Source organism: Phoenix dactylifera, chromosome 16, assembly GCF_009389715.1.
Source record: "Phoenix dactylifera cultivar Barhee BC4 chromosome 16, palm_55x_up_171113_PBpolish2nd_filt_p, whole genome shotgun sequence".
Classification (NCBI taxonomy): Eukaryota; Viridiplantae; Streptophyta; class Magnoliopsida; order Arecales; family Arecaceae; genus Phoenix; species Phoenix dactylifera.
Window position 1 is genome coordinate 11627175 of NC_052407.1, and position 144179 is coordinate 11771353.

A 144179-nucleotide genomic window follows, 5' to 3' on the forward strand; every position below is an offset into this window, starting at 1 on the left:
CGAATTTTGCACGAAAATCCTTCCAAAATTAATATTTGTATGAATACCCTCGTAAAATACTTGTTTTGCTATGCTATTCTTTTTTTTTATTTTTGTTTTTGTATACGTGCTCACGCCATCTAATGCTATTAAAAAATTAATAATTTTAAATTAAAAATAACTAAAATACCCTTAATAGGAAGATGTGCAAAAATAAATGTTTATAAGGCAATCGCGATGGAGGACAAAATAATAATTTCAAAATTTTATTTTATTTTTAATTAAAATAAATATGATTTTTATTAACGGTGTTAGAAAAATCGTTATATTAGGAGCATTTGTGAAAAACAGTGTTTTATGATAGTATAAAAATAAATATAAATTTTAAAAAAATATCTAGATAGATTTGAATTTTTAAAAAGTTATTTATTCAAAAAAAAAATCTTTCATTTCTCCCTCCCTTCCGAGTCCCGTGCATTGCACGAGCTCTTTGAATACCCTTCGGTGAGGCATGTCAAGAACCATGAGCTCCAAATTTTCGAGGCACGTTCCACACACGTGATAGTCGGGTGTAATACAAACTCCGAAAGGAAGCGCATCGGCGAACCTAACTTGATGACACCTGTCCTGGGTACGGTCTAGGAGGAGGCCCTGCAGCCCAACTGATTTCCAGCTCCAAAGACGAAGAGGGCGCGCAAAATGGCGGGCAAAATTCCGTTCATTCAATCCTTCTCTCCATCCCCTTGAAGAACCGAGCGGCACTTCCATCCCCATCCAAAGCCAGGCATGGTTTTCCTCCAGCGCAGCGCTCCTCCCAATCCTCGCAAGAGGCCTGCCCCTCTCCCGGGACCCCAACCCGCCTCTTCCGCCCTCCGCGGCGACCGTAGCCCCCCTCCTCCTCCTCCCGCCATCGGGGCCGCCGACCCCAGGAGCAGCAGCGCCGGCAGCAAAGGCAAAGGCAAGGCGATCGGAGGAGGAGAAGAGGGGGACCAGCGGCACATCGGCACCATGATCTCGCTTCTCGCCGACGCCGGATGCACCCTCTGCGTCCCCCACGACGGTCCTCCCTCCCTCCCAGCCGACCCCCACAAGCTCCGCCGCCACCTCGAGAGCCGCCTCTCCTGCGACTCCTTCCTCCTCTCCCATTTCCTCTCCGGTTTCTCCTCCTACGTCCAAAACTCACAGAACCTCCGAAGGTACAATCTTTATTCCCTAATCGTCTTCCTCTCTTTTGCTTCTTTTAATATTAACCTACTTTCCTTTCGATCCAGGGTTTTGATTCCGGCCTCCCAAGACGGCAGACCATCAAGAGGGGAGAGCCTAGTGAGGCTTCTCCTCTTGGTGGCACCAGTCCAGCCCCAGCTCCAGCAGCTGCTCCTTGAGAAGCTCCCAGAGTACTTTGATGCTGCCGCCGCCGGCCATTTGTCGCTCAATGATGACGTTGCAAGGCTCATCATCAACCAGTTCCGGTGGCTCGATTTCCTTGTTGATGCCGAGGGCTTCTCTGAGAAGCTGATGGAGGTCCTTTCCATCTCCCCTCCCCAGCTGAAGAAGGAGATCATTGGTTCCCTTCCGGAGATCATTGGCGACCAGAACCATGGCACCGTCGTTGCTGCCCTCGAGCGAATTCTGCAGGAGGACTCGGAGGTCATTGCGCCCGTGCTCGACTCCTTCTCCGATCTGAACTTGGATGACCAGTTACAGGAGCAGGTTTCGGAGCTTTCGCTAGTTCTTTATTAATCAAACTGCCATTCTTTTCTTTTCTGGGATCCTTGGTATTGCTGCAGTTATGAGTGCTCAATCCTTTCAGCACTGTTTTTTTTTGACTGAATTTTATGACCTTTGGTTGTTTATATTCTTGAAGGCCGTCACCATTGCCATATCTTGCATTAGAACGGTTGATGGGGAGCACACGCCCCATTTACTTAGGTTCCTTCTACTTTCTGCAACCCCAACAAATGTTAGGAGGATAATCTCACAGATTCGCGAGCAAGTAAAATTTGTAGGAGTGGTTGATTCGCGAGCTGCCCGGAACAAGAAGCTTAAAGGCAAATCGCTGGCTGATAGCACTGAGGCCTCAATCCTTGATGCTTTGAGATCAAGTCTTCGATTTAAAAATGTACGGCATCTAGCTTGTTCAATTTAACCTCGGGTTTTCTATTTGAATATTGATTTATTGGAACCTTCTCATTCACTTTGGGTGCAGATCCTTTGTGAGGCTTTTCTGAAGGAGCTGAAGTCTATTGACCAGCCACGTGACCACAAGGTCATTGATGTCTGGATCCTTATGATCATATACGCGAATGGAGGCTCCCTGCAAAAGGGTGCAGAGAAAATATTCAAAAAGAAGATTGTGGATGCTGTCTTTCGTGAAGCTCTTTTTGGTCAATGTATTCATGGTCACCGAGAATTAGTAAAGGTAAGGGGTTTTCTTCCCCTCTATTTTGATCCTCAAATAGCTCATTCCCACATAGAAACTATCTTTGTTCATGCTGTTCACAAGAGCTTACCTTCTGCATCTTTTGTGCATTCAGGACTACTTTTCATCATTTCTTTCAGTAACTGAGTACTTGTTGGCATGCAAAGAACAACAAGCAAGAGATTTTGGCATCTACCTGTACACATCACTCTTTGAAGAGTTCACTGATACTTACTCAAGACAAGAGGTAAATATTACCAACTTTCATCATTCGTACGTAAGGCTGGGCTTGATCTATCTTGCATATCCAGAAGCCCTATATTTTAAGGTTTGTCTTGGACACCACAACCATAAATTTAGCAAGGGAGGAATATACACACATATATATAATTTTGCAAAATTAGTTAGAGATACGTGCTGTTTGTCCTACACATAACTGTCCAAGATGCTGTGGATGTGACATTATTTATTATTTCAGACTTCAGAAAAATGAATATATACTTACAGATTTCTAAATTCTATTTTATGTCAATCAGGTTCTAGGTGCATTAGTCACACATATAGGTTCTGGGGTTGGTTATGAAGTTAGTTCTGCTTTGGAAACCATGATCTTGCTGACATCAAAGTACTCTGAGGAGCTGATCCCAATTTCTTCTCATATAAGCGGTATTTTGAATAGCCTAATTATAGCTTTATATGCAATTAATAGTACAACATGCATTTCACAAATTAGTGTCATCATGTTTTATGATGCAGGTGTCTTAGACTACTTAGACGGGTTTCATGAGGATAATCTTCACAAGGTTTTAAATCTTCTGATATTTTTCTTTTGAAAGCATGCTATATTTCTCCACCAACTGATATACTACTGCTTTCCACATTGTAGGTCTATGAAGTTTTCTGTCATTTAGCATTATCTGCTCGCTCAAATGCTAATTCACTTGGCTCTAAAATTGGAAATGAGCTTTTGATGATTGTAAGGAAGCAGGTATGGGTAAACAATACATGATTCAGATGGCACTTTGTTCAATTGCATTCTCTCCTCTTTGGAAGTAGGAACGGGTAAAGGAATTTTGCTATACTTGTTTCTCTTGGTGTTGTCATCACCTACATGCACAGGTTAGCAATCCAGACAATAAGTACAGAAAGATGGGAATAATTGGAACTTTAAAGATAGTTTCTACTTTGGGGGATGTGAATGCTGCAACCAATTTCTCATCTTCTCAGGTCTGCTCATGTATTATTATGAACAAGCATCCTTTATAAATGTATGGATCCTAGAACGCGAGAATACTTTTCTTATTTATTATTACATATTTTTAGTATTACATATTTTTGATGCTTTACACAGATGTTTAGTTGATCTACTGTTTGGTATTTTTAAGCACTCTAACAGATTCACCAGCTTGACAGTACTTCTGTTTGCTCTCTGACTTTTGCCAAGTCAGCAATACCATTGAATTTTCATAATATGTTTTCTTTAAAATTTGAACCAAGAAATAGAAAGTTTAGATTGCAAAAATGTGGGATATGAAGGCGTAGATTTTCCACCCTTTTTGGTGGAGACTTAATGTCCTAAGCCTGGATCAGTATAAGGCTCAATTGCCTCAAATGGCTTTTTCATTTTCTTGAATATCTTTATATACATTGGCATGCATGCACCCAACCATGAAGTGATATTTTCGAGCATCCATATAGTACTACATGTAACTTATGATAGGAATTTGAAGTTTCCCATCTTTGATGCTATTCTCTATTTCCCATATACCAACACCATTTATTATTTGGTTGCTTTTATCATGTAAGACAAGAATCCGAAATGGACTGGAGAAGAAATGTTCTATGTGATAAGGTTTATCATCAACACATGAAAGGTCACATTCTAATTTTATTTTCCTTATAAGTGAAATATTCATCTAAGTGTTTCTACCTCTAAAATGAACCACCAGTTTCATGAACTACAGAACTCTCTGCTAAGTCTCAGTTATGACTGATGAACATTATGTATGGTAAAAGTAATGTTTTTTCTCCTTAAATTACAGGTAGGAATAGAGCGACATACCTTCTAGATATTAATTGACTTTGGTTAGCTAAAGGAAACTTGTCTATAGTGCTATAGGAGGCTTGTCTTTTAATTTTGCTAACATTCTGCTTGAGGACATTGGGCATGTAGGGCATTCTTAATCACATATATGGTCTTGAAATGATTATTGGTATTTGAATAATAATTGAGGCAAGAGCTCTTTTGAGGTGCTTAGAGGATGAGCATACTTTGACCTTTTGAATATGTAATGCATATTGTTTTTTCTTTTTTCTTCAAAAGTTTTGTAACAACCTAGGACCTCACTCAAAAAGACTAGCTAAAAGGTATTATTTGGATTTTTTGATCCTATATAAGTACCCAAGATCTACTCAGTGCATAACTGATGTGGGACTAAACACATGTCCGCATGGTCCTCACATACTTTCCCCGTTTAAGACATGGTGTCTCGCTAGGCTAAGGGTATAGATCTATTCAAATCCAATCACAAACACATAATCAGCCTATGGTCAACCCAATGGACCTATGCTGCAGTGTCCCCTAGTTCACATGGGCTATAGGCCGGGTTTGCTATGATACCATTTGTAACAACCTAGGATCTCACTAAAAAAAGATAGCCGGAAGATATTATTTGGTTTCTTTGATTCTATATAAGTACCCAAAATCTACCTAGTGCATAGCCGATGTGGGACTAAACACATAATTGCATGGTCCTCACAAGTTCTAACCAAATTTACAAAATTAATATCTTTGAATCATGTGTTCACAAGAATTTTGCATCTTGCAAGACATTCAAAATATCATAATGTGGTCTTTATGTGACTCTGAGAGTTATCCTTTTGAAAATGTCAGTGGATAGCATCCTTCTTTTTTCTTTTTTCTTTTTATTTTTTTCTTTGCAACTTTGTTAGTTCAATACATGTTTTCGAAATGCATACAAAAATGTTATCCTTTCTTCTCAATAATTCTGCAATGCTTAAGTCACAATCAACCATGACACCCCCAGTTTAGTTAACTCAACTCATCTATCTCAAACAAAAATTTCAGCCATCTAGTATCCCAGATGGTAAGTTGTTTGATAACTTGCGAAAGATTAAGAATCAGAGAACCGGATCAACTAGTCTCTCTCTCTGTCTCTCGTAAGACTCGGAATAGTCTTAACTTAAAAGCATATCATCATTCTTTATGAAAAAAGGCATATCATCCTTGAACTTAGAGTGCTGAACTCTCCCTGGATGTACAATTGATGCCTGTATAGGCCACCATGGTGTCACATGCTTTGTTATGCTTTGTGGGCTCGTTCCAACAGGAAAATCATGATATTGTCAGGTTTACTCATTTCTTAATCGTATATCCTGGAGGATGGAATTTCTGCTTTCCATTAAGAAAACAAAGAAAATTACAATTCTGATATTTACACTGACAATTCTGTTGCATCTCCTGTATACAGAAATCGAATTGTGAAGAGGCTCTTGAACTGCTGCAATTGTCTTTAGACTCATGCAAATTGGAGACATTGCCATTAATCCTTCTATATGATGAACTGATTGCTTTGTTGGAGCATAGTACTCTTCAGCCGGCAATCATTGAGTGGTGTGTGGGTTTTTAACAATCTAAGCAATTTTGCCATGTACTTTTGAAGATTCCAATAGAAAATCTCAGTTTGGTTGTCTGTGAGATTTATCAAAACATATAATAATAAAGCATGATTCTTTGTAAAATAGACTTTGTTAAAACAGAAATGGACCTGTTTTTCCACCGAACTAACTTTGTGAGGCTTATGACCTGTCTGCTTTTCCAAAATATGCTTGTAAAAAGTAACCACATGTATTTTCAAACCTGGTTTAGTGAAACATGCAGTCCTGTTTCTGTAATGATTTGTCTGGTTATTCTTTTTCGAGTTCTGGATGTGATGTAGAAGAATAACTTTTATTGATAATTTTTGTCCTGTAGGATTGGCAAGCATGTTGGGGAGTTTGAGTCACTGTTTCTGGCTGATCTTGAGGGAGGCCAGTTACCCTTGAAGGACTCATCCAATGATATAGGAGGCTGGTTACTGGAACTTACACTATAATTTGCTTCAGCCATGAAATGCAATAAGCATTAGGAACTGCTATATATTCTGATTAATGGGAGCAAGAGGCTCAACTTATAATACACTTTTTTCAGTTTCAGGAGACTTATGGATGAATTTGGATGGGGATCTATCTCCTTTATGCCTGAATATCTTGTCATTACTTTCCTCTTCCTTGCAACAGTAATGATTTACCTTCATGTCTCTATGATTTTCTTCATTAGTAGTTTCACTTTAATTATATCCCGCAATTCAGAACATGTCTCTCTCTAATGTTGATAATTGTTGGTTTCAGATGTTCATCCTCTCTGCAAATTCTTCCTTCTCAGTTTTCATTATTATCCTCTGTCAGTAATGATTTCTTCGACCTTGATATAAATTTTTAGACTTTGAAAGATTAAAAAAAAACAACTTGAACTCATTGTTTCCCTTTCTGTGAAAAGATCGAAAGGTTGACAAATCAAGGATCTCTTGGTGGAATTGATGCCCTTCTTGGCTGCCCTTTGTATCTTCCTTCTCCTCAGGTAAGATGCATGGTGCTCTAGCCAGATAATCATCTTTTCATCGAGTTATTTTGTGTAACACTATCATAATTTTAAGGATTGTAGCATGTTATTGATTTCATAAGAGTATTGGATCTTTTTTAAATAAAAAAATACCTACATTGTAAGATTAGTTTGAAAGATGCACAGGGACACAATCAACAAGACCTATTCCACATATTTTTGTTTTTTTCCCAAGAAGAAAGATGGGAAACCCCATCAATTGATTTCATGAAAATTGGAATGATATTTGTGGTTGGTTTATGGACACTAGTTTGCAAATGATTCCTATCCAACCTTCATATGCGGTGGAAATTGCTCCAAATCCCTTTGCGCTTCTTCTTACTGGATTGAGCTATAGGTTCTACCAAAAGGATAGGGTTTCAAGGTAGAGCATAATTTCTCCAACTACAAATTGTGTTGTGGTGTTGGTTTCAAGTTTCAACTACATGAGTGTAGATATTGTGCTTGTCTCCCCCCCCCCCCAAAAAAAAAAAAAATCCCTCCTCTCCTCTTTTCATTAGATGCTTTCTTTGTATAGGAAACCTATCATTTTATGAGTAAAAAAAGTGAGATAAGATAATGGAACTATGGCTCACATTTTAGCTCATCTGGTTAATTCAGGTCATCTGTTATTCACTTTCTTATTCTTTCTTCTTGCAAGCTCCTATGAGATGGTTTGATTGCACACTAGCATTTTGCATCTCACATGGATTTATGCACATATGATATGTTTGCTTCTTTTTGCTATATCTTCATCTACATGTTTGATTCCTTTTTTTGTTGCTAGCCATTATTTCCTTATTTTTGTTTGAAGAAGTTAATGGAGTAATACCAATGCTTTATAAATTTTGATTAATGCAAGGAAACACTTTTTGAGTCCCTCTACAAGTTGTGTTCATACTAAATTCTGTCTTATCTGCACTATCCAAAACTAAACCTATTAAAAGATCTAGTTAATAATTCACATGCATGTCTTAATCTGGTGGTTAAACATGCAACAAGACCCATCAAAATACTACATTTGATTTGTTGGAAAAGATAGAATAAACCCATAAATATGATATTGAAACTAGAGTGGAATTGGATCTTACAGGTCACTAAAGTAGTTACCTCCTCCTCAAAAGCTAGTTACTTTCAAGAAAGCTAAAAACTACCATTGAGGAAACCATAGGTCAACCAAAGCTATATTTTGTGGTGATCTCATGTCAAATAGCCAATGCCAAATGTATAATAACTTTTGATGAAGTCAAGAACTTGGATCATGTAGCAAATTTTCTACTATTATGATCTTAGTGCTCATCCAAAATGCTAGTAACATTAACAGAACATATTGGAGCATCAATGTTATTTGGCATTCCAAAATTGATCATCTAATTAATGTATCAAGTTTATCTTTGTTTAAAGATGTCAGGTTACATGCCTTCTTTTTTATTTGTTTACTTAGTCCCAAGTGAAACTTTAGTGTATGGAACAACTAAAAGGAGAGTCTTGAGTCACGAGTTGTATGGTATGAGTTTGCGTTGTTGAGGAAGAAAGTTTCTCTCTTTTCTCTTCTCTCTCTCTTCTTCTCTCCAATGCCTTCTTTTCCTCTCTCTCCCTTCTCTGTTTTTCCTTTCTATTCTTCCCTTCCTTCATCTTGTCCTTTCTGTTAGTCAGTTGAAATCTGAAACATATCCTAAAACTAGATGATTGGTCAAGACCAACCTTTCCTCTTTAACCCCCAACAACATAGCGGAGCAGCGCCCAGGAGGCAAGCTACTCCCATCATATGAAATGGGTTCAACGTCCTATTTTGAAACCCGTGGAAGAAGAGGATGAATCGAAATATAGCTGCTATGCCAAAACAGGGTGCAAAGAACCTAAAGCCCTTCTTTCTTTAAAGTTCCTCCCAGATACATGGCTTAACTTACATACCCGGGCCCGGCTCAACATTCTTGGATCAGCCCGACCCTCACTCTGCAAGCGCATTAGCATCCTGGTATTGTTCTAAAATGCCAAACTGTTCCTAGAGTTAGGATGGTAGCGCCTTGGTACTATACTGACCCGAGACAAAATTGTTATGGGGCTCAGTAAAAATATTTTAAACATTGGTTCATCTTAACCCCACTATTCAATGTTGATAGCGGTTTGGTGGTTGGGGTTTTAGCGACCTTTCAACTAAGATGTTCCATTATGCACATGTAACGTCTATGCAAATCCTTAAGTGAGAAGCAAAAGAAAAAATTTATGTGCATGAAGATCATATTGTATAATTTAGTTGTGGAGATAAGATAATGATGCTTGAATCACCAAAAATCATTTGTTGTACTACTTGCAGAAGGCTAAGAAAGCCTCTAACAAACTCTAAGAACCACATATTGTCGGCTCTCAGCTCTTATTTTCCAATACTAGGAGCGGACGTAGATGCAGGGAAGCAGATATTTTAAGAACAATTGAAGTAAGAAAGAACTTTGAAAAAGGATGCAGGTTGAAGATTCAAGCAAATTTTGAAGGGGATGCATTACCCTAGGTAGAAGATTCTAGTTAGTGACTAAGTCTCAAGTGCCATATTTTCATCCACAACTAAATTAGGTGCGAGAAAGTCCTGCCAGAAGACCTAGACTGCTAGATAGTTGATTGGTAGGATGGGAACTTGCCTCGATGGTAATGCTTTTTTTCTTTCCTTTTTTCTTAATAGAAGGGCTCATGAGCAATGAACTACACAACGGGTGGTAGCCCTCTGCCAAGTATCCCTAATGCCCAAATCTGGTGAAGGCGGGATTTCAATCCTAGGTCACTTGGTCCAGTTGTCAAGGACCTATCGGCTTTATAAGCTGGCACCTTTTGATCATGCATTTCAAATTTTTTTAAGGACATGGATGGATGTAGATTGAAGAGTAAAAAGACTGTCTAATATAGAGAGCTGTAATATCCATAGGACACAAGATGAAAAACCAAGAAATTATTCCACAGTAAAGCCAAAAATGTTATATACAACAATGTTGCAAATGTCAGTAATGCCAACATGTCGTTATGTGCCTCTAAGTGATATTTTTCTTTTCTTTTTTTAAGGGAATGCACCCTAAAATTTTGAATTCTAAAAGTTAAGAACTACATCAAGTGGTAACAAATGCTTGAACCATAATTTTACCCCCTAATTTACATGGCTTTTGCGTCATATCTTGCATTTTTATATTCTGAATTCGAAGCATATTCCTCACACCCAAAATACTTCTGGTTAATGATTTTTGACTGCAAATGTGCATATAGAGGTTAACCTACTAAAATTGGCAGATGTCATCCTACACCCAATGCTTCCTATTAGTACCTGATTATTGTTGGTTATGTTTAATATTTGTTGTAATTGCTGTCCCCTGTCCAGAAATATGAATTTTGTGCCATTCATTGCTGGCATACTTTTAAAAATTTTGAGACATATGCGCACATTTTGAGATGATTAAAACTGTTATTTGAGTTAATGCATTTGGTCTGCATATTGGCAATTTTGCCAGTACCTAGTTGGAGCTCATTGGAAGAAGCTGACAGGAAAGAAGAAAAAGATGGTGTGCTTCTCACTTTATTATGCCATCAATTGGATGAGGGAGTTGGTATGCTTTCACTTCATAGCATCATCATTTCCTAGTGGATCATGTTTTTGTGTTACTACTCTTTTTGTATTTGCAGCTTAATGCCTTTAGCACCCAAGTTGCTGGTAGAGTTGACTGTATAATGCAGGCTACAAAGGATGAGACGTTGGCAAAGTTACTGAAGCGTTTAAGAAACCTGGTGTGAGTATTGGTATTCAACTGACGTCGTTTGGTTTTATTTTAAAGCAAGCACCTAATCTTTAGTTTCTTATGGAAATGCCCATCGGATACTGACCCCAGAGCCACTTCTGAAATTAGAGCCTATAAATTCTTTATTGGTCGAGGGTAGTTGTCATAACCATCTAGTTTATCATTTCTAATGTCATGCCTATGATAATCTATGCTATAAATAATTATGAGATTTTCTTTTCAGAGAAGTTATACCTAATCTGGAAGTTGGGGTTCATGAAATTCTGAAACAAACTTGCTCCACCTCGTATATCATAGTGCTGATTAGTTGTCATAACCATCTAGTTTATCATTTCTAATGTCATGCCTATGATAATCTATGCTATAAATAATGTTTAATTATGAGATTTTCTTTTCAGAGAAGTTATACCTAATGTGGAAGTTGGGGTTCATGGAATTCTGAAACAAACTTGCTCCACCTCGTATATCACAGTGCCGATTGCTATTCTTTCAGTCTAGATAAAGTATTACAAGAGTTTTGCTCGGCAAAGAAAGTGGGCCAGTTACACTCAAGTGTCTACAAAGTTAAAAATATCAAGTTAGGGTTTTAGTCTCTATCTACTTAGGGTTTGCATTCCTTCTCATTTGTTTATTAGAATTATTGGTGTCTAAAAATCAGTTTGAGAGCCAATCACAACCTCAATTAAATGTAAGTGAGTTATATTGTAATTGGATAATCTGGAACTGAGACTGGGAAGTCCATTTGTTGCTAACTATAAATTTTTTTCATTTCTCGAGATTATGCAAAATTTATTTCAGGCCCCTGGTGGAAGTACTCAGATCGTTGCAGCAGTGCTGCACTGTGGTTTCAGATTGTCAGGTAATTAAAATTTTGGGAAGCTGTAGGGATTGTCACCTATAATGTGGGTGAACTTTATGAATAAAATTATTGAGTTTGCATATACAATGATGAAAAAGGTCGGTAATATTTGTCCACCAAAGAGGAAACCAATGGAGCTAGCATTAGGAGATGACCAAAAACTACAACTATATTAAAGTTGGGGGAAACGAGATTAGAAATGGAAGAGGGACAATGGTGATAATATTTTGGAAGTATAGAAAGTGAATGAAAAACAAAGAGCACTTCAGTATTAATGTAGGTAATAATTAAGTTTGCATATGTGAGACAACCAGGTTAGGAGTAAGGGTGTGGCTAGGCCTCAATTTAGCGGCCTTGGCTCGAATTGCAATGTTGAGGCTTAAGCTTGGCCCCGGCCAGGGCTTGATTGGAACCTCTAAACAGAGCCTAAGCCTGGTTAATCTGACTCATTGTATTATAAATTTAGTGATATTGACGTGATGAAACTTTGATATAGTTTTATATACTACTTTGTTGTGTGCAGTATCTTAAGTTTCTGACTTCTTGTATCTCTTAACACTTTTTAATGAATAGGGATGCATTATTGAGTATCCACAAAAGAGCCATTTATATGTTATAACTTACACAGATATTGGGCTAATTAGCCAACCAACCCAACTTAATTACCAAACACCTTTGTTACATGGTCTCAGGCTCATGTGTCGGGTATTAGTGTTTGTCTAAGCATCAGATCCTTAAATAGCCTTATCCAAGTACATTGAGAGCAAGGGTTGGGACATATGAATGAGGCGAGATGTCAAAACCTTAAATCAATAGCAAGTTAAAGAGAAATTGTTGTTTAGTGATGTTGAGTAGTTGCAAATTCATCAGAATTCTGATTTCCCAAAAGAAAAGAGTTACTGAAATATGAAGGCAATTATGTTATGTGGGAATTGGGATATAACATTCTACACGTGCTGGTGTTTATGTGTGTGCGTGTTGAATGTGAAGGATTAGTCAAAATGCATCTAAGCAAGGTGATGCAATTTCAAGATAAATATTACTTGGATGAAGTAGGAAAAAAAGGAAAGTGCAAGTGAAACTAGAAATGCAAAGATAAACATCAGAATGCCCAATAAGATGGACAATGAGTTCAGAGAGTCTAAAGGTAAATGAATATGAAAGCAGAAAAGGTTACTGTAGAGAGAATATTTTGCATTGAAACTTGACAAACATAAAAGCTTAGAGAGGTATAACATTCTCAGAAAAAGGGCAAAATAGGCATATCATTTATTTGGGTTTATGTATGTATCCTTTTTTATCTGTGTGAAGCACAAGAGAGATGGAGAGACTGTCTGTAGGATGTGCAAGGATATCCACATGAAGATGCTAGTAAATTGGAGGCTATGACAACTGAATTAGAAAAAGTAAAATAGGTTTGAGCGGGGGTTGAAGAAACATATTTAGTACAACACAAACTCCAATTCAAGTTTGAAAAGTAGTATGATGTAGAAAGTTGATTTGTCTAGTGAGTCTTTTCTTGAGTTATCAATGAGTAGCTGATAAAAGATACAGATAATAATTAAGAAAAGCAAAGGAGAATATATAGAAGATAAATTGGAATGTACAGCAAGGCTAGAATCAGCTATTAAATTAATTATTCAACACCAAAAAAGTTCACCAATGACACAAGACATGCCATGCTGGTTTTTGGCATGCTTGGCTTGCATTGTTACCATAGCATGCCTAAGTACTGGGAAATTGTTGGTGTTGTGCCCCTGCTACTTTCTGATAGGACATCAACATCATACTCATTGTGCTGAGCTGATGACCACTTAAATTCATGTGCTTTCCCTGGCAATTGACTGAAAAATGCTACATCAAAGTGTAGAGCCTGCAAAAGGTTTTTATTGAAATGGATAGATCATATGGTATGTTACAAAATTGAGGTGACTTTGTGTATAACAAATGAACTGAAAAATTAAATGTATATATTATATTATGAAGGATGCGTATAAAGTAAGGAAATATACGGCAACTAGTTATGAGTAGGGTGATAATTTATGGCCCGACCCACAACCAACCCGAGACATGGGTTCAGGTTTGATTTAAATGAGTTTGAGTTGTGCATGGCTCAACACGATTTAATCCATTGGATGGGTTAGATTCAGGTTTAGAGTTCTAACCTGTCTAACCTGTTTCAACCCTTTTAATAATTGGGTCAGACTACATGGTTACAAACCAACCTGCTTAAGCCATTTAAGATCCATTTAACCTGTGTAAGACCCCTTTAACCTATTATCACAGACTTCACCCGATCCAACCTGTTTATTAAACGAGTTATGCATGTCGGGTGGGGCTCCATGTTTGACAAACAGTTTGGGTTTGGTTATGAATTTCTGACTCATTTAAAAAACGAATTAGATTTGGGCTCACAGACTCTCACTAATATATGTCACAACAAGACCTGAACCCACCCAACCTACCCATTTCCACCCCTAGTTATGAGGCACGGGTCTAGTTTTCTATTTCAAGTCAATATGAAAATGTTAGCTTTAAGACTTTACCATCTTAAAGTTAGCTAGATGGATTAGCTAAAGGTAATCTTTTTTGAGTGGCTACTTGGTACATTAGTGGAATTCATGTGGCTTGCTGTCTCTATATTGTCTATCTTATCAATCATGTGATGGTTTCATTTATATTTATTTACATACATATCAAGATGACTGTAATATATTAGCATACCATTTGCCTACAGGTTTATATTTTCTACAGATAAATTGACAAGTTTCTTCAGATAAATTGATTATTTATGTTCATTTCCTAGGATTTCATATGAGTTTTAATGAGCTTTTAAGTATGTTGAAAAATAACATGGTAAAATTAGAGAAGTTGTTTTATCATCTTCATGTATCCATAATTGCCAATTGCATGCTATAAAGGAAAATAGAACTTCAAAATAGTCACATAGGCGCCTAGCATGACATAAGATGTCTCTTGCTAGGTAAGCTTCATACTAACCAGTCTTTAACTGTAAGTGTTGACCTGAATTAAAACATTCTCATCTTCTAGATGTATTCAGTCTCGTGTCATTATATTGGTTATATGTCAATTATGGTACTTGTGAAAATCTGATTGACCTAGTTTGTTTCATGCAGTTTAATGGAGGGCTTACTGAATGCTTCCCTGAAGTCTTACCCTCTATCTTTACCTGAACTCCACTATTTTGTGGAGAACTCTGGATCACCTCTTTTAAGCAAGCATGATTATTCAAAGCAACAGGAAAAAAGAAGTGCAGAAAACACTTCTCCAAACAAGAGAAAACGAAAAAGAGACTTGAATTCAGAAAAGCTGGATCCCGATGGAAAGCTGAAGCAGCCTACAATAATGGATGCACTGAAAAGAGCAGGTGCAATTATAAGTCAAGATGCCTCAAATGGGAGTTCTCCAGAACCATCATCTAAGGTGAAAATATGCTGTGATCATGAGGCCATGGACTCTAACGAATTTGGGCTTGTGGATATATCGGCAGCACCATTGACTCTGGAATCACAACGATTCAAATTCAGACCTCTACTTGTTGACTGCCTCTCTATGTTAACCTTCTCTGAGGTAAGAATAGCTGGTGATAGTTTTTAAAGCCATATTCTACTACAACATGGCCAGTAGTTTAACTGTCCACATGGAAGATTACCTTGTTTTCTCACTATTTTTATCTTAGTGTTAATGAATGATTGCATGTATGCTTGTTTGCTGACAACTGTAAATGAGGATATATTTGTGCTTACACCATTGACGTGGACAATAAAGAATGCTATGAGCAACTATGATGTGGTAGACAAGGAGATGGGTGTCACACAGCAGTACAGATATAGGTCTTTGGCATGATATATTCCTGAAACTTGAATAAGGTAAGGCATGGGATATATATTTCTTTTTATATATTGCACATCAAGGTTAGTGAAATGGCTGCCAAAATGGTTAGGCAGTCTTTCAAGTGGTTATTGAGTACCAAAACGTTTAGACAGGAAACAAACTTTTAAGTAGCTATTTAATCCACTGAACCGGTTAGTAGGATCCGAGAGTTGGGTTAGAAACTAAATATGTAAATATTTAACTCATTTTATACAAGGTTAATCTCTCTTATATGCTCTTAAAGATAGCGATAACACTTGCCTAGTCTTTTTTTTTAATATACATATATTTTAAAAATTTATACTACTTTATAACATGATTGAACCGGCCTTTTATTTGATATTGCTGTTTCTGGGGGGGCTCGTAGCCTGAACTTTGCTAAATGTTAGCTTACCCAACAAGTGGGAAAAGGATTTCTGAATAACCCTCATCCCTGTTGTGACCCCTGTTCTCATGGTAAATGATTTATTTTGCAGCCCCATTGATGAAGTAAGGCCTTCCTTCTCTCTTTGGTAGCTTGACATGTGATGGCTAAGCCACTATTGACATGGTAAGCAGCCTTTTCTGGTAGCCCCACTAGAAGGTCTCCCTTCTCTCCAATTCATTTTGCAAGCTCCATATCTTCAGCCTTCCCTACCTCTTACCAACTAATCTCACTTGCTATCATAAACTTTTGTAGAATACCAAAAACACAACTTTTCTTCCTTCTGTTTTCATTTTCACCGTCCACTCCATTGGCTTGTAAGCCTAATATCTGACCTTATTTTCAAGAAAAGATTTTGTTCATCCTAAATATCCATATCTCACAGTGGGATGTTTTAGACTGTGTTCCTGCAAGACGTGTGCATGAATGGAACTTCATTGGCATGTTTTAGAGTGTGTATGCAATCTGGCATAGATCAAGCTTTTTAGGCCCATTTTTTCACTGTTAGCTTTTAGCAGACTAGTTCGGCAAACCATGATCGGTGTTGCAAAGTGCTTTAGCAGCTTTAGCTGTCATATATTGGATAGAATGCAGCCTTCTGAACTAATATGTTGAATTTCCATGATCTGAGAAGGTGGAAACTCAGAGTATATGGTGTGGGCTATGTATTATAATTCCTGTCTTCATGTGGCTAATTTGAGATCGCTAAGGACCACACCCAGTGGGCCAATCAAGCCATAAAACATCACTTCAGAATGCTGCCTTCCCCGCTAGGAATGCAGCTACATCATTCAGAGTGCAACTATTTTAAGTTCAAATCATATGTTTGATAGATTCTATTAGTCATTGGATGTTGGGTAGCAAATGTACCAGATTATATACATCTGAGACATGCAGTGAAGTGCTGAGCTCTGAGCTTGATAGTCACCTTCAGTTCATTAAAATATAATCAGGGTCCTTTGGTCCAGGTAATTTGTCTGTAAGCTGAGCTGGTAGCTGCGTTTGCATATTAATACAACTGTGATAAGTTACAAAACATGACAGAAGCGATATGTTTTGAACAATCTGTAGTTAATTTAATGGACACATATTGAGTCTATATTTCCTTATATTGCAGACCCGAGATTCCTGTTGTTCTGACCCTGCAGCTGAGGTAGCCTTCTATTCATGTTGTATTTTGGCGTATTTGTCCTTGCAAACACGTGAGATTGACTCAAGTCTAATGCTTATTCTCTGTTCTAGATGCCATTGCATCTGTACCTTCTCCGAGACTTTCACAACAAGCTGGATTGTTTAAATCCTCCAAGCAAACAGTTTGCAACTGCTTGCTTGGCAAAGGCTCCACCTGGTTGCTGCAGAATAAAAACAAATGAGTTTTTGAGCAAGATTAGACCAGTGTTTAGTAGTCTAAGGAGACACTTAGATTGTGCGCTTTCTATGCTTAAAGATGGTAAGATGCTATTAGTATTTCAAAAATTCTGGCTACTTGTGTCTAATGTCATGCAGTATAATCATTATGAGTGACAACCTTGTAGGTTTTGAAACTTGCCAAGATCATTGGAAGTCTCACTCCTCCTCTGCCGGAAACCCAGATATACCATATCTAGTGGTTTCAAAATCTTCTGTTGCTAGTTCTGTGTTTAGAGAAGTTCTTTGCTGCTATAGCAAGGTATTTTTTTCAACTTTTCATTCTCAACTCTTCTTTTATGAGGATTACCTAGTCATTTATTTTTCCTCATTTTAATGCAGTTGATAAGCCTTCCAGACATATTCCTTCAGACAAATTTGCCAATTCTCAGGGACTTGTTAGAAGCTTTCCAACCAGTTGAAACACTAGATCATTTCTTTTCAGGGATCCAACCATTTCCATCACCTGGGCACATAGATTACTTGTATTGTGGTGTATACTCATTTTTTGAGGGTGTCATGAGTACAGGTAACAACAATTAAATCTTTTTCCAGATTTCTGTGCCACAAAATTGTACCGCTTATAAGTTGCAACATTGTAAAAGGTCTTATTTTGTGCAGCACACTCATTCTCCTTCTTGATAGCATCGGAAGTCTTACTAACTCTGCAGTCAGTTGTGAGCTCAATTGCTACGCTACTTGATAAGTGTTCAGAAGGAAATGGGAAGAACATGCATGTGGGATGCTCTCAGAAAATTCTTCCTTTTTTACAGAGCAGGCTTGGGTTTTCTGCTCGTGAATTGTTAGTGCATCATCCGGGTAGTGAGGATACTGAAAATGGATGGAAGAGTAAAGTAAGGAAGCAGTTAAATTATTTTGCAATTCGTAATCATAATAATAGACAAGGATGCCAGCTTAAGTGACAATTGCTCACAATTCTTATCTTTTCCCCTATATTCCCTTCCAGGGAGACATAATACAGAAGACACTGCAAATATACCTGAAAAATAGCAAATCCTCTTCTGATTTACTTGGAGAGTTAGCTTGCACAATACTGCCTCAGGTGCGTGCAAAGTGTTGGCCCTAGCTTTCTCATGTGGATGATAGATATAAATTTCTACCAAATGTTCTCTTCCACTTACAAGTGTTTACAATCCTGGTGCAAGACATCCATCATAAGTTACTTGTTAAGGTCAACAAATTATGCCTGTCTAATGAAAATCAAGGTCAAAACTTCTAACCTAAGAAGAAAATATTTCGTGCTACAGGTCCCTAAATGCAAAACTAAGAACACACAGGAAACCACCCATGGGTTTCCAACATTATGCCCTACAATGTTTCTTACATGGTACCGTGTTCTGGTAAGTGCTTTAAACATCTTGCTAATCTATCATTCAGTTTCTTCTCCACTGGTCAGAACTTTATAGACCTTGGAAATGTGCAGCATGAAGAGAATCTTGATGTTCTAATCAAAATGGTGAGTTATGAAGCTAGTATGCGATTGAGACATCATTATGAGCACATCTCTGTATTTCAAGTTTGTCCTTTTTCTTTCTTTTAGGTCAAGGAGGTCAGATTGAAGACTCGAGCAGATGTTCAACAGGAAGATCTAAACAAGGTGTTCGTAAAGCTCCGCCAATCAGTGAATGTGGTTGTATCTTTGGTAACTATGTGCAAGGATCATGACAAGGTAACTATGTGGTTGTATCTTAGTTATCATCTATCTTCCTAAAATTACTTGTAATCTATTAGACCTTAGCCCTTAAGTGTCTTATAATAGCTCCATTGTTTGATTTATTTGAGACATCTTTATGGAAATTCTGACTGATAATGCATCCCTCAATGTACCATGTGCGCAGTTAGCTGATTGAATGGCCAGTTATAGCAGGAAGATACCTTTCCCTGTCAATAGAGCATATTAATTTTCCTTGCATACCAAATAGGCATGTGGAGATGCTTTGCGTATTTATATCACAAGTTCCTGTCGCTAAATTGTCTAATATGTTAAAATTTTGGAACAGATAGTATTAATATGCTACTGAGAGCTAAAGTATTAACACTTACTAATACATAATGTTTTTATCAATTAGTATTTCATAGAAAAAATCATACAATTAGATCAGCTCATCATAGACAAACTTGGGATTTGTGATCACCATGACAAAAGCCCTTCCATCACTACAAAAGCCCTTCCATCACTATTCAGTAATTTGAATACAAAATCCTTGAAGATGTAGATAAACATCCTTGAAGATGTAGATATTTGGAGATTAACTTGGACAAGGTAGTTGCCTAAATTTGAGAAAGCAAGTGAACACTTCAATTGCCATGACAAAATCTGCTAAGTTTGCGGTTATATGGTTGCATCAATGAAAAAAGAGTTAGATCCTTCATTTTTTTGAGAAACGAGGCATATGAAGTACTTATTGCGAGACAATAGTGAGAGATCCGATGTATTTTGATTGGGCAAGGCACCATGAGAGGTGACCTGTGCAATTGGTCCAGCTTGAGATATTTTGAATAAATTTATCGCTACAGCCTACATATGCTTATACACCTGCAGAAGCCAATCTCAGCTGGCCAGTTATCTGGTTTGGAGTTTTTCACCTTGATGACCATGTTATACTGAATGTGCTTTACTAATCTGTTGAATTTATATGAAAAATGCTTTGAAGGTACAAAATGTAAATTCTTAGGAATCAACATGCCATCTGATTTTTGTGTATGGAGTACCGTAACAGCTTCACCTTGAATAGGTTTCATGTTAGACAGCTGATGCATCTCTGTTATCTTCAAGTGCTTCACGCTATATTTGGTAGTATGAATTTCTTTACAAATAATAAAACAAATGTGTCAAAAAAATACTGTCTATTTACTACGCTGTGGAATGCAGGTAGCTATGCATGCTATGGCAGTCAAGTATGGGGGCAAGTTTGTCGATATATTTCTTAAAGGTAAACAATCCAAATCCCCATAGTTTTTGAATAATTGATGGTAGGACACTGAATGATAAATATTTCTCCAGCATTTGACTTCTTACACGATCATTTCCAAGAACACAATGACATTATAATTCAAACGGTAAGATGCATCTTGCTCCCGCTGGTTGACAATGTCAAATCACCTTCAAATCAGACTTCTTTCTTGCCTTAATAATGTATTGCAGGTCAGAGAGCTTCAAAAGGCAACACGAATTATACAGACCCTGTGTTCTGAGGCTAAGGTATGATTTCATTTATGCAACTAGCTGTCTTTGACAGATAAATCTCTCCCTGTCTTCACTCCAATATCATTACTTTGCTAAGGGGTCAAAACGGACAATGGTCACAAGCAAGGTTCCTGCTACTAAGAGGTCTTTGGAGCGCTTTGTGTTCCATGTTAAGGCTTTGTTTCACAATACGTCAAGTGGGTGCAGTTTTTGGATGGGTAGGTTCATAATCATATGGACAGAGGCACTTTTCTGTTTCATTTCCAGTATCATCCTGTCTCATCATATAACACATTTAAGCAATTGTGTTAGTGTGTGTTCATGCTTATCACAGTGCAGCTATATTACCCACTCAGCATCAGAATAGGTGGTCATATATACTGAACCTTACCTTGTGTCTAACCATCTTCTTTATGTCAGGCAATTTGAAACACAAGGATTTAAGTGGTCATGTGATAAGTTCCCAGGTGTATGACAATGGAAATGATGACATTATTATAGAAGCAGAAAATCCAATGGAGACAGAGCCTAGGGTTCCTGCTGATGATAGCAGCCAAGGAGATGATGGAAACTGAGTCTGATGTTCTAGATCCAGCTAGTGTCACAACTTGAACTAAAGAGTAGATGTAAAAAAAAAAAATCCAAAACTAAAAGGAAGATTTTCTATCTTAGAGATCCTTGGACCTTCTCATGTATCTATTTTTTGTATATAAATCCTAACCATAAGAATACACACAGAATAGTTAATTGTTTTTGTTACCTTCTCTTTTTCCTGATGAAAATTGGCATCTGATAGTGTCCTTCATTTGCTTATGTTGTTCATAATCCATTTGGATAAGAGAAATAAAACGGTGTCAATCAAGCATTTCTATAGGCACATAGTAGACATAGCAACTTCCATAATTTCAAGCTTTTTCTTTTTTGTGCGTGCTCTCTTCCTTATTTCCTCTCCTTGGATTTTCCAAACACAGCATTTATCAGAAAACATCCTCTACAGGCACATAATTCAAACCACATCAAAGAAGAAATTGTTTCCATCATAATACAATGGGCCAACCTTACGGTAACGGATGCAGAAAACCTAACACATAAAAGCAACATGATGCAGGGCAAAAGGATCTTCCAATATTGATTCCATCAAACAATATGTTCGGATACAAATGCAAACCAAAGATCCATCAATCCGATAGTACAAACCTTCAGCCAAAAGCCCATAAAAATAGAAGAATAAGAAAAGGGGGGTCTTTCATCCGAGAGCACTGATATTGTAATGCTTACCAGAAGAACAATAAGCAGTGGATCCGCTAAACAGCCTTGGCGGCGGGAGGAGGTGGGGGAATGGGATCCAGGAGAGGCTGGGTCGGGGTCGGGATTGGGACGATGGAGGAATCGGGGTCGTAATTGGGGTCGAGGGCGCGATCGATGGCGTTGCGGCCTTTCTCCAGGCACGGTTTGCAGGCGATCTCGATGGTGATCCACCCTAGGATCACCGCCGCAATGGCGACCACCGCGGTCGTGATGGCTCCCATCCTTAAACTCTCTCTCTCTCTCTCTCTCTGCCTTGTCTTCTGACTGCGGTCTGGTTGGATGCTTTGCGGCAGTGGTTGGAAACCTGTGTGCATATATACCGGCAAGTAGTGTATCTCTGCTGAATATAATTCATTAACTCTGTGTTGTATATTTTGGTTAATTGATAACTATTACTCTCCGTTTGGGAGTTTTGAGTTTTGGGGAGAAAAGAAAAGAAAGAAAAACTTTAATGTGGAGGAAAAAAAAAAAGAAGAAGAAAGGAATAGAATGGAGTTTTCTTTCCTCTTGTTTGAAAGTTTTAGGAGGAAAGAGAAAGTACTTTCCTTTCTCTCATTTGAGAGTTTGGAGAGAGAAGAAAAAAAACATATCTTTTTAACATGTTTACTAAAATACCTTTATTATAAAAGGGGTATGCTTATAAGTAGAGGTGCAAATGGATCGGATCAGATCGGGTCATGAGTGACCGGGTCAGCTGAAAGTGCAGCTGTGGAGATGGAGCTTAGTAGAGGTGCAGCATATGGGTATACGGAGATGGAGATGACATATAAAAGGTTAAAACAAAAGATGCCCTAGGATATATTTGTCCTTTTAATTTAGTACTTCTTTAATTTAAGGGTAAAATAGGTATTATAAAAAATTTATTAAGTTTCAATTTCTTTCTACTTATGAGGGAAGGAGAGAATTGGAGCCCAAAATTTTTTCTCCTATTCCCTCCTTTTTTTTTCTTTTCCCTCCACTAAAAATCTCCCAAACATCAAAATTTTTAACTTTCCTTTCCATTCAATTTCTTTCTCCTTAATTCCAAGTTTTCAAATGGAGCCTTAGAGTAGGATGGGCCGGGTAATGGTAATTGATGTCTTTAAAAATAGACCGGACCAGCAAGCTGTCCAGTTTATATTTTTATTTTTTAAAAAAAATAAAAAAGGAAAAATTCAAAAAAGGAAAAAAATCTCAAAAAATAGGGAAATATAAACTGGCCCCCCTTCCCCCTTCCACCAGGGAATGTCCGATGCAGGTAGAAAGTTTCTCATACCCTCTCCACCAGCACGGGCGAACCCGCGTATGAGTACGTCATCCCAGCATCACCTCAGTACCAGAGGACCAGTAGCGCTCCCAACGAGCAAACCAGATGGGGGGCATCCGGTTCCCATATTTAATCGACACCCACGTGTTTCGAACCTGGGTCACTCCGTTGGAAACAAAGCCTCGTTACAACTGTGCTACCACCTCGGTGGTGAACACACACTCATTTATGATGAGGATTTTTTACTTCCAACATAGTATGCATATATAATGCCATTCACTAGCAAAGCCATCAGAATCATCCAACAAGATAGGTGGACATTCCTTTGGAGGTTATATGATGAGCTATCCTGTAAAAGATGGGGCAGAAACATTAAATTTTTGCTGGGGCTATTTAGTTATAATTTCCCCTACACACACACACATCAAAAAAACAAAAAAAGAGAGAGAGGAGGAAATGATGGGTTTAGAGAAAACCCAACATGCAGGCACAGCTGACTAAACACTTATGAAGCCAACGGATCCAAAATATAAAACTTTTAATTCTTTTCTTCACCGATCTGGAATCTTTTCCTCAGTTCCCAAAGAATTCTCAAGTGTATGGACAAAAGGCTCCATGTGAGAAGTACCTATATTATGAGATGTAGAGCTTCTCTGATCATAAACTGAACCATCATAATATGGAGGGTACCCAAACAGAAACAAATGCTGATTCAAAACAATGCAAAAAGGGAAAGCTTCCACGCAAGGTAGATTCAGCTAATAGCAGTCAATCAAGAAAGAGAAAATAAACAAATAAAATTGTTGATTCTCCAGTTGAACAAATTAAAGGAAGCCAAAAGAAAATAAACAATGTAAACTGTTATAAGCAAAATTCTTTAGGCATCGGTTGCAAGACAGGATGGTCCTAAGCAAAAGGCCCTAAGTATGCTGGAGACAAACTGAAAAACAGAAATCAGTTTTATTCCCTGTACAGAGTTGGGAAACCCCCAAACAGAGAAGAAAAACAAGTAATACAGGGGCCTTCCCCTAGATCCCAACATGCTGAATGCCAAAGGCATAAGCAGCACTAAGAAGAGATAATGGCCAATGGAATTGGGAGATCCTGCCTGAAGGTCCACTTAACTGAGTTTCACTCCACAGAACAATTATCCTGTCTGTAAATATGTTGGTTGTTGAAGTGCAACACAGAGGAGGCAATATGGTCAATGTTTCTGAGGAAGGGGTGGCCCGAAAGGCCTACTCCTTGAATCCAGGACACCACTGAGGCATCGCCCTATAGCACCAGAAAATAAGCTTCTAACCTTGAAATAGCCACTTGTAAACCCAACAAGCAGCAGTAAGTTCCGCAACTGGAACGGAGTTTGTTCAAAGAGGAATGGTGACAGCAAAAAGAGTTCTTCCCAAGTGATCACTAATTATAAATCCGGCACCAGAAGTAGTACAATGAAATGAACCATCGAAATTACCTTTAAGACACCTGGTTGTGGAGGTTCCCAATGGACAGGAGTTGTTGTAGGACAACTGGGAATTCCCATCATCAAGAGAATCCCAAATACCAGTGCAAAGTCATTGCTGGACTACCAGAACTCATTCATGAGATATATAGCACGAAGAAAAACAGAAAAGGGTAGCTGAAGTTCATGTTGGAAGATATCTAGATTCCAAGAAAGCCAAACCTGCCATAGAGTATATAACAGGAGAGGTTGTGACCTTTTCATAGCTTCAGAAGTTGGACTAGATGCTAGGAACTGCTTGGATTGAAGACAGCTCTGACAGTGCATATGATGATGCTGCGCCAGAAAAGCCCCTATTTCCCTGAGTCTGCTACAATTAGGAACAAATGGTTTAAGGTTTCAAGGTCCTCATTACATTGCCGACAAAATGGACTACCAAGCCCTCTTTAATGAAGTAAATCCACAGTTGGTAGCAGCAAACTGTATATTGTATGCTATTAAATATTAACCGTTCTTAGGTCCGATTACATAATCTGGTCAAATATGCTGGTGGTTAGAAAAGGATTTATATATCCTAGAACATGCTCGATGATACATACAATATTCAAGTATAGGAAACAATACAAACAAGAGTAGCTAACAAGCTCAATTAAACTAAATATATAAATGAAATCTTTTAAATTTTAATGTCAGTGCAGCAAAAAATGAATGATGCTCGAAGAATTCTCTAGCTCATCCACATTATATCATCTGATAAATGTTTAATCTGAACTATTGATAGTAATCTACTATAAAAACTGCAACCCAAACTGCTAGATCGAGTTAGAATCAGCTTAAAAGCCTTGACTAGGGTTGTCACTAATACCTGCAGACCTGTATCTGACTGGACCCAATACAGACCTATAGGCCTGTGGGTCGAGTATGGGTCGAAAGGTAGACCTATGGAAGTTGTTCAAGTCCGGTTATGGGTATATTAAAAGTATACCCAACCCAACCTGATCATATGCATTTTAGGATATGGGTTTGATTTTCATGGTACCCTATGGCTTACCCATTATACAATGCATGCTTCTAAACTTATATCCCTCACATTTCTTATAAAACTTATCAAGGCTAAGTCATTAGTGAATTTTGACTTCTAAGAGCATTAAGGGTATTGAGCATTCCAAATAACAGTACCTACTTGAGATTTGGACGAGGTGACTCGGACTAGGCCCAATCATATTCGTTGTATGGTACCTTACTGGTACAATACAAGATGACCGTTTTCACATGTCGAATAATGGTATTGACTGAAATCAGGCAGTGCAGGATGGTACAATATGACATTGGGTGGAACCTATCAGTTCCATCCAGTAGAGGCTGGTTCAACCACTACACTGCATCGAACCTCAATACTTACTGGTACAGTATGGTATGCCCAGTACCAGGTAATGTTGGTCGTTATAGGGAACCATGAGTCCAATGCATACCCCACCCAACGTAAACCATAAACGATCAAGTCAACCCAAACTTGATCCTTACTTGATCCAATCTCTACCTGATCCTTTAAATTCCAATTGCTGGATTGCCTAAAGGCTCAAACACCACAAGGGGTCTGGCCCTAGGTCCATGTTAGAATGTACCGATACTTGACTTGAGATGATCGCTCCTAGCCTCAAACGTAAGTAGTTATAAAGAATATCGAAATGCATCATGCAATTTAAACAAAAATTTTGACATACATTTCAAAACATTAACTCCTCAGGGGCGCAATTCTTGTAGCATTTGTACCAAAATACACAGTTGGGCATGCACATCTATATATATATATATGCAAATATGTGTATTTCTCCTGCAAAACTTCTCTTGCTAATAGGCCAGTAGAGCTTCTTTCATGGCATGAACCCCATTACAGTTTATGAGGCCTTTTTTAGGGCCTCAGCCAACATGTCCCTTATTTCTTCCCTAGCAGTCTACAAGCGACGTGTCAAATCAGGATCGGCGGAACCATCCCGAACTAGACGTTTCGGCCGTTTCGAGCCGTACAGGTAGCTCACCGATACGGTTTTGGCAATGGAAATGAAACCTGTTGCCAGAGCTAGAGAAGGAGAAGGAAAGAGAGAGAGAGCAGGGGACAGAGGGAGGGAGAGGGAGAGAGGCTGGCGGAGGCAGGTGAAGACCGAGGAGGCGAGGCCGTGATCAGTTCTCTTGTTTCGTTAGTTTCTCTGTTTTGAACAAAACAGGGGTCCAACTGCAGCCTTTTTTAATTTCATAATTTTTAAGTGAAGTTGGCAACCTTGCCTCCCATGGCCTCCGCTGGCGTCCGCCACCCTCCCTCTCTCCCCATTCTCTTTCTCTCTCTCTTTTTCTCTCTCCCACGGTCTGTGTGCCCTCTCCTCCGTCGGTACAGGCCCAGCACAGTCTGTGTGCCCTCTCCACCGAGTCGTGCTGCTGGAGAACCGATACGATGTCCAATACTGGTTCAGTTGACCTTGTGTCAAATAATGCCATATTGGATGGTATCACGTGATACTGGGTATACCATACTATACCAACAGTGAACCAATACTCAGTACAAGTGGCGTACCGATTATCGGGACCATGGCCCAATCTATAACAATATTGTATAACACTGTACCATCATGGTACCGGTATAGATACCCAAATTGATATTGCGAACTATGCGTTGAATCCTACCCATCTAGTGTTAGATGAAAGGGGGTAACTATGTCATAAGTTTGCACTCCTCAGGGGCGCAATTCTTGTAGCATTTGTACCAAAATGCACAACCGGGCATGCACACACACACACACACACACACACATATATATATATATTTGCAAATCTGTGTATTTCTCCTACAAAACTTCTCTTGTTAATAGGCCAGTATATCTTCTTTCATAGCATGAACCCCATGATAGTTTGAGGCCTTTCTTATGGCCTCAGCCAGCATGTCCCTTATTTTTTCTCTAGCAGTCTGCAAGTGATATGTCAAATCAAGGTCGGCGGAATCGTCCTGAACTAGACAATTTCGGCCGTTTCGAGCCGTACCGGCGGCTCACCAATACGATTTTGGCAGTGAAAATGAAATCCGTTGTCGGGGCCAGAGAAGGAGAAGGAAAGAGAGAGCGAGCAGGGGAAGGACGGAAAGGGAGAGAGAGGCTGGCGAAGGCAGGTGAAGGCTGGGGAGGCCCGGCACGGCCTGTACCGACTCGTGCCGTCGGAGAACGATACGGTGCCCGATACTGGTTCCGTTGACCTTATTTTAAATAATGGTTTGCCATATTGGATGATACTGTATGGCACTGAGTGTACCATACTATACCAACAGTGAATCAATAATCAGTACAAGTGGCATACCGATTATCGGGACCATGACCCAACTTATAACAACATTGTATAACACTGTACCATCATGATACCAGTATAGATACCCAAATTGATACTGTGAACTATGCGTTGAATCCAACACCACAGATTTTCCCATATTTGTCCAAACCCTCTTTTTGTGCTAACTCACGATCTTCAGCAGGTGACATGCATATCTCCAACTGAAATAGAAACCAATAATTTTGATTCATTAGCTACTGAATTAGTGTTGCATTTATATGTTGAACAATCAAATAATATACTAGAGACAATTGCCAGTGTTGCTGCATCATTCATAAGGGTGAGATCCATGTGGTAATGGGTAATGATGAAAAGCTCAACTGAGACAGCAGTCAGCCATTAGGTCTCTTCAAAGTCTGTAGCCACGTAAGTAGCAACATATTACTGCATTAGTTTGGGAATATTTCAATCAGATCTCATAGAAGTGGATAGATTGCTACCTCATCATTTGCAACTGTGTAGTTTTATTTTTGGCACTATGATGTAAAGCCAACAAGCAACATTGGAACTATAAAAAACATGAGAAGCTCAATTACTATAAATAATATTGCAATAAATCAATTGTTAAAATTATTGATGTATTACCTTTGCAGCATCAGTTTTCTAAAACTCCAAAAGAGAATGAAGCTGATCTTCAAACACCCTTCCATCAGGAAGAACATAAGTTGTTGCTCAATAGTTTGAGATGGTAGCTTCGAGGAGCAACTTTTGTGAATATGAAAACTAATAAAGCAAGTAGGACACCAGAGTCCATATTGTCCATGTCCTCATCAGCAATCTCAGTTTCAAAAATCTGCCAAAACTCCTCAGCATCTTCATCTTCTGCATTATTTTTATTGTCTACAAGTGACAAAAAACAACAATGCAATTGTACAAACCCGGTGGCATAGTCCTTTTGTCATGCTAGGGCACCAAATTGATCTTTATACCTACGTTTCATCCTACTCCTAACGCATGTATATATCTGACAAATAATGAAAGTCAGATGTTCAACAGTCTTTTTATATTTCAGAAGAAAATTTTCCAAGGAGATGAACAACCTCCGCATTCTTTTTTTTAAAAAAAAAGAAAGCCAAGAGCCCTCCATCTTGATAATGGAAATAGAATTTATGATTCTATTATTTCCATTTTAAAGAAGAAATTAGTTTTCTAATCATTTTAAGCCATCTATTTGCTACCATCATAGTTTATACTGGTTTTCCCCTTTTTCTCCACTCCACTAGTTTATCTCTGAGATCAGAACAACAAAATGTTGCTAGAATGGCTGCTCTTAGTAGGATCATCTTTGTTCTCCATCTTGACCAAGAGGGTTTTATATTGCATCTTCTGCTTCACTTTGATAAGACGGATGACTATCGGCACAGCAGTCATCATAAAACAGCCTCTTTCACTTCTCACAGAAAAAGACTGAACAAAAAATGATCGAATATTTAAGCTTTTCGACTAAAATGCAGCATTACTTGTTACAGGAACCCTACCATAGAAGGACCAAGTCGACAGAAGAGTCAAAAGATCTCCAATCAGAACCTTTCAAATGCAACTGAGCATGGAAGGTCAGATATCATTAGTGTGACAATCACAAGTGTAAAAGGTTATAGAGTTTGATTCACCCTTTAGGCAGAAAGGGGATCAATTACTTCACCATTCACGTAAAATTGTGAAATTTTAGATTAAAGTATAAAGGAGTACATTTTGGCTTGGAACCATTCCTCAAATCTGTTTTTCAGTAAGGCATCCAAATAGATTTTAATCAGGGCCAATAAAGAAATTGGACTTTGTTTCAGCTGCCATTTCATCCAATCCCATTCAAATGGCTCCTTGTGGTGAACATGGATCCTCTATGCCCGCAAGCATATGTCACACACAGGATTGGTTCATGTGATAAGCCCCATGGCTCCCTGCTGATACAGCATGCTGGCCGTGTCTGATGAGCATGCAGGGCCTGTTGCACAGACCAATCACAAGTGCAGCACATGCCCGGGCACACAGCAAGCATTGAGGATCCAGACTCCCTTATGGCTAGCATAATCAGGACACTCATCCGCAAAAGCCAACGCAAAATCATCACCAGAATTTCTTGTTTTAATTAAACAGAGGTCTAAATCTACAAGGATAAAGCCTCACAAGAAAAGAGAGATTTCAATCGTTTTTGTTATCTTGGAAGGTCATAAAGAAGGAAGGAAAGACACCTTGTTGGATGGAAGACAAGCAGTCAGTCAATTTCAGGCTTGGCTTATTTAATCCATAGAGATAAATGTCCCATCCAGCCAATGTTCAAGAAGTAAGAAAATGAAAGTCTCATTCCCGTCCTGTCTATGCCCAATAAGAAAATGAACCAACACCATCTTGAAAAACAATACCTCATATCCTCCATTTGTAGTTTCCTAGTGGTAGGATAAACAGTCTGAAATCTGAATATTTGTAACAGGACGAAAACACTGACTGTTCTAAATTTTTTGTAGTTGTGCTCATAACAGTATAACACTACTTCTTCTCTCAAGGAAGCAAGTGATTTAAGTCTGCAATGAAGCAGCTCCCGATGTCTACATTTTTTTCAAGAAGAAATCACATCTTATCTTTAATAAAAAAAATTCTGGCAAATTAAGATCAATGGAAGTTCTGAGGCATGACAATGATATCCTTTTGCAGCATACCATATATGTTGTCCAAAACATTCATATCAATAATAATAAAGGAGGTCTTCAATCATTACATCTCCAAGACATATTAAGGAACTAAAAACTTCATATCAAGAAACAGCTTTTCCAATGAGAACAGCCAGTGAGACTTTCCAGGATGGCAAGACATGGAGACATAAAGACGAAGACTTTATGTCAGTGAAGCATGTATAAGATGTTGCATACCACTGAGGCAACAAATGAACAGTGATATCAATTTGACAGTGTCTTGCCTGCTTGATGACATGGAATAATACACTATCAAAAAAAAATATGATACCTGTCAAGAGAGTAGCCATTCTTCTCTGTTTCGGAGAGGCCTAGAACTCAAAGTGAGACAATGTATAAATCCTCTCTCTTCGAAGATAACTTCTGAATAATTTACGAGTTGATGCAATCTCACTCTCTGTTCTCCTAGACAAAATTCAAAGACGTGCAAGACTAGCTCAAACAGAAGATCTCATCATCATAGTTTTCTTACTCCTAACAGGCCGAGATGCTCCTCCTCGAGGCAAATTATTCTCTCGGGCAACAGAGCGATTACTATGCTCATCTTCATCATCACTTTCCTCTTCTTCTGTATCAACATCAGAAGCCGCTGATAACTCATCCTCATCCTCCTCCTCCTCATCTTCATCATCATATTCTTCTTCTTCTTCCTCTTCCTCTTCATCTTCGTCTTTAATTTTATAATCATCTATAACCCGTGAAGCATTCCTTTTTCTTTTCCTGTCCTTGCTCTTGCTACCAGTCTCCTTGCCCTTGTGCATAAGGTGAATGTACTGATACCTCAATCCCATCAGGGGGTGCTTCTCGACCAACAAATCCCTCCTATACGCCTCCCGGAGGACAACAGTCTGCGTCCTGAGCTTATTTGATACATAGAAAATGCCCGCATGATGCGTGATCACCTTCCTGAATCCTGGTGGCAGCCCGAGATGTTCTCCGAGCAGAATCAAGTTCTCTTTCTCGGTCTTCTTTGGAACAAGCAAGCGGAGAACCTCATGGAGCACTCCCACGGTCCACTTCTCTGCAAGATCGCTCTTTGGCGCAAGGTGAGACCCGTCCTCGTAGGGCGAGATATAGGGGAGCTTCTGCCACTCGTCCAGCCACTTCCTCACCTTCTTCTCCAGCTCGAAGCCCCGGGAGAACTGGAGCGGGAAGGCGAGCGGCATGCCCTTCTTGTACCCGCCGGTCCTCATCGCGTACTGCTCCATGGCCGACACGGCGAGGTCCTTTCTGTAGCATACGAGCTCGAGATCGAGGACGCCGGAGTCGACGCCGGCGGCGGTGGAGGAAGGGACGATCTGGAAGTAGTCGGGATAGAAAGGGAGGAGCGAGCGGGGGTAGTCGGGGGGGAGTCCGAGGTCCCAGCGGAGGCGGTCGATGAGGCGGAGGGGGAGACGGCGGCCGGGGGCAAGCATAAGGAGGCGGAGGAGGCGGTCGGCGGTTTCGGCGCAGCAGGCGGCGAGGGCGCACTGCTCGTCGTCGTGAAGGCGGAGGAGCTCAGGCGTGGGGCGGATGACCGGCCGGGGAGGCGCGGCGGTGGAGGACTGCGAAGGGAACTCTTCGAGGAAGGCGGAGGGGAAGAGGCGGATGAACCGGATGGCGCGGAAGGGGAGGCGGAGATCGTCGCGGCGGGCGGCGATGGTGGCTAAGGGAAGGGAGGGGGAGGAGGAGGAGGAGAGGAGGAGGTCTTTGAGGGCGTGGAAGGGCTGGAGGTGCTTCTCCTTCTCGATGGCGTGGTCGAGGCCGCGGTCGCGGATCCACTTCACCCGGGCGTCCACGAACGTGCGGCTCTGCTGGGCCCCCGGAGACCACCGGAGGTGGCGGCGGAGGGGCGATGGGAGCGGCGGCGGCGGCGGCATCTGTATGATGGGGGTCGTGCTCTGCGTCCTCGGAAGGAAGCCTGTGGAGGGTTTTACCAGGGTTCTATTATCAACGAGATGCCGTACTGTGAGCCCGAGCTCGATCGAACTCTATTGATCTGATCCGGCACTCAAGCTTGGATTGCTTTGTTTTACGCTTGTTATTTGGTCGGAGCCCAAGTCAAATTAAATTACAAATTGGTTATATTCATAGCCTGTTTTGGTTGGCTAGTAGTCAATGGAGTTTTTATCAAGTGATTGGCTGTATGTGAGTTATGTTAAACATCAGTTATTGGATTAGATCCATTAATTGTTTCTATGCTATGTGAAACAGCTCGGAACAACCTGAGGAGGCGAACCGACCTCAATGAAAGCTTGTCACCTAGTCGTAAGCTGACCATTCAAAGCTTTCCATATGCTCTATTTAGAAGGTGCATGGATAGTCTTTTGTATTTCAAACTCTTCCTCCAACTAACAACAGCTCGGCCAAAGGCTGAAAATTGCGAACTATCTTCTAGCAAATGTGATACTCCAGCGAATCCCCACTGCCGAAAAGTACGAGCTTGACTCATAGGGGAGATACATGGGTCGTTACCATAATTTCCAGCATACAACCCCTAACTATTTGACGATGGGCTTTGACCTTTGCGTATATATTGTGTTCCCGAGAGTTCTCAAGTTTTTTTTTTTTGACTCTTTTATGTTGCTTCTCTGCCCCTTTTTAGGCCTTTTATTATTCAGTCAGAGTCGTGTTTGACTTAGGCATTGGAGGGGCCTCGCCGGACATGCTTTGGTGGGTGGACTTCCTTGTCTTTACTATTTCTCATCAAAGGTAGAGTGTCGGTCAGAGCAGCACCTCCACCGTCTAATACTAACTCAGAGGCGCTCAACATCGGAACCATTGCCGATTGAGCGCAGCGACCACCGGATTATTGCCGAGGAGGCATGTAGCATCTCCCATCCGATCTTTCCAATCTAGGCGGTGAATGAGCCAAGATCTCTATCAACCCTATCAGCTTGGCAACACTATTTGATATATATATATTATGATATACTTTACCAATTTTGAGTCATATCAGGTCAAAATTGATGGAACTGTGATTTTCTAAAACTTGGTTGAAATTAATTTTATGAATTGGGTTCAAGCTTAACTATACTCAAATTGAGCTTAATGTTAGATGATTTCAAGTTGAGCTTGAGTTGAGCTCAAGCTACCTTGGATAAATTGATATTGGTACCAATCTTCTTTATCTCTAAAAAAAGAAGATGATGATGAAATCTTTTGATTTGTATATCAAATGATTATTTACAATAGTATGTATAGGGTGTATATATAAGCCTAATTATAACAGACTTTGAGTAAGATGATAACTATATAAGCCTAACTATATCGGATTTTGAGCATGATAATAACTTTATTGGTATTAAAAGTTAGTTACACTAACAATTTCACTTATTTATCCTAAATATAATAACTAACAACCCTAGTAGTTACTATCCATATTTGGCCTCCACTTCTAGCAATTTTGGTAACTGATGTCGGCTGTCTTCCTACTACGCATATTTGTCGAAAAAATCTAACCTTTGTATAGTTTGCCAAACCAATAATTTTATTTAGTCAGCTGAAATTCTTGTTACATCTTTGTTTGGCTTACTTTATATTGCCACTCTTCCAATCATTCCCATATGTATTCAGTCTCTCGTATGATTTCTCGATCAACTTCTATACGATATCTATTTAGCCTAAGCTCTTGGGACATTATCCTGAAATCCACTATACATGTTCTCACTCCACCATGTGGCGAATTAGATTGGTATCCACTATGTATCGATTTGAGCAAAGATGTAGTCTAAACATTGCCCTCCACATTCCATCGGCCATCAACCATATAGGGTGATGGCATGTACAGTCATCCAAGTACCTAGACCGAAGCTCCAACATTCAACTCTCTAAATAATTGCACTTGTAAGAATTTTCGCTCTTCTTAAATTTATCTTTTTCATAGTATGGGAATCATATAGCGGCACTTCCTCTCCTCTATAGTAGTTGCGTGCTGATATAGCATGTGTAGTATTTTGAAGGGACAATGTTATCTAATTTTTGAAGATCTCATAATTACTACACAATCTCTTCATGCCATACCTTGGTATGGGGCACTGTCCTATTATATATCGGGCACCATCATCATATTCGTCTCCTTCATAGCAATCTTTATCTAGCTCTTATCTTCTGCTCCACAACTTGTCTTCATTGCTTGTTTACTTGCCATGGATTAGGAGGCTCGATTCCATGCTAATGTTGAATAGCGTCAAGAGGATCTTGAATGCGTTGGCGTCCTCAAGAGGCTTAATACCCAAATACTCATAGAAGATAAGCTACCTCATTCTTAAACCTATCTTCCATTCTAAGATCTCTCGAGCCTTGTCCTTTTTCCTTCCTCGCTCTTTCCAAGAAGCCTTCTTATATTAGAGAATGGACTTTAGAAGTTCGATCTGAGATGGTCTAAATTGCTATCACCTATGGCCCACTAAGATCCTTATCTGGAGTCTCTTGTTCGGCCGAGTTTATACTAGAAAAAGGCTGCCATTTGGGAAGCCAATGGTCTCTCCAATCTTTTATTTCTTTCGACCTCTCCTCCTACAGTTAATCATCTTTTAGTCTTGGCGGCTGCCTATTTTTGGTTACCTACTTTCAAAACCTTTCACTTCAACTTTAATATGTTCAGCCCTAGTCTCTTAAATTTAAGCTTTCTTTTCAACATTCATCCTACCGAGGAAGTATTCAATATGAATACTCTAGTTGAAATCCCCTAACAATTTCAGTTACAATTTTGGCAAAATTGCAAATTGGCCTATATCTCCTGGGTTCCTATTTTAGGCTACCTTTGCCCATGCCCGAAGGACTTAAATTCGAGAACTTGGAGCTATTTGGGGGTGATTAAAATATCTGAGAAGAGGGGCTTCGAGAATTTTTGATGAAGTACGAACATCCAGAAAATAAGTTTAGAGCTAAATTTGAAGGACCACAGAGACGATCTCATCAACATTGATCCCTTTCTTCTTTCTGAAGTCTTTCACTACCAAACGAGCTTTGTACTTTGCTCATTTATCACCATCCTTTTTTAGCTTGAATACCTACCTATTTTATAATGTTTTTTCTATCTTTAGGATTTTCAACCAACTCATAAGTGTGATTATTCTGCAAGGAATTCGTCTTATCTTGCATTGTCCTCATCCAATTGTCTTTATCTTTAAGAGATTGTACTTTTTGAAAGCTTTCTATCTCCCCCTTATCAGTAAACAAAACATCTTCTAAAATGGGGTACCTTGTAGATGGCCTATGCTCTCTAATAGACCTCCTAACCTAAGATTCTGTAATCTCTAGTGGAGTGGATTGTTCCTCCTACTCAGCATCCTCAGCACTTAGTGCATCCTTATTATCAACTGCCACTGGCTCATTTTCTTCACAATGCTCTTCTTCTTGTACTTTTTTTTCATATCTATGACCTTATTTGATGGAGAAAGGAATGGGGTAAAATCAGAAACACCATGAATCACAACTTTGGACTGCACAATCTTCTTAATGTCCACTAAATTCTAATTCTCATGGAAGACTACATCTCTACTTCTGATAATATTCTTTCTTTATGAATTCCATAACTTATAACCAAACTCAGCATCTCTGTAACTTAAAAATATGCATAGAATAGCTTTGTCATCTATCTTTGACCTTTATTTCTTAGATACATGTACAAATGTCTTGCAACCAAATACCTTCAAATGAAAGTAGGAAACCTTTTGTCCTGTCTATACTCTCTCAGGGATGTCAAAACTTAAAGAAATTGATGGAGATCTATTAATTAAGTAGAAAGCAATACGTACAACTTCACCCTAAAATGATTTTGGCAGCTTAACCATCCTTAGCATGTGTCTGGCCTTCTCTATAATAGTGTGATTCATCCTTTTAGCTACACCATTGTGCTGTGGAGTGTCAAGAACTATCTTCTCATATCTTATACCTCTCTCTGAGTAATACTCCGCAAACTATTTCAAAGTATATTCACCTCTGTTGTTAGTACAAAGATATTTTAAAAGTCTGCCTGTTTCTCTTTCTACTATGGCATAAAATATCTAAAAGAGCTTGAGCACCTAATCTTTTGAATTTAGAAAATGCACCTATACTTTTCGTGAAGCATCATCAATTAAAGTAATAAAGTATTTGATGCCACTTATTGACTCTACCTTAATGGGTTCACATATATCAGAATAGATCACATCTAATAAATTCTTCTTTCTTTTGGAGGATTTGTGAGAAGAAACTCTATGATGCTTGCCAAATAAGCAATAATCTTAAGGATTTAGTAGTGTACCTTTGGTGAAGGGTATGAGAGACCTTTTTGCCAAAATCTGCAACTCTTTCTCACACATGTGAGTCAGCCTCTTATGCTATAGAACTGGTGAAGTCTTATGCTCAACTGCAAACATTGCATTTGTGCACACCTTAATATAAGTCTTGTATAATATACAATAAGCACTTCCTTTTGCAACTACTAGTGAACTTTTAGGGATTTTCCATCTTCCATTACCAAAATAATTCTCAAAACCTACCCGATCCATTGCATAAGTAGAAATCAGATTAAGGCGTAAATCAGGAACATATCTCACCTCCTTCAAAGTCAATATGCAACCAACATTGGTCTTTATACACACATCACCAATTCTCACAATCTATGCATAACTGCTATTACCCATCCTCATATAGCCAAAGTCTCCTACTTTGTAGGATGCAAAGAACTCCTTTGTGGGCATGGCATGCTGGAAATCTGCAAAATCAAGAACCCACTCAACAACATAGTCACAAACATGATTGCATCCTTCATCTCCAATGTGAGAACTACCACTTCCTCTTCCGACACATTCACTGTAGTGTTCTTATCATCTGCCTTTTTTTGATTCTTCTCTTCTTTCTGCTCCCATTTCAAAATCCTGCAGCTTTATTTTCAATGCATCTCTTTGCCACAATGGTAGCATCTTCTGTCTTCTTTTGACTTTGAGTTACATTGGATGTACCATGACCCTTAGGTCCTTTGCCCTTACTCCCACTCCTGTTTTTTATGACAAGAGCCTACGGTTCTTTTTTTTCATCTTCTCATTGAGCAATAGTGCAGATGTAACATCCTTCGATATAAGAGTTTTCTTCCCATTTAATAGAGTCGTAACCAAATTATCATAAAAACTGGGCAATGAAGCCAAAAGAAGTAGGTCTTTATTTTCTTCTTCAATTTTCACATCGGTGTTTGCCAACTGCATGATCAGATCATTCAACACATTTAGATGTGCCAAAAAACTCATGCTCTCCTCCATCTGAAGTGCATATAATTGTTTCTTCAAATATAGCTTATTTGTCGTATGCTTTGCCATGTACAAGCTCTCCAGCTTTTGCCAAATCTCTAGCTCTCCAGCTTAAGCCAGATAACACTAGCAACCCTTTTATTCTTCTCTTCAAAATCCTCATCAGACAACTTTTCTGGCTTTTTTTCTTTACCCAATAGTGGCTTATGTATACCCTGCTACACTAATAAATCTTTCATTCTCTTTTGCTACAGAGAAAAATCATCCTCACCAATCTCAAATGTTGTCCCTACCATATTCATTGTAACTAGAGAACCATCCTCGCTCTGATACCATTTTGAAGGTCCCAAATTCACAAATATAAACAAAATAAAATTGAGCGAAAGAGCAAATATCAAAATTTACGTAGAAAATCCTCTCTCTATGGAGAAAAAAATCACGAGGCAATAAAATAGTGATTACAATAAGATCCTCTCAAATATAATGCCCAAGAATTTGAGGTATACATTAATTGGAGATAAATACAAAGGTTACCTCACCAGATAACAGCCAACAACAAGCCAAGCTCGAAGAAATTTAGACAAAAGAACTGCTCTTAAGGTATAAATTAAACCCTAGAATCATGAGGGGAAGAAGAAGAAGAATCTCTATAACTCCCACATGAATGGAAGAGTAATCAGAATCCCAAAGGAATAGGGCGGCTCTTTCATGGCAAAAAATGACTTCCTTCCTTTCTTTTTTTCTCTTTTTTTATTTTCTTGATTTCATGAGACCCACATGAGCTAGACCCAATGTGCCGTGCATCCCAACAACAAAAGCACCGGAAAGGACGAAAATGTAGCACTCTCTAATAGAATTTTATTCATTCACTCAAACACAAGATTCTTGTTGGGAATTTAAAATCTACAAGAGAAGGCCCCTCGTGGGAAGTGGGGAATAGAGTGAGCTGGAGGTAGGAGGACCACATCTAAGACAAATATGCTTTGAGGGGGAACAACAATGGGACCCAGTGGACTGCCACCTATCAGGTTATTATATTATATAATGAACCCCTGGTTAGAAAATTTTCAGATTAGAAGAGGGGGAACCCTTCCCCACCATAACATGGCTCCTACCCTGGCCAATATTATCCTAGAAACAAAAAGTTATATCATACGTCAGGTGCACCACATGATCGTGCACCACGCCAATCAGATCCTCTTATTCTTAGAGGTTCAATTTCTCATACATTTATCTCAATGATTAGTCGACAAAAATAAAATGTTCTTATTGGTATGGTGTATGATCATATTGGTGCACACAATGCAGGATATAATTTATCTTTGAAAATAATCATTTCAGTTGCAAATATCGTGGATTATTGTCTTAAGGAACATATTTTAACCTATATGTTCGTAGTCAAATTTTCAGATTTTGATTTCCAGATGACAGCTTTTTTGATGTGAAAATTTAAGGTCTAAAAGTTGGCAGTTTCCATTGTGTACTGTAGCCAGCAAATTTTTAGTAAAATAATTTGAAAATCGACCTGGTGGGGGCGTCACGCACTGAGCTTTCGTTCGATGTGGGCGTAACATGCCATCAACCCACTTACGAGGATGGCATTTTAGTAGCTGGCGAGAAAGGGACTGAGGCGAGAGAGAAAGAGATCGAGGAACGAAGAAAAGCGACACATTGGGCAGTTCAGTCGGTTGCTCTTCTATTTTCCTCTGCTGCTGCCTTCTCTCTCCCTCTCCTTGTCCTGCAAAACAATTCCAAGAACGAAGAGGAGAGCGAATAAAGAAAAGAAAGGAAATGTTAGATCGATCGCCTCACGGTAACAGCTCTCAATCCCAGATTTCCTTCTCTTTTCTATATCTAATTAATCATAGCAAGATTTTCTTCATCAGATTGGAGACGTAGTTACTGGACAGGGAGATGGCAATTTGTGGAGGTTAGGGTTCTGTTTCTCTTCTTGATTAATTTCTTTTTGTCCGCTATTTCTTCCTAATTTCTGTTTGCTTTGGATATCTCTGCAGTTTTCTCACCTCTTTTGTTTCTTTTAGACCTCTTTTTTTTTTAATTTGATGTATGGGTTCATTATGTTCATTAGATTTTGTGAGATTGTGATACTTGCTGCGGAACATCCGAAGATCATAATGGCGCTCCCTCATTACCATTTCTGTTGAAGTTTTCTTTTTGTCCATCTTTCTGATGTTATGGGTCATGGTTTTCTGTTCTCGTGATCAAGACTGGAATAGATGCTAAGTGATGAAGTGCAGTTTTAGATATTTAGGGTCATAGAACTGTTTCTTGACCCTGGTGTTCATTATTGGAGATGTTACTTTTGGTAATTTACTTGCTGAATTATTTGGGGAGAGGTGGTGGACAGGCTACTTAGAATTTGGCATTTAAAGAAGAACAAGCTGGATGTAATGTCGCATTCCCACCATACTACCTATTATATTGCTTTTTTCAGTAGTCATTCAAGATAGACGAGATATAGTGGCAGTTTCATGATAAGTAAATAATCATTATGCACTTCCTTAATCATTCTTTTCTTCTTCCTATTATAGATGGTTGTTTTTTTTGTGGTGTTTGTTTTATGGGCTTACACTTCCTTAAAGATCCATCCATTTGCATGTGCTGAGTGTTGAGTGCTTATATTTAACCGGTGGAATTTAGCAGGACTTTTGTACTCCTAGGAATCTTGCTTCATCGCATATGTAACAGACATTTTTTTTTAATTTGCATGTTGACGGATGATGTGCAATTCTTCTATTGCAACTATCACTGACAGACAGTATCTGACATAATGCAGGTTATCAGCATGGAGAAGAATCTAATGTTACTAATAAGCAGCATGGATTTTTTTTTTTTTTTTTTGTGTGTGTGTGTGTGTGTGTGGAGTTTCTGTCTTACTTTATCTTTTCTTGACTAGTCCAAGCTGTGGACTTGCAAAAGTATGTAATGTTTATATAGCTGGTATTGAGAAGTTTGTGACAAAAAGGAGTTCAAATATTTAATGAAGATTATCCCTTAACGGATGACTGTTGAAGAAGGCAGCGAAAACATCTATGATGACAAGATTTCTTGGCTGATATAAACTAAATCTGCTTTCTATCTGGGAGTAAATCTGCTTCATATTTGTTGAAGGAGAAGTTTTAGTGTTAAATAAGAGGGAGGATCCTGCGAGTGGAGGTCTTGCATAATAACAGATAGACTAAGTAGCATTTTGGTTTTGTGGAGTGATTTAAGTAGGGTTTCTATGTATGACAGAGAGAGAAACCGTACTTATCTTTTGCTATACTGCTTCATATTTGCAGGAGAAGCTTTAGAGTCAAATGAGAGGGATAATCCTGTGAGTGGTAGTCTTTGCATGACAGCAGGTAGACTAAGTGGCATTTTGGTTTTGTGGAGTGATATAAGTAGGGTTTATATGGATTGATCCTTAGTGCATTAAAGGTGATTTAAATTGTGATTACTTTTCCTTTGAAGCGGGAAATATCATGCTCAATAAAGGCACATGCTTTATCTTTCATTATTAAGAGATAATTTGATTGATGTGGCACTTATGAAAATGTAGATCACCAACTTCGTACATGATTTTGGTAATGCTTAAGATTGACAAGTTTTGAATTCCTTATTTTTTTCATAAAAGGACCAAATGATCATGGAATTTTTTTTTGTGGCTATACTTTTGGATCAAGTTAGCAGGACTTGAACCTTGTAAATTTAAATGTTGGGTTGCATTCTAGGTTTGATTAGTGCAATTACGTAATAACATGAGATGCTATAAATATTATCATTTTAAATTTTGAGTTTGAGTAGGAACTCAAAATGCAGAAGAAATATGGGATGTGAAGAGAAATCTTGTTTATATGCTTGTGCAAGTGATGCACAAGTGAGAGAAAACTGGATTTTTGAGGAGCTTAACATGAGATATTTGCTCATGATTTAAAGTAATGATTGGATAGAAAAGGATGAGTTGGTATGGACATAGATTATTCAGGTTGTTTGCTGTGATAAGAAGATAAGAAGGGTGAGCAAGGTTTGCCATACCAATTGTACCATTACCATACTGTACCATACCGGTGTCGAACCAGTATGTAGTTTCGTACTGTACCGACACTTGGTATGCTCGCCGTTTTGTACCATACTGCGTACGGACACTATAATAGGATGGTACCGGTACGGGTCTGGTACTGAGATGACAAATGTTGACGATGAGCTTCTTGGTTAGATGGATGGATGATTTTTGAGGATGGTTACTTGTATAGTTGATTTCTTGTTTCTTGTTGAAGATGAGTTATATTGTTGAATATGTTATTGTTTTAAGGAATCTACCTGCCGGTGCGGACACCAGTCCTAGATCATCGATCAAGCACGTGTATAGTCGCAGATGCAGGAGGGAAGCCCACCCGGCGACACTTTGGCTGGGTGATAGATTATGACAGAGTTTATTTGTTGGGTATTTTGGGTCTTTTCTTCTGCAGGGTATTTTGTTTATTTGCTTTTGTTATGTTGCCTATATAAAGGCTAGTAGGGCTTGTTTACAAGGGAATTGAATGAAAGAGTTTTTTTTTTTTTTTCACGTGTGAATCACGTGTTTTCTCTCTCTCATATTCAAAAGAAGGAAGATGCCTTTGGTCAAGGATATTAAGCACACATCAAAACCATGATATGATTTTCAAGGAGCTAATCAGAAGGTTTAATACTTATTTTGAAACGGCAAGACCTCTTTATTGGTTCCCACTGCCATTTTTTTGTTCAATTATTGCATCCTTGAATTGTTGTATAATGTTGTTTTATCTTATAAAAATTTGAAAGTGTGAATTGGGATAGAATATGGCATGTGATGGATAGGATGAGATATGGGTCAAAGTTGCATAGCTGAAGTGTTCTGTTTTCATAATGAAACTTCAATTCCAGCTAACTGATCTTTTCGCTCTTGTTTATTCTTTTCTGTAAAAAAAATGAGGTTTATTTCTCCCTCCTTTGCACAGAAGTGGAGTTGTTAGCAATGTACGTGAAGGTTGATAGGGTATGGTGATTGGTGGAACAGTAAGTCAAACGGACATGGATCCAAATTTTAACTTGTGCACAAATAATGCCCCAATGTTTAGTATTGACAACCTGGAGAATATGAAATATAAAGTTGTTTTTGATCTTCTTTAAGTGGATGTCAGAACCTGATGTTATTATTTGCTTGGTAGAAATTAAGATGATGAGATTGGTGTTGACTTACAGATTTGGTCAAATTAATGCTGATTATAAATTGCTAGTTGAATATGTGGGGCCCTGTTTGGATGTTTGGGAATTGTATGATTGGGATTCTCTGTTGGAAATAGTACATAAAGCTGTAGAATGATAAAATATTTGGCTCATCTTTCTGAGGAAGAGTTGATCTAGTGAAAAGTATTCACGATAACTATCTGGTATTCTGGTTTATCATTTGTAAGTTATGTAGATCACTGTTTCAGAAACTACTGCAAGATCTATCTATAGTACTAAAGAGGGAATGGAGATTTTAGGGGCTTCTCAAGTAAAAGGCAGCAGATATGAGCTTTTAGGATATTGAGAAGCTAGATGCTTCTTTTGTGGGGAAATAGTTGTGTTGTCAATGTTAGGACAGAGCAGTTGATGGCTTCTGATATTATGTGATTAGTTAAGTTATTTTCAGAAAAAAATGATTAGAGGGTTAGTGCCACCTTTAATGCTTTTTATTATGGAATACATCATGTGATGAAATGAACGGTTTGGGATAATGATAAGTTCAATGCTGGCAAAGAGAAGAACATGATGTTCTGAAAGGAACTTTGTATTGGGATATTGAGCTTTCTCAAGTATTTTTTGCTCTTTCTTAATGTTTCCGCTGATGTCAATGCCATGATTTGATGGATCAATATGTATTTTTCTAAGGTCCTCCATTTTAAAGGGATTAAAACTGTTAGGAAGATGGGGGCTCACCCTTGAAGACAAAATAGTTAATGAAGGAACTTCTAGTATGTGTGAAAGGTCATGATTCTCTTTTAACGAGAGCACCATGCTTTCGGCATCTAGAATTCTATCACCCTTGATATGTTAAAATTTGTGTGCAACTATGCTAAGCAAGATTGTACTTGCGGATGATTTTAGGAAGAATATTAGATAAGTTTTAGTTCATATGGGAATGTCTTCTGATATACATTTAAGTTCGCTTTATCCCTTTGACTAAATAGATTTTCTTGGGACCAACTTCTATTACTAGGGAGGATGGGGACAGGGATATTATTTCACATGCTTTGTAGTATGAAGTATGATCTGCCGTACTGATCGGTACGGGCCGGTATCAGTACGGTACAACTATATTTTTCGGTTCCTACTATTCGCAACCGGTACCAGCCCGTACCGATCGGCTCGTACCGACCTCAAATTTTTTTTGGCTTTTGGCCCAAACCAACCGAACCGGTACAGTATCGGTTCGGTTCGATATGGTACCAATACCGTACCGGTACCGTACTCACCGGTACATCGATATGGTCGGTACAACAGACCTACTATGAAGTTTGAATTATTAGATATTCAAGAAGACCTGTCACCACTATGGAATATGGAGGCTATTGTTGCATGCCCTTTTATGTGGGGCAAGATATTTATTGGAGTTGCTTCCAGTGACATTGGAGGCATTATTGGTGTTTGCCTCATGCAGGATGGTTGTTTGATGTAGGTACTGCATAGAACATGTGGTTTCACTAATATTTGTTTCAACCAGCCATAAAATCATCATGTACTTAAATACATAATACTGATCCTAAAAGCAAAGACTGGGGACTTTGGTCATTGGAGGTTTTGGTTGTACCTATATAATTGACTACAACACACTCCATATAATGTTCCAAAATGCCATGAATTAATCTAAATAAATAAACAAAAACATATCATCCTATGCATATCTTAATGGATAGTAGAGAAACGATAGATCCCTTGCACCACCCCTCACAAGCCAACCCCTCCTTCCTCCTTGCCGTCTCCTATTGTTACCTTTCTCTTGTCTCTTTGTTGTAATGTCCAGTCCCGTAGCATTTGCATCTGTGAAGTTAATCGGAGCAAGAACAACAAGATGGTGTCATCTCTCACATTTTAAATCAGAGAAGAGCGAGCGATCAAATCGATTTGGATCCATGCCCAACTGGTGTATATTTCTCTCCATTTTTTTTTTCTCTTTTTCTTTATTTGTCCTTCTTTCTTCTTCGGCTCCAAGACTAAGTCTCCTTCTGCACCGCTCCTTTATATAAAAATTCTTTTTTCTTGATCTAAATAACAATTCTTTTGTTGATTACCGATTTAGCATAAAAATCAAGGGCCTTCTTCTCTTCTATGGAGATTGAAGCATTGACTCAAAATTTCAAGATGATACTTTCCAAGATTGGTGGCTGCTGACCATAAATTTCAAGATATAAGATGGCAGTATAATTGTTTAAATGGTCAAGAATAGTTACCTAATCTGAAATTTCTATAGCATTGTTGTGTTAATGAACTCATTGGATTTCAGACAGCTTGTAAGATAAGGAATCTGGCTGTATGATTTTGAACACCTTTTTAAGGGAATATACTGATTCACTATGAATGATGTGATAATGCAATAATGAATGAAAAATGTGGACTTAGATTAGCTTGTATGCACTTATGAAGTATCTATTGCTGTTTCTAAATCTTTGTGGATGCAAAACTTTTGCGGGAACTAAGAATCTTACACCAAATCATAGTACATGGAAGACAATAACTGCTAGTTGTAAGATACTGAGACAAAAGTGATCTTTGCATTATAGATATAACAAGTTAATGTGTAGGTATTATTGAGGTGCATGATTAAATAGTAGGTGGCTATGGTCAAACCATATGCTTGACTAAAATGTCCGCCATATATTTTTTCCATAAACTATGAATTAATCTAAATAAATGTACAAAAACATATCTCTCTTACTTGGGCAAAGTAAGTGCCTGATTTCTCGCTTCCATTTCGAAGTCATAAAATCCAGTATAGTTTTAGCTTTATCGAAATGGGACCCAGTAAATAAAAATTACGGTAGTAAAGTTAAAACAAGCAGGATTCTACCATCTTTTTTCCAGAATAGGTGCAGCGATTTTCCACTACACTGAAAAAAATGATTATATGTGCCCTAATTGTTGCAATCAGAATATGTACTCCTTTAATGCTTATATTTTATTATGCTCTGTTGTATAATACTATGTAATGTCCTTTATGGTCATTTTATCATGCCAAAAGTACTTTCTCAGTTTGTTTACCAAACACATTTTAAAGTGGCACAACATTTTAGAAATGTAGTTACCAAATAGCAAACAACTTTTTGTAAAAGCTCTACTTCAGAAAGTTCTACTTCCAAAATCTCTACTTCTAAAAACTCTACTGCCAACAGCTCCCCCAAATGGGGCCTCAGTATAGCTCCATTTGCCATGATAGGACCCTCCAGCTGTTTGTAAAACGTTTTGTTTTTGCTAGAGAGGCAAACTTTGGTCTTTGGTATGTTTATTCTCTGCATATCAGTAATAAAATTGCCATGTTCATTTCCTTTCACGATTATTCTGATTCGTAATTTAGCTTTATATTGACGACCATAAATAGTGACACAAAGGTCCTCCGGGTATGGCCATGTTAGTATTGGCTATGTCATACTATCATGTGGTATAAGTATGTGGAGACTTCATAATGTTGTCACCTCAATGCCCATCTACATCTCTTGGAATCCTTTTTCACAATATTTGTTGACATATATCCAACACATGCAGAAAAATCACAACTTGCTACTCATTGTCTTCTAGTATCATTTTGAAACCTATAGTATTTTCTTTACTGTTTCTGGTTTGCATCGTGCAACCAACCACTATAAACTTTGATTCCTTGGTTAAACCTAAAATAATCAAGAATCAAAAAATTGCAGCATCTATTAGTCTAGAAGTCCTCAGCTATTTCAATCGTTCTATCTCCAAGACCATCCCCTGTCACAATGATAAAAAAAAAATGTAGGAAGCTACCTATCACATCTACTGTTTAATTGTGCTTCTTCACAGGCCCTAATTATTGTCCATCATATTTTACAGCCATTTAAATGCATCTGCAGCTTGAGTTTCAACATCTCCACTACCTTCAGCCATTTCTGGCTGAAACTACCTAATTCGGCTCTTGTTCTGGTGGTTTTAGCCAAAACTAACAATTTTCAGCTCTAATTGATCTTTATCAGGCAGAAAGCCTTATTTTATGTTAATGCCTGATTTTCTTTTTTCTGTTGGGCTTTCCTATAGCTGATAAGCTTAGCCTCTTGGAGATACGTTTGCAGGATAGATCTCATATCTTATGAGTTTTGAGTAGATCTGAAAGCATAAGGCATGGTGTTGCGAAAAAAGAAATGATTGAAGCTCAGTCTTTTTCTAGCTTTTGTTACTAAAGTTTTTCAATCGGTACCATTTAAGCAAGATTGTTCAGACCTTATTTACACACTAGACAACTGAAATTCACAAGTTATGATATGCTGTATAATTGTAGAAAGAACTTGTTTTTTCAAAATGAACTCATTGACATATTGTATACAATTCTTATGAGCTAAGACCTAGTACTTAAATTGGTAACTAGTCCATGTTCTAATTTTTCAAGAGATTTATGCATTTAATGTTTTTACTGCACATATATATATTTTAAAATCTTCAACAGTTTTTATATGCTTTCAGGTTGCGTAATCTAAAGACGATACAAACAAGGGTCACAGACAGTTCATTATACTATAAAATGGTATGTAAATCCTGACATGTTTTAATTTTCATTAAATTTTATAAACTTTTTCCTTTCTCTTTCCTTGCATAACTGTAGAAATTGTACAGAAAATCACGAAACCATCGAAACTGAAGTGATCCATCAGCACTAAACTTGAAATTCAATATTCAATTTTTAGTCTGGTTGGTTGGGCTAGCAATTAACTTGTTGATTATTGGTTAGTTGTTTATAGAGGGGCACGAGACATGGAATTATCCTGATGCCACTCTCATGAAACTGGATCCATGGTTTACTTTGTCTATATAACCTAAAATCAGTTCTCCAATAAGGTTATATGGGTTTATGGAACTTGATTCAGCATGGATGCAACACAATTTTTTAGACCAGATCTGACTTTCAGCAGTTTAACTATTCTGGTCTGGTCCTATGAAATATGGACTTGATTGAGCTTAATTTAAATTTAACTGGATTTGACTTGAATTTGATGAGTGAAAGGGTCCACTATGAGTCCAAGGAGTGCATACCCTAATGCAGCCAATATGTTTTCCAAAGTAGTTTTTCAGTATCAGAAAAATGGGTTGGGAGTTGTAATCATGTTTGCTTGGGTTGAGTTTGGATACCCCTTCGTATAACAAGCCAAAGCTGAGCAGCCCAAAGCTCTTGCAAATTTCAGCTTGTGTGTAGGTCTATAGTGGATGGGATGCAAATTTTCGTATTAATTACCAAAGTTGGGGCATGTCGGGTTCTTGGTGGGCTGGGAATAGTGGGCTTTGGTGGTGCATTAATTGCAAACAAAGCAAAAGGAGATGGGGCACCTAGACTTACATGGATGGACAAAGTCGCTGAAGGGATTTGGAGCTCAGACAGGGGGGTTTTGTGGGGCATAAACAATAGATTGGAGGGAGTGGTCAGTACTGTACAGATGTACCCGAGTACCATAGGTGTCAGTTGCCCTGAGAAGTCATGATCAGCATATGACATGATTTTTGGTGGTGAAATCAGCACGTTGCTTTCCAATATTTGAATTTCAACCATTTGTATTTCTCAAATATGCATGGGCTGCTTTCCTTCAGTGACTTTGTCCAGCCATTTGGCCATGCTTCAGCGACAAGAAGTTCGATTTGGGGCTCTCTTTTTTGTAAATTTCCTCCTGACCTTTGCTCAAACTAAGACTATCCTAAAAGAAAGGAATGTCAAATCGGCCAATCGTCGGAATGTGTACGAGATACCATAAGGGCCCAATATCTCAATAGCACCCTTGTCTAAAGCTTCGAATGAGACTGAATATCCGAAACGCAGGAACGATCTGACTAGAAAGTCAGAAATTGAATAACACGCTGGCGAGAAGGCCTACAGCCGGTACCCCAGCCTCTGCTGACCAATCTCTTCCGTCCTCATCAAGAATAGACAAGTTCAGAAAGGAGGAAACCAGTTGAAAAATGGATGGATCGTTCAGAACGGGTTCAAGTTTAGCCAAGAGACGCGAACGACCATGCAAAATTCTTACCGGCCGGATCCGGCGAGCAGAATGATGCACGACATAGGGTGTAGACCCAGTCGTTACCAAACCATAGACCGAACATACTGGCAAGCAAGTATCCGCTTATCTCCCTCCACGAAAAGCAGTCTTCTCGAAAGAAAGAACATCCATCGGATTCACTTTCAATAAAATCATCACGTAATAAATCAACAAAACCCAAAGTCATCTCATGTTCCCCTTCCAGTTTACCCACTACTGTACCCGCATGAATATGATCTCCACCAGACATACGTAATGCTTTAGCTAGTACACGAAAATGCATACATGATGAATTATCTTCAGCCGTCGATATATACCAGCCGTCGATATCTCCTCCAACATTTCCTGCTTGGAGCGGGCAAAAATCTTTCTAAAAAATGCAAATTATAGATTCCACTCAAACCCCAAAAAGGATGATATCAAAAAAAATCTTAAAATTCAATCTCCGCAATTTGAAAAGATTCCCAGACAACCTATACCTAAAATAGGGCTCTCAAAAATAGAGACTAGAACTGAAAATGTAACCTATGAATAAATCTAGAAATTACAATAATACATATTGACCATTAAAACCCAAACTACTCTTGATCCTCTTGAAACTTAAATAGGTAACAGTAATTCTGCCTCACCACATGCTCACCTTGGTGTAAAAGAGTGGCTTTGTGCATTTATTGTAGATCTTGGAGATCGATATCAGTTTGATGTAGTCTTGGAGATTGAAGGTTATTATAGATAGAATTACATCATATTTGGTACCATGTTTTTAGACAAAATAATTTATTGTATCTAATTGCACAAAGAAATAAGAATGATGAAACTAGAGAATGTAGTTAAAGTTAGATATTAAATAGTAGAATATAACATTTCAAAAGGTGGTCGCGGTATGCAGGTGATCAAGGGACCACATAACAAAAGAAGGAAGTAGGTCTTTACATCAAGAAAGACCAAAAAAGATAGAACCATTCCGAACTGCCCGGCTCGGGAAGTATCAAGCCGCATCAGCAGCGGATCATGTCAGTTCCAGCCATGAAATTGAGAAACCAACGAGGGAGGGAGCGAGAAGGAAAGAGAGGAAAAGAGAGCGAAAGATGGGGAGAGAGAGGGAGGAAGGGAGGGGGAGAGAGAGAGAGAGGATGGCAATGAGCGACAACCATTAGAACATGGCCGAGGGAGGGGTGAGTGAGTACTTTCAAAGCCCTCTCTCCATGCGTTGGAACAGGGACAAAATCTCTCTTTCGAAAGGGAAATAGGGGCTTCGGTCCCTTTGTTATATATGTTTTTTTGATTTTTTAAGTGAACTTAGTAGCTGCTACCAAATTCACTTAAAAATTTCAAAAAAAGAAAATAACAAGTGAAGTCGATAGTAGCTGTCGACTTTACTTAAAAAAATCAAAAAAATATAAAAAGGGGGCTGAAGCCCTTGTTTCCTTTTAAGATAGGGGCTCTGCCCCTGTTTTGACACATGGAGGAGAGATGCAACCGTCGCTCACCACTGCCCTCTTCCTCTCTCCTTCCCATCCCCCCTCTCTCTCTTCTCCTCTCTTTCCTTCTCTTCCTGGCCCTTCCTTCGCCTCTATTTCTTTGCGATGTTCTCTCCCTCCCTCCTCTCTCCCTCCCTCCCTCTCTCTCTATTTTCCTCCTTCCTCTCCCCCTCCTTTGCTGGTTTCCCTGCCGATTCATGCCGCAATGGTATGGCACGAGCCATACTACGCCGTACCCCCAGCCTACTAGCATGGGTGGTGGTTCTGGTACTCCGGATCTTAATAGAGATATTGGATCCCATAAAACTTGACTGGGACTTGAGGAACATCCAAATTAAGGCTTTTAGAAACAATTCCTATGCCTTAAGGGCACTTCTAGATACAAAAATGGTCTATGGTGATTTGTATGCTGTCAATTGATTTGATGGCATCCTAACTACCATTGGATGAGTCCTATGTTGATGACAACTTAAAAATACCACTGATGGCAGGTTTTTGGCGTCCAAAATGTTTACATAGTGGTCTGACAATGCCTTCAGATTACTAACTTGAATTGCATTGATATAAGTTCAGTTTTTTGGCTATACATTCTTATCTAATCTATGATTGATATGGTTTAAATATCATTGGAACGCGTACTTAATTGCAGACACAATGGAAGTGGTTTCTTTTTGAAATTCTTCTTGTGCCATTTTTAATGAATCTTGGAAGTTGCTAGTACCCATGGCACATCCTAACATCCAAAATTTTGAGCTTTTTGATTGCCTGCTAGTCAAGCGCTATCGCATGGTCATGCTTGGCCATAAAATAGGACTCCCTAACAAGATACGTCGTCTCGATATCAGGCCCTGTATCAGTGCCATGCTATTATTGTATTGGTACAATACAATATGGAGTTTATGCAGCGTATCGAGGGTTGATATGCTCTCCGTACCATATACCGATACCGAACCGGAATGATACACTTTGCCCATACCACCCGGTTCGATACGATACGGCGTACCTGCACCCTAGGGTCACCCATGTTGTCTTTGTGTTGATTGTTTGACCTTCGCATGAACCTATGCATATGGGATACTTTTGGCCTGCATCATTTATCCCATTAAGCTTTCCTTATATCTCTATCCAATAGCATTGCGAGGACCCTTCTCCCATCTATTTGGTTTTTTCTCCTTCATGATAGGAAGAAATCAACCCATTCCACTTGCTTAGAAAAAGGAAGAGGGAAAAGGAACAAAGTCCTGCTCGTCGCTTGGTCGCCCCATCCACTGGCACTATAAATTAACTTGCTTGTTTTGCATAGTGGTGTTATGATTCTCCAGGAGGACGTAAACATAAACAACAAACAAAGGATTCACCTTGAGTAATTGGCATTCATATTTGTGGAATTGTATTCTAATTTTAGTAATTTCGGCACTTCTAAAATCTTAGCTCATAACAATTCAAAGAAATAGCTTTGCTCGTACAAATGGGCATAGACACAATGGATGTTCTTCTAGAAAAAGATAGCTTGAAGGCTTTAACAAAGTATCTTTATGGCATCAGACTAGTTTTGCAACCTTTTATAAGTTTTTACCAAAACAATTTTGAAACAATTGCAGTTTCTTAAGTTGAAAGACATTTGAGGTCCAAGGTAGTGTTGGAATTTTTGATGGTTGGTGTTAAGAAAACAATAGATAAATATAATGTTTATGCCATGGTTCACAATACCAGCATCATGGCCTATATCAATTAGGTACTGGGTCAATACAGTATTGTACCATACTGTATTGACACATGGTAGACACAGTGATGATCAAGTGCAGCGAGAGTAAGCGAGAAAGGAAGAGAAAGAAAGTATAGAGAAGATCTACTAAAGAAGGAGAGGTGGATTAGGAGCTGGAGATTGTTGATTCGAAGCCTGAGATCGTTGATTGGGGCCGAAGATCGTCGATTAGAGGCTGGAGGTCACAGAGGGGTTGGTCATGGAGGGACAGAGAAGATTCAGAGGGGCCAAAGGTGATGAAGGGGCTTGATGGTTGATAGAGGCAAGGTCCCCTATGGCTGGCATCATATTGGTGACCTAAGCAGTAAGTGGAAACCCTCTAAGGCAAGGTTCACCGTGCCAATACCGAAGCCCATACCGGTCGGCTGGCGGCACGGTTTGGTACGCCCCCATGCCATTCTGCGTTGAGCCTGTACCGACACAACAGAGAGGATGAGGGAGAGGGAGAATGGAAGAAAAAAAAGAGGGGGGAGGGAGAGGGAAGAGTGGCTCCGAGGCCATCGGAGGGCCCTAGAGGGCCAAAGGAGGGGCTCCAAAGGCCCCCAAAGGGCCGAAGGAGGGACTCTGGCCTCCAAACTTATGTTTTGTTCGAAACAAGGGTCCATAGGGGCTTCTTTTTTATTTTGAAAATTTTAAGTAAAGTCGGCAAGGAAGTTGCAATTTTACTTAAAATTTTGGGCTCCCTTTTTTATTTTAAAAATTTTAAGTAAAGTCGGCAAAGAGGTTGCTAACTTCACTTAAAATTTCCAAAATAAAAGAGACGGCTTAGGGCTGAAATCGGATTGGATATGGATCGGATACTAGCATATCCATATCCATATTTGTTTTGTTTGACGAATACAGATACAGATACAGATGTTACTCGGATGCAAAAATTTATATCCATAAATGGATACGGATACAAAGCGGATATAAATTAGATAATTAAACTTTATGACCACAAAATCAAAGATATTACTAAGTGGATAATAAATTAAGTTAATAGTATGTTAATATGGTCATTTATTTTTTGTAAAAGTTTATGAGTGCTATGCAATATTAAATAAGGTTACAAATGGAATTGAATATTTGGATACAGATCAGATAGTTGTCTATCCATATCCATATCCATTTTTCTTTAACGGATATGGTTACGGGATACTGATATTAGTTGGATGCTTAAATTTCTATCCACATTCGGATAGATTCGGATACGAAAATGGATCTGGATGGTATCCGATCGATATTCAACCCTAAGAGGGCCCCAACGGACCTCTGTTTCTGTCTAATACAAAGCACTGAAGATGCCAAAATCAATAGTTTCAATCTATAAGCTCTTTGGAAACAATTAGTTTCAGAGATATGGGCATGCATGCTTTGGTGCAACCCAAACCGAGTTAGTCTTTTGGGGAAAATGCTTGGGAAAAACCGTAACTGGATGGTTCGGCCTTCCCTGTTCTTGTTCTAGTCTTCCTTTGAATGTAAGTGACTTATTAAAAAAATGTGGTGTTAATTGGATCCATTGTATTCACTTCCTTTCCCTTACCCCTGCTCTTGATTGTTATTGCTACATCCCTCACCATTTCCTCTTCTCAATTTCTAGAACCTACAATCAATTCCACAACACACCACACATGTTTCTGTGTGAAGTCACCGCAACTCAGCAGATCGTTCTTTGGTATGTATTCTTTTCTCTGCTTTTCCCCCTGCATTATATGGGATCAGGTTGCCTCAATTTCCAGACAACAGCAGGTACTGCCATGTAGCTCTGTTGCTTTTTAAGGAGACCACTTCTTTTACATGTGTGCGCTTTGGATTTCTGTTCTTTTCTATACGAGAAATTAGCATTTAGCATGAAACAAGAATTTAGCCTGCTATGTGCAGGACACTGGGTAGTGTCTGCACCTTTAGATGCAGCTCGCAGGCAGTCGGGCAGGATGGCATGTGATTGTGGTTTGGTATCAACTTTTGGCACGAGCAATGCCGAGCAGACACAGCCACTCGTTCTTTTCATGGAGCCTGATCTCCTCCATGAGTGGAAGAATGCACATGTTTATGTTTTCCTGCCCCACAGCAGGCTGTGGGGGCATGCTGGCTTATGGGTAGCTTTCAGTGACTTGTGGATGGAAGTGGGGCAAAAAGGATGCAACCACTGCCTCTGGACTCGGTGAGGTTTGGTATGGGCATGCATGCTTAGCTGCAAGCATGTTTTCCATCATAACTCACGTGCTTTCTTTCTACTATTCTCAGCATGAAACAATTTGCCTTTTTCTGATCTGTCTTTGCTCTCTCTGCATCCTTATCATTTAGATTTGCCCATGTGGGGATGCATGTCTTTTCAGATAATGGTCGATCCATTATGGGACCATAGATATCTACAAACGCCGGAGGCTATGATCCTTGGATTCTCCTTTAACCTAATGGTGTATTGTATATTATCCTTCAATGTTTGACAATGTTTCCAGTGTGTTTACTGTCATCAGTGCGTCAAGGCAACGGTATCATATTGACCTAGGAGATGCTATGCTAGTTCTTGGATCTGCAGTGCTTTTAACAGTATTTTGTTTCGAAGTTATCCATTTGTAGGGTTCCATGACATGGTCGTGTCTGTGTAAGTAGAGAATTGTTAGGATCCCTCATATGCCATGAAAATTTCGAAATAATTTTCAGATTGCAGCGGAAAAACATATGCGGGATCCGTTCATCGCATGAACGTATTTTAAAACCTTTCGTTTGTAGATAGATTAGAATTAAATTATTTTAAACCATTTTAAAATCATTAAGAAGATCAGATCTTCACCTTGTGCGGGTAGATGGTCTCCGCAAATCTGATTTACGTGGTATTTGATCAAGGCTCAGTGGAAGCTGCACACGCGTCCGGCCTCTATAGGTATCCACACGAAGTACTGACTCGATCGAAGCCTTTGGATCTCACCGGGGTGCTAGCTCCCTTGCAGAGATGGCTATGGATGGCTGAAGTCCTCTCCTTTGAATCAACCTTTGATTGGCTTGAGAGGAAGAAGAAGAAGGATGGATTTAGGAAGAAGAAAACAAGACCCGCAGCCTTTCTCTTTTTCTTCCTTTTTGGAACCAAGATGAAGAAGGAAGAGGGCGTCCCAAGCTTTTCTTTTTCTTCTCTTGATTGTGGCTCAAAGGAGGAAGATGGAGGAGGGTGCTCACGGCTGGAATGAGGAGAAAAACATTCATTTTGGCCGAAATTCCATGCTCCCTTTTTAATTGCAAAGGGATAAAGATGAGCTCCTATTTTTTAGGAGCTCATCCTTATCTCTATTTCATGCCACCTAGGAGGGGCATGCGCCCCTCCTTTTTCTCCCACGCATGGCTCAAAGGGAGGGGCATATTCCCCTCCCTCTTATCCATTTAAATCTGCCACTTAATCAAATTAATGGGTGATTTAATTTGGGTCTAGTGCATGAGTCCAATCCTAGTCAAAATAGGACTTGTATGGACCTATTTCAATTTCCTCCCAATCCTAATCTAATTAGGACTTAATTGAACCATGACTCTATTGAACTCTTCAATCTTAATCCAATTAGGAGTCATGAAATTAATTAGATTAAATTTAAAATTAATTAGGACTTAAGAAAATCCTAATCTAATCAGGACTTGTTCAAATTTTAGCCCTAAGACAATTAGGACATTAGAAATCCTATTCCAAGTAGGACTCTAATTTAATTTGAAATCCTAATCCAATTAGGACTCCATGATTCCCACTCCAAGTAGGACTCATGATCAAGTCCAATTAATTAAATCCAATTAATTAAATTAAATTACAATCCGATTGCAATTATTCCTTCTTCTAGCCACTAACTCTTAGCGGGTTTTCATTTATCAATCTAATTGATTATTTGTGATTCCTAATCACATTCAACCATTGGATCGGTCAATACCTCTAATGTGTGTGACCCCATAGGTTCCATTCTGACTGGTAGTGAGATATATTATGATCTCTATCACAATATCATTGAAAACTCCTTTCAATGGGTTGAAACAATTCCAACTCAACTCACCAGGGATTATCGACCATCGAGTTGATCCCTGTGAGTCTCACCATCTACCAGTGACACCTAGCAGTATGTAGTGGCCACCCAGCAGAATAGAATGATGAACCTCTAGGTGCAGCAATTGTATGATACAGTGCTTCTATCGTGGATCCCTACAGACCGGAGGTCATGGATAACTCGTCAAACCCCGTCGTCTGTCATATGTCTAGATTTATTCGACTTGAGTTCGATAGTGGAAAACTCTTTGTCCACTGTATATTATTGCCCTGGCCAAGGTCTTAGAACTCTGTCTAATAAATCACATAGGATCACTCCTCTTCTATCAAGGTCGATAGATTCCATGTAAGTGCATACCCTACTCCTACAGTGAACCTACTGCAGCCAATCTACACAACAAGGACCCATATGACTAGAGGTCATGTATATGTGCAGTCAAACTATAATAACCTCACTGTGAGTAGCCGAAGCACCGCAGGTCAAAGGACCAGTCACACTACTGCAACATCAAGTAAGTCACTGACGAGTGGATAGACATCCAAGTGACTTCTTGTCTTGGTCACGCTCAGTACCCTTGTTCTCTAACAAGCACCTGCACTCTCACTTCAGTGTCCCTACACTGTGGACTCGAGTCTCGTCCATCCATAAGGAAAGCGATCTGTGCACTGATCGGATCGATCACCGTCCTCGTGATGATCCATTGATCAGGAGCATTTAGAAATTAATCACCAATGATACATGGCTCAAATTCTCAACTCTTGAGAATATATATCATCATCTTAGTAATTTCTTGGACGATTCATAGACACATAAACAATATGAATGAAAAAGATGCCCATTTATTATTCAATAATAATAAAGTCAAGTACAAATTTATGTCCTAGAATTAATAATGTGTCCGCCAGATTGGCTTCTAGGGCATACATCTAACAAGAATCTCATATAGGTGCATTGACTCTATTTCAGCATATGCTCTAAGGTGGCATGTTGATGCGATTTCGGGCTTTTGAGGAGGGAATTTAGATCCCAGTAATTCAGCTAGCAGGATGGCCGTTGCTGGGGTGAACTGGGATTTTAGGTTATCAGATACATATGATGATTGTGACATCAAAATATCGGCCGAAGTATAAATCTAGGTCAGGTTTGCTTTCAAGCACAAACATGTAATATTGCATTGATTTAAAAAACCTATAGTGAAGCGGTCACAAGAAACTAGAATATCTTGATCGAGATGTATATCAATTTCTCATCTGCATGCATCGCAGTATATACTAGCTTAAATCGGCTGAGACAATAAGAGCCAATATTTTTGTATATCATTTTTTGAATTGCATCTTAAAATTTTCTTAGATCGACTAGTTACAAAAGCTAGGTATAAGGCATAAGTATCATGTTATACATAAAGCAAAGTCTTCCTGAGATACTTGTTGGCTGTTCCATGATGTCGCATGGGATAATGTACAAGGGTACCACAAAGCGCGGGGGGAGTAACTTTTTTTTCTTTTAGCTTACCATTTTCTCTAGTAGTAATCATTCTTCAACTAGTCAAAGGGATTATAATTGTTTTTGGTTCTTTCTTCTATTTCTTTCATTCGGATAAAAGGTAGACAAAGTCTGTTGAGATTTTATCGACATCATGATTTTGGAACTTAAATATCTTAAATAATGCTTTACCAATTTTGATAAATTAGGGTTTTTTAATCATATGTATTGCATGTGCTATACTAGTACTCCAACCATCACCAATATGGTTCAAGCTTATCCAAAATGTGCTTGGGAGGGGTGAGGGAGGTGCATCCGTACCCTGGGAAGTGGAGATCACAGTCTCTCCCACCTGAAGGGACCGTTAATAAACCGCACAAAGTGGAAGCAAAGTTGGATGGATAAGAGTTAAGACCCCACTTGTTAGCTCCAATTTGCAAGCTAGCTGTAGGTGGCTCGATGGCACTCGTCCTCCCTCTTTTGTTTTTTTGTTTTGTTTTGTTTTTAACTCACATCATGGCCCTCCTCTAATCCCCCGAGGCCCACTCGCATGTCTCGTGGAGCCACGTCTCCTCCAAGTCATGTTTCTCTCTCCCTCTCTTCGGGTGCAACGATGGCTTATACCTGTCGGGTATGAATGCAGCCAATAAAATCAGAGAACAAATGGCTACAAAGAGGCTTCGGTGCAGATACGTGGTCTACCCAGATAAAATCTTCCGAATAATGTGCAACAGAGGCAATTTAGTCAGAAGCACAGTTTGCCTTCATGTAAACATGTATGGTCAGATAGGAGTCGTACTCTCTCAGAAGTCGACGGATGTTGTGGAGCAACGGCCTCTCCTCAGCAGCGCATCCTCGACTCTGGACCTACTCGATCACAGTAGTCGAGTCTCCCTCCAAAAGGATGCAGTCCATGCTCAGTACTCGTTTCGCATAGATAACGTCCTTCCATGCTGCTCTGAGCTTGGTGTACACAACGGACGTGTTGAAAATACGCTATCCCTTGCTGCCACTAGTTTGGCGTCGTGATCTTGGATGATGCTACACTGCCTTTGAAGTTTCTCTAAAGGAAACTAAAAGATGGAGGCACCTATAAAACAAACAGTTGTGAGCGCTGTAGCTGGCTGGAAGCTTCAGATTTTTCCAGCTAACCCTATAGGTGGAATTCTAATGATGTCGGCGAACTTTGTCGCATATGGTAGTGCTCCGGGCTCCGAGCGCGGAATGGGGCACCGGACGTCTGGATCCTCGTGCGCTCAGGCTGTTGGTTCATTTTGTTGGGCTCCGTGCAATTGTAAGTGACGTAAAATAGGCCTTGAGGCTTGTTCGTCACTGCTTACCGTAGCTAAGCGATACTCTTCTCCTTAAATGCTGCCTCCAAGAGAAAGAGAGGCGCGGACGCCGGGGGGGGGGGGGGGGGGGGATGGGCCAGAGAAAGTGGCGTTACATAGGCTTATTTATTGGTTGGATCAGGTCCATCAGCGGTGGACCTGTTCAACCACAAAGAGACGCATGGAGATTGCTCTTTTGTTTTTTTATCCATATTCATGTTTTTTTGTGGTTGGACTGGTTACGGTGGCTAAATGATACTCCTCTTGAATGGTGGGACTAAAAGAGAGAGAGAGAGAGGAGCGGGGACATGGGTTCGCCGCGTCGTAGATTTCCACCGCTCGCCAACCTCTGCATCTGCAATCAGATGCTTTGTTTTTGAGTTCCGAACTGCTTAGAATGTGTTTGTTTGTGATTGATTGCTGCAGCGTGGCCGAGCCTTATTGGAGGTTGTGATTTTATTATAGAGGAGAGAAATTGTCACAAAGTTACAGGCAGAGTAAGGCATTGACATGGAACGACAAATTATATAGGGAATGGCGGCCTTCATCGAATATGTGACAGGTGGAGTTAGATGAATAGATTATTGATTGGTCGGTGTACGTCCACGTCTCTCTCTCTCTCTCTCTCTCTCTCTCTCTCTCTCTCTCTCTTTTTGATCAACAAGGAAGGAAAGAAGTCCTCCTTAATTTGTTTTTTGAACTAATATTTTTGTGGGATCGAAGGGACGATGGAGAAGTCTTGCTGGTTCGTTAACTACTTGAAACTGAAAGCAATCAAAGATACTTTTGTTTGATGGAGGAACTTCCCCCGGACCTACAAGATTAGTGGCTCAGACGACGACGTTGTCTGCAGTTCTTTTGCTGTTGCTGCCGTTAACTCACTCTCGTGTGTGTCTGGAGTCGTTAGCACGGTTGGAGGATCTCCCGACACCCAGCATCTTTCATGCCCCTGCCCCAGTATAACATCATTACTTTCCCTCACTCCCACGTTCGTTGCCTTCTCACCTCCTTATCTCAGTAGAGAAGTGTCCTAAAGAAAAGGAATGAAATGGAGAGGCTGATCACCTACTGGGGCCGGTCCTCATAAGCTGCTGCCACTTCCCCCTTTTCTCCACCACCTAGGTTTAGGTTTCGTCATCCATGAGGTGAGTCTTGCCTGGGCTGCCGTTTTCCGTTATTCATCTTTTGATATTTCCTCTTCAAAAGCTCCACCACACCATTGATTAGTCCGCAACACTTTTAGGAAAAATGTGAAGAGAAGGATAACGTATAGGAAAGCATGCATCTGGCTACCACCTTGTATAGATCCACATGTGAGGGAACCCTCCATTAATTGGTAGATGGCCGGTCTTCCAATTGGACTCGGTAGCCAAAAGGTTGAAGCTAATATTTAATCAGTCTGACTAGTTGTTTGCTTTCTTAGGGTCAACCTTTGCTGGCAATTTGGATATCTTTCACTGCAGGAATAACCAGAAAAGGTGATGGAATATTGTCGACGCTAGAAAGAAGCATCGAAAAAAGATTTAGCAGGCTCAGCTTTGCCAGCGTTAAATAGAAGTGTCGTTTTGTTTGGTTTCCGACGATGTTTCTTTGTGTTGGCACGTTAAAACTATTTTTCCGACGCTTTTTTTAAGCGTCGTAAAATCCATGACGCTTTAAAACGTCATCGAAAGCTATAAACACCCAAACCTTAGCTCGACTCAGCATGATCCTTTCTAAATTTCCTTCTAAATTTTCTCTCCTGCTTCGCTGCCTCCCCCGACCTCCTCCTTCTCCCTCTTGCTTGGCCTCCTCCTCCATCACCAACCTCTCTCAGCGCCCGGCCTACTCCTTTGCCTCTTGCCCGGCCTCCTCCTCCGTCACCAGCCTCTTTGCCAGCCTCCTCCTCCATCACATATAAAATCTTGCCTACATGTTCTTAAAATTGTAGGCATTATTGAAGAGTGGATTATCAGTCGTTTGAGTTAAAAATATCACTACTCTTTGTTTATTGCATCCTTTGTTTTCTGTATTTGGTGGAGTGGTTTTTGAAGGGATCCAAAGCTTGGACTCGATGGAAAACGTGATTGCGGATTTGGACGTAGAATTTGGTGTATATGTTTCAGTATAGAAAAAAAGTATATATGTTTTATTATGCATATATATATATATATATATATATATATATATATATATATATATATATATATATATATACAACACTTATGTATATATGTTTTTTATGGAATATAATATTAATTTTTTTTGTTTATCTTTTTTAAATAAGTTGCAATTCAATCAGTATTTTAATAAAATGGATAAAAGTTGGATAAATAAGTCGAGATGCAGTAAAGAAGATTTGGATGGAGTTTAGAATTTCATTAAATTTGTTTTTAAGAAAACTAATATGAACGAAAAGATTTTATGTCCATGTTGAAAATATATAAATTGTTCTTCTTTTGCTCCAAAAACTGTTGAAGAACATTTGGTGTGGAATGATTTTCTAAAAGGTTATACTGAATGGATATTTCATAGAGAGATTATATTGCTGTCTCCATGTAACCAATCTTCTTATATAGAACACACCTCTAGTTTTGGATCTAGTAACATGGAAAAAAATTCTGTAGAAAAAGATGATATAAGGGAGATGCTTTTGGACATGGTATTAAAAATTTAACAGATTTTAAAGATTTTGAATGATCTGTTTGATTCTGACATGTGTTATTATATGACTTCTGTTGTGCGTGTCTGATGTATATATCACTATACAGAGTTTTAATTTTTTTTTAAATAATTTAAAAAAACTCTTACGATGCTTTAAAGCGTCGTTAAAACATATATTAGCGATGTTTTTTAGTGTCATGAACTAGAGACGCAAATAACCATCGCTGATATAAGATGCTTCATTGCGGACACTTTTTTAAAAAAAGTGTCAGCGATTAGCAATACATATAAGTATCGGTATCTTTTATAACTACCGTCACTTTCAAAAAACGTCGTAAAATTAGTTTTCGACGATAGTATAGCCGACGCTTTTACGATATTTTAGAAAGTATCAGGAATAAAACTACAAACGCTTTTTCGCATTGGTATGTATCTTAAAAGATGTCGGCAATGGCTGATTTTTTTTAAGTATTTTGGCGGTGCAAAATTATATTTATTGATGGTTTAGATTGGCTGAGTCGCTGTCGAGGGAGAAGAGAATGTGGGCTTAGCGGACGGCATGAACGCGATGCTTCGTGATATTACGTGTAGTGCCCTCTTGTTGAGGTCAAGTGCTGCACCACCTATATTAGAAGCAATCAATTTCAATCAATGGGCTGCTTCCATCGATCGGTCATTGTATCACTGGAATTCCCTGCCGCCCCCGAGATGATGACGAGCCAAGTGTTCGAGACCAATTGGCTACAGAAGCCGCCAGCTTAGGAAGAAAACGACGGTGGCTGCATGCATGGATGTTCAAAGATGCACCATGGTCTCTGTGAAGTGAAGCCACTTGCCATGCAATGCAGTCTCATTGAGGAAGAAGGTGGCTGCGAGTACGGTCGCGTTAATAACTTAGGAGTTTACTGGCCGACAAGCAGAGCGTCAGCTTCAATTTCTCTTTGATTCTTCTTGTTTTTTTCTACCTATAGTTTAATATATATCCATGGCCATTTAGTTAGCCTTAGCCTTGATGAATGCTTTGTCAATGCCGCCCACTTAAGGGGAGATGAAGAACACTAACTAACCTTCGGCCAGAATGTGGTAAGGCAACTTTACCCGGTCAACAGAGGAGGTGGGGAAACTGAGAGTGGCCACATCTCCCTCCATCCTTTCTCTGTTATTATATTGGTGAGTTAGGAAAAGTAGAACATAGCTAAACTAGGTTTTCCTTAAACAAGGCATCAAAAGAAGAATTCTTTAGTTTCCTTCTTTGTTGCGACTCGCGAGGGAGACGGGAGTGTGTGTGGCAAAGAGGAGATGAGGAGGCAAGTGGGTTTATCTATTGGCTAATTTAACACCTGACAAGGGTTTTGGTTGGCAGGGACCCATGAGAGAGATTGGTGCCTGTTTTTTTTTTCTTTTCTTTTTGTTTTGAGTTTTAATGCATTTGCTTCAGTAGCGGTGGTGGACTCACTGTTGCACTTTTCAGCTGAAGTTAATATTATCCGGATGAGCGGCATAATTTTATAAGAAGCTTTTATGCACTAAGTATATGTTTTTCTGTGGATGGGAAGCCAAGACCATCACCTCCTTCGTCACTGCCGTACATGGTTTTATGGACTCTAAAAGTGCCATTCTTTCTCTTTCTTTATAGTTGATTTCCTTGTAATGTTCTTTCCCCGTGTTCTTAGTGACTTTTTTTTCCCTACTTCTTTCTTCTATTACAAGGAGAAGTGGGGGAATTCTGGCCTCGAGTCCACTCGGCTCTAGCAGAAAACAACACAACATCTTAATATCCAAAATTTAGGGATGCTCTCTCTCTCTCTCTCTCTCTCTCTCTCTCTGGGTCTGCGAGGTATTTGTGAGCCAGAAGACCTGTTCTAGGCAAGCATCACCTCCGTTTCACGTGAGACGTGGCCCACGAAAGCTCTCCCGCTTGTGGACCGTCACATAACCTCAAGAAAACGAGCTGAAGGATTCTTATCTTCTCCAGAGAGAGAGCTTTCGCTCTGAAAGTGATCACTGGAACTTATCCAAGTAGAAAGTGTCTCGTGTCTTATGTGTATTAATCAAACACAGTTATAATATGCTTATCATACAAATTATATTCTCTCGCATTTAAACTCCACTTGTGTTCATTTCATTCTTTTCCTGCATTTATGCATATTTTGTTTGTTCTTTTTCAAAATAAAGAATCATGCATGGTATGAAATTTGTTTGACATGTTGGTACGTGCTTCATTGTCCTATCGAGGTCTGGTTACATGAAGAAAAATTCCATAGAGCATCCTCTATAATGCATCGTATGGGGGATCCTTTATGATATGCACTCTCCTTTAGATGTTAACAAAGTTTATGGCTCTTTGCAATATGTCGCAAAAAGGAAAATAGTATATTAGCTTACTTATTCAGTGTTTTACTTGCATGTCGAGTAGAACTCAGCTGCATGCAATGGGCATGGAAGGAGATCTACTGAGTACTGAGGCACAGCTTCATGCACCGCTTTGGAGTACTTTTTAATACTAGTATAGATATTGGATGGAACCTACCATTATGATGTCATTAGTGTAGAGAGAGAGTGAGAACATAACTGGTCCGCATGCATTTTATAATAGTCAATTGTGATAGAATAGACTAAAACAAGGATTTCAAACCAAATTAGCTTCATATGAGGAAGATCAACTGCTATGCCTTACATGTAATTCTTTTTATTTATTTATTTATTTATTTATTTGCACAGGAAAGAAATATTTTCATAGTGTGAAAAGGCATGCATGCAAGATCAACGACAAGTGGCTAGAAAAGTATATCTTTTTTTTTTAATGTAAACCTAGAAAAGCATTTCTTAATTGGTCTCATCTATCACCACTTAGATGCAGAGTCTATTGGTATTTTACCATAGGATTTGATTATATCTTTTAGAGTTAGAGTTGAATATAATTAGATGTCAAATTGGAATCTGTAAAGAAAGCTCTAGAGAGTAGACGTGTAGTCTCCAACTAAAAAGAGAAAATTAAGTTAGTTGGTTCAAAATGTTTATATTGGCTTAGCTATGAGGAGAATATTAGGTGCTACTGAATGCTATTGGATCGTAATGAAAAGAGAGATGCCTAATATATGGTAACGTCTCCCTTTTATTATCTGTTGTAAAAGGAATAACAACTTGAGAGGGACAAATGATTAGTAGGAAAGTATGCTATAGAATTCAAGCAAAGAGGGTGGAGTATAATTCAATTTTAGATCCAAAAGGGGAATTCAAGTTCTTCATAGTGATATATATTATTATATAAAAAGGATTTTGCTTAGAATATTTTTCTATGAGAGTTTATCTAAATAATCTACCGATAAGAATTTTCTTAAAGTTAAAGACTGCATGAAAGCTGATATGATGAGAGAGAGAGAGAGAGAGAGAGAGTAATTCCTTCAAACTACTCAGCTTTAAGCTATCAAAGAAAACAATAAGAAAAGTAAAAAAAATCAAAAGTAGATTTTCTAGCCTTTTATTTATGCTAATGAGATCCACTTCACCAAATTTGAGCCACATCCTCGTCTAGTCAAAAGAGTATAAAGTCTCTAAAATGGGAGAAAATTATATTGGAATGACCTACTAAGGATCTTATCTTTCCATAGGTATAAGAATTCTTCCCTTGAACCTAGGACTTAAGAGCTAGTGTTTTCTATATGAAACTTTGCTTGGTTTTATGAAGGGAAACCTACAATCCAAAAGTTTTGCTCAGTGTGAATTGGCATCTAAACACTAATTATCAAATTGTGGTATCATAGCTTGAAGAATCAAATTGAGTGATTCCTTGATTTGTTACGTGATTCGTATTTTCTTATTTCGCTAGAGAGAACTAGGCTGGGAAATTAATAGAAAGTTGTATCAATATATGCATTGAAATAATATAATTACTCGAGAAATTATCTCTCAAAGGAACAATTATTAAGAAACTATAGCATAGCACTTAGGATGTTGACACCCAACTTAGTACAGATTATTGTTCTCAATTGAGAGCTTAAGACACCATTTTTTCAACTTTAAACCTAACCTGCAAACAAGCTCAAGAACATATATCCGATGTTTGGTAATGGAAGCTGGTTGTTTGTTATTGTGCTCTCATTTCAATGTTTGGCATTGCCCCTCTTTATTGATGTTCGCTTTTGTCCTAGAGGTCATGGCAATCCAATTGGAATAACTTCACCCAAAAATACATGAACAAACTTCACCCAAAGCAGTCGCTCTCAATGAGAGAAGGAAATCACAACCATATGAACCGGCAATCTCTGCTTGAAACCATTCCTCATCTTGTCCAGTGAGATGGTCTGTACTTCAACTACTGGCTTTGTGGTCCACGCATGCAGCCACTTCTAGTATCGAAAACCATAACCCTAGTAGGATGCGTTTCCTTTGGCTTCTTTTGCCTTCTATGACATAGAAGATGCAAAAGAAGCCATGAGACCGGAATAAGGAACTGAATGATGATGATGATGATGATGATGATGATGGTTCGAACGGTGGCAAACTAGAGATTTTCGAAGGTGTTTGTATAGTGCACCTAATTATTAACCTCGCTTTGCTCCGTTCTTTTGGGAAGTAGACCAGCATTTCGCCAGTGGGAGAAGTGGATGTCACACTGCATGTTGCAACTTGCGAGTGCGCAAGGTGCCTCGCCATTGACCAGAAACATTTGGAGTGAAAGCCAATGATGGCCATCCAAATTGGTAGCAGGTCAATGGGTTGTCGCATGCGTATTACAATATAAACAGCAAGTGATAGGATTGGATGTGAGGAGAGGGCTATCAACATTGATGTGAATTGGTAGTAGCTGATGCTAGACATTTGTCGCGATTTTGTTTGGTTTTTTGGCTGAAAAATGGTGAGAGAGGATTAAAACGAAGCAGGCGAGTGATGGAGGAGTTCATGAATAAGCTAAGGTTCATTTCTCGACAGAAACTTATTTCTGCTGCCTTCAGAGAATGGAGAGAGAGGTGGGTAGGATTTGTTCTTGAGATGGACATGGAAAAGCAAGCAGGTGGGGTTTATGACAAATGGAAAGAGAACCAGGAGAATAAGTTTTGTAAAGAAACGGGTGGTTAACACTCCAAGAAGTCACTGCTGCTGAAGCTGTGATTCCTATCCAAATCAAATCCATGGTGATGTACGGGTCTTGCAGATCATAAAAGCCAGAACTAGGGAACCACATTGGAGCATTTTAGTTCTTTAGTATTCAAGTGCATGCGTTCTGAATTAGATCACACATCATCTATATGGACAAAAAAGATTATGATTCTAACAAATAACATTATGTTTCGGTGTGCGTCGTGTGTGTGTGTGTGTGTGTGTGTGTGTGTGTGTGTGTGTGTGTGAGGGGGAGAGAGAAGGGGTTGTGTGGCTCGGAGTCAAGGGTTCAGGAATGAGGGAGTCACCTGCTACCTTTTAGCAAGGGGGCGGAGGACGTCGTGTCGTTCCCGAATACCCCGACAAAAACGTCAGACTCTTCCTCTTTGCGTAGAAAAAGTTATATCCTACTTGCTTTCTCGCTGTCACTCTCTCTCCCTCTCTCTCTCTCTCTCTCTCTCTCTCCATACAAGCAAGCCCCATAGGTCAGATCAGCAGAACGTGGTGCGTTTTATTTTTTCTTTTTCATTATATTTTTTTTTTTTTGGTACATCGCGGACTCATACTAGTCGCACTGTCGTGAGAGTCCAAAAATTATACACGTCAAAAATGAAAGAACAGATACATAATAGGTTCAGAAAATTTCTTCAAAATAATAAATAATAAAGTAGGCGATGCAGTTATGTTCGGCTTTCGTTATATGTATATATATTTATTTATTTATTTATTTATTTTTTGCTGCACAAACGATGTTTGTCCACAGCACCCACCTACTGCACTTCCCATTCTCTGGCAGAGAGCATCTCAAGCTTTTGAAACTCTGACCTCCTATATCCTCTCTCTCTCTAGGCTTTGGAACTTTGACCACCTACTCTCTCTCTCTCGCCCCTCGCTCGGTAAACGCATGTCGAGGGGAACAAATATCCTTACTCAAAGTAAACCTTGGTTAAGTTTGTACAGGTGAAGGCCCCTACTTTGCACGTGAGAAAGGGGAAGCGGGGGTAGACAATCGAGACTGGTTATCTTATTTTCCACCCAAACAGAGGGAAAAAGGGGGGAGAGATTGGAATTTCATTCTTTTAACACCGTATGAGAGATTACGTATAACAACAACAACATATGTGTATGTATAATATTCTGAAAAATAAATATTCACAAAACACGGGAAGGCAAGGAGAGGGGCCCTGTGCTTCCCTACACACGAATACATGATCCCCCTTCACACAATAGACAAGGACGTGAGAAGATCGTGAGGAGAATTATTGTGGAAACGAAAGCTATCATCCTCAGCCGTCTCGCTACCTGTAAACTGAGAAGGAAGGGGGGGGAAAGGGAAAGAAAGAATAACAGAGACCAGCTGAGCTCGGCAAACCTAACTACAGCCCCAAATAAAGCTACGAGCTGGTCTCGACTCTCTCTCAGAGTTCTAAGTGCTCTACTAACCGTAGAAAGATTAAACCAACGGCAAAAAGCAAACGTGAAAGAGCAAACAGAATAAAGTAACCGGGGAGACTCCGGGGACCTCTGTGAAGCATATCCCTCTGGTAAAAAATCTCCCCTCCCCCAAAAAGGAAGAAGATAGATATAGAAGGAGAAGAAGGAGAAAGAAGACTGACGTCCTCCTCTTCTATGCCTGTGACTCCAAGTCCTTTGAGTTGATGAATGTCCCATGGAAGCCGTAGGGAACTCTGGATGGCAGCTTGACCGATGCCTGGAGCCGCATGTCGGCGGCGTTGACGATGAGCAGCTCCGACTCCGACGTCGTTTCATTGTGCATGAAGGTGAGCACGTACCCGTCATCCTCCGTCGGCGATGTCGCATCCCTCGGCAGGAAGTAGGGCTCCCCGCCGTACCGGTTGTCGCCGTAGATGAACTTGGCCACCTCGCCGGTGAAGAGGTCGACCTTGGCGAAGCCCGACACCTTGGGCCACGGCTCGGCGATGGCCAGGTAGGCGTAGCGGGTCTTCCGGCCGAGCTTGTTCCGGTTCACCATTCCGGCCTCGAGGTTCAATTGGTCGCCGGGGGCGACAATGGGCCGGCGGGTGGACCTGCCGGTCGCCGGGTCGAGCCGAATCTCCGACAGCACGCTCTTGAGGCTCTCGTCGCTCTCGTTGAATATGGAGTCGGCAGGCGTCATGCAGGAGCCGATGACGACGACCTCGCCGCTGGCGGGCTCCTCCCATGCGTTCCAGAGGTGGAAACAGAAGCAGTCGGGGACGTCGACCCACACCATCTCCGTCGCGTCGGCGGCGTACTTGGGGAGGATCCCGAAGCGGGAGGTCTTGCTCCGGTCGTAGACGACCGGCGAGCCGCCGCGGATCATCTCCTGGAGCTTGAAGACCACCTGCTGGTCGGGGATCACGACGAAATTGTCGGTGATGGCGAAGTCGTGCATCATGGTCGGCTGGTCGAGGGGGATCTCGACGTCCGGCGACTTCTCGCCGTCGGGGGAAAAGCGGAAGTATTTGAGGTACGGCTTCTGGATGACGTCGTAGCTGAGAGCGAAGAGCTCGCGGGTGGCCGGGTCGAGCTTGGGGTGGGCGATCATGGCGGAGCGGAGCTGGCCGTCGAAGTCGTAGCGGCCGACGGTCTCGAGGTCGCCGGAGGGGGTGATGCGGACGTGATAGGGGAGGTCGTCCTCCGACATGGCGAGGAGGCGGTCGTGGAAGTAGACGAGGCCGGCGTTGGCGACGCCGGTGCCGTGGGAGGGGTCGACGAGGCCGAAGAGGCCGCGGGCGTAGAAGAGGAGGAGGCGGGCGATGCCAGAGTGGCCGTGGAGCTCACCGATGGCCTTGGGGAAGACCGGCCGCCCGATCGCGCTCTCCTGCCGGAAGCGCTCCGTCTCGGTGAACCGGCACGCGTAGCTGGCGCGGCCATTGCGGAGGTGGACGGCGTGGACCATACCGTCGCCATCGAAGAAATGGTGGCCGGCGACCGGCTCGAAGAGCGGGTTGGCGCCGTTCCGCACGTACACCCCATTGATGGACGGCGGGATCCGTCCGGAGACAGGGAGGTCCTGGTGGGGGGGCTGCTCGCCGACGGGGGCGAAGTTGCCAGCGATCTGGACGGAGGGGTCTGCGGTCTTGGGCAGCGGGTGCGGGCCTTCGAGCATGTTCGATATGAAGCCGTCCTCGACGGTGTCGAGCGCCGCGGCGGCCATCCGCTGGAGGAAATTCCACTGTGGCCGCCCGGTCTGGTGGCGGTGCTTCCGCTGATCGGTCTTAGTCTCCGGCGACGGCGAGTCCTCCTTGACGACATAAAGAGAAGGTGGGAAGTAGGAAGAGGATTGGGTGGGGAGGTTGAGGATGGACTGGGAGGAGGTGGAGCAATGGATGGGTGGAGTTTTTCTTAGTAGTTTGATAGATTTTGAGCTGTTGAGGCTCAAAAGGGGATTCAATTGGTGGGTTCTGGTGATGTGGTTGGCTCCTCCTGAGGGAAGAGTTGGGGAGGCCATCATGGGTTTTGGGTTCCAAGTGGAAGAGGAAGAGGAAGAGGAAGAGATGAGAAGGAGAAGGGGTGGTCTTCTTGGCTCTATGCGTGAGCTTCTTTCGGGAGTGGAGGGTGGCTCCGGGTCGGTGATTCTTTTTTGTTTTCCGCTTTTGTTTTTTGTTTTGAAGATTTGAGGTGGTTTGAGTTGGGGGAGGGGGATTGGGAGAAGGCTCTATTTATAGAGCTTGGGAAGGGGGGGGGGGGGGGGGGGGGGAGAGGGGGTGCTCTCGAACTCATGGAGGGGGTCATCACGACTCAATCGAGGTCTCCAAAGCGACGCCTTCGAGACGCCCACGTGGCGGATTCCGCGGAAAGGAGAGATGGGGATATCGACACCGATTTCTAACCGGCCGAACAACAAATTATCTTCCTGCTCTTCATTTTGCATAAATACCCTTCTAAAATTTAAATTTACAAAAATACTCTCTTAACATTTATATTTATTTCTAATATTATTAATAAAAATCATATTTATTTTAATTAAAAATAAAATAAAATTTTGAAATTATTTTTTTTTCCTCCACCGTAATCGTCTTATAAATATTTTTTCGCACGTTTTTAATCATTTTAATTTGAAATCATTAATGTTTTAACGGCATTAAATGGCGTGAGTTCATTTGCAAAAAAAAACTTACGAGGGTATGCATGCAAAAAAAAAATTCAAAAGAAAATAAAAGCCGACATGTCCATTGCAGCCGTAGCTGTACGAGTATTTATCATACACCGACCAACCAAATGTATGTATTGTGGAATGGGATTTTATATAGAACAATTTTCTCTTAATTCGATATGAGAGAAGAAGGGGATGATCTCATTCTTACGTGACGAGTATAGTTGGATTGAATTTTCTTAGAATGGAGAAGACGACATTATAAAATACTGTTCCATGCTGACTGAATGAATCACATCAACATCTCGACGATGGCTCCAATTACAGGATGTGTGTTTCGCGGTCCCCGATGACCTTCAAATGTGCGGTGCTCATCGAGCATTGCAAGCTGAAAACACCGCCCACGTATTTGAAAAAAGGCATTCTTTGGTCATTTCAACGCGGCGTTTGGAAATTCCTTCCCAACGACTACTGGCCATTCTGTAGTAATACAAGAAGAGGTGGCAAAATTCTGATCGTTCTAATGCGTTTCCTTCCTTCTTCCTTCCTTCTCCACTACAAACGGTTAATATTCCGCAGGAATAGGAAGAAAGGGACTGATGAGACCTCATGCTGCCCAAATGGGCAGCTGAAGATCAAATAATTCTTTAACATTTATTATAACCGGCTTGGTTTTTATATCAGCGTTGTGTAGCCTTCAGATGTGTGGGAAAACCAATATATATTATAGAGTGAGTTGGGATTGGGGGAACATGACATGGGCTCGCCACCTTTCGATTTCATATAGGGTGCAGAGCTAGGCGTGGACCGCCCACGTTGGCCACAATTCTGGCTCCTTTTTTTATTTAATGCATTCTCGCGTTTGGTGGGATTTGTTCTTAAAGGGCCTTTTTGCTTGAATGAGGGCGACCTAACCCCGGACTTGACTGTTGCTGCAATTAGGAATGCGACGGCAGAAGAAAAAAAAAGGTGATTAGAGACTCATCTTTGGCCTACTAAACCAATTTGGTTGCAATATAAAATGAATGGATTCTTCCACCCTTGGATATAAAATCAATGTTCCTGTTATTTGATTTGTTAGCTCATTGTGGAATTGCGAGACCAGTCCAACAGCAGGCTTGATTCATTCTTAGGAATGTTGGAGGTCCCAAATAGGAGCTTTTGGAGCGGAAAAGATATAGATTGGATAGGTCATTTTCTGTACCGTTCTATACTTATCTCGAGCTGGGGTAGGGTGATAGAGCCTGGGGGCGAGGTGGGGCGGATTGGATTGGATAAAGCTATAAACGTCCCTTTTTTTATTTATTTATGCATACAAATTAAAAAAAAAAAAGTTGGCTTGAGGAGAAAAGAGTTATATATGTATACTCATGTCAAGTTTATCTGCCTTGGATCTCTGGTGCAGGTTGGGTCGACTCAGATACACGATGGGGTGGAGTAAAAAGCCATCCCTAAAAGCCATGTAATGTGTCAGAGACTAATAAGATCAGACTGGAATCTTGTCACATGAACGTATGGCTAGCAAACCATAATACGCCACTAGCTTAAGCTATTAAGTAATAAGTCAATATGATTTTGAGAAATATAAATGGCAATGAGAAGACCATACTAAAATACCAGTATTGGGTCAAGGCGTTTAAATGTTACTAGCTTGCAAGACCAATCAATCTCATGTATATATTCTTAACTAACTGTTAGACTTCAAAAGCTTAAACAATTAGGATCGGCAATGTTTGTCTAGATTAATGCCTCCTGAAAAGGAAAGAAAAGAAAAAAAAAAGGATAATATTATTATTAAATTGTTTTTAGTTGAGGCTAAACTTTTATCTATTTATCACGGCAAGCCAAAAGTATTTAGGTTAGGCATGTTTCTGAGTTGATTGATAACGAGTGTCCCCGGGGAAAGTATCAATTTGAATCCAACCTGATTCATTCAAAGCCTACCTGTTGCTTTAGATTAAGCTTTTTCCTTGTGAATAATGTATTTTAGAATTCGTGACTGAGTAAATATTACTAAATTGATAAAAGAACAATTAGTCTTAATTATCAACTCGAAATTAGAGGTAGCAATTAGATCAGGTCAGACCAGATATGAATCAGGTATGGTATAAGATAGGTCAAAAATCTACCAATCTGAATCTGACCTATTTATTTAGTCGGCCAAAAATCTAGATCCAAATTTTACCATTTTGGTAAACAGATAAATCTAATATAATCTACAATTAGTTGAATCAAGTTAAATTTCACTTAGAAATGTGCTTGCAATCTTTCCTTTGGAATTAGGAGATCCAGGAAGAGAGAGAGAGAGAGAGACCCATAGATTAGAAGAACTTTTGAAAATCTAAAAGAACAGTGAGGAAGACAAGAGAAGGGACCCAGCAAGAATTGATGGTTGCCTGTCGGAACCTGAAAGCCAACTCCTCTTTCGAGAATGGGTCGTGGGTAGGCGCCCTTCCAAAACGGCACCGCCCGCGTAGTCTTCGAGTCTAGTCTTCGCCAATATCTCCCCTAACAAAACAAGATTACCACCCCCTCGTCACCTAAAAAGATCCATCCAACCGGATATTATGCTCGTTGGTCATATAAAACAAGCTTTCCACGTTCCCTTTTGGAAACTAGAGCATGTCATCGTGTGCTTGAGAGAGACCAGGAGAAACACTAGTGTTATAATTGTTCAGTTAAAATAAACGGGCTTCAGCTTCCAATCATTAGCTAACAGACGTATCTCTCTTCACACATTTCTCCTCCTCTTCCATACACACACTTATTATTAACAAATGTTCGATTGGGTCCGGCCCTTGGTCTCTGGTCTCAATATAGGCCGACTACCCACCGCGTCGGAGATGGGGATTATTTTATCCTACATTTGCCCTAGAAATGATAAACTTATCGCCGTTGGATCGGGCATTCTCGTTATTTTTCAGGTACGCTTGGCGATCTCCGTTGTTTTTCATTTGATATAATGGAAATGTAGGTTGGTTTAGAGGTGTAATTTAGCGAGCTATTTTGGGCGTTTACTCTTTTTCTATTGGATCGGCGTCCTACTCTATCCCGATCATCTCCCAATCTGATGGTCTAGTAGTCCATGATGCCCCGTGATTCTTGGATACTTGAAGACAAGAATCAGCTTGACATCCCTTCATTGCCCTATCAATTCTTGTCGCCAAAATGACTCTTCGTGTCGACACTACCTCAGCGTGTTGCATCATGATTCAATCGATTTCTCGAAATATGTTGCATCATGATTCAATTGATTTCTCGAAATTGCACCAACTCCCGGGACCACACCAATCCCCGCACGCCATGCTAACATGAGGAAGTAACAAGGTAATTGTGTGGCAAAACATAGCATCATCGATCGACGAAAGTAAACCTAATTCTTCGTTGACCAACAATAGTGATGTTACCGACTCCAACATGACTTAATTTGATTCGTTCGACCAATTTACCCTTTTGTTACCAGATTAGATAAGTCTAATTTGATGGAAGAGTCGGCTACCATTCGGCACTCTCTAGAACTAATGAAGGGATAAGTTTTATAAGTAGGTCAGAAGATAATAAAGTTTTCACTCATCTGGCCATTTACATGTGGGCCCAAACCTGGCTCAATCACTCAAATGGCCCTTGATTGACCTTTGGGCTAACCGTGACTGGTTGCGACCCTGCAATCCTAGCATTGCTAGCTTTGTAGCGATTGGTTTGTCATAAGACAGCCATCCATTTCACCCTGTCCAAGTCTTCGGGTGCTGCCAAATTGGAGCAGGATGAATTCCTAACAAGTGGGAACGATTAGCTATTATAATTTCTCACTTCGCCTGTGTCAGCATGTTCTCTACAGTTGAACATAACCTTTCAATGCTGATCAGGCATACAGTAAGCCATAGGGATCATGGAGATCATTTTCAAAGGTTAGGGCATCCCATCAAAGTTGTAGTCTATTGGCAAATTGGCACGGAAGTGGCAATGTTGCTTGACCCAACTGGCCAGTCTTGATTCTACTTTGTGGCCGTAGAGGGACCATCCGATCCTCGTAGCATGATTTGATTTGTTCACGGAGGGACCATCAATTGGACCGATCGACTTGATGATCACTGCATGTTTTTCTTCTTAACGCATGGCCCCTCGCAGTAGCGGGAGCCATGTGGTTATGTCTCACTAGATAGGACAAAATGTACCGGTTCTTAAAGCAAGATGTAGAGATGGGGTGCCAAGAGAAATCGGCACATAATTTACCTCGCCTACATTAACATCCGAATTTAGATCGAGCATCACAAATCACAAGAGGTATCAGATTCTAACTATGAAAGCATTGCATGATACCCACGAACGTAGGTATCTCTTTTCGAGCGTAAGTTGATCGAAAGAAATTAAGGATGTTGAGAAGTCGACTCGATGCTACTAAAAAGGTCGAAACTAGGATCATCGAAACATAATGGTGTCCAGCTTAATTGATTAGAAGATTGTCTTCCCTGAAGTTTTAATTTACCCCAAGAGTGCCTAGACAAAGGGGATGGAAAGAAGGAGCTAGTGCGAGTAGAGTCCCCTATGGATTTAGTTCGAGATTAATGAGCGTAACAATGTGGGCTTCCTTTGGTTCCCTAGTATATATGTTGACCATCATCGACACGGACCGGCCGGCCGGCCGACCATCCGTCGCTGTGCCGATCAGGTGGTTGGGTTATCGCAGTCTCGGGCAATTAGCACATGGAGCCTAATCCTGCACAACCACCAAAATAAACCAATGGCATGGCTCTGATTAACTTAATAGGGTGGTCCAATAGATCACGTACCAAGATCCACTTGGAGAATAAAGTGAACAAAGGACTAGGACTCTGGTGTTGATCTAAACTAGGGAAGGCAAGTCTATATTTGCGCATCAGTGGGCGAAGAATATCCATCCACTTCTTTAGTTTCATGTCAGTTCAGTTCTAGACATCAACCATAAACTGCTGCGTCAAAAGATAATCCTATACTTATTATAAATCAACTAGCTTTGCTTACATTAAACAATCAAATAAACAAACAAGGTTGGCAACTGAAGCTATTGCTGGAGAAACTTAATGAAAGTCGACAACCATCTTCTTTGTCATTTGCATTGTTGCTTGCGCTAACTAGCTCGTTCTTCCAATGATTAATCACAAGATATTTAAGACTGGCCGGTCGAAATTTAATGTCAACTGCTACTTTCGATCGCCACCCATGTGTCGCGATCGCCCGGGCACCTCGATCCTCAGGTGCCTCCCTCATCACCGATGAACCGAACGTGCACATGCTGGCACATGTACAAGCACCACCATTAGCCACTGCAATTTTCAAGGTAGATCTTTGGCAATCTATTATTCAAAGACTAGAGAACTCTCTAAGTGTGAGCTTCTGCTGAACTCTGCATTAAACAATGTGTGCAGCTTGTCCTCCTCATCATTTAATCATGGGGAGAGGAATCATGCTTGAAGAGTATGATTAGAAGAATCCATGCTTGGTCTTGTGCATGTCCCCACTCCCTCTAGTTTTTAATGAACATTTTGATCTCTCATTCACCTTCCAAGACTCCAGTGGGAATAATGTATGATGACTAGGGTACAAATCATGTGGTGCTCTCCTCCCTTTGGCCCACTGGCTTTGGCTCTTCCTCTTCTTCTTCTTTTTTTTTTTCTTCTTCATCAGTCCCCTCTCTTGAGGGACTGCAGCAGAACATTTGGCATATGTGCCCCCATTATCATGTGCCCCTCCAAGTTAAATGAGGAATCCCCACCTCCCAACCTACCTCACCAGAAAAAACTACCAACTGCTAATACCCACCATCCCATGTTATGTCCATTATAACAAGTACATCGATCTGAGCTGATAATTATAATGGGAGAACCCACCATTACAATAACCCAGGTGAAGGCTACAGGACCAAGCACTAAAATACTTCCCCTTCCCCCTCCCCCTCCCCTTGGGCCTCCTTGCTTCCTTCACTCACTCCCTTGGAACTTGGAAGAGGAGGGAGTAGGCTATGAGTCAATGGCCGATAAAAAGGACAAAAAGGTTTAACGCAAGTTGGATGCTGAGTCCTCGTAGATTAACTGTGGTTCTCCCAAGAATCTGTGGTCTGAGGAAAGAGTCCAAAGAACACTAAGTGGTTGTAAGTAGACTTGGGTCCAGGTGTAGGAAGATGCCAATCATTGACTTATTTCAGCAAAAGGTGGCTCCGTTGCCCACGGATGGGCGGCCCCGGCCACGCCTCAGGCACTGCAGATGGGAGTCACATGGCAGGTGACTGTAAACCATATGAGAGGAATGTGAGCATTTCATGATGGTGGGACCTCTCTAAAGATCACCATATCATATTTCACTTACAATGCTTGTACCATGGAAGTTAGCAAGTCAGAAAAGGAACGTGGTATGAGACTGGAAACAATGGGCATTGCCTTGTGGTTTAGGAAAAAGAGTATCCAAAAAAAAAAAAAAAAACTAAGGAAATTATGAAACGCTCCGTAGCCCTGCTAATGGTAATCTACGCTTTGGACTAGTGTTTGGCTTGGTAGAATTTTTAGTTGCACCAGACTGACCATCGAGTTGTGTTCAAATCATTGTATACTTATCTCAAAAGCTTAAGCCAATAGGATGAGATAGATTTATTTATATATTTTATATTTTCTTACACTCTTCCTCACATGTGGGCCGGATTTTTCTTTAATGGATGAGCCCAACATGTGAAATTTTTAATAATTGGGTTAAAGAGTGCAGGACCTCTGCTCTGATACCATATTGAAATGACCACTTATCCTAAAAGCTTAAGCTAATAGAATGATGTATATTTATTTGTATATTTTATATTTTCTTACAAGTTGGTGGATCAGTATATTGTTTCTTTTTTTTTTTTATGTCCATCTCTGTACGTGTTGGTTCTATTGGTCTACTGCAAATTTGGTGGATCTGATCCAGCCAATAATTTCTTGGAGGGAATCGCGGATTGCTGCTCCTCCTAAGTGTGATGCCACTAAATCTATGAGCTTTCTACCAATTCCATTTGGGGTCCTTCTTGACCTAATGGACACGTGGGAAGGGAAATGGGATGTTTCCGCTCCAGCATGGTCGGTTAGCCTTGTCGGTGCCAAGCATTTGATCGCTCCCCCACGCAAGATCACTACATGGAAAAGCTTGCGGATTCTTAGGTTCATGCACTTGGCCCTCGCGTTTTACTGCCAAGTCCCGTCACATGGTTTGTTAGCCATTCCAATTTTGTCAACAAGAACTAAATCTGCACAAATATAGCACATGCACCGCAGATCACTGTTAGCCATTCCAATTTTGTCAACAAGAACTAAATCTGCACAAATATAGCACATGCACCGCAGATCACTGTTAGCCATTCCAATTTTGTCAACAAGAACTAAATCTGCATAAATATAGCACATGCACCGCAGATTTGATCGCATTTTAACATATACGTGATCAAATGCGTAAATGTGATTATTACTTTTGAAATATACGAATGCATTTTAGCATATATAAATAAAATGTTATTTAGCACTTATCTACTAATATTATATCTTGGTAGTTGCTTCACCAACAAATATAATAACTCCAACAGCAACTGTGTAAAATAAATATTATTATTATAAAATTATTTATGTTTGCACATCAAATTTTGGAGGTTAATGATGCTTATCTATAAGATATCTATGTTGGCTGATATAATCTTGAAGGTTAATGATGCTTTCTCCCTCCTTTACGTTTAATAGGTAGAGAGTTAGGCAGCTTTAGAAAAACTGTGCATCGAATCAAGAGAGAGCAGATCAACATCAAAGCTTTGGAAAGGTCTATAAGCATTATTAAGTGAGTCAAGAAGAGATCCAAAGTCAAGCTTGATGGTGTGCTCTCTAGTTTTTTGATAAACTTGGATTTATTAAACCAATTTAGTAAAAATATATCCATGAAATTCAGCAAATAAAATATGCAAAAAAATCTGAAAGAATTTTTGATGCAGCGGCCCTAAAAGTTGTTTCTGTATGATTAGTGACATATGTCACTATTCATCAGCTGCGCTATTTGTCTCCTTACAGACAACACCAATGTGCTTGATAGTTGATATTTTTTTAATGCATCATAATAGCTATAGCAATAGAGAAAGATGTAGAGTAGGCGAGCCATCACACACTGTAACGAATCCATAGTAACATCTCCCCGCCTCTCTTTTTCCATGCATGTAACCCGAGTCGAGTCTACGTCCAAAATTCCATTCTAGTTACCTGAGGTGGCTACCAATTAAAGGACGAGAACAAAAGTAGCGAGAGACACGTGCCCGACTCCACCACCTTATTGCTAGGTAGAAGACAATTAGCTCAGCCACCCATGAGTTCCTTGTGGCCAAACTAAGATATGAACTTATTATAAGGGGTGACACGGTGTTAAAATTTAATACCAATGATAGGAGATGGAAGAAGACTATGGTATATATAACTAATAGTCTGCATGGATTCCACTCTTATATTTGTTTGATATTTTGACTGGAGTTATACTGGCTAGCTAGTGTACGAAGTAGCTAATGTCCAAGCCCAAGGTAGGATGACTGAGAGCTAGGGGAAATGGACAGGCTTTCAACGGCTAGTACCGGCTGATGGGGCCAAAGTTCCATTGCTTTGTCTGGTAAGTTACTAGCCTTCCCTTCCCTAATCATCCTTTAAGCTCATTTCATCGGTAGGGAGAGGAGAAAAAGTACGAGCGGCAAAAAAATAAAAAAAAATCTCATATTTGATTGGAGTTTTTAAAAAATAGAGGTAGAAAAAGTAGTTTTTACATAGAAGTAAGATTCTTATATTTTATGAAAAAAAAAAATTATATCGAATATGGAAAAATTCAATTCCAACCGGCTAGGAATTGGCATATTTTTCTCTCCAAAAATGTCATTAAGCTTTTAGATAAAATGGATAAAGTCTTTCTTTTGATTAAGAGCATAATAAGTCTTTTATATTATTTTTTTAGAAAAGTAGATGCTCAACCAAATATAAGCTACTTTAAAATGTGCCACTTTTTCATGATCAATTACACATACAAAAACTATTTTTCCAAGCATAATATATGCAAACATTAGCTTTTCAAGAAAAATATTCTATTAAGAAAAAAAATTTCTATGAATGAAACAAGTCAATACGCTCGCTCTTTCTTTCCTTTTAAGTGGAGAGAGAGAGAGAGAGAGAGAGAGAGAGAGAGAGAGAGAGAGAGAGAGAGAGAGAGAGAGATGAAATGCTTCATGAGGAAAAAAAAACTTTTTTTTTTTAACAGTTCATCCTGTCACAACATGCAAAGAGAATAAAATTAGGTTGGAATATGTTATTAAAAGATAGATCTAATTAGGGCATCCCTTAAAAAGCATTTAGGCATCTCAATCTTCTTCTAAACCATGCCAAACACGAGATCCTAAATTGACTGATATAAAGTAGATATTACATTGCTCCAATGGAGTGTGGAGATCATGTTGCCATACGATGCTGTCGTAGTAGTTTCAAGATTCCTCTCCCGTGATGTCATGCATGATGATAACAGAAAGGTACAAATGAACAGTGGCCCATGACTTCATTCACCTTTTCCTCTAACAAAAGTGGGTCAATATAGTTGGGTGGGTCGGTTCCTTGTCCCTTCTACTTTAAGGTGAAGAAAATGTGTTGTGTCAGATTATTTATGAAATCTTTGTCTGAGTCTAGATATTAAAAATCTAGATCAAACTATATATACATCAATGGTATGACCATAATATACAATAACTACCATGTCGAAGGGAACAAGCAGTTGGGTTTAGTTGAGTTACATTAGGTATGGACCATTTTGATCTCGGCGAATTAACCTGGCAAAGTCTTGGCAATGATACCCTTTCATGATTGTGAAGCTTGATTTGATTAAGTTAGTTAATAATTGCGTAACAGTTTATTTCAAACCTTCGAAATCTATAGTCTCGAATATTTTGTATATTAAGCAAAATAATAGATATGTATTTTGTATACTACACAAATACCGGTCAAGCAAAATATTGCTGAAATAAAATGTGAGCTTGATATACCAACATAAATACAAATACAAATATCTCGGTATTGTTTATAATGAAATACAAATATGACTGGCAAAGTTATCAACCAAAGTAAAGCTATATGGATCCAAAGAACTAAACTCAATTAAGAAAATTAAATAAATGACCACATCGGTGCGTTGAATTTTTCAGAATGACTATCGTCTTTCTTTATTCAAATTAGGTAGCCTCCTAGGGGGGACAACTTTGAATTGGATGTGCAAAATCACTTTATCTGCAGCATTAGATGTTTATTGACTTTATTAGTTCTAGAGTTGTGTAATGCAAGGTTTTCTTCTATTGAGTGGGTAATGCATGGATTGCTGGTCTGTATCGATGCATATGTGCAACTTAATGTTTAGTTCGCTTACTTCTAAATGGATGGCAAGTTATCAAACAATGGCCATTCATAACCATCATGGCAATTTCAGAGACCATCAAAAAATGAAAAATAGAAATTAAAAAAAAAGGTCGGTACTCTTTCAAAGAGAGGTTTTGAGTTTGATCAAAGATGGGGGCACTCCCACTGTATTTCTCAGAACGATGATGATGGTGATAGCAATAGTAATTGTAATAGCAATAATAATATGATAAAAGCAATAACAATATGTTCTAAAGGCCGGTTCTAAAAATTAAAATCAATTCCTTCTTGACAAAACATGGTTGTTTCACAAATCAGCTTATTTAATTTGCAACCCTAATTATCCTTTTACACTTATGTTGCTCATGGCCCCATATTTGGTGCCAGTTGTGATCTCGATACCAACTTTGCAAGGCTGGTTGCTGTCTTGGATGAGGCAAGAATGAGAACATATGTCCATCATCCGCTCCCATTATCTCATTATATCCCCATTCCTTGGCTCATCCACCCCCTTGTCATGCAAAAGATAGATAGATAGATGGATAGAAAGATAGATAGATAGATAGATAGATAGAGAGAGAGAGAGAGAGAGAGAGAGAGAGAGAGAGAGAGAGAGAGAGAGAAGGTGGTGAAGACTGAGCCAAATAGTCTCACTCATTGCATGCAGTGAATGGAGCCTGTGAGGAGGAAGGGATGGGGATAATTGCTCATCCCTGACATGGATTATGGCACACCCTTTTCTGGTGGGAACCCATGTCGCTTAATGGAGAGACACATGATAATTGCACTGCTGATTGTGGTGGGGGGCACCTATTCCCACTTAGCTGTTGCAGTGTCCCTTCCTTCCACTCATCATCTTCTTGGTGCAACACCCCCAACCCCCTCCTCACATTATTGATGCCAAATGTCCCATACCCAGCCCTTCCTTCTTGCAAGCATTCACAAGTGGCTCACACATTGTTACATCCACCAATGAACAAATGCCATTCTTCATCTCTTTCATGAGTGTGTTCTAGCCAGCTAGCTGCTTCCATCTTGCCTCCCTATTCTAAGGTTGTCTCGTTTCCTTGCTGCCACTTCAATTTCAGACTTTCATCTAAGGAGGTTAAGTGGAGTAAGTATAGTGCATCATTATTGATACGATGTGAAAGAACGAAAAACGAATCTAGCACGACATCCTCGATCGATCCTTCTCTAAGATAGCGCCGCTTGATCTTTAGAACTCCATTAGATTCGTTTCATCTTTCACTCTAAAAATTATGTATGTGAGAATAATATGGAAGCTTGCACATGATTCCATGTTAGCATTCAAAGTGGTAATAACATGGAGAAAACATTGCATGTGCTCATGCCACCACGTACGTTATCTTAGGCCCTGTTCGCATGCAGTACTGCTTCTCACTCGCAGAACGTACGTACGTAGGATGGACCCGATCGAGAGCCAAGACTCTCATCATAAAGCCATACTTTTTGACTGCAGTAATAATACGCATTTCTCTTTCCATTCAGAGGAAAAGGAGGATGGAATAAAACTTATTATAACCCTTTCAAAACTACATGCATGCATGCAAATATACATGCATTGATTCCAAACAAAATCCATGGAAAGTACGTACGTAGACCAGAAGGCAGCCATGGGGCAGTTTGCCACCGCCCGAGTCCACCCATAAGCCCAGGGAGGTGGTGGGGTGGGGTCCAAATCAGTCTCATCTCTCCTTGGGACCTTGTGTCCCAACTCCACCTTCCATAACTTCTATCTAGCTTCCTTCCAAGTGGCTCTCACGCGGACTAAGACTGCACTCAGCCCTCCATCTACAAGATAATGCCACGTGCACCATGCGTCACCTTTGACTCAGGCACGTGTCAGGTCAACAGACACGGTCCCACTCCATTCCTCTCCCTTTCGGCCGCATTCCTCCCACTTGGCCGAGATATTGTAGCCCCCCAAGCACTAGGGGGGGACACTCCGTGTCGAGTCATGGACCTATGTGGTCTCATCGACCAATCGATGGCCCCCACCACACGCGTACAGCTCCAGACACGTGGGCACCGACCAAACAACCCGTTGTGGCTCCCGTGAGCCACGAAGAGAGACTTGAGGCAGATGTGGTTGGTGAAATATAATGGAAACGAACACTTGTGAAAGGGTTGGTGATTGATGGTGGTCTAGCTAGAAGTCAATTTCCAGACATTAGCGCCTCTAATCGCGTAACGGGCACCATGGACAAACCATACTTTGCCATGATAGATTGTTGTGAAGCAATGATCATCCGCGTACGTGTGCACGCGTCCTGGGATCTAAGATGACCTTCCAGCTAGTAGATCATCGGCATGTAGATTGAAACCGATTTCGAGAGCCAGATGCATCACTATCAAGCGTAGAAGTGGGACGGTGGAATTGTATCTTTCATGCGAAAGAAAGATTTCATTTTCAATCATATAAATCTGCCGTTGGATCATGCAATGGCCGATTTAAGATGTACACGGATGGATGACCAAGAAATTAATTATTCCTTCCTGCGATAGATACAACCTGAACGCATAGAAGTGGGGGCCGGGTTTGGAGAGGATAACAATTATCCCTAGAAAAAATTAGTCATGGACGGTAGAGCTAGGAAGCGAAGAAATGGTTGGGTGAGTCATCTTGTTAACGGTCAAAAAGGGGCTCAATTATGTCGGTTTCTAGTAGTTAGGATGTAACGGCCGAGATTCTTTTCTGGTTGACGTGTCAAGATACTATTGGTCGACATGGTGGGTGGGCCATCACCTGATTGCATATCTAGCTTGCATGATTAGACTGGCCATTGACGTGCTCAAGAGAACTTCAGCTGAGACACTGAAAGGACGCAATGAATGCAAGGTGAGCGGTGGTACAGCGGAGTCGGCAATATCCTTCCATCTCAAGGTTTTCGTGCACTATAAGATTCGCGCGAGACAGATGATGCAGGTGAGGGCGTGACAGAAACCTAAGAAAGGAATCGTCCGCGTGCATGATTTGATTTCTGGTTTGAACGAATGAAGGTATGATGTTTATAACGTTCACCGAAAAATCTTGAACAACCAAATCAGCTTCCCCACATGAGAGGATGGAGAGAGCAACTAAACATGGCATGTCGAGTGTCATCGCTATGCGAGGGGAAGTTAGGTGGTACCAAATATGAAGGATTAGAAAAAAATAAAAAATACAATTAATTTGTACTAATTATATCTTATATAATGTTTACATTGGATATCTCATTATCTCTTCGCAATCAAACTTAGTCTTAGTTGAAGTCAATCTTATAGCAAGGCTAACAATCCACGTACATGGCAATTTCTAATATCGAACCTTTCTTGATGATAGCCAAAATCTATACTACCATCAAGAAATAGCTCGAGTTTTTACCCTTTCTGTGTCTCACCAACTATTTAGGCCATGCTTTCGCTAGAAATCGTCCAAGTCCTTTTAATCAAGATATCAAAACCATACCACTGGAGATCTATCGGTCTGCATAAATTTTATAATTATTATTTTTTTGATATAAGAGTTAGAAAGCCCTAACTGGAGATGTATTAAGAAAAAAATAATTCTATATCAAGCTAAGGCATATAACGGATAAATCTAGCAAAGTAAAACTATAGCGATTTAAAATAACAACTAATAAGATGGAGGAGTAGGGCTGTTAATGAGCCAAGCTGCTCGGGCTCGGCTCGGTAAAAGCTCGGCTCGGGCTCGGCTCCTTAGTCAAACGAGCCCGAGCTCGAGCCCAATATGAGGCTCGTTTACACCCGAGCCCGAGCAGCTCACGAGCCCAAACGAGCTCTAGTCTCCCACTGAAAGATCTTATTTCAGCACCATAATTCATAAAAATTTAACTACATAGAGAAAAATAGATTGTTATCGAGCCCGAGCCCGAGCTTGAGCCCGATTACGAGCCCGAGCTCGGGCTCGTTATGGAGCTCGTAATTGGAACGAGATTTACGAGCTCAAGCCCGAGCTTTTGCTTTGCCAAGCAAGCCTGAGCTCGAGCCCAATATAGAGCTCGTTACCGAGCTCGAGTCCGAGCCCGAGCTTTTGTGAAACGAACCGAGCCGAGCTCTTTCAGGCTCGGGCTCGGCTCGTTAACAGCCCTATGGAGGACTGACAAAGATGGAGAGGCGAGATACCATTTAGCTGGCTTGGAGGCTCGCTTACATATAATTCAATTGTTAGAATTGGTTTCGGCACAATGTGAGTCCTATCCATCACTAATTCTATTTCCATGATGAATATATTTTTATATATATATTGACAGTTTGACGCATTGATTTGATGAGACCTAGTGCGACAACATAATTAGAAAGTATCATGTCAATCAAAATGACAATGTCTATTGTCTCGGGAGCACACGAAACATGAAGAGATGGAGGCATTTGAGCAAAACACTGTGCATCGTCCTTTTGCGTCATGCTCCATTTCAAAGGATCGTCCACAATACAAGCTTCAGGTCTTTGCGTGTGGGTCTTCTCCTAAACTTACGCCTAGTTACCATGACTTCCATGTCTCATACGTGGCAAACAGGTCATGCGACGATCACGGAAGATGGCAGCCTTCTTGCATGTCCTTGGAAGCATGCATGAAGGGCCACCATGTTGGATTCCCACGAGCCCAATGTCCCTTTGCATTTATGAGGCTGTCTTCTCTTTGTTCAGGAGGCACCCTCCCTCCACGAGCTTTTGCTTTTTGTTGTGGTTCTTCTGAATCCTGGATTTGTGCTGTTCTTTGTGTTCTTTGTGTTCTTTGTGTGACAAGTTGATTTGGCCAAAGGTTGTATCCCACTACCCACTTGTTTTGATTTGTTTATATGGTTATATGAATGAAAAATAATTATGCGTAAGCCCGATTGATGATATCAAACAACTTGCTAACTTCCAAGTAGCCCGGTTTCATAAATGTCTTTAAATCATGAGCCCCCACAAATATTTTGCTGCCTGCAGAGCACAATGAGCCTACAATGGGAAGGCCATCCCATTTATAAATAATCACTGCTAGCATTTTTTATTAGTGGAGTCACAGACATCTATCAAATATTCCTCCTCGAATAAAATTTTTATGTTATTAGCTGCAGCTGCAAATGTTTAGTATGAGAACCCATGCATGTAATAGGTTGCATAAGCTAAAAGTACAACCCAGTTCAGAAGGAACATCATCGCCAAAAACCTGGTTGGCTCTGGCCATCTCCATGCATGATTAGTTCTCCGGTCGGCCGGTCGGTCGGCAGCCCTATTGGCATCGCAAGGTTTGGTTAGGTTAACTTCTTTGTCTTCAAGGTGTATACATCATGCATCCAAAGCATAAACTTGAGCCACATCAGCAAGAAATTATTTGGATATACCCCCATGTGTGCATCACATGATCTTTGGTAGAGCAATGAGGGTCTAAATCCATCGGCCGGGAGCGATTTATATACTTAGGGTGTCGATGGCTTGGCTAAGGCATGGATCAGATGTCAGCCTGAGACTGGATTAGCCCAAACCAAGAGAATTCTAAGTCCTAACTTGATTTGCTGAATTTACTCTGGACCAAAATCTGGCATCCTTCGTGGCTTCATTTTGACTTAAACCCTAAGCCCTGGCCTGCCTCACAGCTGCCAGGTTTTTTGGGGCTTAAAAACTAAGCCTGGGCCCTTCTATTGGGTTGGGGATTGGGAATTGGGCTGTTCAGGTTGGCCCAGCATATTTAGAGCCCTACTCATTGAAGTCTGAGTTTTCTAACCCTGGACATGGACAAATAAAGTGCATATGCGGATCCATGATTTATAAGATGCATCATAAGCATGCATCAACTAAATTGTAGAAAGATACAAAGCTTTTCATAGATAATGCATGAAAATTGAACTAGAGGTCAATGCCAACTTCAATACCTAATCAAAGTTAGTGTTAAATATCATAAACATGTTTTTATTTTTCTCAATGTTGTTTTTTTACTTTGTGATGAACTATCGTATTCATTTGATCTAAGACCAATATCGGATTTAGATTAAGCATGAATAATTATCTAAGAGGCTGATAAATATCTCGAGTCTACTTGATTTTATAATAATTATTTTGGATTTAAAATAACAGGAATTAGTATTCTTTAATTTTAGATATAGCTCCAAAATGCTGCAAGATTGTAGGTCCAAAGTTAATATAAACATTATGGAAAACCAAACCCATAATTAAAATGTTAACTTCTTACCCATGCATTGCAAGTCATTCCATATATTGAAAATATCGTGCATATGTTTTGAGAATTAGAAAATGATGGAACAAAATGATTAAGGTAAAATAAGTACTAATGTTTATGGGAAAAAAAAAACTTCCATAAATATTACAACTAGTACAGAGACATTGGGTATAATAAGGATATTTAATCTTAAACAAGTGCCATGCACAAATTGCAGTTCAAGATGTTGAGATTTTCAGTAGAAAGAATCATAAAATTTGATTACCTTATCATCATACAAAAATTTGTACCCTAATTTTTTGATCGGATATCATTTTTCTATAATATTAAATCTTATATCAGATTTGTCTAATCAATCATTTCACTGATGTAGACATATTTGACTTATATCAATAGCAAAACACCATTAAAATATCAAAAGAGGATGCACTCACTGTGTAATCATCCATCCATAATGTTAAGGCAAATGGATTTGGGTATTGCTTCAAATTCATACTGATGGGATTTATATTTATATAGTTATTATATATGAAAAGCTAATGCTGGGGTTTTTTTGGGCTATAAGAATTTAGAACTTGTCGGTGAGAAATAAGATCTTGGTAACTTCAAAAATATTTTTCTAAGTTTGCAGAGAATGGTCATGAGAGATGAGTTTATGGGAGTTTCATACTGTTGCTGGAAATTGGACCCGGGGGCGGCTGTCGGTTGAGAGGGTAGAGCTTCGGCGAGAGTCGGCGGGTGGTATTCCGTCGGCGGGCGGCGTCCTCCGTGGGACCTGCGAAAAAGCCGGTGGCCGGGGTTTCCGGCGCCGGCCCTCCGATGCCTAAGTCAGATGGGGCAAAAGTATAGGGGGAAATATATGTCCAAAGTTTCAGCGTCCAGCCCCCTCTAAGGTGGGAGGGTTCTCCTTTTATAGAGGGGTACTGGGTTACCTGTGATATGACAGGGCGGAGTTACCATATGATTGGGCATGTCGTATGAATTAATTCACGATCGTGTGAATTAATGCCTTGTTGTAGGAGATCAGGCCAGGGCCAAGGAGTTGTCATGGCTGATCAGACGCAGCCGAGCAGATTTGCCATGGAGGGCTTGAGATTCGTAGATAATAGGAGCCATGTGTATTAATTGTTAAGTAAGCCGGAGGTCTGCAGAGACCATGCACATTAATTGTTAGCAGCGGTGGCAGAGGATGGTCTCGGTCGAGCTGCTGCAGGATGTGACCGCAGCGGGTGGATGGTGAGGTCGGGTTTCTGAGGTCGAGAGCTCCCAGATCGGGTGCCTGGTCGGGCGCCTGGTCGGGCGTTTTGAGGTCGAGCGCCTGGTCGGGCGCCAGGTCAGGCGTTTTGAGGTCGAGCGCCTGGTCGGGCGTCCGAGGTGGGGCGCCTGGTCGGGCGTCCAAGGTAGGGCGTTTCCTAGGTCGGGTGCTTCTGCTCACGTGCTGACGATGTGCTCACGTGCTTTGGAGGGACTCGTATTTCCCCCAGCACATACAATTGTAAATGTACGAGCAATAATTATCTACCTCCCATAAGGTTTCACCATGAGCGGTGCAAGGATTTTTTCCAAACCCCATTGCAGTGAGGAATGGGGTGCTAAGAAAGATGGGAGATCCCTCCATCCCTAAAAAAGAGAGATATCGTGTCCCACTAAGACGAGGAATCCAAAGATGATGGGAGAGTCTTCTGTGAGCAGTGCTACGGCTTCATTCGAACCCCCTTGCAATAAGGAAGGGCTGGGAGGGATGGAAGATCGAGTCTCCCTCCATCAACTGAAAAAGAGGGGAAATCGAATCCTACTAAGGTGAGGAGTCCAAAGGTGGCGATGCAAGAGTCATCTGGACTATCTTCAAGAAGAGAAACGAGAGCCAACGAGCTCTAAAGGGATGACAGTAGCGGTAGATCATGGGCTTATATGGTTCAGGGCAATAAGAGATTTGGATGGAAAATGCCACATGCTACGGACAAGGAAATTGCAATATTTCAGAAAAAAAAATTTCCAGGTGGCGGTCTTCTCCTAGGATGAAATTGATGAAGCTTGTATTTGATGGAGCGCAGCTCTAAATTCTAATTGGTAAGTTCCTAAGCAAGGATTGTCTAATAGAGTTCATTCAGAAAGAAATGAGGGGGAGATGGGTGGTGGAGATGAAATCAAAGGTGCTTTCTAAGGGCCATGATCTTTGGCAGGGCAGCTCCTTCCTCTTAAAGATTAGCACCCCAATTTCAACCTTAAGAGGGATATTATCTGCCATGCTTTGGCATTGCTTCACCTTCCATATATATTTACCAATTGAGTTATAGGATCGTGATAAAATTATTTGAATAGCTTCAGTACCTGGGCAACCCTTGTTCCTAGATGAATGGACATAGAATATATATAAGCAAGACTGGTTTTGCCCAAGTTTGTGTTTAGAGTGACATTACTAAGTAAAAGGATTTGTCCTGAGACCAACGTTAAACCACACCATTACAGTCTAATCCTAAATCACTTTGTCTTCTTTTATAGCCATCCACCACACAGACTCTTAGGCTGAGAATCCTCTAACCTAGGGAGGAGAAGCACACAATACAACTCCTGCGAACCATAAAAGAGGTGTCTTGGCAACCAACTGTTGGTTGGCGATCATGCAATTTCAGCGAGTAGGGCCTAAGCTGGAGTCAAGTACTACATAGGCGACAAAACTCCATCAAGCAAAAAACTCTGAGCACCAGGCTCTACAAATCTAACATCCTGATGGGATAACTAGAGTCTGATTATGAAAATTATTGCACCTTCTTGATGATATAAAAGACTGGGTGGTCTTAAGGGAATTTTGTAAAAGTGCTCTTCAGAAGGATCCGATAATATTGCAGCTCCTGGAAGGCATGAGACAATAGGACTTGAAGTCATGAGGAGATACATGAATAAGAATCTACTACATGGCCTACCACTCCACCTACATGGGACATCCCTCAACCACCTCCACCTCTACAACCTCAACCACAGCCTCAACTTGTTCCACCAAACCAACTTCAACCCATCCCCTTTATCCAACCTCAATCTCAACTTGACCACAATGCACACCTCCACTTCAAGCCACACCACTTCTCCCCTATGTGCAACTTCTTGTTACCCCCTCTCCTCTTTCAAGCTATTTCTTTGACGAGAGATAGCTAGAAGCTATAGTGAAGAACATGATTTCAGTACCATACTTCTCCTGAGCCAACTATAGCTGGCATGCGTATTATACCTGAGGTCAATTACCCCTTAAGTTCAAATGCCCAAAGTTCAGACTCTATAAGGGCAAGACTAACTCGATTGATCATGCAAATGCCTTCCTAACCAATATGCATCCCTTCATGGATAATGAGCCTTTGATAATCTACCTCTTCGAGAAGTCCTTATGAAGCGAGTCTTTGTTATCATGAGCTCCATAGCTTTTCTTCTATCATTTCCACCCTTTTACCCTCAAGAAGCATTATAGCCACCAAATCTTGTATCTTCTATGCCTAAGTTGGCTGATGAAAATATGAGAGAGTATGATGATTTTGTCACCTTCACCAACAAATGGTGTGACATAGCAACAAGGTCCCGCATGGTGACTGATGAGTATAACCACTATTCACATCTATTTCTTGTTTGAAGTTTTGTCTGTGAGAAAATAGAGACTGCTATGTAATGTTTTTTATTGCTCGAAGAGGAACATCTCATGGATTCTTCGTTCACCCATCTATCTTTCTCTATCAATTGGAAACTGGAATGACAGTCCCCAAAAGAAATGGGAACAAAACAAGCAGCAAAAACACCTGAAATCAGCTTAAAAGATTATTCTACAATAATATCCGTAGGATCTAAATATACGTAGTTACATGATATATTGTTAATGGATGCATTCAAATAAAATATTTTTTTGATGATTAATTACGAACAGCTATTTTACAATGCTTTGATAATTGATAATTAGGGCTGCAAATGGGTCAAGTCGGATCGGATCCTGAGTGACTCCGATTCGATCCAGTTTCTTATTCGGATTCTAATTTTAGACCCAGACCCGACCTGGTTGTAAATTAAGTCGGGTCGGATCGGCTCCATGCCTACAAATTTTGACTCGACGGGTTATTTAGGTCGGGCCAGGTTCGGATCGGGTCGGGTCGGCTCCATGCCTACAAATTTTGACTCGACGGGTCTAAAAAAAATTGACTAAAAATAATGGGTAAGGTCGGATTCGGATCCTGATCAAAATTGGGTGGACCAGATCTGACCTAAAAAATAAAACGGATCTAAATTTAGGATCCGACCCGACTCCACGAGTTCTAAAATTCGGATCCGGCCGGTCCGACCCATTTGCAATCCTAAATTTATGATAACTGACTACATCTTATTTCCTATTTTATCTTGAAGCATCCCAAATGTCGAGTTGGAGGAAGCTATCGGTCTCCGGCCTCTCACTCCTTTGCAGACGATCTCGTCTTCCTCCCAATCTCCACCTTGGTTCCCATTTGTCGAGGCTCCATAAGTGCTACTTCCCTCCCCACTTCGTTTCCTGCAGTGGCCACCATCGTCTCTTCCCGGAATCTAGGGTTTTTGGGAGGTTCTCCTGCTCATCGGAGTCCGGAAATGGCAGGTGCTGGAACTGTGGAACTGCGGCAGCCTTGGCTGAGCCATTCCTCTCTTGCAGGGCATGTGGAAGTGTGCAACCAGTTGACCAATCTGTGGACTATTTCCAGATTTTTGGGCTGTGAGTATTCTTTGAATCATATTTGTGCTCTTATTAGGGTTTTGCTGGGTTTGTTTTGGATCCTGATTGCTTTCACTCATCATAATGTTAAAAACTTCAATTTTTTGGTTCAGCGTTAGATATTAATGATTTCATTTATAGAGGTGGGATAAAATCACTCTTTTTTTTTGAAAAAAAAAATGTGTCATGGTCGGGGAAAAGTTGATGGCAACTTGGATGCACATATAGAACTTACCTCCCTAAGTTGGATTATTTTTCCTTTCTTCTATTTTGATTTGCTGAGTAGTGAGTGGTGAATTGTTAAGAAAAAGAAAGAATTATTAAATTGGATCTTACCCTTTGATAATGAAGCACAAATTAGATAAGATGAGTAGCAATTGCTAGTTGGAAAGTTTGTGCAGGATAAAGGCACTCAGAAGGTGTACTTACCATATGGGTAGGTTCCTCAGAATGCTTTCATAATCAAAAATATTCAGTTGGACAACCGGAACAAAGTGAAAAAGTGGAAAGAATGTTTGAGAGACATACACAAAGTCTTTGCATAATTTCATCCTTCTCCTTTTCCACTTGGAGGAAAACAACTTCAAAGTGCTGACAAAAAGAGCTCTAGGTAGCTATCAGCTCATTGAAGCCATATTCATGATTTGGATTAGGTTTCGTAAACCTATATCAAGGTTTTTTTACGGGGGGAGGCTCCACTGTATTTTGTGGATTGTTATGTCATTTCTGAATATTAATTGCATTATACATTTGTTTGAAGGAATTCTTCTCTAGCTTGTTTTACAATAGATTTGAAGAAGCCTTTTATGACATGGGTTAATGTTGGTCCAGAGGTTACTGAAATCTAGCGGGCACTCATACTCGAGAATATCGCTTAGTGTTGCTTTGTTTGGAGTAGATTATAATACAAAGTGACATGTTGTAGACCACCATTTAGCCCTGAAGGGACTGTTGATTAAGAGATCCAAATGTTTAGGTGATGGACCAGTTCATTGTAAACTCAGAGAATGGGCTAACCCACCAATTGAGAGACCAACTGAGGAAGAAGCAAATTTCAGGGAGATACCAAGCTTCTATGCTTCAGGTTATTTGGAGTTGCATTAGGTTAGATTGTGGGAAGATAATGACACTCTTAGACCTGTTCTTTGGTACCAATCAAATTTTGTTCATGATTGTTAGCAGATAATAGAATTTTTTTGGTGCAAATTTTTACCATATGAAAGTAGAAAAATGTTTAACCATATGTAATTTGTAAAAATCAGAACTGATTTTTCAGTATTTGTTTGTTTAGTTTTCCCTTCCTCTCCCCCCCCCCCTCTCTCTCTCTCTCTAATGAAACCACATCCGTTGGCATAGATGATTATAAGCCTAAATGCAATTAATTTGCAGAAATTCTGTTGTATGCATAAATTAGATAATTTGTGTGCACATGATTATATATATATATATATATATCCAGATTATTATTGTATTCCCAGTCATACTCGTTATGTGTGTACTAGTGGTTGCACATGTGTGGAGGGATGTGAAGGGCCTAAGGTTTTGGTTTGCCTTAGTAGAGCATGACTTCTAACAGCATTTTATTGTTATTCCATTTTTGTTCTTTAAAAATAACGGTATGAGTTTATTTAATATTTGTATGCTAATGTAATGATTACCAGAAAAGTTTTGTCATGAGAGTTGCTAATCACTTGTTGAAATGACTTCGCTCTGCATTATTGAATATATTGTGTCGTTGTTTTAATTTAAATAGGGAAAAGGGATATGATATACCGGATGGCAATCTTGAAGGCAAGTACAAAGATTGGCAAAAGAAATTACATCCTGATTTAGTTCATTCAAAATCTGAGGTTGGACCACCTAGTCACAAACTTTGGAGTCACATTATGATTTATGGTTTGAATATCTTGTATTGAATCAACATTTTTTCTTGATTTTATTTAGAAAGAAAAGACTTTTGCTGCTGACCAGTCTGCTCGAGTGAATGATGCATACCGCACACTCAATAAATCACTGTCAAGGGCGTTATACTTGGTAGGCCTTTTATGTTCTTAAACTCTTAGCTTTTCCTTTTTGATGATTTCTTTCTCTTCTGATTTGTTTTGTAGTTCTTTATGGTATTATCTTGCTTGTTCAGCAGTTGAATTATAGAGCACCATATTTGCCTGTCCGTTTGAATTTTAGTAACTCAACGTTTGTCATGTTCAAATGAAAAGGAAATTGAGATACTAGCAATTCTTCACATACATAGCCTTGTGGTTTTACCTTAGGACATGAATGATTAGTTATTGTTTGTTTGCAAGTTCCAGTTCCTCTGTCCATCCAACATCAATATGGGAAATTCATCCATTGAGGATGACTAAAGAGTTCTTCCTGATGATGTGTAGCTTTAAAGTAGTCTCATTTATGCTTGACTACTTGAGGATGTGTCTTTCATGAATGACCAAGTATTGACAATTGCGGCTGGGAACAAAAATTAAAAAGAGAACTGCAAATGTGTAAAATTGTAGGTTGTTAATAGATCTTTTAAATGTGCAGAGATCTTGAATTGAAATTCGTTTATGGAAAATGATGGTAATTTATGAGTATTTTGAGAACTTTCTTATATATTGCTATCAAGACAAATGAGATCTGTAGAAATTTGAAGCATCTGAACACCAAAAATATAATGAAAATTCCTCCTTGGCAACAAGAAAGTAACTCTTAGGTTAGAAATTCCAGCAATATCAGTCTTGGGGACAATCATCTCTTGTATTTTTGCGAACAATTCTTATCTTATTAGTGTGTGATGGTTATGTCGAATCGTGAAAAAAGAAATCTGATTTTTTCTTGAAAATTTGAGAGTGATCTCAAAAAGGTCGAGGACATTCTTGCAAGTAAGTTCTTGTTAAATATTGTTTAGATGACTTTTGGAAAGCTAGTTATCATGAATAAAGCACTTATTCAGCATACAAGCAAAAACGATGGTGCCATTTTCAGCCAATCCAATGGATGTTCAATGTTCTTGAAATTGTCTTGAAATAAATAATTTTTTACTCAAAGCTTACATAACAACCATGAAGAAGCAAGCTATGATCATTTTAAGGATTTAATTTTTGTCTTTTTCCTGGCTACCAGATGTCTGTGCGACTGGGTATTGGATTTGAATGAGTAGATTTTGGTAATTGGAGGCCTTTGAGATCTCCCTGGGGCTGAAAATGAATTGAATACAAATTAGATACTGGTATATCCATATCCATATCCATATTTCTTTCAGTGGATATGAATATGGATTTAGATATTAAATAGATACCAAAATTAGTATCAATATTTGTTCTAAACGGTACGGATACAAATTAGATATTATGCATATTCAAACTTGTTCTAAACGGATACTAATACAAGAAAGATATTAGCTATATCCATATTTTCTCTATCTGCATACGGATATAAGCCTTTTTTTGGGATATAAATTGGATTTCGAGCAAAATTCAATAATGAAAACTAACAAAAATGGCAAATCATAAAAGATGGGAGCATAATCCACTATCAAGATCTCACACCATGCAAGGGTGACTAGGTAAAGATTTGAGGCATAGTTACTAAACATGCATTGAGATCGACCCAGCCAAGGGTCTGAGTCTCGAGTCCAACCAGGTTTATATTAATATATCATTAAAAAATTAAAATTATTTAAGATAAATATGTAATATAAAAATATTATTAAATTTTTCTATATTAAACACCACCATTATAAATTATCTATTATTAAGAGAACTAGTAAGAAAAATTATATAAAAATATGGGAATATATAAAATTTATTTATAATTTTTAAATACTTTAAAGAACGAAGTTTTGAAAATTTCACAAAGAATAAATGAGCTATTTTCATTTTTTATTTTTATCAATGGAAAAAGGATTATTTATGAAAAATACTTAATTACTAAAAATGAAATATCACATCATATTTCAAATTTACTATGTTTCATGATGTGAATAACTTATAAGCCTAATGAGTTATCATTATATAGTAGTGTTGAATTTGTCTGAGTTGTTAAGCACTTGTCAACCAAATCTGATGTCAAAAGTTTGATTCTTCATACAAGTAGGTATTTACTCTCTTTTTTTACTTGATATCTAGTTCTAGATCTGGCAAAATTCACAAGCATGTATCCAAATCCGTATTTGGATCCGATCAATGCCTGCAATTACCCACTTATCAATTGAGATGGAGGGGGCAAAAATCTCTCTCAAAACCTAATCTAGTGTTTCTAACTTCCATATAAGTGTCCTAACTAGCTCACGCCCCTAATGCTTGGGGATACCAAAGGAGTAACTAGAAGGAAGTCACCGGGGAAGAAGGTTGTCATAGAATAGTGATCAAGAAAAAGTTATATTCTGGATCTTCTCTTTCTTTCTTCCTCTTCTTTGTCATTCTCCTTCTCTGGCGAGATGAGAGACTAACTTGCTATTGCTATTGCTATTGGAATTACAAGGAGTTGATGGGATTTAGAATGAATCTAGAAAGGAATTTGAGATGTTGGGTGGGAGAAAATTGATATGTGATTTACATGATTCAAGCATGGTCAACCATAGTTGAACCAGTAAATCATGACCTGGCGGCCAAAACGAGCTAGGCCAGGTTAGTGGTTTCCAAACGGTATTGGATTTTATTGTATTTCTATTGGACTTTTGGGCCATGTTGGGTCCGCTAAGGTTGGATAAAACATAGTACATCAGAAATAACTAAGTCAGTTGGGTCTAGTGTTGGCCTATATCTTTCACCTGGACCATGTTCAAGCTAGCATTTGTTTCCTTGGTTTGGTGTGATGAACCTGGTTTGGCTTGAATAAGGCCTAGGTTTAGTTGTTTATTATGATTCTAAGGATTCCTCTTGGTTTGGAACTTTGAGTCCAAAGCATATGCACGCTCCACTGAGCAAGCTTCTGTCTAATCTAATCTTTCCTATTGTAACCGTGAATCTGTACGCTTGCTTCCTCCCTTGTAAAAGAAAGAAATCATATAACTAATGTCCCAAATCCTAGCAAGAGAGGCTCTACATATTGGGGCTTAGATCCCTTGATTAATAGACTTCTTGAAGCTTTTGAGATAGCCGCGGTCAGTGTGGCTAGGACTGCAAGCCATGGTTTGTGTTACTACGTAGGTTCATCAAGGCATTGGTGTTGGTTATTAACTATCCGTGACGTGAGATAGTTGATTGCTTCGGAATTGGACTTGGTACTAGAAAAGTTGTGCACAATGTTGGAATGATGGGGGACTGCATAAGCACCTTCGATTGCATCAAGTCAGATTGATTGTACATTGGAGGAATGAGAACAAATTGTTGTCATCAATTGACGACGATAATGATAGTAGGTCTATTGATGTTGATGATGATAGTAACTTTGACAATGTTAATGTTGGCGTGGACAAAAGTCCTAATAATGGTAATTTTGATGATGACAACAATGATAATGGTTGCTTGGTTGTTGGAGTTGCTACCAAAAGAGCTATATCAGGATCCGTCGATTCGACCGAACCGGTGTACCGGTGGGCTCCGGTACTGGTTGGAACCGGTGCCGAACCGGAACCAAAAAAAAAGCAACGTACGCACGCGTCCGCGTTTTAGCCACAGAGTGGCATTCACACGACCCCGCGTGGGTTCGCGCTCGCGCGCGGTGCCGCGTGGGCTTGCTGCCTTGTGCGAGTCCCCGCACGAGCGCGGGGAAACCGGGCGAGCGCGGGGAACCGCCCTCCTATGGGTGGAATCGCGCGGGGGACGAGCGATTCCCCGCTCGCGGGCACGCTGCCCCGCACCGGAAATTTTTTTTTCTTTTTTTTTTCCTTCCCTTCTTCCTCCTTCCCGAACCCTCTCCTCCTCTTCTTTCTTCGTTTCTTTTCCCCCTTCTCCTGCGAGCAAGAAAGGAACCGTTGGGAGCGCTGCGCGCGCGACGGGGTGCTCAGGAGGGGGTCGGCTCGAGGTAAGTCGAACCGTCTTCTTCTTCTCCTCTTTCTCTTCTTCTTCCTCCTCTTCCTCTTCTTCTTCCTCTTCTTTCTTCCTCTTCTCCTCTTTCTCTTCTTTCTTCTTCCCCGCTCGATTTCGGCCCTGAACCGTGTTTTATGTGGCTGTACCGTACCGGTGGGGGTCGGTACTGGTACGGTAGGTGTTGAACCGGCCAGTACGGGCCGGTTCAGCAGACCTTGAGCTATATGCATTGTTGGAGGGACACAAGTCCTTGACCGCACCTTTAGTCACATCCAATTAGCTGAATTGCACCTTGGAGGGTACAACCTCATCATACCTTGCACAAAAAGGCTAGAAAGAGGTTACTAATTAGGGCCCATGGCACTGCTTAAATGCCTAAGATTTTTCTAATGCACAATAGATGTGGGATTTAGGACACACCAAGACGAGTCCTCATGCTCTGCTCTGATTAGGGCTGGCAAATAATGACCCAACCCAACCGACCTTCAATAAATAGGTTCGGGTTTGGGCTAAACAAGATCGGATAAACAAGTCTATCCTTTGACCTATATATTAAATGGGTCGGCTTTGGGTTCTAGGATCATAATCTGTTTAATCCGTTTAACCCATGGTTTGCTGTACCGGTCCGTACCGGCTGGTACGGGCTGGTACGTACCGGTCCGGCCTGGGACCGGTACCGGATCAGTGTGGAATCCGGTACCGGTAGTTTATTGTTGAAGAACCGGTACGAGACCGGTTCGGACCGGTACGGGACTGGTTTCGGATCGGTCCGGGCCGCCACCGGTACGCCGACCGGTACCGGTACGGCGGACCTTGGTTTAACCTGTTTAACATTAATCATGTCGGGTCGGGTTAACCGAATTGGTGCCCATGCCCGAACCCGGTTGCTCCTACCTCGCTATTATTCGCTTCACTTATGGAGAGTTCCTCGTTGATTTTGAATGGTTAGGGTTAGGGTTTCCTAGACCCGTTCACTCGCAATCTCCTTCCCCTCCAAGCCCCTCTGCCTCCACCTCCTTATGGCCATTCCCTTCGACCTCCCCAACTTCACCTTTTGGTGTGCGCGCCTTGCCGTCACCCGATTCATCTAGTCCCTCTCCGGCTGTGTCTCTTAGAGCAATTGCTAATTCCAGGCGAACACGAGCCCTCCTACCTTGTCGATTTCATGATCGAGGACACCCTCTACGAGATCATCAAGATGGAGTCCAGCATCCCCATGCCATCGGAGATCCGCGACCTCAAGAATGGCTGCCACCTATTCAACTTCCTCGTCACCACCTAGGACGCGCTGACCTCATCACTGTGGCGACTTTTCCTCAAATTCTTCCCTCATTGGCGGCCAAACCATGGAAGACTTGCATCAACAAGGAGCCAAGACGGAGGCCAAGTCAAGCCCAACCTTGCCAAGTGCTCAACCAACCTCGCCAAGTGCCCACCTAATGGCCATCGAGGTTAGCCACTTTTTCTTATTGCCTTGCCAAGCCAAACCTCACACAAGGCTTGGCGAGAATCATTCGGATCCCTTGGCACTGGGCTTGGCACGCGCCAGACTTGCGCGTCCGGCCAAAGGCCGCGTGCAGGGGTTTGGCACGGCCAGAAGACCGAGCGCGCATGGAGGCAACAGGCGCACGGCCACTAGCCTGCACGCACATGCATGGAGCAGGCACACGGCCAGCAGATCGAGCATGCACACTAGGATCAGGCGCGCGGCCAGCAGACCTAGTGCGCGCACGAGGACCAGGCGCGCAGCCAATAGACCACGCGCGCATGCATGGAAGAGGCGTGCGGCAAACAGCCCGTGCGCGCACGGCCAGGGTGCCTCAGGCCTCGGTCGGCGCCCGCGCGCAAGGGAGGAAAGCGTGGCAATCGGCCCCGCGTGCGCGGCCTTGGCGCCATCAGGCCAGTCCGGCGCGCGCGTGCCAAGGAACGGGCGCGCAGCAAGCGCGCACGCATAGAGCGGGCGCATGGCAAGCAGGCGCGCACGCGCGAGGTTCTTGACCGCGCGCGCGGCCCCCCGACCAGGCGTGCCCAGGTGTCCAGCGCCAGCCAATAGCCACCAACCGCAGGCCAACAGCAGGAAACTGCCGGCCAATGCAACAGCCAATCCGCAGGCCATAGCCACAGCCAAGGCAATGCCAAGAACCACCAGCCAAACCAAATAGCAACCGAATGACAACCATGTCATCTCATCAGCCATTCCAAGAGCAAGGTTTGCAGCGGTTGCCAACAAGTTATCCAGCTATGGAGAAGATAAAACTGCAGCAACATGGCATTTTCCCGTGCAATGTAAAGTTCTATATAAAGGCCTAAGTGAGGAGAGTTTAGGGGTCTTTTATCAGCCATTGTATTAGCCACTTTTAAGTGTGTTCAGCCGCATAGGCTTGTGTAGGCATAGTGCCTAATTCAGTCCTAAGAGACTTGGGCTAAGGTTGGGTAAATCAACCCTCCTTAGATTAGGCTAAGGTTGAGATGCCATTCCCTCCTTAGATTCATTTGTAATCCTTTCTATTAGTGGAATCAAAAGCAACCAATTGTTACCTTCTTCATCACATTGAGTTGTCATCAATTGCCGAGATTGCCTAAGGTTCCAAGAAAGGTTTCATTCTCCATTCTTAGCCAAGTAGAACTTGGAGTTAGAAGGAGTCACAAGTGCCAAATTGCCAAATCAGCCCGGCGTTACTTTAATTCGGTCAAGGCACAACATCAAAGGGTCAAGCCAAAGGAGCAAAGGGGAACACATTGGTGTGGTTGGAGAGTGACCGACGCTAGACCCCACCACACTGTTGTGGGCGGCGGTGCTGCCAGGACTCAGTGGAGCACAAGTAAGCAAAGATGGCTTGCCACTGGATGGTGAGAGGCCTTGAAGGATGTCGTGGAGCTCACGCTAAAAGTGATCAAAGAGAGTGGGATAGCCTTCAGTGGGTGCAGGCCTTGCAGCAGAGGTCCTCAAGGCCCTTGGGCATGGGGACGACATAGAGGTAGGGCTTGATTGGGGTCAAGGATTAGGGTCTCCAAAGATGCCTCCTCCTCCCCCTTTACAAATCCCCTAATCCCAAGATGCCTTCCCTGAGGGCTCGGATTGGGGTCGCCCACTACTACCAACAACTAGAGGAGAACGAGGACAAGGATGATTGAGTCTCGCTTTCCCCTCTGCAATGCCTATGATGATCCCGTAGGGTCTTTGTTTAGTGGCAAGGTTTTCGTCATTTGCCATGGTTGCATCTACCTACTATGTCGGCCTTGTCTCGACGATGAGACCAAAGAGGGGCATCAAAGCTATCTCAGGTGCGGGAGCCTTCTGTCCGCACTGCTTTGTGTATGGTGCTTGAGCTTTCCTTGAAAAATTTCATTTCTTTGTGATGTTAGGCATTTTGTTTTGGCTGACGTGGAGAAATGGATGCTCTAAAATTTTGTGTTGGTAGAGGTTCCTTTTTATGGAGATTTTTTTTTTTTGCTTTAGTACTAGAAGTTGTTTGTTTTTAGTCGTACGTGTACTTTATAGATGTGCGGAACTTGATCACCGTTTATCATGTGGAATTGACTTGAATACTTTCTTTGAGGTTAATTTGTTCGATTATGAAATACAGGCTTTAGAACTTGCATGTCTCGTGGGGCTGAGCCCTGTGGGATGTTTAGCTGTCTATCATGTGCTTGGCTCATGTAGTTGGATTGGGAGGTGTGACACAATGATATCCTACTTGATCGGTTGTGTGTTTGAGAAAAAAAAGGAACTGCAGAATCATCTTTTCCTACACCACTATTGTGAACATATTATATACAATTAATGTCAAAAGATTGAAATAAACCAAACTATTTTGGAGAAATTTGTGAGGACCTAAGAAGAAATGCAGTTCAGTAAGCAAGTAGGACACTAAGTGGTTTTTTTGTATCGGTATGCATATGTATGATTTGTCAGTTACCAATATTTCTTGGATACAGTGAACATGTGTTTAAGATGGTTATTTTAAGATATCATTATTTTAAAAATCAGTAGAATATTGGCACTTATGGGATACCTCCAGGGACTTTCTTAAATGATAAATGTTGACATATTCATGATGGACGTAATGGTGGCCAGTTTTGGAGTTTGTGATGTTATTGTTATGGAATATAGTGTGTATATTAGATGACTTGATGTTTATGGATGTTGATGTTATTGTATGGAGTTCTATGTTTTATTATAGCCTAGTATGCTTTGTGAATGCCTTTTGTACATACTATACATACAACATATATTTGTTACCATATTGCAGACTTGTGGTATCCAGTTTTTTCAAGATTTCTTGTATTAGTATATCTGTATTTTCCTGTATCTATATGCCTTCTCGGTGTCCATTCTTCATAAATAATTTATTTATTAAAAAAAATCACGTGTATTAAATGAATCAGACCCTCAAACTAGAGAAGTCTATGAAGACCAACTTAGTAGCACTATAGCATCTTACTTTGGCATAACAAGGTAACCATAGGGATGATTGGTTGTCGAATGCCTTGTCGCTGCTGGTGTTTTGAAATGGTTGGGGTTAATTTTTCACTGCTATTGGTCTGCATAAAACTTGATTGAATTTGGTAGTAATCTTATGTCTGGTTGTTGTTTTGGAATAGATCCTTGAAAGAGAATGAAGGCATTAAATTATCATTTATGCAACAAAGTATTCTCACAGAAATAATAGAACCTATTGATAGAAAATATTAAGAGAAGCAAAAAAGGGATTAAGACACTTTGTTACTACAATTTAAGGTCGAAGTAGGAAATGATATGAGGAAAGGGGTTCCTTGCGGCTAGGATACTTGGCCAGTAGTGATTTTATTCACAGTAGGGCTCTTGGGTCTCACAGAGAGAGAGAGAGTTGGTGGGGAGAAGGCCATCGGTTGCTTTTCTTATGCATGTTTTTCTTGCAGAACATACTCTTGAATTACAACTTTTCAAAGTGGATTCCAGATCCACCACTTAGGTCAACCTAGGCTGACATATAGTCGATTTCATGAGGGCCAACCTTACAAGTCATGTTGCTTGTAATAAATTGTGCAGGTTTATTGTTCCTTGGGCTGTATAATCATGCTTTTCATTGTTTCTGGTTTCTTACCAATATCATCCTTTCATTGTTTGTGGCACAACTAACTCCAACTAACCCAGTATTAAGTTAAAGCTATTGCATGAGTACAGGTTGTTACAGCTTGCCACTTTACATGACATGAATAAAAGATCTTATTTCGGTATCTATGTAGATGAATCTGTGCTAATACAGAAAAACCTTACAAAAAGGTGGCATGGATCGTGTAGTTTATATGGTGTCAGTTACTTAAAAGACCACGATAGTAGAGTTGCATTAACAATGTAACTTTTTTGTGTGAGATTTCTGTATTGCACTAACTTGTTTTGTTGTTACAAGTTTCAACACAACAAATGGCCTGACATTTTTTGGAAGTTTCTTGATGTCTAGTGACTTCTGACAGATGCGACTCGAGGGTGTACATGTTGATGAAGAAAAAACAGTCATGGATCCAGATCTGCTTGCTGAGGTAATCTGCTGCAGATTCTCATTTAGTGCAGGGAAAATTATGAATTTTTTTACTGGGTTGTCTCTCCTACCATATGTGACCCTAATTCTTTGATGCTATGTGTGGTCTGCCCTTGCTACCATTATCCCTTCCTTCAAGTGAACTTGAAATCCATTTATGCCTTCTTTCCTTCGTAAGTCGGAAAGGTTTTCTTTCACTGAAAATACTCTTTGACCTACTGTCATGCACAGATGATGGATATCCGAGAAGCTGTTGAAGAGGCCAGTGATTCTCATGCTCTAAAGCAGTTACAGACCCAGGTTTATCAGAGTGCCTATTTGCATTTCCAAAGCATATTTTATATTTCATAACCCATATACCTAATTATCATCTCTCATTTCCCTTGATCTAATTCTTGTTGTAGATAGAAAGAAAATTCGAAGCTTGGGCAAACTCTTTTCGGGAAGCTTTCAAGAGGAAAAACTTCGACGATGCAATAAATTCAATACAGAGAATGAGATATTATGACCGGGCAATTGAAGAGATCATAAAGAAGCTTTGATTTTAGTTCTTATGTAATATTATCCTTAACCAAGTTGGATTAGAAGGTCAGCTGGAAGCTGTTGTTGGAAAGGTCCACGGACCAGGGCCTTACCAAGGTGGAGATAGAGTGTTTTTATCTTTTCTCTCCCCCTTCATATCAATAAGAGTTGATTACAATCTCATCTTGATAATGTTACGGGGCATATCTATCAATAAGAATTGATAACAATTTGCAGTTTCATCTGAAAACCCTTGATTCAATTGCACTATTCACAAAATAGCCTTTTTTGGGGCACTTCTGCTCCAAGCAAAGTTTCAGGTCCCTTGGTTTGGAATAATTGCCACCAAGCTGACAGGAAATGTGATGCCATTTGTTTCTTGCTGAAAAGGCTGTCGCCAGGGTTTATATGTGAGGAAGATGCCTGCAAAAAAATTATCATCTCAGCACCAGTAGTGATTAACTAGCATGAAACTCAGAGCTATGCACAGGATCAAAGTATATAGGTTGTTCGTTAAGCATTTCTGTATATATATGTGAATGACTGTAAATTTCGATGTATGTCAAGAGCTAGACATAAGCTGAAATTGGCTTCGCAGCTGATCTAATACAATCAGATCAAATGAGCAGACCTACCGTAGCAAGTGCGAACCAAAGAAATTAACTTCAAAGGATCCCAAAAATAAATATCCAACCTGCACAAAATGGAAGTCCAAGAGCAACCGTCCAACATTTTGATGTCTGCGTTTCCAGCAGAAGTTCCAAAAAGTTCTGCTGAAATCACCTCCTCCCTGTCGTCACGGCTGTTTCCTTCAATGCTTGAATGTGCCTCCAGAGCCGGCTGCAGAATCATTTTTGGTGGTGCATTATCTCGAACCTCATGCTCGAACGAATGGCGGTGAGAGCATGGCCATCTAAATGTCAATAATTTTTCTCATTCATGGCATTGGTATAAAGAAGCACCTATTCAAGCTGGTTTGAAGAGAGAATAGCATAAGTGCGGTTATTTGCATAAGAATGTCGCCAAAAAGTGTGAAAGTAATTTGAACAAGGATCTGCGCATAGTTGATCTAGAAAGGTTCAGATTACAATGATACTTGATCTAGAAAGGTTCAGACTACAATGATGCTTGCAACCTGGAATATAATTTTGCCTAGATCAATAAGGTTCTTTTTTTTATGAATTCTTTTATGACTATTATAATCATGCAGGTCTAAAGAACAAATCCAAGGACAAGTATCTTAGGAGTCCATTGCTTGTCCTATTTATACGAGGATTTTATTTTTATCTTTGTTTTTTATCTCAATTTTAGTTGGAATAGTTTGTCTTTCAATATTGGCCTGTTATAGTTAGGTTGAGCCTTAGGCTTAATATATTTGAGTTTGTTTTTTCAGTTAGAGTGGGATATTGATATATTCTTCTTTTAGCAGAAGATGTTGACATTTGTGTCTTGAAGTGGGAAAGAAACTGTAGTATTATAAATAGGGGGAGAGCCACTGAGGTGGTAGCTCAGTGGAACTGGGCCTTACTTCCAACCAAGTTTTCAAGTTCGAAACGCACGGGCGTCGATTAAATTGAGAAGACCGGATGCTCCTTGCTTGGACACGGGGTCTGGGAGGGCTTATTGGTCCGCTGGTAGCCCTGGTGGTGCCGGATGTGACGTACTCACACGGGAGATTCGTGCCGGAGCCTAGAGGGGTAACTGAGCCGGGCCCACGGGTGGGGAGGGTATGAGTAAAAACGGCCGGCGTGCCCAACATGCGATCAGTTCTGCCCCTATCGAACATTCTCCTGGCAGGGTGGGGGCCTAGTGGGGGCTACTATGCGGGGGTGGGCTTGTCCCTTCCTCCCACCTTCCCCTATTTTTTAGCAAAAAAGAAAAAAAATAAATAAATAGGGGAAGAGAGTTACATAAAGAGTGGAAAAAATTCTTTTGGTAAGGTGAAGCATCTTGAAAAGACGTGAGGCTTCTTTGAGAGAGGGAGTCAAACTAATTGTTTCGGCCATTATTTCTTTTTGAAAAATTTTATTTTTCCTTTAATTTTTTTCTTTCACTATTATCTTTTCTCGTAATTTTTTGCAAATATTTTTTTTGATATTTGGTGTTTATTCTGGATCTTGGGCCGGTGCAATCAATTTATTCTGGGTAGCACGCCGTTCTATATGGTATCAAAGCTATGGATTTTGAGATTGATGGTTCGTATGTTTGTAGCCCTATATAGTATTAGAGCCGTAGGCTTAGAGATCGATTGTTTATGTGCTCGTAGCTTGATGTGGCTAAAAAGCTTCTAGTAATTTACTTACGGTGGTGCAAGTAAAGAGACTCTTGTTTTGGCGATTCAAGAGATGAATCATCTAGCTAATACTACTACCATCTCTCTTAATGGATTCAACATGCTTGACCTTACCAATATCAATATGGTTGCTTTTTTTACTACAACTTCTCTCCTTAAGTGGAACAACATGTGTTATCTATTTTGAAAATTTATTGTCAAGTCTTATTTAATAGGATAAGATTTGTGGGATATTTTGGATGAGTCAGAGACGATAGCAATGGATACTTTTAACAATGAGGCTGGGAGAAGAAAGTAGAATCTGAAATCTAGAAAGATGATATGGATTATTCAAGTTTCGGTTGATAAAAAAAATTAACTCCATATTTATGATGTAAAAGAGTTGAAGAAAGCATAAGATATTCTTAGGGTTGTCCACTTATGCTCTAACAAGGTGAGACATTACAAACAAAAATTATTTGAATAGTGGATTTTGGTTTCAAACTTTTCTGAAAATCTAGAAGAAGAATAAAATTGGTTTAAAGTTGAAGATTTGAAACAGGGAGAGCTTGATCAATTAGAGACTGGATCAAGTATAGAAGAAATTCCAAAGTATAACGACATTGATCAGTTTAAGGATCAATCAAGTTCAGAAGAAAATTTAGAGCAGGAGCTTGATCAAATGAATGCTGTATCAAGTTTCAAAAAGATCATAATTGAAGGATCAATTGATTTGGAAATTGATCAGAAAGTGTCGAAAGATGCTACAATTGATCCGATCATAGAAATTCATATTAAGGAATCAAATCATTCAAAAGAGTCTTTTGTTGAAGCTATCCAATATGTGGATGTTTTATATGGAGATTTAGTTAGCCATGAAGATGAAGAGCTGACTAATTTTAAAGTAGTTTCAGAGATCAAGCAATAAGAAGATATATTTTGTATGGATGATTCTTGTTGTGTCGTAGCATTTGACAAGATTTTTAGTGCGTTAGTTAATTTTGAAGCTACTCCAAAGTTTGAGCTGTTATAAGATCTTATGCATGAGGATTTGATTTTATATGTAAAAGCCAACTGTATGTAGATACTTGAAGCTGCTCAGGTGGAGATATATGAATATAATCAAAATTTGTTGCTAATTTTACTTGTACGCAGATAAATACTAATATTGTAATAAGCAATGATCACAACTAGTAACTTGATGTTCGTTGGTCTAAGCTGCATGCTCAAAGATGAAGAGCTGACTAGTAACTATATGAATACTGAGGAGAAGTGTTGAAGGACATCGTCGATTTTGATATATCCATCGAAGAGTATGAGTTGGTGAAGGTTTTATTGTTTGAGCCAATAAAGGAGCTCTATTATTTAATTGCTTCAACAAGTCATTGCATATTGCACGTTTCTATGATAATAATGGCAATAGCTACTATAGCATTTCACAATATCGACAAGTCCAATATTGTCAACATGGACTTAATAATGAGGGAGAGTGTTGGGAGTCTATTGCTTGTCCTACTTGTACTAGAATTCTATTCTTAATTTATCTTTATTTCTTATTCTAATTCTAATTGAAATAGTTTGTCTTTTAGTCTGGTCTATTTTTAGTTAGGTTAAGTCTTAGGCTTAATATATTTAAGTTTGTTTTTTTAGTTAAAGTGGAATATTGATATATTCATCTTTTAGTAGGAAATGTTGATGGTTTTGTCTTATAGTGGGAGAGTAAGTATGGTTTGATAATTAGAGGAGAGAGTTAGGTGAATAGTGGGAGAGAATTCTTTTTGGTGAGGTGAAGTATCCGAAGAGATGTGAGAATCCTTGTTTTTCTATTTCTCATCATTACTTGGATTAGGTACTGTAACTCTAATAACAAATATATATATATATATATATATATATATATATATATATATATGAACAGATATTTGATTCAACATGGGACTATTATATTACCTTGTTATCAATTTTGCTTTCCTCTCATGGTAAGCGGGGCATGCAAACATTTTTCCCATTAGGGCACAAGCTGCATGATCATGGATACCAAAGTGGCTCATCCGTGGAGATGTATATGATGCTAGCATCCACAACATAATCCAAGGCATACCTTGTTGAACCCTAAGTTCTGACGCATCTCAATTTTTAGCCCCTCAATAGGTCTTTGGTTTCCAGCCCAAATAGCTTGGAGGACCTGTTGCTTGATTTAATTGATGAGTTGACTTTGTTGGGATGCACCAATCTTTTTTTCGAGGTACGATTGTACCAGCACTAACGCATCGGATCCCGTTAGACGGGTGACCTTTAGAAATTGCATCTCTTTTAGATTCAATGAAAACAATTGAGGGGCTGATCTATACCATGAAGGAAATTCATTTTTCATCCTGACTTAGAAAGAAATGGGAATTACATTCAAAAAAGAAAAATAAAAAGTTAATATCAAAAAAAGGAACAGAATATGACTGGGCACAGCCAAGCCCGCAAAATAAAATTCCACAGCAAATTCTGAATTTGATTTTGAAGAGGCGGGTGAAGGCGGGAGCTCGAATCGCCCCAAACCACTTCCAGGCGGGAATTATATATAGTCTACACCCGGCCCAAAAGAGAGAGAGAGAGAGGAGGAGGAGGAGATGCTCGAGGTGGAGGACGATGCCAGTTTCCTCTCTTTGGTCGAAGCGGCCGAGGCGGAAGCCTTGGGGGCAGATAAGGCCAAGCGCCGGAAGGTCTCGACCGACGGCCCGCCCCCTCTCCTATCGGCCGAGGAGGGCTCCTACATGGCCGCCCTCAGAGGCAGCCGCAGCTCCCTCTGGCAGCAGCAGCAGCAGGAACTGAAGTTCCAACAGAAGAAGAACGACAGCGGCGGCCTCCGCCTCGGTGGCAACCCCTCCGCCTTCTCGCCCTCTTCGAATGGCAACGCCTGCTTCAACTGCGGCATGGCCGGCCACTGGGCCAGGGACTGCACCGCTGGGAGCGGGCGAGAGGGAGAAGGGCCACACGCCCGCCGGGTGGCTTTTGTTGGCGGAGAGGACGGGGAAGTGCCGGAGAAGGCGTGTCCTTGTGGGGCTGGAAGCTGTCTGGTTCTGACCTCAAATACTGTCAAGAACCCTGGGCGCAAGTTCTACAGGTGTCCTGTTAAGGAGGTAATGTTGGAGTATTCGATTGCTTTGGTTGACAAGATGCTTGTTGTTTTGCCTCAAAGAGAATGGCTCCTCATTAGTTGGTTTTTTGCTTTTAATTTCCACTCGGTGGCTGTTCTTTCTTTCCTTTTTGTGTGTGTGTGTCTTCCATGCCATGAATTCTGTGTTAAATTAACTCTCCCAACGGTGCTTTTAAGAGTGTTTATGCAGTAGGAAAAATGAGAATGGAAAGGAAGAGGAAAAATCCATTGCTTCATTTGGCATCTCATCATTTGTTTTGTAAATGGTGAGCGAGGTTTTTAGTTCAGAGTTACTGTTGCTCAAAGAGGAAGTGAATAAGAGAAACTGAAGCTTTTAGATCTTGCATCAGAGGAAATATAAGAACAGAACCATGTATCATTGCACAAAGCATTGCTTTTATGGGATTCTTTGGTACTCCATATTAATAGACATATCTCAACCCCAGATGTGATGTCACTGCTAAGTGTCATGCATTGTGCTGTTGTAATTTTCTCCTTGATTCCTGCACAGTAAGTCACTGGAGTTGCCATCTCTGCTTTGATGAGTATTCCCTGTCATTTCACTAACTAATTGTGAAATTATTGATCTGTGAAAACAAATATGCGCTTCCTTGTTTATTCCTTCAGAGATTCATTATGTTTTTTTTAAAAAACTATATATTTATTTTCTAAATTTGTTTTAAAATTTAAAAATTATATATCAATGTCTGGATCATGGATGCAATGTTGGTCTAGGAAAATGGAGGCTGCAATTTTTTTGAGTGGTGCGATGATCCATCATCAAGTATTCCTTCTTCTCGAAGTGTTTTGAATCAACGATCCAGTTTATCAGTTCCAGACCTTCTGTGTCCATGTGGGGCTGGGTCTTGCCTGGTTTTGGTAACAAAAACTGGTGCAAATGTAGGCAGGCAGTACTACCGTTGCCCAGTTGATGAGGTATGACAATAATCACTATAGACCACATTTTCCTTTCATATATCTTCAATTGCCTGTCTGTGATTCGATAATCATCTTCATGCTGCATTCTTTACTTGCTCCTGCCAGTACTGATTGTTGGCGATCAATGGCTGATACAGAGTTCTTTTGTATGCTTTCATGCAATTTTCTTTCATAGCATGTCAATCACAAGTTCTTAAGTCTTTAATTTCCAACTGTCCTCTGAATTTTTATTCCATGTCTTTTTTTTTCATTGGATTGATCTTATCTTTTTAACTATAATTTTGTAATTTTTCACAACTAATGCACGTGGTCCATTTTAACTGCTTAATGGACGAGCAATTTATCTGTTTTTCATACTTCTTAACCTCTTGTTTGGTATTCTGCCATTATCTATCTAATGCCAAATTATGTTGTCGTATGAATCACATTACATGTTAAAGCTTTTGGTCTCTTTTTAATATTTTAGGTTATATCTTTGTGAAAAATTCCTATCCACCTCCCACCTTGCCTTGCTTGTCGCTGCCTCTTTCCTTCCTTCCCTTCTTTGACTCGAGTGTTCTAGAAGTTAATTGGCTGGGCGATTTGATTAGCTGGGATAAAAATATTCATAAGTGAAAGGCCTTTGCCCATGATCATTTTTGTGGTTTTCTAAAATCTCTTTATCCATTATTGGTTGTCTTCATGCTCTAGCCCTGCTTTTCTCTTGTTATGCAATTGTTTTGAAGAAGGATAAATTTCATAATGTTTATTATAACAATGTCTCAATCTAATATGAATTGAAAATCTTTCACATTCAGTCCCAACCATGGTATGCTGAGCCGGCCCGTACCAGCCGGTTCAGCCCGTATCAGACCGGTTTGGTTTAAGCGTGAAAAACGGTTCCGACCCAAAGAGGACGGAACCAACCGGTACAAGCTCAGTACTAGTGCAAATCGGACCAGTTTGCACTGGTACAAGCTCGGAATCGGTTTTCCGCGCACAGTTTCCTGTGCTCGGACTTGGAACTATGCTCGTGTGGGGCAATGTGCCTATGCGCTGCATTGCGCTGGCCATTTAATGCTATTTTACAGCATTTGCGTTCGCACGCGTCCGCGTGGGCGTGGGGGAACCACGCGTGGACACGAGTTGGGAACCGCGCTGGCCATTTAATGCCATAGAGTGGCATTTAATGCCACTTGGTGGCATTCACGTCCGCGTGGGCGTGCGCGGATGTGAGCTGGGAACCGCGCCCGCATGAGGCAGCGTGCGGGCCATTTAAAATGCGTCTGTGTGGGTCTGTTGGCCTGTTTGGTACCGGTTCAAACAGGTCCGAATCGGAACCGTACCGCTCTGATAGGTGACTGGTATGCCTACCGGTACGGCGTACCTTGGTCCCAATTGATGCTGGCAATGTTACACATGAAATTGGTCCATGCTAAAGTGTTACTCAAATCTATGCTAAAGGAAAGGTTTGGCAAACACTGATGGAAATTGTGGTAAAGGATTTGAAAATGTTTCTACTCAGAACTAATATCCTATAAATGAATCATTGCTGAATAGGGATTCATCAAGCTGATTCGAAATAGTTGGGAGAAGATAGGTTGGTTATGGCCGTGCTTTTATTTGTGATTGCTTGACAATATAAAGTATTGAAAACTAAGCTATATTGGAATTTGTGACATGAAAAGAAGTTCTTGCATTATTTTTTATGGTGAATAAGACTTAGGTCAATTGGCACATTTTGTTGTAGAAAAAAAAAGAAATGATTATCCATTCACTTCAATTGAACCATTGTCATGACTTGCTAGATGGAACCCTAAGATGCGGCTATATATGTAAGGAAGGTGCTTTTCCACTTGCTAGGGCCTAACAAGCAGACACTAGTCAAGCTAATGCACATCAATATTGGTCAAGTGAAAAAGCAACACATTTCTTGTGTCAGAATTTAAAAAAAAAATCAATTTTTCATGGCAAGAGTGATGAAGCTTCGAGTACCCAATCCATCTATAAGGTTCCGGGAAAGAGGGATAGACTAAATGTGAGATGGAGCAAGGTTTGGAACAATCTCGGCGGGCTTGCCAATCCGTCGAACTCATCTATATTTGATAGTCAAGGGCTTCATAAGTCGGCATTTGCATGGTAGCTGGAGCTAAGCAGTGCCTTGCCTGTTGAGGCTAGGAAAAGAATGCTTGCCTATTAATCAACTCTAGATCCCATGGCCTTCACCCACTTCCATTGCCCCAATCCAACCAGAGATACTGTTTCTTAAACAGCCCAATGGAGATGTAAATCCCTGTCATGATGCATCAAAGGGTTGTAACATAAACAGAGTTAATTTTAGTCATCAATGTTCTATATTTTCTTTTTATTTATGATTATTTTTAGATTTTAGTGGATTAACTTAGGCTGTGTTTGGATGCTAAATAGTTTACCAACCCCAGATAATTTTAGCCACTGGTAGTCACCCATCAACCAGTTAACCAGTGAATGAAGTTATTCACTGTTTGATTGATACTTACTACCCGCCATTAATGCTATCTTTGCAAAAGGTAAATGTATGGTGATAAGGAAATAGTGAAAAATGACATTTCTTTATGAGGTTATTGATGCCTTTTTTGTGTTGTGTTTGGGAAAAAAGATGAGCTAAGATTGGAAAAGAAAAGTGCAAACTGTTTCAGTTCATTGCCATTTAGTTCTTCGAGTGAGGTTACTCCTTCGAGACGAAGAGATTTTCGAAACTCGTTTCCCAACTCTATTTTTTATAAGAGAGTAAAAAATAAGAAAAATTAGATGCAAAAATCCAAAGTGATTAATCTCTATTTTTATAATTTTTGTTTGAATCTTATATTCTGTGGTGGCCAATTGTGGATTAGTTGAATGGAGTCAGTCCAATGAAACCAATTTCAGATGCTTTGAAGAATTAAATGAATCAAGATAAAAAAGAGAAAGGAGCATCGAGATGGTGTATCCTCTTTTGACCCTATCAAAAAGGCAGGGCTAGGGGATCTTAACAAGCTAGTCCCTGGCATCTCTAATAAGCAACAACCTGCCCAAATCAGAACTTGGAAGGAAAGATCTAGATGTTAGATTGACTGATTTGAGGATCATAACCATAAACATTAACAAAAAAACAGTGCTTATAGCATCAGAAGCAATAAGAAAATACTTATTTTCCTGTTGATAAGGTTGATGAAATCCTCTGTTTGTCGCTAGGGTCACTAGTCTCCAGTAGTGGCGGGACTATTGATGGGGCAAGTGGAGTGTGGAGATTCCTACTGTCAATGGTGGCTGGCTCTAGGGCTGGGCACATTGAAGGAAGAGATCGAGGACAGGATCCATCAACAATCTCTGGACCAAAGTTGTTGGAATTGCCAACAGAGACAGTGCAGTCAATGGAATGGAGCATGGAGGTACCCACCGGCCATTAGGAAGGAATGGGCTAGGGTAAATTGTTGTAAAGGAGCTTAAGCTGCAGGGTGATTCTGCCCATTGTGATTTTAAAAAAAAGGGTAAGGCATAGATCAACCTTTTATGATAGGCACAGCTTATGACAGGATCCCTTTTGATTAGTTAGGCCTCGCATAAGCAAGTTTATAAGCATTACTATTTCTTGCTTATGCCTAGTTTTTAAAGGTTGTTTGGCAAGTACAAAGTTGATGCCAACCCTTATACCTGCTTTATGCCCAAACCAAATGCTGTCTTATAGAGATCAATTACACATAAAAATAATTCTCATTGGTACTCTTTTAGGGTTAGAGGAGGTCAGTAGATTTTAAAGAAGCTTGTTGCTTGGGTTTTGTTAGGGAAACTATGTAGCATTTTGCAATTCTGTAATCTTTCCTTGCAATCACACATAAAATTAATTCTCACAGCTGATCTCTCTTAGGGTCAGAGGAGATTGGTAGATTCCGGAGAGATATGCATAATTACTGTCAAGCTAAAACAAGAAAACTCTTTGAAATTTTGCTCTTTTAGGTTCTCATTGGTACTCTTTTAGGGTCAGAGGAGGTCAGTAGATTTCAAAGAAGCTTGTTGCTTGCGTTTTGTTAGGGAAACAATGTACCATTTTGCAATTGTGTAATCTTTCCTCGCAATCACACATAAAATTAATTCTCACAGCTGATCTCTCTTAGGGTGAGAGGAGATTGGTAGATTTCAGAGAGATAATCCATAATTACTGTCAAGCTAAAACAAGAAAACTCTTTGAAGTATTGCTCTAGTTTCAATTGTTTGCTTGACCCTACACTGTAACTACTTCTACATATAAAAAGTAATTTGCCAATGCGAGTGTCCATCAGTATCAAATTTATTTAGAGTCGCCTTAAATTCTGTTTGGAATGAACCAAATAATCTGAAAAAGTACTCTTGCTGCTTACTGGCAGAATCTATAACTAAAAGCAGTTCCATATTAGGAAACATTTGGCCACTGTGATTAATCAGAGACAGGTAAATTATGGTAAGTGCATGTTCTTACAATTTTTTGGCTCATAATCATAATTATCAAACTTTGTGATAATTTTTTTCCATTTTCATTATTATTCTTTTATGAGTTGATTCTCAGTTCTTTGAAGTGTTAGGTTTTCATTGTAAATTCCTAATCCATTTGCATGATTTCCATATCTCATTCACTTTATGCTTTGCGATCTCAAGCAACCATTTATGCTACTTATCATAGTGGAGTTTTACTGTGAGCTACTTCACTATGGGACCAAGCTGTGATATTTTGACCATCGGATATTTTACTAGCTGCAATGGGGTCAAAGTGCAGCTTCACTCAGTGCAGTCCTATAATGAGCTACTTGCATCCATCTGTTTAGCAAATTTCCTTCAACAAACCTTTCACAAGCTTTGCATTTGTTACTGTATGCAAAACCATTCAGGTGGTCACTCATGCATCTTGTGTCTTGTGATCCTGTCTCGCATCCTGGGGTGTCATCTTAAGTGCCTTGATATACTCTACGAACAATGGTGGAATATCTTATAGATTGCTGGTTTTGGTTCATCTTTATTTTTATTTTTATTTGTTTGCAACTGTTATTGTGTAGGGAAGAGGTTCTTGTGGCTTTTTTAAATGGTGCAATGAGCATGTCTCTGCAGCCAGTCAACCTGCAACTGCTTCAAGATATTATGGTGTCAAGAACAACTCAGGAAGCCAAACTAATGGTGAGAAGAGCAGCTCATCTTGTTTTAAATGCGGGCAAGAAGGCCATTGGTCCAGGGAGTGCCCCAAACAGTCATTGGATAACTATGCAAGCATAGGGAGAACTCATTTTGTGTCCTCAGGCTCTGGTACCTGCTTCAGATGTGGTAAGACTGGTCACTGGGCTCGAGAATGCCCTGCCCAAGATGCTGGTGTGAGTGCTGGCAGTAAAAGAACTTCAATTACTTCCCGCACTCCTTATACTTCTAGCTGTAAATAGTATGATATATCGAAGTCAGTCTAGTCTTGAGCATAACTGAAAATCTGCAGCTGATGTGAGCATCTATCTCCAACTACTCATACATTTCTATAATTCTGTGCTTATATTCCTATGCTTTTCTAGCTTTTGTTATATGATCCAGATTTACTGCCACCAAGCTTTCAGAATGATTGAGCTTTATAGACTAGAATTTGTCATTATCTTGCTCTTTCAACTGGTGAGGATAAGATGCTCAGTCTCAAAGTTGGAATTTCCACTGGAAATGAAGAGAATTATTTTTCTTAAACCAGGAAACCATAGGAAGAATATGAAGTCAGCTATCAAGATTTTTTCTTCTTTTTATTTGAGGGAAAGAGTTGGGCGAAAATGAACTCAAAAGCACTAGAGTGTTTTTTTCTGAAACAAAGCTCTATTCTTAAATATGCTTATTGTGATAATGATTATAAGATGCGATTTCATAATTATTTGATCTTTAAATAAGTATGGATGTTTGATTTTCAAAAGAGCATATTCCGGTTACTTTGCCAGCCCATTTAATCATCAGAGAACCATTCTCATGGAAATTGTTGACCTGATCATTTCCGGCTCCAGAATAAATAGTCCAGAAACAGTTCAGTCGATTGATAGTTGAAATTTCAGGATATAATACATGCAAAGATTTGGCAGCATATTTTTCATACATTGATAGCATCATCTTTTCACTTAAGGACTGGTCTTCAGTTTGTTCTGAGAAGTTGAAGATGCTACTACCTATTTTTCATTGCCTTGAATCTTCTACTTCTTGCTGTTTTCTTCGGTTAGCACGAACCAACCACTTTTCAATACTTTGAAAATAAATAGTACAGTCAAATTGTGATGCCTTTTTCCAATATTGTAGGAAACTCTCATTTGTGGAACACTAAAATACACCTGAAAATATATTGGTGAATTTACTTGAGAATACTTTAATGCACTGCAAACTTGAAAACATTTAGTACAATTGATTGCTGCCGAATTTGGACCGAGATTAGAATGCAGTTTGGATGAACTTAAGGTTGGCTGAGCAAGTTGGTTGAGGTGCTGGGCGCAGGTTTTTTTCGGGACTTTTATTTTTGTTTTATGCCTAAGGTCCTTAGGGCTGTCTTTTTATATAGAGAAGTTGGATTTGTCGTTATTTTGGTTGGTGTGATGCACTTTAGGTGCCAGACAGCGGCTAGTCGTACAACCACAGCATGGACGCCAGTACGTGTGGACGGCATACGGTATTGACCGCGTGCTGGATGTAAAGCTGCCACAATAATTATTTGCTGTCATGACGGTCGATTGTCAAGACTGGTAGTTTTTGTCGGCATGTGTTGATGGGTTCTTCAGTCAGATGTAGAGTCACTTACCGTGGTTGGTCAGCCTCTTGGCTGGGGCGAACTTGTACAAGGTCGGCTGATGCTGTGGTTATAAAAAAGTCGGTTTTGTTCGAAATTGAGTGTCCAATATTTTTTCTATCACAACTTGTAGGCTGATGTCGTGGTTATAAAAAAAGCCTCTTGCAGAACAATATCTTACCCATGTCTTGTGGTACAAATTTGACTTTAGTAAGCATTAGATGATGAAGGGCACTCGCTGATCTTGGACATACACAGGTTATCGAGAGAGTGTGACTTTTTTTGGAGAATTCATGTCTATTAGGAGGTGAACATTGCTGCTGACTGAATTGCCTCCTTTGTGGCTTATCATTCTAGTGAGATTTTTTGGAAGAACCTAGCGTCTGTTTTTTTCTCTCTTCGTCAATTTCTCTTTTTTAATTTTGTTGGCTGTACTATTGAATGTTTGGTGTGAGTCATCATTGTATTAGAAAAAAAGGAAAAAAAAGTAAGCACTAGACTCTAGGGTTGCTTTGCACAGCCCTCCTTTTTTCCCTATATCAATCTGTTGGAAGGCCCATCTTCCCTTGTTGTTCTCAAAACGAAAAATAAAAAGGGTAAATATTAGCATGGTTTCGTTGGGGACATATGTTGTAGGTTTAGCATTATTTAGACAAATATTAAATGATCACATAGAGTAACTTTGACCATTGGAAGCAGCACTAAGTTGGATTGGCTGACCCCTTCCAAACTCCCATGATTGCTATACCCCTCACTCCTCTCCCAGCCCCCTCCACCATGGGCATTGCTCCCATGGTCGCCAACCCAACTAATAATATAAGAGGCAAACTGTTTGCAAAAGCCTAAGCCTACATTCTTGATATGGCTCAATTTAACCATACTCAACTCAAGCAAAACTGTCATCCTGACCCAAGTGAGATCAATGCTTCCAATCATTCAAAAGTTAGGTAAAATAATTTGAGCTCTACCCCATAATTCAAAATTTAGGTCAAATAATTTGATCTCTGTCCCATCTAAACTACACAGCACTAGCCTATATCAAAGCCAAGCTGGGTAAGTCTACTTTTGTTTAATTCATAAATAAATTATAAAATTTGTTAAAAGTTATTTACATGTCAATAAATTCCATTGATGTCATTTTCCAAGAATAATATGAAAAATCATTCTACCAAAGATAAAATCAAGTAGAATTTATTTTTTTAAGTAGGTATGAAACTTTGTTATTATGCAATATGCAGGCAGCCACCCAGGGTTGATTTATATCAGGGAGCAATTTATCTTGTGCACTGAAATATAAGAGGATGGTAAATCTGGCCAAACTGGTACTGGGAAAAAGTTAATAAAATTAAAAAAAATAAAAAAAATAAAAAAATAAAAATAAACATAATTAAAAATATAACCCTTTCAAAAATAGCATAAACATAAGATTGGATAATATTATTTATAAAATAAATATTCTGAGGAAAATCCAATAGCTCCCGCACCGACTGGCCCTTCGTTCAGCTCCAACCCCACTTCCTTCCAAACCCTAACCCAACCCTCCTAGAAGCCAATTCCTCCATTTCCCCTTCCAATTCCTCTTGGCCGTCGCTCCCCCGCCCCCTCTCCTCCACCGTTCTCCGCCGCCATCTGCCGCGGGCGCCACCCGATCCATGGAGCTCCGCCGGGCCCCGCGGACGGTCATCGACCCCAAGGTCCGGCAGGTGGGCTTCATCACGCCGGGCGCCACCCTGCCGCCCGCCCGCTCCCACTCCGTCCCCACCGACGCCTGCTCCACCTCCCCGCCCGCCCTCGACGTCTCCCTCCCGGGGAGCTCCATATCCCCTGTCATGATCCCCCCACCCCGCCACGCCTCTGCCGACGGCCTCTCCTCCCTCGCCCGCTCCGCCGCCACCGCGGCCGCCCCCGTTCCCGTCCCCGTCCCAGCCTCTCATCTCCGCCGCGACACCGTCCAGATCCCTGTCGGGAGCTACAACCCCTCTGAGACCCTCCTTGGCTCGTCCCCGATGATGTCGCCCTCCAGCGGGCTCGACGCCGGCTCCGAGTTCTCCAACGAGGTGCCCACTTCCACCTGGCTCGGCAGGAGAGGCTCGGGCAAGTTCGCTTCGTCCTTCCCGGCGACTAGCGGGGAGATGATGGCTATGAAAACCACTGGCGGCGGCGGTGGCGGGAGCACTCCCAAGAGCAGCCTGACGACTGCCTCGGTGGTGAAGGCGCTGCCCGGCGTGTCAGGTATGCCATACGCCCTGTGCTGTCCAAGTTTTTGTTTACCAGGGAAAAAATATTAAAACTGATGATTGCAGACTACAATGTGCTTGTCTAGGGTTTTGTTTTCGTAGCACTAATTAAAAATTTGAAATTATTGATTGATCGCTCCACTAGAATTATTCACATCTTAGAGATCAACAAAAAGTTCGAGCAGATCGTCTTATTTATTATTTATTTATTTTTTTTGTTATGTACAAGGAGGCGAGGAACTATTAATTCAATAATAAAAACATATATCTTTTGTACTATTTCTGTTTCGGATTCAAATTACTCTGCAGCCCTCCCTATGTTTGATAGTTTGGTATTTGAAGGAGATCAGGAGTATCCCCTGATCAATTGAGTCAAGGGTAAGATTGTAGATCGAGTCATTCTGTTTGGGGATATCTATCAGGAAGGTGTGTGTACCTTTATAAATCCAGAAGGAAGTTTCTCACAATGTTAGATTAGTTATTAAAGGTTGTATAGTAAAAGGAGTGTGAGGAGGAAGAGTTGAGGGCGAAGGTATTTAGCATGAAATTGAAGGATGCTTAATGATTGGAATGATTCCTTTGATTTCTTCACATGCTTTCGAATGCTTAATGTTTGGAAGGGTTCCTTTGGTATCTTTCACATGGTTTTGAATGCATAATGTTTGGAAGGGTTCCTTTAATTTCTTTCATATGGTTTTGAGTATAATGAGGATCGAGGTTTTGATTCTCTCCCAAGGATATTGTATTGATGAAGTATATTTTTCAATGAAAGATTGGATTCTCTTTTGTTACTTTTAGTTCATTGAACATCATGCCTCTAACATTATAACTCTCAGGTCTTCAATTTTGTCAAATAATTTTTATAAGATAATCACTAATATGCTGACATAATGGCCGGAATCAAACATGGTTTTCAACCTCTTTCTAAGTTATCTTAAAAAATGATAACCTATATGAAAATTAATCTATATGTTATAGGATTGTGTACGATATGCAATGGAAAAGATGAGGGCTGATGCCTGTTCAAAGAGTGGTGGGTGTCATTGGTGATGGAATGTTGGTCAATTAGCTGTGGTGATAGATGATTGTAGGTTTCAGCAAAAAAATAGATGATTGTAGGTGTAGTGTTGATAAGGAGAACAACTTCAAAAAATTGTATGTTATCTGCTTTAAAGGGATTTGTTTTTTTTTTTTTTTGACATATTTAGGAAATGCTCTTGCTTCTAATCACTAGGACATTATCAAAATAACACCTTTGTTTTGGTAGGCTATTTTCATTTTATCCCCTTAAAAATAACTAGAACTCTATTAATTGTCCCTTTAACAAATACTTAAATAGTAATACTTATAGGAAAAAATGATTTTTCTACATACAAAACTCTGGTTACCCATAGCAAACCTACTAATTTAATTTGAGGAATAACCTTTGTCCACTATGACGAGTGCCTTTATGTTGACCCTTAAGTGATTCAATTTTTGATCATCGGTCCTACATTAAATCATCAAATCACTTTATGAATTGGAGCCATCGGCATGAGGTGGATATCCCTCTTAACTCAAGATTCAAGAGTTCGTAATCTTCTCACGCAAGGTTTGAAGTAGCATGTATGAGGGCATATTGGTCTTGATCTGGCATGATATGTACCATTGGTATGCCCTTGTATCTACCAATAGTTTACCAATACAATACAGTACGGTACATGGTACATGCCAAAATATGGGGTGCATTTGTTTTTTAAAACCTTGCTCTCATGTTTATGTTCCCCTTTGTTTTCTAAATTAAAAACTAGAATGCTGATGAATTTGCGAGTTCTGGTTAAATTCAAAGCTTCTCAATGATTCCATTCAACTGTATATTTACCACTAAAAATATAAAATGCTTATTGTTTGTTTAACCATTTAGCTATATACATGTAAGCTGACAATGGCACATATGACAGTATGTAAAACCAGTGGCACTTAAGTTGAACATTCATATTTTGTGATATATTAATGTCAAACAATGATATAACAACAATTTAAAATAGTTTCGACTTTTATGAGTCTCCTTGGCCTTTAGCATGTAATTATTTCAAGGTGATCCAGCATAAATTCATTTGTGGTATAATAGTGCCATGAACATCAAATAGTGAGGCTAGGAAAACTAAAGAGTGAAACAGATGCTTAAGGGTAGGTTGGTGTGAAGAGGGGAGGGTAGTAAATGTTGGCTATATTGAAGGGCAAGGTTTCAAAACCTCGAGTTTCAGTTTTGTTGCCCTAGGTACGGTTGTGGTTTTGTAGTGGTTGTTTCATACCGAATTTCAGAATTTCAGTCAAAAAGTTAGTAAAAGTAAAAAAATGGAAAAAACAAAATTAAAAAAATCAAGGTGAGTTGCTTCACATTATTTTATTGTGTTTTAAGTTATCTAAGACCATAACTTACATAATTATGCTTAAACTGTGTTGATTCTTATTGCATTAAATGCAACAACAATGTACTAACCTACTTAGTAAAATACTAATGCAGGACAGACCCAATGGGAACTCTATGTGATCACCTAGAATGTATGAAATAAAATGTAATGCAATGCCAACAAATATGAAAGAAAATGAGACTACTTAGGGGAATAAATAACCAGATAACAGTGGTAATGCAATTGATCTATCTAACCTAATGTGCATGCAGTATATGATTTGAGTTGAGACTCAAATTATTTAGGCAATCAAAACACTAGACTACCTGCAAATTCCAGCAAGAAACAAAAAGTCAGACAGAGTTCAAGCTTGGCAATTTTCAACCTGGGATCATTCCTTAAGATGCATGAACATCCTCCCAACCAGTCTTGTAAAGCCACACACACACACACACAGAGAGAGAGAGAGAGAGAGAGAGAGAGAGAGAGAGAGAACTTTATCAAACAGCAACAGGTTTTTGCAATCTGCCTGCTTAAATGGTGATCTGGAAAAACTAAAAATGGGCTGTTGTAAGCTGATTAGGTGGAGGCATAATAGCAAGTTGTAAAGGGCCATGGAAAAAATGGTAATCTTGGGACTGCAGAGGCTGATTGGGTTTTCAGGTGTAGATAGATTGAAGAAGGCTTCAATGGGGATCAAAGAAAAGGCCAAACTCCAAGGGAAACAGCCCAGATTTGCGGAGTGGCTGGTTCTGGATATTTCTGAAACAGATCAGGCCTGTTTTCAGGTCTGCAGGTAGGCTGGCAGCAACCTGGTGAAGACCAGCTACTGTTGACAGTGCGGCTGGTGGCTGTTTGCAGCAGGAGATGTCAACAACCTCAGAGTTGGGGTTCTGGACATACAGGTGCATCAGAAGGAAAGGGAAATCAGCAAGAAAGGCTCAAAGAATAAGAAGGGAAGAAAGAAAGGTTAGAGGAGGTTAGAGAGGAAAAAGGTTTTCCCAGACATTCCCTGGAAGTCTCACATGAAGGAAGAGGAAACAATGAAGAAGACAGCAACGTTCTTTTACTCATTGAAATGTCCATTTCCACAAACCCTATGGCCGGCCACTTTATATGAGTGGTCCCTACTCACAATTATGTTTAAATATCAGTCACTAACATATTAAAACGAAGTCCCTAGACTCCCATACATGATGTTGTCAAAAGACACCCGTCCCACCCACTGAGTAGGAGCATATAACTAAAATTGCTTTCTTAAGTCTAAGAAAAAGGTTAGCAAATGACATATGGCTAGAACGTCTAACATACCGCCAATTAACATGATTTCTATGTTTTATATACAGATGAATGTTGGAATTTTGGCCACTTCAATTACAATGCAGGTCTATGTAACCAAAGATAAAACACATTTTGGCTTGTTTAGGGAGAAGAAAGTTAAGTTTAATCTAAAATTGTGTCCTTGGATGTAACCATTTGGATGTTGTTCAACATGTTCAGAGCAATATCATATTTATATCCTTTTTAAAAAATCACATCTGTATATGATATCTAATTATAACTCAATAGCAACTTCAATTTACTTTCCACAAATGTACTTTTTCGTACCTTTTTTTGTAAAATTACGTATTTGAAGTGCGTGTTATATGCATTTATGTGCTTTTGGCATTTTTCTCTGAAACAGATTTTGACCCCAAAATGTTGCTCTTGAGCTTTTATGTTGCAGACTGTAATATTTTAGTTAATGCTATTGGTTCCTACTTCCAGCAAGTGACATTTTGCAGAAAAAGATGGAGGAGCTTTGATTGAAATGCAGAATGAAGGGACCTCAAAGCCACAGAAACAGAAAACGTCAAAAGCTGAGAGGCGTGCCATTCAAGAGGCTCAGCGTGCAGCAAAGGCTGCAGCAAAAGAGGCTGGTGATCAATTTGTTCTTTCTATTTATTTATTTATTTATTCATTTATTTATTATTTTTGCTCAATAAGTCTATGTGCATTAGATTCTCATGTGATTTTATATCGATTTATCATTTTTAAGTTTCTAATAGTTTTAAATTTCTCAAATAAGCTGCTTATATGGATTGTTCTTATAAGAAAATTTCTTTAATGCACATTAAATGTATTCTATATTATGAGTATTGCTGCTTTTGTGACCTGTCTTTTTTTTTTTTGTGCGTGTATGTGGGGTGTTATATATATCAGCACATATATTTGTGAGGATTACCTCAAACAAGCTGAGAGGCAGCTATAAAAATGGTAAAATGGATTCTTTGTCAATTAAGTGAAGGAAATAATTAGGAACCTGATTTAGATTTTGTAGGCATGTAGAAAGAGAAACTTGGGTCCCAGGAGGCTTTGAAAAGGAGAGAGACCTGAAATTGTGTCAAAGTAGTTGGAAGAGGAGAGGAATACCTCATATAACATTGATGAAAGTTGCTAGGAAGAAAAGCTGGTAATGCTGTCTTACTGTGATTAGTAGGACTTGTTAATGTTTATGAAGCAAACTGTAAACTTGTGAATGAATACCTGTTGGTTGGGTACCAAAACTTAGACAACTTGTAGACAATTATTATCTATTTGTATTGCCAATTCTGACTGAAAGTAGGCAGTGCATTATTTGGCAATATGTTAAGATGTTATTTAGTTCTATTCTGCTAATGATGTTCACTATTGTGGTAAGAGGTGCTAATGATCATGGAGCTGATGTTCTAATCAATATGCATATTCTATGAAATGATTGAGACAACTAAGACAAGGGATTAGAGAATTTATGATATTAGCAGATAATTGAAACCAGAGCTGCGTAGCACCACTTGAATTATTAGGAGCTTGCAAAATGTTGATGCTATTTTACCTTAAACTTTGATATTGTATATATATGTATGTATGTATGTATGTATAGCTAGACTTAGCTTCACTTGAGTGGATATCCATTTACCTCCGGTCATGTTTATTTTGAATGATGGAGGTTCCACATTGATGATCCAAGTTGTTGGATGTGATCTACTATCTCGAAACTGCTTACACGCTAAAAATCATGTAATTAGGAGATCCTTGACCTATGTATTAAGCGATCAAAAAATTAGACAGTCTAAATATTATCAAATTATATATGGTTTTTTGATAACTTGTTGTATAAGCTAGGGATCTCCAAATCACATGATTTTTTGTGTAGTTTAGAGGTAGTAGATCACATTCAACAGCTCCGATTATCGATATGAGACTTTTATTGTTCAATCTAAATCTGACTGGATCTGAGTGGAGAACTGCTCAAGTGTAGCCAAGTCCATTCTCTCTCACTTGAGTGTAGCCAAGTCCGCGCGCGCGCACACACACACATATATATATATGAACTGGATATACTCATCACAATGTTCTGCATTCATACTAAAATAAAAAGTACATGCCTAAATTAGTGAGTACTTGAATTAGTTGCCACAAAGAAATTGTTATATCCATGTCTATTTTCATTCAATTAATGCGCATCTCTTAAATTACGATTATGATCCTACTTTGTGAAGCATGAAGTTGACTGGCTCCTTCCATAAAGGTAAGGCTGCAAAAGGGGTGGGTTGACCCATGGCCCGAATTGATCTGACCCACATAGACCCGATTCGAACCCGTTCCAAATTTGGACCCCTTCCATATTTTGGGTTGAGTAGGGGTTTATTGAGCTTTGTCACGACCTGAACAACCTGATTGTTATATGGGTCTAATTTGGGTCTTTTGACCTATTACTCGATGACATAAGTTATGTGGTTTGTGTTAGCATATAATGGAACAAACGTCAATTGTGGAATAGTTTAACAAAGAAACTAGGTTAAAAAATTGAAAACCATAAATGATGGAATTTTTAGTTACATTTATTGTTAGATTCTTTGACCTTGTTCCTTGTTTTACTTCATAATTTATAAAGCACTAACCATAGAATAGGTTGTGCAAGTTTATTTTAATTGATGGTTTACCCATATACAGGTCTTAGCATGTAGAAAATTTGTAAACTGCATTTATAAACTTCATTTGTGCATAATATGGTCGAAATAAAAGTATAGTGCTTGGAAGCACTAGGAATTATTGGAAGCACTAGGAATTATGTGCTAGAATATGTTGAACCATTTAATGGTGGTATCCATCATCAATTATTTGGTTTGAAATAAATGGTGTCATCATCCCACCAATCCAAGCTTCTTGATCTGATTTATTCACATGACGTAGGGAATGTTGTGGCAAACTAGATAGCTAACTAATATCCTTGGATGGGAAGTTTGACGTTTAGATTGTAGATTGATACTATGATTGACTTGGCATTCTATCCATGCTCTGTTTTAGTCGATTAGATATCTTTACGAATTATAATTCGTATAATTTACAGGGAACGCTCGACTTTTGGAACTCTCTTCAATTATTTTCTAAGCCATATTTGAAAAAAAATGTTATGCTGAATGTGTCATAACATGCTTCGAAAGAGATATTCATATCTTATGATGAAGTTAGGATTTTCTTTTGTCCAAATTTAACTCTTTCACTTTAGAACTCTATGTGTGACCTAGACCCGATTCGGATCCAAAATTTTTGGGTTGAGACCAGGTTATGCATGAACCCTGCCCGACCCGATCTTCTATTGGGTTGGATCTGGTTCCAACATTAGGATCCGAAGAAGGAACTAGGTCAGGTCGGGTCACTTATGACCCGGTCTGACCTGATCCATTTGCACTCTAAAAGGTGCTTCAATTTGGGGGGATTAATCATATGTAAACACTTAAGAAGATGTAGGAAGACAAGGCAAACACTACCATCCATACATTCTCCGAGAGAGTATCAACTATCAAGAGATGTGTGCTCTAGCTGCACACCAAAAGTACACCTTAGGCATCGCATGGTTATGATTTTGGAGCGTGAATCATGTCGCACTTCATTTTCAAATCATTTTTCAATGACTGACAAGAAATTGTGGAGAGTAGTCACATTAATTTTTTTGATCTTTATTTTCATGTATCTGGCTTATGATGAATGCCACATTCTTATGAAGAGCTTGTTTGAACTCATCACGAGCATTTAACTGGAAGAAGGCAATAGTTTCTTAAATATCCTGCTTAAATTTCAGGGAAGTTGTCTGTAGTTGCTAAGCAGGGATATAACTTTATCAAGGAAGCTGAAAAATAGGATGACAACTGATGATATTCATTTCTTTTGGACCATCAAAACTTTATCATTCAAAACAATGGTGAATAAGCAGCAGAGCTTATCTCATGCACATGGATTCTGCTCTACAAGCCCAACCGTGCTGTTACTTCCTATTGATGGGAAAATCCCCTATGAAGTGAAAAAGTATCTCACTGTCTGGAAATTCCTCTAAACTTCTTTTATTTTGTTCCATTGTCTTGTCTCTCCGTTCCATATTGTGACTGTTCAAAGCTTAGGCTTGTTAAGATCTCTGCTTTTGGATTGGCACATGGGGAAAGCATCTCCCCAGCTTTATTACTTTGCAATCAGGATTGTTGCTGTGCTGCATCTTTACTTTTCAGGTTGGATTCTTATTTTTGCCAATCTTAGGATCCATGTACATTCGACCTTCTCGACAATTTTATCTGTTGATGTTTTTCTGCAAATTTAAAGCACTTATAGAATCATTTCTCCCTTTTATATCATGGACAATTCAATTATTTTCTGTTGGTAGTTCTTTTCCTATACATCTTGATTTGCATGAAGTAAAAAATGGTCAGAGGTGGTGCCCCCCAAATATGTTAATTTCAATTAGATTGATTGGAAGCCCAAGATATCTCCATTTATCCAGTTGATCATGGATTCGTTGCAATTCAAGGATCAACTGTTCTTTTCTTTCTTCTTGTGAATGATGCAAAAATGATGTAATTTGAACTTCACAATGTTTCTTTATAGAACTTTGTGCAAGAAACTTCTGATTCCTGGCTTTTCAACATTAATCTTGGAAGCGTAGGAGGAACACACCCCTCCCAAGCAGCCCATGTATGAGGGTGGACCCTATATGATGCCATCATATGGTCAATATATTTGTTTTAGAGGATCTAGAACCTCAAAGACTTCCATCAGATGACCTAAAACTAAGTTAAATAGCTTTGGTGAGTGAAGAAGAAAAACATATTCTCCAACTTCTCACTGAGACCATGGGATAATGCTAAGCCCTTATTTTATGTTTCCCGTTTTGTGGCTTCCCGTGCCTTAATATTTTTCTTACCAAATTTGGAGTAGCCCAAGAGGTAACTTTCCAAATGCTTAGGAACCTTTATTTCGAGAATCGTGTCCCTTGGCCTTGACCATCCAAAAGTAATCCATTTTCAATGGCAAATTTGAACTAGGCTACTTGTGCATGTACTCTGTTAGACCACACCTTGCAATGAGCAGTGATATCATTTTATTTTTTGTCATTCTATTGCCTATATTTGCAATTTTAAGACTTGGTAGAGCAACCAGGTTTTTGGAGATGTTTTGTTTTCTTTAAAAAAGCCAAATCTTTTGTTTTAGCATCCTACTTTCCAAGACATTCCTTGTTGGCCTTGCACATATTTTTCTAACCAAGAGAAAAACATTTTATTTCAAACATCTTCAAGCAGTTCCATGGCCAGTGGTGACTACATGCAGCTCTATATGAAAACTGTGCCATAGACCAGTCATTCATTGTGTTTTTGAGCAAAACAATGGGAATCCACCACAAAATTTCATTGATAGATGAAATGAAGTACAGAAAGAAGCCAAGAAAGTAGAGAATCGAGAAGAGGAGAAGAGGAAAAGAAAAAAATTTAGAGGAGAGGTGGGGAGGTGGAACCCACACCCAAGCAACCAAACATCCATGAAGGCCCAACCAAAGGAACCGACTAAGCAAAACATACAAACCCCAATTCACTCCCAGTGCAGGCCAAACAATTACTAGTCCAGTCTAATTGCTCCATTCCATTTAAAATTCAATTTTGATAGCTCCTGAGATCCATCTTCCGATACTTGACCCAATGACCACAATGTTGTAGCCCGGTCTAGTTCGATCTAGATACTGGACCGGCCTGCGATCATCGTCGAATGATCATTGCCTCACTAGTTCCGATGCCGTTGATGCCACCATCAATATAGGCTGCCCTTTTGCCTAAATAGGTGTGGCCTATCTCTGATACTTGGCTACTTCATCATCCAGTGCTCCTTCATGTTATCACCCTCGTAGCCTCCTCCGTCTCCTTCGCCGATGCCACTGTGAACACTCTGCTGTTCTTCGGCTCGGCATCGAAATTGCAGCTCTCAACCCGACCCCTCTCACCTCAACATCGTGCTTCACTGTTGTGGCTTCAACCCTCAATCAGTGGCCTGTGCTTGTTGCAACTCACTCCATGTGACATCCTTGGCCTACTTATTGTTGTGGCCTCCACATTTCATCCTTAGCTATGGCATTGCCTTGACGGTGCGACACCACCATGACCTTGCTTCAATGCCACCATGGCCTCGCTTCTGCGCCACCATGGCCTCGCTTTGATGTTGCAACACCTTGCCTTGTCAGCAAGCTGCACCATCACGGCCTCAACTTGTAGATTGCAGCCTGAGCTCACAGTCATGGTCTCTACACACCGTCCTAGGCTTGAGCTTGCCACCACCACCTCCACATGCCATCCTCAGCTTGAGCTTGTTACCATGGCCTCGCCTGGAATGTGCAACATTACTACTCCCATCATTATACTTTGCTCCATTGGTATGGCCATAAAAACCAAAGGGGTTAGGGCTCCCTCATCATGGAAAGAAGAGGAAGAATAAGGGTGAGGGTAGAGAAGTGATGGGGCAGAGAGAGAGGAGGGGGATGGGGGGTGGGATCCCTGGTCACAGAGGGCTGAGCAGCCCTAAGAGGGGTTGGTGTGACGACTAGGATTAGGATTTATACGAGGAAAAGGGAGGAACTCTCAGTCTCTCTCTAGAAAGTAGAGTGAGTGCTCCAAATAATAATCACCATCTGTAATTCAATCCAGATTTATTATAATTTCTTTGCTCAGTTCGTAATCTTATTCATGTTTCACAAAGATACATGGGAGGGAGGGTGTTTGTTGTTGTTTTGGGGGGGGGGGAGTAGAATCATGTGTTACTTAAAACTGATGTCTACAAGAATTTACTTTCCTTTTTTTTCTTTTTAATAATAAATGAATGCTTGAGAGTATTGGAATCTTCAATATGAAAACTTTTTCTGTGGTCATAATATGTCTATCTTTTACATGAGCTGCTTGTGTGGCTAACTAAAGGATTACTGGATCAAATTATTTGACAAAATCTAGGAAATTGGTTGCATACAAATGCTTTTTAGATGTTTTTCTGGGGAATGTGTTTGTAAACTGTTTTCCACCATTTACAAAGGGAAATCAATTTTATTTCTTCATAATTGACTTTCTCTCATAATTGACCTTCTTAAATGAGAGGGCTTTTCTGTGAAGTAGCTTTTCTCACCACTTTGATCATCTTTATCAAAATATCTTTATTTTCTTTCAATACTTGAAACAGAAAGTAATATTGTTTCCAAAAAATGGAAAGTAATACATATCAAATGCTATTTCCTGGGATTGCATCTTTACATTCAGGACTTCTGAAACTCTTACTATGAGGCTATTTTACCCTCGTATCAGTTACATTTCAAGAACTCTTGGTGGGTTTTGTTCAAAGTGGTACAGCTTTGGCACCAAAGAACGGCTGTCTAATCTTATTGAAACAGAAATCATAAAATCTGATTTTATGCAGGACAGATTTTATGAATAAAAGGGGGTGGGTTATTATTCAGAAAATTCATTTTTCAGGTTTCGTGGCATACAAGTTTTTGCAAAACATGTTTTAGGGGTAGCTAAAAGACATGCACTTTTATAAAATTCATTTATTTTAGATTTGTGTAAAGTGTAACCCATTTTGATGAGACTTGAAAACCAAAAAGCCCCTTAATGTCAGCTTAGTTCTTTATCTGCATTCACTTTTTTCTTTTCCATTTTTTGGCATCTATATGCATGTTTCTCACCTGAATGTTTATATTATCATCTCGTAAATCTCCTTATGGAAAATTCATTGTATTTTGCATGCTTTTTAATGGTGATGATTATAGGTGGAGTCAAGCCTTCAGCGTCTTCTGGAGGTGCAGTTCCTGCTTTAAAACAGGGTAAGGTAGCGAAACCTTCTTCACAAAGGAAAGATGGGCCTCAGGTTACAGCTCCAGTTACGTCATCTGAAAAGAAGGTTGTTGACCGGCTTCCTGAAAAGGACAGAAAGAAGGATGTTCCTCACCCTCGTATGCAATTTGATGATAAACATAGGGTTGAAAAGGCTAAAAGACGTGCAGTGGTCAATCAATCTGAAGCAAGAAGCAGAGTTGAATTATTCCGGCATTTGCCTCAGTATATCCGTGGAACTCAGCTTCCAGATCTTGAATCAAAGTTTTTTCAACTTGATCCAATTCATCCTTCTGTTTACAAGGTACTTGTTTAGCCATATCACTTGCCTGTTGTTCAGAAAGTTGAGTATTTCTTAGACTGTAGTGTTGCAAACGTGAAATTTGTTGAACTCATTAGCAGAGATGCATTGCATCACACAGATTTAATGCACCGTTGGTAGCTTATAATTTGTCTCTTGGTGTGTTTGGATGAATGTAACATTCAAGAACGGATATATTGGCTGCCAGTTATCTAGCTTTTTCTTTTATCTTTTTCTTTAATAATAAAGATGTTGTTAGTTGCATATCTGTAAAAGCTCAGGACAAGTCTGTTTTTGACTTGCTGTGGGTTCCATATGCCCATATAGATTTGGTATGATCAGTTTTTGACCTCTCACCTCTTCAAATGGAATTATTGCTGGTGAATATTCTCTTGTAAAAGGGCTATGCAATGCATATCCACAGTTAAGTATGCACATATGCAAAGATCTGAAAATGTGCAAGAGATGTAGGGACCAAATGTTTACTCCTTTCATCGAAATGAACAACAAATTTCTCTATTAGAGAAGGAAATTTTTGAGAGAATGAATTTTGGTTCTCTGGTGTTTTAATTTGTATCATCGTGACAGCTGTTCTGCATCAATGCATACCCACAGTTAAGTATTGACGTATGCAAAGATCTGAAAATGTGCTGCAAGAGATGGATAGACCAAATGTTTACTCCTTTATGGGGCAGGCGCCTTACTGGTATTATCATGTTATTTTGGTATCTATGTACTTATCAAGCAATTATGCTAAGAATAACAAATTTTTAAAAATCTACATTGCTGTAAGTCTTGCTTTCCTTGATAATGTATTGATCATGCTTTTCTTTTGTGTTCGTCTTTTTTAGTATGGATATTTCCATGATTATAGATGTATATATCTTCAATTAGGTTAAAATTCTTTTTCTATAATGATTTTTAGTTTTTGATGCATGGTGTTATATATGTGGTAATGACATAAGATACTTTGTTTCTTGCATGCAATAGCGATATGTGTGCTCCTCCGAGCAACAATATTTGACATCATCTTATCTAACTGTTTGCTTGCCAATGTCATCAGGTCGGACTTCAGTATTTATCAGGGGATATCTCAGGTGGCAATGCTCGTTGCATTGCAATGCTTTTAGCTTTCAAAGAGGCAATTAAAGACTACTCTACACCCCCGGAAAAAGCTCTTGTTCGAGATCTGACTGCAAAAATTGGCAGTTATGTGTCATTTTTTATTGAGTGTAGGCCCCTTTCTATTAGCATGGGAAATGCTATTAAATTTTTGAAGAGTAGGATTGCCAAGTTACCACATACGCTGTCAGAATCAGAAGCAAAATCTAGTCTTCAATCTGATATTGATCGTTTCATAAATGAGAAAATCGTGATTGCAGATAAGGTTATAGTTAGGCATGCTGTTACAAAGATTAGAGATGGTGATGTTCTTCTCACTTACGGGTCATCTTCTGTTGTTGAAATGATATTCCTATATGCTCTTGAGCTTGGAAAGCACTTCCGTGTGGTGGTAGTTGACTCCCGTCCAAAGCTTGATGGGCAGGCATTGCTCTGCAGATTGGTGGCAAAAGGCCTTAACTGTACATACACACATATAAATGCCATCTCGTATATCATGCATGAAGTCACACGAGTTTTTTTAGGAGCTTCATCAGTCTTATCTAACGGAACAGTTTACTCAAGAGTTGGAACGGCATGTGTAGCCATGGCTGCACATGCCTTCCAGGTTCCTGTTCTAGTATGTTGTGAGGCATATAAATTTCATGAAAGGGTGCAACTTGATTCTATATGCTCCAATGAACTTGGTATGCATGTAATGCTTTATTTGTTTTATTTGATTTCTTGACTTGCTTTGTGTTGGTGATATTGATTTGGAATACTATTTTATAGACCTACTATTTTACTTCCAGGTGATCCAGATGTCATTTCAAAGGTTCCTGGATGGAAAGATTTGAATCATCTCGATAACTGGGCTGACAATGAGAATTTGCAACTTCTAAATCTCACGTATTATCCGTAATTTATATTTTATACTGTTCAATATTATTCTTATATTTCTGAAAAAGAAAACTTATTTTCATATGTTGCATTAACAGTTATGATGCAACTCCTTCTGACTATGTATCGATGATCATAACAGATTATGGAATGGTAAGTTGACTCTTCAAGCTTTCAAGTTGAGTTTCTAAATTTCTACGAGCTATGGCAAAATGAATTAAAAAAAAACATTGTCTTTGGTTCAACTTATTTTTCTTTGTCAAATGGTTGTGTTTGATCAAAATCTCTCACCAGTATATGTTGAATAAGTTTCATTGGATATGCTTTTCAAGAGCAAATCATCATTTATAATTATGTTTGAATAAAATGCATTCTCAAGGTAGAACATATTAGAAGTTTCTGCCTCAATTCTAGCACAAGGAATAAAATCTCTCATTTTAAGTAAAATTGCCCAAGGAAACTCTGATATTTGAGATAGGTAAGCTATACAAGTTCAATTTCCCATTATTATACCATTCTAGATTTGCGCTGAGCTGTATTTCATTTATTAATTTTTATAGCACAGAATTTAACATGGTTGTGGTACTCATGATCTTCCATGTAAGCTCCTTTATGGAACTTCTTGACCACATTAAAAGTTATGATGTCTATAATAAATGGCTAGTTGTATTTGTTTTAGTGTAACTATCACCACTTAAGTAAATGTGTTGCATGTTCCGTATCTATTGATACAGAATTGTTGGCTGGAATGCTTCAAGTCCTCGTTGCTTGTAAGCTCCTAGATTTTCTAATATGCAAGGTCTAGTCAAACATAGATGTGCTTTAGTCGAGGTATCCCAGGGCCCAGCATACCATGGTTTGGGTGGACCGCTAAGTTATGCTCAACTAGGGTAGATCGGGCCTGAACTGGCCCCAGACTGGTTGTGATCACTCATACTGATCAGAGAGCTTCTAAACCCCCTTTTTTGTGGTGCTTTCAATTATTCTAAGATGAGAAAAACTAGGAAGCAGACAAACTACTAACAGACTGACAGACTAAATACAAAATTATTTGCATGAATATCATTTAAATGTACATTTTCTTAAGATATCACAAGTAACTAAAGCACAATCCCTCTGTCTGGGATCAATAAAAATACCAAAAATTTCCCTATAAAATTGTTGATTTTTTATTTTTGCTTCAAATTCCAGAGAGTTGGCTCCAACTTTCAACATTTAAATGACAAGGTACTTTACAAATCTTAAAGGCTCATGAAGTTTATGTTACCCAAACATTGCTAAACTCAAAACATCTCACCTGAAATGATACCGAACAACTTCTCAACATACATATTTGTGTTTGAGTGTTACACACATCAATATATTTTGTGTATGTGATGGGTTGTTAGACATGTACGAGCCCACTTGATGTGACATTGAGGTGAGCATAGGCAAGGATCTAAATTAAGTGCATATTTGCATACCGATTGTACCATAATGTACTAAGATATTGATATTGGTACATCACTTGTTATGACACCATACCAACATACGGTATGCACCTCACTTTTGTTGTACCAGCACCAGTGGATGCACTTATGTGTTACTATGGTACCCTACCATATTGGTAAGATATTAATACTACAACCCTTGTGGGCTTATTATTAATGGCATGTCCCTTGGTATTACATTGTACCAACATATGTTATGCACCTCATTTTTGTTGTGCCAGCACTAGTAGGTGTACTATGTGTTAGTGTTGGCACCCTAAGGTGTCGGTAAGGGATTGATACTGATACTTCAACCCTTCTAAGGGACTACATTTCTATGTTAAATACATGAATTGTTGTTTGGTTCAATGCATATTTGCTTTGTTCATTTGTCAAATTAGTACTGACTATTTTTTAGTGTACTATCATCTTCAATATCATTTATTAATTCTTTGATTGCCAGTACACTAATTGCATTCCTGGTGCTAATGCACGTATAGTTTTTTGGTGTAGTTTTTTGGCAAGTCATGTGAAGCTTTGTATCATATTAGCAGTTAGTTTCAGCACACATTAAATAGGAAACAACATTTAAACTAATACCCTTACCATATTGTGCCAAATTAAGCATTATAATAATAGAGCATATGAAGAAAGGCCAAACAACAAATTTGGAGACCAAACTGGGCTGTAGCAAGGGCATATTGGCTGTATTGAAGTGTATAGGTCTGTACCCTTATGGGTATCAAGGTTTGAAAAACTGCTGGAATGGGACGATACAACCAGTATTGTACTGTTTTGGCATGAAACCTGCATTGGTATGTGTGCTGGGACAATGAAACAGCTGTACCAGTATGTATCTGCTGTATTGGTTTGTATTGATGATACTATACCAACTGTTGTATTGTACCAGCCGAACTGGTCAATATTGATGATGTTTCAATTTTGTGGAAGTTGTCAGTTTCGGTATGTACATTTGGTACCAGTACCATGGGGAAAAATGTTAAGGGGCTAGGTCCTGACATTTAAAACCTTGGCGGATACAGCTTGTGAAATTGAGCTTATTGTACTAGCCAGTTGTTGATGCACCCTTGTAGCTGTTGATGCACCCTAGTTCCTTGATATTTGAATCATTGATAAGGATTAGTCTGAGAAAAACTTGATTCTTTTCATATATGTATGACAACTTTGTAGATCTGGATCAATTCCTGCAAAGCACTTCTCTTCTTGATTGTGTTTTTTTCTGCACATAAAGCAGCATAATGTAGTTACTTTTGCACTCTTGACTATGTATAAGCATTGTATATGACTGAATTTTCATATTTATGGCTGGTAATTTTTGATGGTTCATTTCTTTCTTATCTATTTCATGTACATTTATCTTATTTCTACTGTGACTGCTGCCATCTTATGTTTTGTACAATCTCCTGAGCCTTTCCCATCTTTTTCTATATTTCCATGTTACATCATGGATTGTGGATCGCTTCAGGGGATTGTGGATCACTTCTGGCATGCATGGAATTTATGGTCAACCCTCTCTAATTCTATTTAACCATGTTTTCAAGTTGTTACCACACTATTGGATTAATTTATGAAGTGAATGATGATCTTTCTGACCTAGTTTAAGGTCTTAACCTAATGTTTTTTCAAGAGACTAGTGCAATGTCTTGGAATAGAAACATAGGCAACTAGAGTGGGGCAATGCTACAGTTTGATCAATGCTAACTTGAATTGTACAGAAAATAGAAAATACCTGCTTCACATATGCTCCATTTAATCTTTCTCAGTTTCCTCTTTCTTAGATATCATTGATTAAGTGTGCTGTATGTTTATTTAAGGTCTAAGAATGAGGGAAACTATTAACTAGCCATGCCTTAGTGAGAGTTTTGCCTTTTTAGTTTTATCATCATCATTTAATTTTAACCGAAGGTGCATGCTATGTTACATTTGTGTTGTTGCAGCTCCCACCCACAAGTGTGCCAGTCCTTGTGCGTGAATACCGCAGAGAACACTTATGGATATAAAGGCACGTTTAGTTCACTGCCAACTTGCGATCTCCTTAATCTGAAGTATGATGCTTCTGATGTCATTTTTTTTTTTACTTTTTTCTCCTTTTTCCTGTGGAATGTGCATCCAGTTGAATTAGTTTGAACTGACTTGAAGTGTCCTGTCTTTTAGGTTGTGAGGATTTTCTTTTTTTATTTTTCTGGGAATATTGATGTATCCTCGTTTGATTTGCGGGGATTTATATTTTTCTCACATGACTCCATGATGAGCGCAATATTTTGCCTCTGAGTATTTTTGACGGTGCTGTTTCTATGTTGTAATATGAAATTTTAGGTGCTTGTGGATGTTTTCATACAGCAATATCATTCTCTAAAAAATGTCCATTATTTATCTCTCAAGTCCATAGCTTGCTTCTCTTGAATTTCATTATTTGCTATAATTCATATTAAGCCCTTTGTATTTAGTCATTCATCAACCTGTTGCATGCACCGATTATTATTCATGATGTAGTCTTCAATAGGCGTAGAAGCAATTGGCTACTTTCGTATCTGTTTCTATACCCGAATACAGCTGGATGTGGACACAAATGTTTGTATTTGACCAATATTTATATCTGTATTAGTATCATCCAAAATAAAAGTGGATGAGGATATAGATGTAGAAATCTGATCTGTATCCGTTCCATTTTAAGCTCTACTTCTTATATTTGTGCGGCGTTAGTAAATGCCAAAATGGGATTAACATGGGACAGCATTCATGCTGTCCATTTTCATTCAATAGTGACATTTTTAACCTGGTTGGTTCCACCCTTGAATCACCAAGATTGAGTTGTTTAATCCACAATTTGTATCTTATTTGTGTTACTAAGATCTAGTGAAAGGATTATGTGATTGAGCGCACTTACCTCTTTATTGTTCTTTGTACAATCATTTGTTTGTTTTAGAAAAATAATGAAACAAAGTTGGACATGCATGCTCGTTGAGCAAATAAAAATTGTACATGCAAGACAACTAATATTATCTCATTTACATTGCATTCACTAAAAGAAACTTCTGTCCATATTTACGTTAAACAAATTTAGATATGATATCCATTTAATATCTGTTAAATAAAACAAACAAGAATATGCATATATTAATATCTGGTCTACATCCAGTCATTTTTCAGCTTTCATCGACTATAGCATCTGTTTGAAATTCCTAGTAGTTAAATTTCATTGGAATCCGATAAGTCCCAAATCGACAATTAGCCTGAACAATTTCTATCTGTAGCTATACATCTGAGTTTTCATCTCTGTTATTTTTTCCTCTTTTTGTGAAGGGGGTGGGGGAGGTGTTGGGTGGACGGGTGTGGGTAATGGGATTAATTATATGAAAGAGCTTTCATGCGTAAAATGAGATTTTAAATTTTTATCGCCATCGAAAATAAAATATGCAATTTTTTATTTCAAATCCCACTCATATGTTGCTAATTGTTCACATCAATTTCTATTAAAGATTTATTCCTTTGGTGAATTTCTCAAGAGTCCATGATCATAACCATGGACATCAAACCTAGTTACTTAGTTTTACTTTTTGGGGAGGTCATCCCTTTTTCCTAATCTTGTTTACAAACTTGAGTACTTCTAGCATACATGCTTTTAGCTATTTAACTAATCCTTCACATTATCCTTTCTTCAGCAACAACACCCCCCCCCCCCCCCCCCCCCCCCCCCCCCCCACAAAAAAAAAAAAAAACAAAAAGAAAAACAAAACAAAAAAAAAAAACTCATGTCTAACTTGATGGTGATACAAGATCTAAATAATGTGGTAATGGGACATGAATGTTGTCCCATGTTAATATAGATGTTCCTTGTGCAAGGATGGTCTAGGAAATAAAGAGAAGAAGAAAGTTGTGAAGGGTAGAAAAAAGAAAGAGAATAGAGAGAGAGAGAGAGGAGAGTGAAAGGGAGACAAGATAGAGGTATAGGAGAAGAGAGGGATATGAGGAAATAAACCACCTTCTCAGCAACATAAACTCATACAATACAACTCATGACTGTCCTTTCACTATTCACTATATATATATATATATATAAAACTTACCTTGACTTAGGGAGTAAGTAACCAAAGAAAAACAACTTGGAGACCAAGTTACTTGTGAGTCAGTGAACACGTGATTATAAAAGGACTAACTTGGTGGCCAAGTAAGTTAATAACTAAGTTACTTAAGGGCCAACTAACCAAATATCTCTAACTAATTAAATATCAGACAAGCTTGATACATGAACAATTTTGGACCATCAAGTAATTTTGATGCTCCAGTATGTTCCATTGACGTTCTTAGCAGTTGGACGGGGGCTTAGATCATCAAAATAGAAAATTTGTCTAGACATACAAAATGGGTACATGATTAATTGTGCTGTCATATAATTTCGATGCTCCATTATGTTCCATTGACACTCATAGCAGTTCGACAAGGGCTTAGAGATCATCATAATAGGTAATTTGTCTCATGATCCAAGCCCTTCATCAATAGGCTAGTCCAGTCGGTGGATGTAGTGCAAAAGAAGAATACTCTCGATCGAAGATTTCATCTTAAGTTAATGCATTGGGAAGTTTATAGTGAAATAACCAAAGGAGGATTTTCAATCATGGATCCATCAATCAAAAGAAATATCGATCGTGGTCCATCATTCGAAGTGGTTGCCAATTTAGGACCATCAACTAAGGACTCTATTGTTGGGTATCTACTGAAGGTGCATTGAGACATGTAGTGGTACAATCTAGGAATGATTCTAACGGACTTGGGATTTCAGATTAGGAATCTAGAAGACGTTAAGGATTGGGGGGATGTAATTGTTGTATAGACGGCCAAGTTTTATGGTTAGCCATGTAGAGGGTCTTCTTCATCATCATTTGAGAAGGAAAGAAAGAGGGCATCGACTATGTTGGGTACTTATCCCAAGGAAGTTGAACCGGTTATGGAATTGAGACAGAATGAGAAGGAACCGGTTATTGTCAAAAGCATGCCTAAGTGCAAGGCTCATGAAGTCCAGCCTAATTGCGTCAACTAGCCCCAGGCAAGGCCCACCTGCTTAGGTGCTTAAAAAATGTGCCTTAAAAAACACAGATGTAAGCACTCAAAAGTTTATCTCTTCATCTTTTAATTTCAGCCACAAGATCAATCTGCCAAAAGAGTGAAGGAGTAGATTAGGGATTTGAAGGCTTGATTGAGAGGAATCAACATTCGATTGAGAGGAACAAGCGCTCCTCCGATGGATCTAGGGCAAAGTTTGCTGTATCAGTGTATACTACCTTGTATTGGACGTATCATATCGTACTAGTATCAAATCGAGACTCAGTATGGGGGGACGACGAGTCTCAGTACGTTGAACCGACCTCTGTACTGGCCGTACAGATATTGTATCAACATGGTACTAGTGCGGGGTCCGGCTTTTAGATTGTGAACCTTGATCTAAGGGCTCTGATTTCTCTGGCAGATTTCTCTACTCTCGGTTAAGCCCTTCTTGTTGTTGTCATCATTGTTGTTGTTGTTTGCCCTGTAGTTAGTGCTCCTATTCTTTTCCTTCTTCTCGCCCTATTGTCCATGCGACTGTTATTGCCTGTGCTGGTACTCCTCTTCCTCCTCCTCTTCTTCTTCTTTTCCTCCTCCTCCTTCTCCTCCTCCTCTGCCTTATTGCTGTTGCTCCTCCTCCTCTGCTTTTCTTCTTCTTTGCCAATGGTGGTGTTGCTGGTCCTTCAGATGAGACCAAAGAGGAAGATTATGGAGAATTTAAATCTGATAAAGATGTAGACGATGTTGCACTTGATGATGATGATGATCTTTAGGGGATTAGGTCTCATGTTGGATATCTTGGTCTCTTTTTAGTTGTATTTTGGATGACTATACTGATATGCTTGCTTTCATGTTCTGAGTTTAGAACACTTTTAACTTTCTTATGGTTCAATATTTTTATGTGGTTCAATAGTTCGTACTTGGTAGTAGTACGATATAGTTATTTTGTGTGGCTTATTAACTTATTATATTCAACTTTTGATATTTTGCATGCCATGTCTTTTATATATGTATAAATATGATTTATAATGCTTCTATTTATATTTATAAATTGATCATTCATTGTTATACTTTTAGAATTATTTATTCATTACTGTTTATATGTATATTAGTACTCTGCGCCTCACTTCATCGAGGTACATTCCTTGTGTTGCCCCTTGCACCTAAGCTTCAAGAGACCTTGGTGCCTTAGTCCGCCTTGAGCTTTTGACAACTACAGTTATGTGTATTGTGTGTGCCAAATACCAATTGTGTATGTGTTTGTATATAGAGTTAATTGGGCTAAACTTAAGAGTATTTGAATCCAAATACTCAAAGTTTTTATCCATGAGGTTTCTATCTTGACTATTTAGAGTGCATAAGAAGGGAAACAATGAGCTGATTCACTTTCTAATAGCACTTCTACCTATCTTTTTCCATGTTCCATCTATCGTCCTCTACATTCTCTTTACCCACAACCCAAACCTACATTGTGCCCATGACCACATCAACTTCTTCCTCTGCTACTCTAGCCAATGCCAACTATTGCCTTCTTCCGTTAGTCTGACCGTTGCCACTCAAAACCACCATGTGTTTAGGTTCGCTATCACTTGATTCAGGGTGGCGGGCTCTTCTTGATCATGAGGGAATAAGACAGGGTTGTAGCACCACCACCATTGGTTGGATGAGTTTGGTAGTGGCTAGGAGAGGAGGGACCAGGTAGGAAACAGAAAAAAAAAAAGACAAGGGGGCGTGGCATGCTGGTCAATTGCTCAAGCAAAGGGTTGACAATGTTGCTTTGATGACGAATTGGAAGGTGCCATGTTCTCAGCAATGAGATGGGCCTGCCAGAGGCATGGTATGCTGGTTAATTGGAGTAGCGGGTTCAACAATGCCATTGTGACAACATAAGGTGTCACAAGCCCTACAATGAGATGGGCTTGGCATCATTTGGAGGCAGGAGGTTGTAAGGTGTATTTGTTGGAGCAGCTGTTTCGATAATACGGGGAAGGGTATGGTGGCCCTTGCAATGAGATGACTTGGCATTAAGGAGGTTGCAAGGTAGGGACATAAGGCAGAGAAGGTAGGCCTATAATGGGGAGGATAGAATAAGGATTTTTGGAATTCTATATTATAATTTGCCCAAATCTTAGAGCACACCCAGTGACAAAAGGGCCAAATATTTCCAAGAGTAGTCCAACCTATCTCTCTCTGTGTTTGTGTGTGTGAGTAGTTTGGGCAGGGGTTCATATATGTTCTAGTGGCTATCTTTTGGGTTTGCTTTTAGAGTTTTAATGTGAATATGACTAGCATGTATTGATCTTATTTTGGTTAGAGATTGAGTAAGCAGTCTTGAATTACTAGAATTGTGTTCTATAGTAGGTCAGATTTTTTTTCATGTGAAGTTCTAATGCAGTCGCTTGATGTGAGTTGAATAAGTTCCTGATCTGAGTAGATCTGAATATTTTTTTTTCCTTCTTAGTCAAAACAGCAAGACAAGAGTGTAAAAGATGGGAAAAGGATGGTTGGAATTATGGTGAAGTAGTGGAGAGAGGAAAGATGATGAAGGACAAACAAGACCTACACAAAGGAGTCATTTCATTCAAAAGTAATACATAAACTATGCATGGTTCATTAATTAATCATTCCTCATGGATCCATATTCCATAAATACATACGCAGGCACATAGACACACACATATATATATGTATATGTATGCATGTATGCATATATCCTCTAACAACCTTAAAACAATTTTTGCTAACCATCGGACTCAACTTATCTATAATGGACCAAGGACAACTTACATTGTTTGACTCATAATAGGATTTCTAATCAACTAAGAACTCCATTATATTGAATCTATTGATTTTTATAATAAAAGACAACTAGAGGTTTTTTAAAAATGGTAAATTCGTAATTTCATGGGATCCACATTAAACAGAAGCAGGTGGATTTGAATGCTTATTGAACCATTTAATGGTTTGATGCAGTGCTGGCCCTTGATCCCAATTTAAGAGTGTGGAGACATGCAGCAATGTGCACTGCATGTGTCATGAATATCAACAACAATGCTTTAATTCATTGTATAAACATAAGAAACTTTGTTTCCACGCATCTCGATATGTGATTAGAGGGTCAATGTTGTATTGGACCATCAAATGGTCCATTGAGCGTCGAATCAACCCTTTTCAATGAAGACCTTAAAAATCTTTTCAAATCACAATCCTAATGAGTTGCTTTTTAACCCAAATTACGTCCCATCTAGGACTTTTAGATGATAGATGCACTCACTTAGGACTTAAAAACCACTAGGAAACTAACCCTAAAGATTTATATGAAAATTGCAAGAAAATAATTAACCTATCCCCTTAAATAAAAGACATCTAAGACTCAAAAGACCAGCAAACTAACCAAAATTAAAATAAAAAATCAAAATAACTAAAGCAAACCTAATTTAGACCTATACTACCTCCTTCTCTTTAGGAATCTGAATTATAAAAACTTCAGGATGTTCTTTGACATAAATATTCTTTACTTGAGTAGGAGATTTACACTAATATTGAGACTACATAAGAGCATCTTTTTCCTTCATCTAGTCAGAATTTTTGCTATAATAAAATAAAACTGGCAATTTTCTTTTAGTCAGAGAAGATTGTGATATTCATATAACGCAAACAATCTTTCATTGATGGTGATATTCTATCAGTTTCTTGACCGAAGTTGATGAGAAGCTGAAACATTGCTTGAGAAATCTTTAGCATCATTTAATCATTAACTTTGTAGTTTTATGGAAAAGATTATTGCTGATATTTTAATTTGAGAGGAGAAATTTGGCAAACTTGAAAACTCGACTACATTGTTCTCAATATGGGAATCAACAATCAACTGACATTTTTTTTTCATCATTACCCTTTATCATATAGTAATCCCTTAGGAGTCAAGGTTTCATTTTAAAAACCTACTTAACCAAACCTAGCTCTTTTTTCCTAACCACATAATTACACCATAATCCAACTTGACCTATTCAACTAGAAAGCCTAATCGTCGTTAACCCAGGAAGTAGTAAATAAACCC

At 39.6% G+C, this 144179-nt stretch overlaps 7 protein-coding genes and 1 long non-coding RNA gene across 15 annotated transcripts; 5 read left to right on the top strand and 3 right to left on the bottom strand.

The window, feature by feature from the left end:
* The first annotated feature begins 493 nt into the window (after positions 1 to 493).
* LOC103705740 (Fanconi anemia group D2 protein homolog) lies at positions 494 to 21431 on the top strand. The gene is made up of 31 exons (XM_039114536.1): positions 494 to 1175; positions 1251 to 1689; positions 1844 to 2098; positions 2186 to 2398; positions 2514 to 2645; positions 2935 to 3064; positions 3155 to 3201; positions 3285 to 3386; positions 3518 to 3625; positions 5890 to 6032; positions 6393 to 6487; positions 6609 to 6696; positions 6809 to 6860; positions 6957 to 7037; positions 10550 to 10645; positions 10722 to 10825; positions 14831 to 15284; positions 17129 to 17164; positions 17254 to 17461; positions 17547 to 17680; positions 17761 to 17947; positions 18040 to 18272; positions 18386 to 18481; positions 18687 to 18779; positions 18863 to 18895; positions 18980 to 19108; positions 20312 to 20372; positions 20444 to 20499; positions 20585 to 20641; positions 20724 to 20844; positions 21047 to 21431. The coding sequence occupies exons 1-31, from the start codon at positions 766 to 768 to the stop codon at positions 21199 to 21201; spliced, it is 4548 nt and encodes a 1515-aa protein (XP_038970464.1). The 5' UTR covers positions 494 to 765; the 3' UTR covers positions 21202 to 21431.
* LOC103705742 (protein WHAT'S THIS FACTOR 9, mitochondrial-like) lies at positions 16870 to 33222 on the bottom strand. Of its 2 annotated transcripts, XM_039114538.1 has the most exons (4): positions 30967 to 33222; positions 28594 to 28801; positions 21905 to 25003; positions 16870 to 17363 (listed from the first exon to the last, which is right to left on the bottom strand). In XM_039114538.1, the coding sequence occupies exon 1, from the start codon at positions 32552 to 32554 to the stop codon at positions 31133 to 31135; it is 1422 nt and encodes a 473-aa protein (XP_038970466.1). In that variant the 5' UTR covers positions 32555 to 33222; the 3' UTR covers positions 16870 to 17363; positions 21905 to 25003; positions 28594 to 28801; positions 30967 to 31132. The 2 variants fall into 2 exon arrangements, with proteins under 2 accessions (XP_038970466.1, XP_038970465.1); XM_039114537.1 differs by lacking the exon at positions 16870 to 17363 and having other exon boundaries at positions 21730 to 25003.
* On the bottom strand, positions 21730 to 22202 carry LOC103705741 (outer envelope membrane protein 7). Its single transcript, XM_008789584.4, has one exon. The coding sequence runs from the start codon at positions 22153 to 22155 to the stop codon at positions 21931 to 21933; it is 225 nt and encodes a 74-aa protein (XP_008787806.3). The 5' UTR covers positions 22156 to 22202; the 3' UTR covers positions 21730 to 21930.
* A 6084-nt stretch (positions 33223 to 39306) lies between the features above and the next one.
* LOC103705743 lies at positions 39307 to 64593 on the top strand. Of its 3 annotated transcripts, none has more exons than XR_603829.4 (4): positions 39307 to 39719; positions 39793 to 39836; positions 47609 to 47669; positions 47759 to 49435. It is a non-coding gene; the product is annotated as an uncharacterized LOC103705743 (long non-coding RNA). The 3 variants fall into 3 exon arrangements; XR_603830.4 differs by lacking the exon at positions 47759 to 49435 and adding an exon at positions 57384 to 57834 and having other exon boundaries at positions 39309 to 39719; XR_005506545.1 differs by lacking the exon at positions 47759 to 49435 and adding an exon at positions 64290 to 64593 and having other exon boundaries at positions 39317 to 39719.
* A 3429-nt stretch (positions 64594 to 68022) lies between these two features.
* On the bottom strand, positions 68023 to 70611 carry LOC103705744 (9-cis-epoxycarotenoid dioxygenase, chloroplastic-like). Its single transcript, XM_008789586.4, has one exon. It carries the CDS (start codon positions 70428 to 70430, stop codon positions 68601 to 68603), a length of 1830 nt encoding a protein of 609 aa, XP_008787808.2. The 5' UTR covers positions 70431 to 70611; the 3' UTR covers positions 68023 to 68600.
* Positions 70612 to 92023: 21412 nt separating this feature from the next.
* On the top strand, positions 92024 to 104654 carry LOC103705745 (iron-sulfur cluster co-chaperone protein HscB homolog). Of its 2 annotated transcripts, none has more exons than XM_008789587.3 (6): positions 92024 to 92382; positions 94136 to 94232; positions 94327 to 94416; positions 103806 to 103871; positions 104102 to 104170; positions 104275 to 104654. In XM_008789587.3, exons 1-6 carry the CDS (start codon positions 92054 to 92056, stop codon positions 104410 to 104412), a joined length of 789 nt encoding a protein of 262 aa, XP_008787809.2. In that variant the 5' UTR covers positions 92024 to 92053; the 3' UTR covers positions 104413 to 104654. The 2 variants fall into 2 exon arrangements, with proteins under 2 accessions (XP_008787809.2, XP_026659944.2); XM_026804143.2 differs by having other exon boundaries at positions 92062 to 92382; positions 94136 to 94173.
* Positions 104655 to 109145: 4491 nt separating this feature from the next.
* Positions 109146 to 116303, top strand: LOC120104080 (cellular nucleic acid-binding protein-like). 2 transcript variants are annotated; one of them, XM_039114539.1, is made up of 3 exons: positions 109155 to 109795; positions 110548 to 110748; positions 115776 to 116303. In XM_039114539.1, the coding sequence occupies exons 1-3, from the start codon at positions 109286 to 109288 to the stop codon at positions 116148 to 116150; spliced, it is 1086 nt and encodes a 361-aa protein (XP_038970467.1). In that variant the 5' UTR covers positions 109155 to 109285; the 3' UTR covers positions 116151 to 116303. The 2 variants fall into 2 exon arrangements, with proteins under 2 accessions (XP_038970468.1, XP_038970467.1); XM_039114540.1 differs by lacking the exon at positions 110548 to 110748 and having other exon boundaries at positions 109146 to 109795.
* Positions 116304 to 118973: 2670 nt separating this feature from the next.
* On the top strand, positions 118974 to 137463 carry LOC103705747 (translation initiation factor eIF-2B subunit delta-like). 3 transcript variants are annotated; one of them, XM_008789588.4, is made up of 7 exons: positions 118974 to 119740; positions 123923 to 124057; positions 131227 to 131594; positions 132655 to 133399; positions 133505 to 133601; positions 133691 to 133745; positions 137020 to 137463. In XM_008789588.4, the coding sequence occupies exons 1-7, from the start codon at positions 119161 to 119163 to the stop codon at positions 137080 to 137082; spliced, it is 2043 nt and encodes a 680-aa protein (XP_008787810.1). In that variant the 5' UTR covers positions 118974 to 119160; the 3' UTR covers positions 137083 to 137463. The 3 variants fall into 3 exon arrangements, with proteins under 3 accessions (XP_008787810.1, XP_017697914.1, XP_008787811.1); XM_017842425.3 differs by having other exon boundaries at positions 119618 to 119740; positions 123906 to 124057; XM_008789589.4 differs by lacking the exons at positions 118974 to 119740; positions 123923 to 124057 and adding an exon at positions 127327 to 127663.
* Positions 137464 to 144179: the final 6716 nt, after the last annotated feature.

Excerpts from the sequence above, each read along its gene's own strand:
- LOC103705740 (XM_039114536.1), top strand. The coding sequence starts at position 766 with ATGGTTTTCCTCCAGCGCAGCGCTCCTCCCAATCCTCGCAAGAGGCCT. Across the intron at positions 2,399-2,513 it reads GTCACCGAGAATTAGTAAAG|GACTACTTTTCATCATTTCT; the intron begins GTAAGGGGTTTT and ends TTGTGCATTCAG. Across the intron at positions 17,948-18,039 it reads TGAGGGTGTCATGAGTACAG|CACACTCATTCTCCTTCTTG; the intron begins GTAACAACAATT and ends TATTTTGTGCAG.
- LOC103705741 (XM_008789584.4), bottom strand. The coding sequence starts at position 22,155 with ATGGGAGCCATCACGACCGCGGTGGTCGCCATTGCGGCGGTGATCCTA.
- LOC103705744 (XM_008789586.4), bottom strand. The coding sequence starts at position 70,430 with ATGATGGCCTCCCCAACTCTTCCCTCAGGAGGAGCCAACCACATCACC.
- LOC120104080 (XM_039114539.1), top strand. The coding sequence starts at position 109,286 with ATGCTCGAGGTGGAGGACGATGCCAGTTTCCTCTCTTTGGTCGAAGCG. Across the intron at positions 109,796-110,547 it reads ACAGGTGTCCTGTTAAGGAG|GAAAATGGAGGCTGCAATTT; the intron begins GTAATGTTGGAG and ends ATGTTGGTCTAG. Across the intron at positions 110,749-115,775 it reads ACCGTTGCCCAGTTGATGAG|GGAAGAGGTTCTTGTGGCTT; the intron begins GTATGACAATAA and ends GTTATTGTGTAG.
- LOC103705747 (XM_008789588.4), top strand. The coding sequence starts at position 119,161 with ATGGAGCTCCGCCGGGCCCCGCGGACGGTCATCGACCCCAAGGTCCGG. Across the intron at positions 131,595-132,654 it reads TTCATCCTTCTGTTTACAAG|GTCGGACTTCAGTATTTATC; the intron begins GTACTTGTTTAG and ends CAATGTCATCAG. Across the intron at positions 133,746-137,019 it reads TCATAACAGATTATGGAATG|CTCCCACCCACAAGTGTGCC; the intron begins GTAAGTTGACTC and ends GTGTTGTTGCAG.
- LOC103705742 (XM_039114538.1), bottom strand. The coding sequence starts at position 32,554 with ATGCCGCCGCCGCCGCCGCTCCCATCGCCCCTCCGCCGCCACCTCCGG.
- LOC103705745 (XM_008789587.3), top strand. The coding sequence starts at position 92,054 with ATGTCGAGTTGGAGGAAGCTATCGGTCTCCGGCCTCTCACTCCTTTGC. Across the intron at positions 94,417-103,805 it reads TGTCAAGGGCGTTATACTTG|ATGCGACTCGAGGGTGTACA; the intron begins GTAGGCCTTTTA and ends GACTTCTGACAG. Across the intron at positions 103,872-104,101 it reads ATCCAGATCTGCTTGCTGAG|ATGATGGATATCCGAGAAGC; the intron begins GTAATCTGCTGC and ends TGTCATGCACAG.